This window comes from Muscardinus avellanarius, assembly GCF_963383645.1.
Source record: "Muscardinus avellanarius genome assembly, chromosome: 7".
NCBI classification, from domain to species: Eukaryota; Metazoa; Chordata; class Mammalia; order Rodentia; family Gliridae; genus Muscardinus; species Muscardinus avellanarius.
Window position 1 is genome coordinate 281,920 of NC_137793.1, and position 121,714 is coordinate 403,633.

The 121,714-nt window shown below is 47.5% G+C and overlaps 1 protein-coding gene across 1 annotated transcript; it reads left to right on the plus strand.

Annotated features, from left to right (window-relative positions):
* Window positions 1-5,574: 5,574 nt before the first annotated feature.
* RNF130 (ring finger protein 130) lies at window positions 5,575-116,916 on the plus strand (the record flags this gene model as incomplete). Its single annotated transcript, XM_080699345.1, has 10 exons — window positions 5,575-5,806; window positions 49,602-49,796; window positions 63,650-63,900; window positions 81,959-82,030; window positions 84,782-84,864; window positions 91,212-91,308; window positions 94,742-94,946; window positions 98,112-98,205; window positions 115,884-115,927; window positions 116,840-116,916. 10 exons carry the CDS (start codon window positions 5,575-5,577, stop codon window positions 116,914-116,916), a joined length of 1,350 nt encoding a protein of 449 aa, XP_080555471.1.
* Window positions 116,917-121,714: the final 4,798 nt, after the last annotated feature.

Here is a 121,714-nt window from a genome sequence, read left to right on the forward strand (position 1 = left end):
CTCCATGGAGGAAGAAGAGCTGAGGGAGAGGAGGAGAGGAGGAGGGAGGGAGACTTGGGGGAGCGGGACAACCAACATCAAAACTAAACTCAGGCCGGGCGTGGTGGCGCACGCTTGTCATCCCAGCATTCGGGAGGCTGAGACAGGAGGATAGCAGTTTGAGGCCAGCCTCAGCTACTTAGCGAGGCCCTCTGCAACTCAGTGAGACCCTGTTTCAAAGTAAAGAATAAAAAATAGGGCAGGGGGTGTAGCTCAGAGGTCGAGTGCCCCTGGGTTCCATCTCCAGACCTGCAAAAAAAAAAAAAAAAATCAAACTCAGGTTCCCACTCTGTCCATCCAGGAGCCCCCGCTCGGGCTCTGATCCCAGATCCCCAAGATGTGTGCGGTGTGCTTTTACGTCCATTATGGCTGTTTGTGACCTTGTAAAGAAAGATTGCTCCTAGGGGACACAAGGTCAGCTCCTGCAGGACTGGGGCCCTCAAAGGGGCTTGGGCCTGGGGGGCTGCAGCTGGTCCCCACCACAGCTCTGGGGAGGAGAGGGATTTTGGTTTTAGGATTTGTATGTGTGTGGTACTGGGGATTGAACTCAGGGGCATTCTACCTCTGAGCTACAGCTACAGCCCTATTTTATTATTATTTTGAAACAGGGTCTTGGTAGGTTGATGAGTCTCAGTACTTGCTGAGGCTGGCCTCAAACCTGCAATCCTCCTATCTCAGCCTCCCAAGTACTGGGATTAAAGATGTAGGCCACCATGCACAGCTTATTTTATTCTTTATTTTTGAAACAGGGACTCACAAAGTTGCAGAGGGTCTAAGTTGCTGGCCATGAACCTACGATCCTCTGTCTCAGCCTCTCAAGTACTGGGATTACAAGTGTGTCCAACCACCCTGGGTGGATAGCAATTATTAAAAAAAAAAAAAAGCAAGTGAGGATGTAGAGAAAATGAAACCCTTGTACACTCTTGGCAGGAATGTAAAGTGGTACGGCTGCTATGAACAACAGGATGGCAGTTCCTGAAAAAAAAAAAAAACATAAAATTGTCATTTGAGCCAGGTGCATGATCCCAGTACTTGGGAAGCTGAGACGGGAGGACCACAGGTTCAACCACATCCTCAGAAACTTAGTGAGACTCTCAACAACCACCTAGTAGGACCCTTTCAAAGCACTGAAAGTAGGGCTGGGGTTAGCTCGGAGGAGAACCCCTCTGGGTCCAACTCCCAGAATCCCCTGGGTTTGAAAGTAGGGCTGGGGTTAGCTCGGAGGAGAACCCCTCTGGGTCCAACTCCCAGAATCCCCTGGGTTTAATTCCCCCCCACCCAAAATTGTCACTTGATCTGACAATTCCACTTCTAAATATATAAACAAAAGAACAGAGCCGGGCGTGGTGGCGCACGCTTGTTATCCCAGCATTCGAGAGGCTGAGACTGGAGGATCGCCGTTCCGGGACAGCCTCAGCTACTTAGTGAGGCCCTCTGCAACTCAGTGAGACCTGGTTTCAAAATAAAGAATAAAAAATAGGGCAGGGGGGTGTAGCTCGGAGGTCGAATGCCTCTGGGTTCCATCCCTAGACCCGCAAAAAAAAGAGCCGGGCGTGGTGGCGCACACTTGTCATCCCCGCGCTGGGGAGGCGGAGACAGGAGGATCGCGCAGGTTCGGAGCCAGCCGCGCTGGCGTAAGAGACCCTGTTTCCAAATAAAATATAAAGAATAGGTCTGGGAGTGTAGCCCAGAGGTAGAAGGGTTTCCAGGAACCCCAGTGCCACACACACACACACACACACACACACACACACACACACACCAGAAAAACAAAACAAAACAAAAGAAGGCAAGATCTTAGTGAGATGTTTATATATCCATGTTCACAGCAGCGTTTTTGGCAGTAGCCAAAAGGTGGAAGCGGCCCAAGGCCACTGACGAAGGAAGAAATGTGGTGTATAAGCTGGGTGTGGTGGTGACGCCCACGATCCCGATGCTGGGAGGCGGAGACAGGGTGGTTTTGAGTTTAAGGCCAGCATCAGCAACTTAGCAAGACCCTGTTTCAAGATTAAAAAATAAATAGATTAAAAGGGCTGGGGGTGTAGCACAGAGTAGAACATCCTGAGTTCAATCCCCAATACTACGAAAGAAAAAGCAACTGGGCATGGTGCATACCTGTAATCTCAGTACTTGGGAGGCTAAAACAGGAGGATTGCAGGCTCAAGGACAGCCTCAGCAAGTAGCAAGGCTCTCAGCAACCGAACACACACATACTATATATATACATACATACATACAATGAGACATTATCCACGCCCTAAAAAAGAATATTCTGTGTTCCATCATGATGCTCCTGAGGAGGACATCATTCTAAGTGAAGTAAACCACTCACGAAGGACAAGTTCAGTGGCCCCGCACGGCTCACAGGGCTCCTCGGGGTTCTCCAGCTCACAGAGGCCGAGAGCGGAGTGGTGGCTGCCAGGGGTTGAGCGTCAGGAGGAGGAGGAACTGTTTAGCGGTGCAGAGTTCTGGTTTTGCAAGATGAAAGGAGCTCCACAGATGAATAACGGCGATGGCTCCTCAGCCACGAAGATGTGCTTAATGCCGCCACCTTTCCACCCGGCACCACACAAACACACCAAGAGGGCGCACACGCTAACTTTCATGTTAAGTGTGTGGGGGACTGGGGAGGGAGCCCAGGGCACTCTACCTCTGAGCCACACCCCAGCCCTATTTTTTATTCTTTATTTTGAAACAGGGTCTCACTGAGTTGCAGAGGGCCTCACTAAGTAGCTGAGGCTGTCCGCGAACCCGGATCCTCCTGTCTCAGCCTCCCGAATGCTGGGATGACAAGCGTGCACCACCACACCTGGCTATGTTATGTGTATTTTACCACAGATGTTTTTGTTTTGTTTTGTTTTTTGGTGGTACTGGGGTTCCTGGAAGCCCTTCTACCTCCGAGCTACACTCCCAGACCTATTTTTACATTTTTATTTGAAAACAGGGTCTCCTAAGCCAGCGCGCGAGACTGGCTTCGAACCTGCGCGATCCTCCTGTCTCTGCCTCCCAAGCGCGGGGATCACAAGCGTGCGCCACCACGCCCGGCTTACCACAGATTTTAAATAAGGTAGGTATATATCACTTCTGAAAATGAAAAACCACTTGCCTTAGAGGAGACGTCTCCACAAAACTTAGAGACGATTACACCTCCCCAAACAGGTGTTGTTAATATCGCCTTAGATGCCGGCACCGGAACTCGGAGACCTGAGCTGGCTTAATTTAAGTAAAAGGGAGATTAGTGAGTACACCAGGAAGAGGCTATATATGCTCAGAGACAACTTGTCCTAGACAGATTCCGAAGGGCAGAAGGGGAGAGTTAAAGGAGCTGCCTTCTCCTGCTGGCTCAACAGGCTGGGGTCTGTGGCTCTGCCTGCAATTGTGTCTGATGCCAGGAGCCTGGGATGCCACACCTTGAAAGACGCTCATAGGACAAGGGAAGAGGGGATGCGCTGTTGGACAGGCAGAGGCCAAGGCAGGCCAAGGAGAGGGCCTCCTGCGGCCTGGAGCGGCCTGGGTTGCAGGCAGGGGTCCTGGGCCTCTGCGTCAGCATGGTCCCTAGGTCCTAAGGACCTTGCCTTGTGAGGAGGGGTCCATCTGGAAGAGGGATAGAGCAGGGCCCTCTTCAAGTGCCGAGCAGGGCGAGGCCTGGGCGCTTTGGTCGAGGGCTGTACGTCCCAGGGTAGGTAAACGGAAGGCCAGCTCCACAGGCGAGGGCCTGGTCTAGATGCAGGATGACGGAGCAGGCAGGGGACGGGGTGCTGAGGAGGAGGAGGCACTGTGGGCGTCTGATGTGTGGTCTGCACTGCGCTGCACCCTTTCCCGGACATGGCGCACCTCTGTTTTCTTTGGAAAGCTCTCTCTTTCCAGAACTCTTTTTTTTTTTTTTTTTTTTTTTTTTGGGTGGTACTGAGGATGGAACCCAGGGGCATTCTACCTCTGAGCTATACCCTCAGCCTTATTTATGTGTGTGTGTGTGTGTGTGTGTGTGTGTGTGTCTTTTTTATTTTTGAAACAGGGTCTCACTGAGTTGTGAAGGGCCTTGCTAAGTAGCTGAGGCTGTCGGCAAACCGCGATCCTCCAGTCTCAGCCTCTCAAATGCTGGGATTACAAGCGTGAACCACCATGCCCGGCACTTCCAGGACTTTTTAATTTTTTATTTTTGTGGTATTGAGAATTGAACCCAGGGGCATCTACCTCTGTATTATACCCTCAACCCTATTTTATTTTGAAACAGGATCTCATACTAAGTTGCTGAGATCCTCACTAAGTTGCTGAGGTTGGCCTCAAATCTGTGGTTCTCCTGTCTCAACTTTCCAAGTAGCGGGACTACAGGTATGCGCCTCTTTCCAGGATTCTTAGTAAATTTTGTCGGCCAAGGCTAACTCCAATTCTCCCAGTTAGGAGGCTGGAGACCTGCTCTGGACGGCCAGAAGATGCCATCGTCCCTCCCACAATGATCCTTACTTATGCTGTAGACTGATGCACCAGCTTAACCTACATCGTGTGTGTGTGTGTGTGTGTGTGTGTGTGTGTGTGTGTGTGTGTGTAGCCTGCTTCAGGACAGAAGCCTTTATATCTGTGGTTTGTTCGTCTGCAGCTTTAACCAATCACAGATTTGAAGTACTCAGAAGGGAAACATGCCCCTGTACTGAGCGTGTAGGGACTTTTGCCCTTATCATTCATTACCCCTAAACAACACAGTTTAACAATTATTCACATCGCATTTCTGCGGTATCAGGTATTACAGGTAACCTAGAGACGATTTAAACTACAAGAGAATGTACACCGGTTATAGCAAATGCCACCGCCTTTTATATGAGACTTGAGCATCCTTGGCTTAGGGTACCCTGGAGCGGCGGCAGGGTGTGCCGGGAAGCAGTTCACCACTCACTCCGGTGCCCGCGCAGTTCGTCCCTGACGCTTATTTATAGAGACAACCCTCCCCCAGTGATGTCAACAATATGACTTGCAGTTGACCACTGAAGATGTTCAATCTCATCCACATCTACCTCAAGACCTTAAACATTTTAGCTTGCTTTCTTTTGTAGTCTGGTCTCCAACATCTCCACAGGCCTGGGGAAGGCTTCCTGGCTCCAGGCCCGGTGGCTGTCACGCCGGGGTCAACAGAAGCAGGTGCCCCCGCAGGTGACCCGGTGCCCCGGCCGCGTGGGAGCCGGCGGCGGCGGGCGGCGCCGTGCGCATGCGCCGGCCGCCCAGGCCTGCGCGCTGCCGCTCCGCACGCGGGCGGGGCGGGGCCGGGGCGGGCGCGCGCGCGGGCCGCGGCCAGCGGGCCTGTGGTCCGCCACCCTCCTTCCCGGGCCGATTCGGCCGGAGCCGCCTTCCCGCCCGGCGTCCTGGCCGGGCGGCCGCGCCGGGAGATGGGGGCGGGCGGCCCCCTCGGCGCGCGGCGGGCCCCGGGCGGGCGCGCGCGCGCGGCCTGAGCGGCGTCCCGGCCGGCGCGCGCCCGCGGGCCGTGCTCGTACTCGTGCCCGTGCGCGGCGCGCGCCCGCCGCAGCCGTCAGAGCGGCGGGGACCATGAGCGGCGCGGCCCGGCTCGCCGCGCTCGCCCTGCTGGCCTGCGGGCTGCGGCCGGCGCGGGCCGACAACGCGAGCCAGGAGTACTACACGGCGCTCATCAACGTGACGGTGCAGGAGCCGGGCCGCGGCGCGCCGCTGTCCTTCCGCATCGACCGCGGGCGCTTCGGGCTCGACTCGCCCAAGGCCGAGGTGCGCGGCCAGGTGCTGGCGCCGCTGCCGGTGCACGGAGGTGAGCGCGGCGGGCGGGGGGCGGGGGGCGGCGGCGCGCCCGCCCTGGCCGCCGGCCCCTGCCCGGCCTCCGGCTGCAATTCGAGGCCGGAAATGTTCGCGTCGCGAAGAATCAGATCCACTGGGGCTGGAAGCCAAGTCTTGAGGTCACGGGTGCCCACCCAGAGGGACATAGGTAACATTGTCAGGAATCGTCTCTGGAGCACTCGTGGTTTTCTGTAAGCCTCGAGCCTGCTCAGTTAGTGGTTTGGTACCCAACTGGGATTAAATTACGGGTCGTGTTTAAAAAGGACATGTTTCTCACATCGTGGAGTGATGGAGGGAGGAGTTGGCGCTCTGAACTTTTGGAAAATGTCTGCTCTCCTTTCTGCCCCCACTCTCACTCTGAGATTGTGAGGAGATTTTTTCTTTTTTTAACTGCTATTCATGTTAAGATGACCTAAACTAGGCAACCTAAATAAGGTAATGGAGATTGCTTTTATAGTCTAAAATATTAAAACATCGTGCCCCTCTGAGCTATTTGTATGGCTAGGGAAAAAGAATCACAGTAAGGCTTTCCTGGACAGCTTGTCCGCAGCCTAGACTGGGCTCTAAAACTTCATTTTAAGGTTTGACTTCATTTCTCCTCTCCACTGTGTTAGAGGCAGCAGCGAGGCCCAGCTTGGCGCTAGAAATAACTTTGTCTTTGGTTCATTCAGTAAATATTTGTGTGCCTGCTCTGTGCCAGCCACTGTGGTTGGGACACACAAGGTTGCCAAACTGGCACTAACAATGCTAGCCTATTTTCTGGTGGGGAGAACCAAGGGTCATGTGGACGGGGAGGAAGAGAGGCAGGTTCTGGAGCAAGGGCTGGCCCTCTACAGTGTTTTGAAATCTGTGGTTTGTTCTGGGGCTTGGTCCCTTGGGCACCCCAGGCCCTCCCTGCAGATGCGCCCCAAGGTGCTCCCCGCGTTGCTTGTTTTTCACCCCAAACAGGGGCCCTATCTCTGAGAGAGCTTGTCTTAGGTGTTCAGTGGGAGGGTGTTGGGATCGTGTGGACTGATGTGTGGGTGAAGGCAGGCAGTCCTGTTACCCCCTCACGGGAAGTGGCTTTAAAGTTTAAAGGTTCTGAGTCGGACCTGTGCTGCTGTGTAGATACGGTGTGACACTGGCAAAGGATTTTGCCACTTAGCCTCAGTTTCTTTGTCTGTAAAAAGGAATGGTGAAGTATTTACCTCTTAACAAATGTTAGAAGTTCAGATGGTTTTGAACTAAATTAGTGGGGGTGTAGACACTGCAACAAAATGAACAAGTTTATGAAGCGGAGTGTGAAGATTGAGTGTGGGGTCACTTTCTGTGAGTTTCCATCTCCTTCCTTTCATTGATTCTCTGTGGGGTCATTTGACAGCTGTACCAGGTTTCCTCAGGGCGGTGGCCATGGTGTCCTGTGGTGATTTGAATCAAGCTTCCTGCTAATGAGTCTTCACCCATATATTTCTTCAGTCTAGCAAGTCCTGTTGAAATCCTGTTGTGCCAAGCACCATTCAAGGCACTGCGGAGAGAGAGGGTCAACGGCATGATGGTAACCGATGGGAACACCTCTTTCTGAAGCCTGCATTCTAGTAGGGATCTTTATCAGTTAGTGTACCTGCCGATTGTTTCTAAACCTGTGGGTGCATAAGAAATCTAAGACATTCTTCTGCTAGTGCAGTAAGAATTTAGGATTGTATTCTAAGAACAAAAACGTGGGGCTGGGAGGTGTCAGTGGTGGACACAGGCCTCAGCACTGCAAAAGAAAAGAGTACAGAAATCTTTAAGAACACAATTTCAAGTGGGAATAATATTTTGATCTAGTAGGTTTCGAAGATATATATGTGTGTGTGTGTGTGTGTGTGTGTGTGTGTGTGTATGTATATATATATATATATATATATATATATATATATTTTTTTTTTTTTTTTTTTTTTTTTTTTTTACCCCAGTACTGGGGAAGGAACCCAGGGACACGTTACACCCTCAGCCCTATTTTTTATTCTTTATTTTGAAACAGGGACTCACTAAGTTGTGGAGGGCCTCACTACATAGCTGAGCCTGTCCAACAACTGCAATCCTCCTGTCTCAGCCTTCAAATGCTGGGATTACAAACATGTACCACCACATCTGGCGTACTTTGGTATTTTAAAAGCACATTTTGGAAAGTGCTATACTTCTGCTTTATAAAATACTTCATAAACGAGTGTGTACTGATATCTTGGTGGGTAGAGGGTCATTTGTTCCTGGCTAGTAAATTTCACCTTGTAATAGATAAAGAATTCATTTTTTTAAATTTATTTTTATTGGTGCATTGTAATCATACATCACATTGGAATATAAGACTTGAGAGGATATACAAGCACACATCATCCAATCAGCCCTCATCCAGCCCCCATCCCATTCCCTCCCCCTCCCTCGATCCCATGCTTGTTTGGTGATTAACTTTGATACATTTGTTTATGTACCTCCTGCTTTTTAAAGAGGCTCCATCCTCCCCTATTCCATACCCTCTGATAGGTCACCTTAATTGCTTCACTCTAGGGCCCTTTCTATAGCTCGACCACTTCCTGTTGCCCCTTTCCTCCTAGTTATTGCTGATTAGAGGATGCATCTGGTTTTTATTTTCTGCGATATTTCTCTGTGCATGCCGCGTTGCAAATACCGATCCCACTCTTGACGGCCCCAGTTGTGGCCTGGCTACCCGATGGACTGATTCAGACCTCGCTGGCTCAAGCAGTGGCCTTGCCTCATGGGAGGCCCTGGTTCTGGTCTTGCTGGCCCCGACATTGGCCTAACTCCTCATCTGGCTCCGATCCCGGCCTCGGAGGCCCCAGCACCAGCCTTCCTCACGGCAGGCTCCAATGTTAGCTGATGGCCCCGGCATCGGCCTAACCCCTCGGCAGGCACCAATCCAGGCCTCGGAGGCCTCAGTAGCGGCCTTTGCTTCATAGAAGGCTCCGATGCCGGCCGCTGGTCCCGGCACTGGCCAAACCCCTCGGCAGGCTCCAATCCCGGCCTCTGAGACCCCGGCACCGGCCTTGCCAACCAGCAGGCTCCAATCCCGGCCTGCTGGCCCCAGCACCGGCCTAACCCCTCGGCAGGCTCCGATCCCGGCCTCGGAGGCCTCAGTAGCGGCCTTGCCTCACGGAAGGCTCCGATGCCGGCCTCACTGGCCCCAGCAGCAGCCTAACCCCTCAGCAGGCTCTGATCCCGGCCTCGGAGGCCCCAGCATCGGCCTTGCCTCACGGCAGGCTCCGATCCCAGCCTCGCTGGCCCCGGCACTGGCCTAACCCCTCAGCAGGCTCCAATCCCAGCCTCAGAGGCCTCAATAGCAGCCTTGCCTCACGGAAGGCTCCGATGCTGGCCAGTGGCCTCGGCACCGGCCTAACCCCTCAGCAGGCTCTGATCCTGGCCTCGGAGGCTCCAGCACCGGCCTTGCTTCGCGGCAGGCTCCGATCCTGGCCTCGCTGGCCTAAAGAATTCATTTTTAAGCCTGGCATGGTTGGCGCATGCTTATAGTCCCAGTACTTGGGAGGCTGAGATAAGAGGATTGCAGGTTCCCAATCAGCCTCAGCAACTTAGTGAGACTTTTTCAAAATAAAATAATGAAATCAGGTTGGGGTTGTGGCCTCAGAGGTAGAATACCCCTGTGTTCCATCCCCAGTAACACACACACACACACACACACACACACACACACACACCATTTTTAGAAATGGAGTTGTGAAGGAGATATCTTGTTTATGCACAGCTCACAGTTGCTTTCTTACTACTAACTAAAACAGTAAGCTTAGAACCAGGAGCAATATTGAATACCTTTTCAGTGGACCAGCTCGTGTGTGCTGGGGAGCGGACATTGTAAATGAGCTTTATGTGTGTGCACACTAACTTTTTGTTTGAGCCCAAAGTGGGTGTTGGGAGAGGAGAAAGCCCTGTGTTGATGATGTAATTATGTATGCAGATGTGTTGGTGGGAAGAATTTGGTATCAGCCACTTTTTGCCTTGCATAGAAATTTTCTGGATTGGGCGTTACTGCCTTAAGGAACAATTTTACCAAATAATAAATTTTTTTTAATTAAAAAAAATCTTATTGACTGTAGGAATTGCAGTGAGGCTTAAAAATTGAATATCAAGTTTTTATGTTTAAAGAGTGATCCTATTGAGCCAGGCGTGGTGGCGCACGCTTATAATCCCCGCGCTTGGGAGGCGGAGACAGGAGGATCGTGCAGGTTCAAAGCCAGCTGCGCTGGCTTAAGAGACCCTGTTTCCAAATAAAAAGTATAAAAATAGGTCTGGGAGTGTAGCCTGGAGGTAGAAGGGCTTCCAGGAACCCAAGTACCACCAAAAAAAAAAAAAAAAAAAAAAAAGCAAAACAAAACTAAAGAGTGATCCTATTGGGTGAACCCTTTACTTGTTCTTTTAATGAACCTAAAATTGGTTTTTTCATAAATAGTGAAAAAAATTGATGGAAAAACAGGAATCTGAGGAAAGAAGCCATGCAATACTAGAATTCATAATGGCAGAAGCAGGCACTATTAGACATAGAAATTTAAAAACATTTAGAGACAAAGTACATATGATCCTGGGAGCAGGGACTCTGAACATTCAGAGAATTAAATAACCAGTCAGGAAGGAAAAGGACACATATGTGTAAACTTACATACCTGTTTTGTATTTATTTTGAATGTTACAGCTTAGAAAACATGCTCACCTACTGTATTTTCCTTCATTTTTGGGTGATTTCCAGTAGCATGTAAATGTTAGAATATTTTTTAAAACATCACTCTACCTCCCCACCAAGTCTCTAATCTGCCACCATCCTTTGTGTGTGTGATACTGGAGATTGAACCCAGGGGCGTTCTACTTCTACTTCCAAGCTACACCCCCAACGCTATTTTTTTTTTTTTTTTTTTTTTTGGTGGTACTGGGGTTCCTGGAAACCCTTCTACCTCCGGGTTACACTCTCAGACCTATTTTATAATTTTTTTCTTTTTCTTTTTTGGAAACAGGGTCTCTTAAGCCAGTGCTGCTGGCTTCGAACCTGTGCGATCCTCCTGTCTCTGCCTCCCAAGCGCAGGGATTACAAGCGTGCGCCACCACGTCCGGCCCCCCAGCGCTATTTTATTTTTATTTTCAAACAGGTTGTCCCTGGGTTGATGAAAGTCTCACTAGTGCTGAGACTGTCCTTGAACTTGCGATCCTCCTGTCTCAGCTTCCCACGTGCTAGGATCACAGGTGTGTTTGGCCACACCTGGCCCAGCCCTATTTTTGTTTTTATTACAGCAAACATAAGTGTCATATATGGTTGCTGCCTCCAATTTTTCCTCTGTTCTTTATATTTGAAGACCTTTGATTGCTGTGCCAGTGATTTTAACAAAAACTTGGCATATCTAACTCATATATTGGGTAACAGAGTCAGGATTTCTAAGATAGTGTGAAGCAGGATGGCAGCTGGGCGTACTTGGGAGGCTGAGACTGGAGGGTCACAGGTTCATGGCCAGCCTCAGCAATGTAGTGAGGCCCTCAGCAACTTAGACCAGTTTCAAATGAAAAATGCAGGGCTGGGAGTATAGAATGCTACTGAGTTCAATCTCTAGTGTTACAAAAAATAAAAAAGAAAGAAAGGATGGACTGAAGTTAAGAAAAATAGTAGAAATGCGTATATGGTCCTTGGGTTCAAAGATGTTATCTTCGTTGGGAGTTGTTGAGGGCAGACAAGGTTCGGCTGCGTGTCAGGTGACAAGGTCTGTGTGCCCTGACTTTGCCCTGGCTAATCTTGAGCTGCATCTGGATCTAGGGCAGCACCTGTCCCCTTCATGTAGGCCAAGCACACCTTCGTTCTGAATGACAGCACACCCACGTGACTGTCAAGAAAGGCATCCTTCATTGGAGGGAGCTCCTGAGGTCCCCCACCTTGGGAGGAGGAAGGCAGAACCTGAAGCCAGCCTACCAGCATGTACTCATTAAGGGGAAGGCTTCTTTTCAAACCAGTCACAGTGGAGTGGGTATATGTTTATGTGTACACGTTACATGGTAATGAAAGCATTAACTTAAACATTGCTAACATTAGGTTTGTGAGGTAGTCTTTTTGTTTGAACAATCCAAAATTATCTGCAGTATATCAAGACTTCTGGATAGATTTGAATTTTGACAACAATTAAAAGTTATTTAGAGGCAGTGGTAAATAAAGTAATGAGTATTGTTTGAGAGAGCAATTATAAAGGAAGGGAACATTTCTTACGTGCTTGTGCACTCTTGTTCTACCTAATCCTTGAAGAGGAAGTCTAATATTTTGAGCCACGTCCACATCAGTGAAGCGAATGGAAGTTCTTAGGGCTTGTTTTTTTAAAATACAGCAGTGTTAACCAGGCACAGTAGTGCAGGCCTGTAATCCTAGTATTTGGGAGGTTGAAAGAGGAGGATTGCAGTTTCATGGCCAGCCTCAGCAACTTAGCAACTTAATGAGATCCTGTTTTAAAATGAAAAGTAGATAAAACAGGGAGACTTCCGGGAAGATGGCGACCGAGAAAAGCGGGGCTTAAGAGCCCCACTAACAACCAATTTCCATTACCACAAAACCAGCGCCTTTCATAGCCAGAAAACACCATCACCAGAAAAACAAAAAAACCACCAGGCTCCAGAGAGAAAGCGGACTGAGAACAGAGCTCAGGGCCACAGAGGAGACACACGCGCCCGAGGACGCGGCAGCGGCAAATTCAACGGACGGCTACAGCAAGCCGAGGTGAGCCACTGCGGAACAGCCAGGCGGGATCTTTCGGCGCAGACAGCATTTAAAGCTCCCAGTGGCTGAGCTAAGCACACGCTGCAGGGATTCAGAGTGGAAATCAAAGCCAGAGAAGGAAAAATAACGCCAGCTTCACGGCCGAGGGCGTGGCAGCGGCGCCATATTGCCACTGGCGGCAGCAGCAGCAGGGAATTCACCGAGTCCAGTACAGCTACATCTGTGTACTCAAGAACAGTGAGTCAAATTGCGGGCCACAGAGGAGAAATCCCAGTACTGTACCCCCTGGGACTTGACTCAGTGAGGGGGTGGCGGTGGCAGAGATATCACACCATAGGAGAACGTGCAACCTGGCGCCCCCCACAGTCTAAAGCAGCCTCTATCGACTCCCTGGGTCGGAGACTCTGTGATACAACCCAGTAAAGGAGTAGTGGGGTCTGAGATAATACAGACTCGAGATCCAGAGCACCTTAAGTGAAGCCATAGTGACCCAAGTGAAGAACCCAGAGAAGGCACAAACCTCCAAAATCATGGGAAAGAGGAATAACACTGGAGTAATGAATGCGCACAACCCCACAACATCAGAACCCGATAAAACAGAAAATCAGAGATTTTTAGAAGATCAAATCAGGAAAATAACTGTAGAAATAATAGAGGTGCTTCGAAAAGAACTCAGAGAGAGCCAAAAAGAGATAAAGGATGCAATTAATGAAGTAAAGGCCTCAATTCAAAGCACAAACAACCGATTAGACCACATGGAGAACAGAATCTCGCTCTTAGAAGATGAGCAATCCAAAAATGAACGCATAGTTTCTAATCTAGAAAAAAATATCCGACAGCAGGAATCTGACATTGAAGAAATATGGGCCCATCTTAAGAGAGCTAACCTAAGAATAATTGGAATAGAGGAGGGAAAAGAAAGTGATACCAAAGGGATCAACAATCTCTTCAAGGAAGTAATAGCAGAAAATTTTCCAAATATAGAGCAAGAGGTTGATACACAGATCCAGGAAACTTATAGAACTCCCTTTAGACAGGATCGGAGAAGAGGATCCCCACGCCACATAATTGTCAAAATGACCAATGTGGAAGCCAAGCAGAGAATCTTAAAGGCAACAAAAACAAAGGGCCAAGTGACATTCAGAGGCAAACCAATTAGAATCACTCCAGACTTCCCAAACCAAGTCATGAGAGCCAGAAGGGCTTGGAGTAACATATTCCAAACTCTGAAAGAAAACAACTTCCAGCCAAAAATTTCCTATCCAGCAAAACTTTCTATCAAATTAGATGGAGAAATAAGAAGCTTCCATGACAAACAGAAACTGAAGGAATTTATGTCTTCAAAACCAGCGCTAGAGAAAATACTCAAAGAGATTAACTACAAAGAAGAAATAGGTAACACTCACCAGAACCAGAGAAACAAGAGTTTCCATCCAACAGACAACTAAGATTGGTTATCTGTGGAGATTCATTATTTATGTTAGTCTTTTACCTATCTCTAAATTGTATTGTTTGCCTTTATTGTTGTTAATTTTTAGGATTTCTAGTTGGAATATTAATATACCTTCAGATATAGCATTTGGAAATATTTTATCCAATTCTATTAGTAACTTTTAACTCTGTTTACATTGTCTTTGGATATACAATATTTTCTTTTATTTTTTAGGGAGTTTGTATATTCTTCTGTTGCCTGTGCCATTGAAATCATATCCAAGAAATCACTGCCAATTTCAATGTTGTGAGGTTTTATGACCCAGATTTTCTTCTAAAAGTTTATAGTCTTAAGATTTGTATTTAGGTCTTTTATCTATTTTGAGTTAATACTTGTATGAGGGATTAGGTAAGGGTCCAATTTTATTCTTTTCCATGTAATTATTATTTTTCAACAATATTTAGTTAAAAGACTATTATTTCCACCACCAAATGTTCGTGGAAACCTTGTCAAAAATAACTTGACAATATAGGGAAGAATTTAGCTCTAGGCTTGTATTTAACTCCAATGGTCTATATATCTGCCTTTAGAACAGTACTACACTGTTTCAATTATTGTAGCTTTATATGGTTTGAAATCAGAAAATATATATCTGCTAGCTTTGTTCTTTTTCAAGATCGTTTTGGGTATCTAGAATTCATATTCCATATTAGGATAGATTTTTTTCTGAAAAATAAATATATAAATATATGATAGTTTCACCTAAAAAAACAGAAAAAAATATGCTCAGGTAAGAAAGAAAGCAAAAAGAAATATTGAAATGTTATCTTTAAATCATCAAAAGCTTGGTATCAGACAAATGAAACTGTTATGTGAGATTATCATTTTTAATTTTGGATAAATTGCTATAATACTAGATGTCAACCACTAAGCCAAGCATGGGAAGGAGGGATGGGGAGAGAATGGGGTGGGGATCGGGTGGGGGTTGACTGGGCGATGTGTGCATATATGTCTACAAAAGTTTGTATCCCACTATGATGTATGAATACAGTGCACCAATAAAATAAAATTAAAAAAAAATAAATAAAATGAAAAGTAAATAAAATAGGACTGAGAGTATAGCTGAGATAGAACGTCTCAGGTTCAGTCTCTAGTACCTGACAACAACAAAAAAGACAAAGCGTAGCAGTTTTGACCTATTTATAAAATGAAACTATTAACTTTATCTAGATCATCAACATTTGTTTTAACATCATGAAGTGTTTGTTACACTAGGCATTAATTGTTTTTTATAAATTGTAATAGTATGGTTTTTCTTTACTATTGGAGGTAGTTTTGAATAAATCAAAGTGAACTCTTCAAACACCAAATGAAGCCAGGCGTGGTGGCGCCCCCCGCGCTTGGGAGGCGGAGGCAGGAGGATCGCGCAGGTTCTAAGCCAGCCGTGCTGGCTTAAGAGACCCTGTTTCCAAATAAAAATATATAAAATAGGTCTGGGAGTGTAGCCTGGAGGTAGAAGGGCTCCCAGAAACCCCAGTACCACACACACACACACACAAAAACCCATCAAATGAAATTCATAAAAAGCACTTGATAAGCACCTACTCTATGCTTGTGCTGTGTAAGCCTTGCGGTGGGTGCAGAAGACATGGTGTGTAATTCCAGCCTGCGAGAACGCAGTCACATTGTTGGCAGCTCAGCCTCGTCTGGATGGCGTAGCTAGGACACGCCACTCTGAGACTGCGCAGACTCTTTTCAGCATACAGGTGCTGGCGGGGTCTGGAAAGGGTTTCACTAGAAGACCGCTATACTGCTTGTCTCTGTAGTTTGTAGCTGCTCTTGTGATATTCCGGAGTTGATGGTTGTGCTAGCCTGCAGGATGTGCGAGCCAGGGCTCATGTCTTCTGTTTTTGCCAAGCATCTAAGACTGTGCCTAACACTAGCAAGCCACTTGTTCAAGTGCTTGTATTTGATCCCGTGGTGCTTGGTGCAGTAGTGGAGCCTACGACAGCCTTGTAGAAAGGGGTGGATGACGCCAGGTGTGGTGGCGCACACTTGTAATCCCAGTGCTTGGGAGATGGAGACAGGTGGATCACATGTTTGAGGACGGCCTCAGCAAGTAGTGAGAGTTTGATCAACCCACTGGGACACTTGCAAAATAAAAATGAAGCTTGGTGTGCTGGTGCACGCTTGTAATTCCAGTACTTGGAAGGCTGAGAGGAGGATTGCGGTTCACAGACAGCCTCAGCTGCTTGGTGAGGCCCTTTGCAACTCAGTGAGACCCTGTTTCAAACTAAAGAATAAAGAGTACAAAACAGGGCTGGGGGTATGGCTCAAAGGTAGGATGCGCCAGGGTTCCATCCTCAGCACCCACACACACAGGCTGGGATGGGGGTGGAGCGGCTATGGCAGCGTTTCCTGCAGGGCTTGTATGGTGCTAGATTCCCCTGTGACACCTCCCGTGGTGGGGTTCTGGGAGTGTGGTTGCCTCTAGAGCAGCGGAAGACACTGAGGACAGCAAGGGGCAGTGGAAGTGCCCAAGACCATGCTGAGAAGGGATGGTAAGCCAGTGAGCTTGGGGATCTGTGCTAGAATGCAGATGGCACAGAGACCAGAAAATGAAAAGCCACTTGACTTGATTAGTCTAAAAGGTTTCATTGAAAAAGTAGACTTTGAGGTTAAACACAAGAATTTCTGTTTCCAGCCATAGCAGGATAATAGGCAATAGTTTACTGTCCCATCTCACCTGTCTGAACATTTGACACAGTTCTGAAGTAGCAGTTTTAGATATGGGTCAGTAAGCATCCCAGGACAGAGATCCCAAGAGAAGAGAGATAAATATGGAGCTTTTCAAGAGAAGAGAGATAAATATGGAGCATCCTGGGGTTTCCAGGCCGCAGCACTGGTGGGAGAGCTCGGAGCTCCAGGAGGCCAAACCAGCTCCGAGCCTGTGCAGGGAGGGGGACGGGGGCGGGGGGCGAGGGCCCACGTGGCATTGCTGCAGAGTCCCTCAAGTATTTGGTTTAGCACCAATTTACATGTGTTATGAAGAAATTATTAGAGTCTGGGGAGGAGAAAAACTTCCAGAAATTAGCACACAGGACAGTTCTTGGAGTTCACACAGGGCCGGGAATAGTTCATATTCTCACTAGTCAGAGTGGAAAGACCTCCCAGTGTTCAGGCCATGGAGTAAAGCTTTTGGACGCCTAATGAAGCTTAAAAACAAACCTTAAAAGAAGAGAACACTGCTTCCAAATAACTTAACTTGTCCAAGAACAAAGCCCAATTTAAAGAAATACAACAAAATCTAGCTACTAAAAATGTAAAATCTGAAATTGACATTCAATCCAAAATTACCAGGCCTGCAAAGAAGTAGGAAAATGTGGCCTGTGAGCAGACAAAATCCGTCGGTAGCAAAGGGCTCCAGAAGGACACAGGTGACAGACCTGAGGCCAGCTGTCAGACACAGTGTGTGCAGGAGGCAATGGGAGCCGGGCGCACGGAGGAGTGGAACGGGCAGGAAAAGACAGGCCAGCCTTTCCGTGGCTAAGGCCGGGGAGGGCGCGTGCGCTCTGGCCTTGGTGCTCTCCGTTCATGCTGGCGGGAGTGGACTTCGTGCCTTCGGGGACGTAATATGTACCAAGAGTGGGCCAGGTAGCCTCCACGGGTCACGTTTTGTACTTGGCCTGGTAACGGCTGTAGGTGTCCTCTACCCTTGCGTTGTGTGGGCAGCTCAGGGAGCTACGGGCTCTGACTGAAAGCATCTTTTCCTTATAACACTTAACATAGTTGGAGATTATATATCTATTTTCTTTATCTCTGAGGGCAGGGATCCTGTCTCTTGTGTCTACTCTTGTATATTCAGTGACTGGTGCAGCATTGGGAACATATTAGGGTGGAGCTGAGCAGTTGGCGCCCACCTACTAAAGAGAGCAAGGCCCCTGTGTGACCTTGGGGATTCCACAGAGCTGGACTTGACACAGGCCTGTCTGGTATCAGTACCAGTGCATTAACCACTTCTCTGTGTTGATTTCCAAGTGGGTTTAATAAATTATGGTATATCTACCAGTGTGAAATGGTATACAGCCATGAAAGGAGATGGTTGTAAGAGCTCCACACTGCTACAACAGTAAAAACAAGGTGATTGAACTCTGACTGCCACAAGTTTGTTTACGTACTCAAAGTCATGTTAAAAATAAAAGTGGTTGTTATGTCAAATCATCAGTGATATTTCCTATTTTTAAAAAAATTACCAAAAGGCTGGGGGTATAACCCAGTACTACAGTCTGTGCTTAGCGTGCATTAGGACCTGAGTTTGATCTCTAACACCACACTTACATAAGTATTTTTGTTAGTTTTTACTAATAAAAGGGGGATCTTCATGAAGGAAAAGTCAAATGATCTGAGGGGACTAAGCAGGAAGAAGTGTCTACAGGATGATACACACATGTGCTCCCCCCTCAGAGCCCCCACCTTCAGGAATTCCAGGCATTGGTCAGAATGAGTGTGAAACTGGAAGGTACTAGGGATATGCTGGAACAAGGTAAGAGGAACACGAGTCCCACGCTCACTGTCACATGCAAGGCAAGCTGGAATGTCCCCGCTTCTGAGCAGGAAGTGGGTCCTGCAGAGGGAAATGGGTCCCCTCAGCACTCGGCTCTCCTGAGTGCCTTTGCATGGCGATGATAGTAACTTGCTTGGCTTTGTTGTTTTCACTGTTTAGAATTAATCTATAGCTAAATCATGGGAGGCTTAATTATAGCTTTAGAGCAGAAAGTCAGTGTTTGAAACTTTAAGAACATACAAATATGAATGACAAGGTGAGGAAGTAAGGGAGAAAGAGAGGTTAGGCAGACTGAGGGAGGTGGTGTGCCCATCGCACAGGTAGTCTTTGTTGCAGAGCCTAGAAGAGTTCAGCCATACAGGGAAATGATACGGTCAAGAGAAAGAGGAGCAGAGGAGAGTAAATGAGCAGAATCTTGATTGTGACGTGAATCCGCCCGGGAAACAGTGGCTGGCCCGGAGCTGAGGCTGCTTGCCCCGGGACCGCGGGCAGCTGGGGTCGGAGCAGCTGTCCTGCTCTGTAGGCCACTGGGGACTTCGTCTTTTTTTTCTTTTTTTCTTTTTTTTTTTTTTGGTGGTACTGGGGTTCCTGGAAGCCCTTCTACCTACGGGCTACACTCCCACGGGCTACACTCCCAGACCTATTTTTTTTTTAACTTTTTTACGTGGAAACAGGGTCTCTTAAGCCAGCGAGGCTGGCTCTGAACCAGCGCGATCCTCCTGTCTCCGCCTCCCAAGCGCGGGGATTACAAGCGTGCGCTGCCATGCCTGGCGGACTTTGTCTTTTTCACAGATGCCTACAGTAAGATCCTCATGCCTTCCCCTTCGCTTACTGCGCACGAATCTGCTCCCCACTTTCTTTTCCTTCGCAGAAATTCCTACTTTACTGACACCTGAGTCGCTTTCCAATTCCGGTGGTAGGCTGTGGAGTTTAGAACCGTGTAGAACTCAAGCGATAGCTCAGGTGATCTACTTAAACTGTGGAGTCAGGGAATGCTCTTTTACTAGGTGATTTATTTCATAAACAAGGCAAGGTGTCTGGACCCAAATACCGTATTATGGAAGCCACCACGCTGCCTGGCTCATGGCGTTGTTATTTTCTTTGCTAACTCCCTCCCTCTTCAGCTGACTGTGGTCAGTCCTTGGCATAAATCAAAACAAGCACGGTGTGATTCTGCCCCTTGGTCCCCATAGAGTATAGCGAGTTATCTTCTAGCCCTTCCTGCCTTCTTACTTCTCTCTTTGTTTGATATAATAACATTTTTGTATGTGTGGCTCTGGGGATTGAGCCCAGGGGCATTCTACTTCTGAGCTACACCCCCAGCTCTATCTTATTTTATTGGGAAACAGTGTCTCACTAAATTGCTGAGCCGTTTTCAAACCTGCAATCCTCCTGTCTCAGCTTCCAAGTACAGATTACAGGTGTGCAGCCCTGCTAACTTGTCCTGGCAGTCAGCTCCGGGAAAGCGCCCGTCCTCGAGGACCCTTGTGCTCTCACCTCGTCCCCAGCTCCCTAGTGAGCGATGGCATGTGCCTGGGGAAAATCTGAGCACCCAGCTGACCGAAGTTTTTAAATTCTAAACAAAACCAAATGGACACTTAACAATGTCCAGTAATCAAAAAAAATTTTAAGTCAGGCATGGTGGTGCATGTTTATAATCCCAGTGTTTGGGAGATTGAGACAGGAGGATCACAGGTTCAAAGCTAGCCTCAGCAACTTAGTGAGCACCTGTTTCCAAATAAAAAAATAAGATGTCTGGGGTGTAGACTGGAGGTAGAAGGCCCCTGGGTTCCATCCCCAGTACCACAGAGGAAAACAAATTCTCGCAAGCAAATGCAATGACCGAAATAATTTTTTTCTGGGCATGTCTCACGTCCCCTCCTCTTGTTACCTGTATTTTTAGCCTGCACAGCTCCCTGCTCCCTGGGTTGAACTTCAGTTTTCTACTTGGTATCTTTACTTAAATGTGTCAAGAACATCTCCAAATTGATAAACTCCAAGTGTAGCTTTGACCCCCACTCCCATCTCAGTAAGTAGCATCACCGTCCACTCGTTACCAAGGCAGAGTGAGAGTGCCCAGGCTTCGCTCCTCACCACAGGTCACCTTCAGAAGGCATCCCGGCGGGCCGCCTGCCCGTTTCACAGCTGCAGTACTGGTGCAGGCAGATGTCATCTCGTCTTGTCTTTGTCTCGCTGCTTCTCCTGACTTCCATCAGTTTCGTCCTGCTGCAGTCATCAGATTGGTCTTGAAGGTGGCTCCCTGTCTAGCTTTCAGTGGCTTCATATCCCTAGAGTAGGAGGCTGGGCTCTTCATCGTGCTACGTAGGGGTCGCCCCGGAGCTCCAGCCGTCTCCTCCTCTGCCCGGCCTCATGCCATTCACGCATCTCTGTGGTGCGTCTGCCTCCAGTCCCGAGGGCTCCGGGGCGCCTTTGTAATGGGTGCCTCTGGCTGGGATCCCAGCCCTCTCTTCCCTCCCGACAGGGCTGGCTGTGTTATTGTAGGTCTGCAGGTTGGCAGCTAAGGGGGCAGTGGAGGCCTGGGAGGGGAAGGACAGACATTAGAACTTTAGCAGCCATCCATGACCAGCCGGCCTTGCCTCTCAGCGAAGGCTCACTGTCCCGCATGTGAGTGTACAGCTGCAGCCTGAACAGATCCAGGAACACGAATCTGCCACATATGTCTCTGGAAAACTTCCTGTTAGAAAGTCCTTGCCATCTGAAAAGAAAACGTGGTCCAAATGCTTGAAGGTAATCATGATGTTTCTAGTCTGACTCAAGTTTCCCACCTGCACGTTTCATAGCCTTGTCTTTTTTGGGGGAGGGAGGAGCACTGGAGATTAAACTCAGGGGCATTCTCTCTCCAAGTTACACCCTCAGCCCTGTTTTATTTTTATTTTTGAGACAGTCTTGCTAGGTTGATGAGACTCTCACTACTTGCCGAGGCTGTCCTCAAACCTGAGATCCTCCTGTCTCAGCCTCCCAAGTACTGGGATTATAAACATACGCCACTATGCCCGGCTTCTCTGTTTCTTTGGACCATTCTTAAGAGTGTGGTGTCTTAAACCTCAGAACATGTCTATTAATGTTTCATTCAAAGAGTGTTGTGTGTTGCTGTGGTCTGAATGTTGGCATCTCCCCAAAATTAATATGATGGAACTTAGGCCCCAATATGATAGTAGTAAGATATGCCACTGAGAGTGGGGTGTGCACTTGTAATCCCAGTTACTTGGGTGGCTGAGACAGGAGGGATTGCCAGTTTGAAGCCAGCCTGGGAAACTTGGGAGGACCATATGGCACAAATAAAAACTCTAAAGAAGGGTTGGAGTGTAGCTCAGTGGGAGAACGCATGCATAGTACATGCATTAGTACACACGAGGCCCTGGATTCGGTCCCCATTGCTGCAAAAACTAGTGGGGCCTTTAAGAAGTGATGAGGTGGTAGTGTGGAACCCCCTGGATGAGCTTAGCGCCTTATCAGGGCTAAAGGGGATGTTTGCCATTTCTACCACATGAGAACGCAGAGGTTCCTGGCTAGGCCTCACCATCCCAGACCTGTTGTGCCTTGGCCGTGGGCACCCAGCTTCCAGAGCTGGGAGCAGTAACTTCACACTTTTATAAATTCCCCTGTCTGTGGCACTTTAGCATAAAAGTTTGAGCAGATTAAGGCTTGGGTTGAATAGTATTCTACAAAAATGCATTCCCACCCAGAACTTCAGAATGTGACCTTCTTTGGAAGTAGGATTTGGGCACATGGTATCAGTTAAGGATCGAGAAGTCATCGTACTAATTGACTGAGTCCTAAATCTAGTGACAAGTGAGTTTGTTCATAAGAAGAAGAGAAGATTCAGAGAGGAGCACAGACAAGAAGGTCACAGGAAGGAGGAGGTGAGTGGAGTCGTTCTGCCACAGCCAGGGAGAAGGGGGTGTTCAGCAGCCACGAGAGGCCAGGAGAGAGGTTTCTTCCTCAGAACTCCGGAGGAGCCCACATCTTAATCTCAGACTGCTGGTTTCCAGAGCTGTGAGACAATACATTTTTGTTGTTTTAACCCAATATGTCCCATCTCGTATACACAGGTGGCCATGAGCAACTCAACAAGACTCTTTCAAAAAAATAAAATGGGGCTGGGGATGTAGCTTGGAGGGTAGAACACCCCAGGGTTCAGTCCCCGGTGCCATAAGATGGATGGATGGATGGACGGACGGATGGACGGACGGACGGGGCTGTGGCTATAGCTCAGAGGTAGAAGCCTCTGGGCTCAATCTCTAGTACCCCCCCCCAAATAATAAGTAAATAAATTAGTGGTTCTTAACCTCCTAGGGTTGTAGATCCACTCCAAGATTTCAGTGAGCTGTGGACTTTTCTCCAGAAAAACACATATTTACGTAGCTGTACATAAAACTCGTGGTAAGGGTCAGCACAGTCGTCTCTTGAGTGTGGCCTGTGGGCCCAGGCTCAGAATCCCTGCTGTATTGATGAGGTATTGATAAGAGCGCCGGTGAGTGAGCCAGCCTCCCTAATGCACTGCTGAAACCCAGGTGGCTGCGTTCCAGTAACAGCGCTCACTCCTGGTGGGAGGAACATTCAAGTTCCTATTCATCTTGCAATTAGCATGACATCATAAAACACATTATCAGGTACTTTGGTGGAAAAAATGTAAAGATGTTTTATGTTTAGTTTGTCTGTGGCAAAGGAGAAAGAGAAGGGAACTGTTCATGGCTGAACCCTAGTGTGTTACTTCCTGCTGCCACTGTTAACACATGACCAGAAATGAAGTGGCTTAAAATAGTACATATTTCTTAGTGAGGCCCTCTGCAACTTAGTGAGATCCTGTTTCAAAATAAAGAATACAATATAGGGCAGAGGGTGTAGCTTGGAGGTGGAATACTCCTGGGTTCTGTCCCTAGACCCACCAAAGGAAAAAAAAAAAGTACAAATTTAATTTATTTGCAGCTCTGGATGTCAGAGTTTGAAATTGGGTCTCACTGGGCTGAAATTAAGGAGTTGGCAAGATGGCATTGTGTCTAGAGGTCTTGAGGGAGAATTTTTGTTTTTGGTTTTTTGGTTTGTTTTTCTCGGTACTGGGGTTGGGACCCAGGGGCATTCTACCTCGAGCTACACCCCCAGCCCAATCTTTTATTCTTTATTTTGAAGCTGGGTCTCACTGAGTTGCAAGGGCCTCACTAAGTAGCTGAGGCTGGCCTTAAACCTGAATCCTGCCAGTTGTGGTGGCGCACGCTTGTCATCCCCCCCCCCGCCCCCGCTTGGGAGGCGGAGACAGGAGGATCGCGTAGGTTTGAAGCCAGCCACACTGGCTTAAGAGACCCTGTTTCCAAATTAGAAAAGTATAAAAATAGGTCTGGGAGTGTAGCCCGGAGGTAGAAGGGCTTCCAGGAACCCCAGTACCACCAAAAAAAACCCCACAAACAAACCAAAACAAAACACCTGGATCCTCCTGTCTCAGCCTCCAGAATGCTGGGATTGCCAGCATGCCTCCCCACTCCCATCTCGAGGGAGACCTTGTTCCCTTGCTTGTCCAGCTGTGGAGAGGCTGCCTTGTGTCCCGTGGCACATGCCCCTTTTCCATCCTCAAATTTCTCTAGGATCCTGACATTCCACCTTTCTCTACAGCATTTAAAAGATTGTTAGGATGGGCCGGGCGTGGTGGGTGGCGCACGCTTGTCATCCCCGCCTTGGGAGGCAGAGACAGGAGGACCGCGCAGGTTCGAAGCCAGCCGCGCGCGCTGGCTTAGGAGACCCTGTTTCCAAATAAAAATGTAAAAATAGGTCTGGGAGTGTAGCCCGGAGGTAGAAGGGCTTCCAGGAACCCCAGTACCACCACAAAAGAAAAAAAATTAAAAGATTGTTAGGATTATGTTGGGCCTGTCCAGATAGTTGAGGATAATCTCTTTATCACAGGCTGCTGGTTAGCAACCCTACTTTCATCTGCAACCTTAATTCTCCTTTGCCTTTTTCTTTCTTTTGTGGTACTGGAGAGTGAACTCAGAGGTGTTCTACCTCAGAGCTATAACCCTGCCTTTTTAGTTTTGTTTTGAAGCAGGGACTCGTGAGGCTGCCGAGAGTCTTGCTAAGTATCTAAGGCTGGTCTCAACCAACGGTCCTGTCTCAGCCTCCCAGACACTGGGATCATGGATGAGACCACCATGCCAGTTCTCCCTCGCCTTCCGGCCTACACATTCCCAGGTGTTGCGCCAGGACATGGACATCTCTGGGGAGGTGTGTCCCTGGGTACAGTGAGCCTGAGCCAGCACCCGTGACCCTCGCTTTCTCTCAGTGTCACACATATCCTTGATAACTGCGTCTGTACTTGCTAGCAGTTGCTCAGCTCGTTGTTTGCACGCTTGGCCTTGCTGTTGTATAACTGTTAGAGTGCTGTTTGCACAGGTTAGTGTCCTAATGACCGTTCGCCAGGATTCCTCAGTGATGAAGCCACTGATTCATCTGATCAGGAATCCTGAATTCAGTAGCTGCTCTAAGTTCCATTTATCAAGTAATTAGTAACTGGCACATACCTGTCTGCATGCTGTCTCTTCCTCTGTCCGGGAGGTGAGGGGAGTCAGCACCTGTGTGCTGCCCAGAGGAAGATGGGCATCAAACAGCATCGAGCTGAAGGGGCCCTGAGTAGGCGAGCTGACCAGCCAGCAGCCCACCTCTGTCCACAGTTTGTCCACAGACTCCCTGAAGCAGTAACTTGTGCCGAGACCGAATCATGGGCAGATCTTAATTACATTAAGGGCAGGACAGAAAGGAAGATGACCTCCTGGGAAAGCACATGGAGACCAAGAGGTACAGAAGTTCTTCCTGTGCTCTGTGCCCTGAGAGGCGTTCAGAGGGGAGGGAAAGGGGCACACAGTTGAGTGGAAAGGTCAGTCGGCACTTCCAGGCTGCGGTAGGGTTTGGGATGGTTTAGTAAGTGGTATGGAAAACTATTGGAGGTTTTATGTTCTTGTCTTTAAAATTTTTAACTATGGGACTCGAGATGTAGTTCAGTGGCGAGCACAGGTGTGAGGGCTGGGATCGATCCCCAGCACCTCAGAAAATTAATTGTGGTAAAATACGTATAACATCATTTTAACTGTTTTTTGTTTTTGTTTTTGTTTTTGTTTTGCAGTACTGGGGATTGAACCCAGGGACATTCTACCTCTGAGATACATTCCCATCCTTATTTTTTATTTTAAAACAGGGTCTCACAGCTGGGCGTTGTGGCACATGCTTGTAATCCCCGCGCTTGGGAGGCAGAAACAGGAGGATCGCGCAGGTTCGAAGCCAGCCGCGCTGGCTTGAGACCCTGTTTCCAAATTTAAAAAAATATATAAAATAGGTCTGGGAATGTAGCCTGGAGGTAGAAGGGTTCCATCCCTAGTACCACCAAAAAACAAAACAAAACAAAAAAACAAACAAAAAAAAACAGGGTCTCACTAAGTTGTGGGTAGCCTCACTGAGTAGCTGAGGCTGGCTGTAAACCCATGATCCTCCTGTCTCAGCCTCCCAAGTACTGAGATTATAGTCTTGTGCCACCACGCCTGGCTTTAACTGTTTTAAAATGTATAGCTAGGCTGGGCGTGGTGGCGCACGCTTGTAATCCCCGTGCCTGGGATGTGGAGACAGGAGGATTGCGCAGGTTTGAAGCCAGCCACGCTGGCTTAAGAGACCCTGTTTAAAAAAAAAAATAAAATATATATATATATATATATATATATTTATTTATTTATATGAATAGGTCTGGGAGTGTAGCCTGGAGGTAGAAGGGCTCCATTCCCCAGTACCACAAACACACACACACACACACACACACACACACACACACACACACACACACAAAGTGTAGCTAAGTACATTCACACTTTCCTGTTAGATTCTAGAACCTTTTCAGCTTCCACAACCCAAACACAACCTGTTAAAATCAGATCTACCCTTTCTCCCCCGCCCCAGCCCCTGGCAACCAGTCTTCTCTGCAGCCCCCAGCACTGAGGGTGGGCTGAGGGTTCTCCTGTCAGGCGAGCGCTGAGCATGTCACCGAGTTACATCCCTGGCCCTCTGCTTCCATTTGACCGTTCTAGGACCTCATATAGAGTCATACCTTTGGCCCTGTTGACTGGCGTATTTCAGACAGCATAATGTCCTCAACATCATTTGTGTTGTAGCATATGTCAGAATACTATTGAAGGTTTTGGGGTTTTTTTGTTTTGTTTTTGCAGTACTGGAGATGGAACCCAGGGGCCTTCTACCTCCAAACTACGCCTCCAGCCCTATTCTTTATTCTCTCTCTCTCTCTCTTTTTTTTTGGTGGTACTGGAGGTGGAACCCAAGAGGCTTTCTACCTCCGGGCTATACTCCCAGACCTATTTTATATTTTATTTGAAAACAGGGTCTCACTAAGTTGATGAGAGCCTCACTAAGTAGCTGAGGCTGGCTTCGAACCTGTGCAATCCTCCTGTCTCAGCCTCCCAAGCTCAGGGATTACAAGCGTGCGCCACCACGCCTGGCTTTTATTCTCTATTTTAAAACAGGGTCTCACTGAGCTGCAGAGGGCGTCGCTAAGTAGCTGAGACTGTCCGTGAACCGTGATCCTTCTGTCTCAGCCTCCTGAATGCTGGGATTACAAACGTGCACCACCATGCCCAGTTTATTGAAGGGAATAGGATGGGAGATATTTTCATATTAACACTTTTAGCCAGGCATTGTGATACAAGTTTGTAATCCCAGTACTTGAGATGGAAAGATTACAGGTTCAAAGCCAGCCTCAGCTAATTAGTGAGGCAGTCCACAATTTAGGGAGACTTTGTTTCAAAATAAGGAATAAACAATAGCTTGGAGGCAGAATGCCCCTGGGTTCAATCCCCAGCTGCAAAAAAAAAAAAAAAAATTAAACTTTTTACTTATTATAATATATACCAAGTATTTTTGATGAATTACCAGAGTGATGATACAAATCTAACCAGGGCCTGGACTAGAAATAGCATTACCCGCCCCTTAATTCTCCTTTGGTCCTTCCAGTCACTGTTGCCTTCCTCCCTCCCTCCCCCAAAGTAAATGCTCAGCTGACTGTGAACAGCAGAGATTATGCCTGTCCTTTAACTTTATATGTAATGGAAAACTGTCTTTATTCACATACATTTCTGACACAAATGTGTGGATTTTCCATACCAAGTAGTTCTCTAAGTCTCAAACACTAACTGGATGGCCTACATTTAATTCACTTTTGACACTAACTACCTGGTATAAGCACAGACCCCATAGAATAAGGTCTCATCCTACAAAATTCCCCACTTCCAATGCTACTTGGAAGTAGTGGGTGCCAGGGTACTAACATGTCTGTCTGACTTGACTACAATTTGAGAGGTTCCTACAGTAACCTCCTGCATTTCATAATTTTCCCCATGGCTCACAGAACTCAGGAGTACACTGTACTTATTATTACTGTTATTATAAAGGAAATTGGCCAGTGAGGAGGTGCATAGGGTGAGGTTTGGCAGGCCCTGAGCTTGGTGTGTTCACCAGCATGGGCTCTCTGAGCCCTCTTGTGGAATGGAGGCTCCAGTGCATACACATGCTTGACAGCACCGTCAGCTATTGGGGATGAGTCGATTGCCAGCCCCGGCCCCTCTGCAGGGGTTGGCAGCTTGGGGGATCTGCCGAAGCGTCTACTCCCCCCCCCCAATCATAGTTGGTTCTTCTGGCAAGCAGCCCCATCCCCCAAGAGTTACCTCTTTAGCATAAACTATGGCATGGTCAGGAGGGCTTAGTATGAACAACAAAAGAGCTTCTCTCACCTGTCACTCAGGAAATTACAAGGGTTGTAAGATCTCTGCTGTACGCCAGGGTGAGTATCCAGTGTGTGTCGCTTACTGTTGCAGTGTACGTGGGAATCGTGGTGCGTCCTGTGACCAGTTTCACGTTAACAAGGTATTTCATGTTTTGCATATTGCAGTAGCTTTCTTAGTGATCCACTCTATGAACTTATCGTAGTTTCTCCATTCTGTTGATGATGCACATGTCTGTTTTGGTGGTTACAAACAATGTAGTCAGAGGCAGGGGATAAGCTCAGTGGTAGGGCGTGTGTTTAGCATGCATAAGGCCCTAGGTTCAATTCCTAGTACCCAGAAGAAAAAAGAAGAGTACAGTGGCACACGTTATTAGAGCCCCCTTGTGGTCCACACCCCATGTTATTGGACATACCCTGTAGGGCAGAGAGGTGCAGTACCTTTCTTCACCCATCAGAAGGTCATGGCCAACACTCCTGTAACATACAGGCTAAGAAGAGGAAAGCATAACAAATTTAGTCTTGGGTTTTATGCGACATAGAGCCTTCCGAACGCAGATGCAGAGACCCAGGGAAACATTTTGTTTTATGCTCAGGTTCAATGAAGACTGGACAGCTATTTAGAAATGTGGTCAGACAGGGAGCATGGTCTAGTGACGGTAGGAACAGATGACGAGGAAGCCCAGCGAGCTGCCCAGTCGGGTCTCTTGGCCTCTCCAGGTAGCTTTCCTCTCTCCGGGCAGGGCCCTGAGAGCGACCTCTCTAGGTTCTACGGATTGCTTTGGGGACAGAGGGTTTAGTTTCTCTGACCACCTTGAGGAAGAGGGGCTCTGGAGGGTGAGAGTTCAGAGAGAGCGCCTTCAGCCCTCCCAGTGCCCTCCAGGCCAGAGCACGCACTTTACACATGCCCAGGAGTGGAGTGGCCTCCTCTCAGCCTTCTTTCAAGGTAGTGTGTTTGTAGCCGACCAGCAATCTGCCCCTCCTCCAGCGCTTGGTGTTTCGGTCAGCAGTACCCCTCTCTCCAGTGTGTTTTTTCAGACGCAGGCATCTCCCTCTTTGGACCTCCCTGTATAATCTCACAACCGATGCTGTTGATGTGAATTCCTGAATCGCCTTCCCACGGCTCCGTCTCTGCCTCTCACCTGGGCCGTGGCGCCTTGCTGACTCTCTCTGCACTGTTGCTCCCTCAAGCCCGCTGTCTGTAGCAACAGGACACAGCCTCTTCCTATTGTGCGTGTACACGCATTCCCAATACGTGCATCGTACTCACAAGTGTTAAACATACGTACAAAACCCTGGGGCAGTCTATCTCCAAGCTACACTCTCAGCCCTACATTTTATTCTTTATTTTGAAATGGGGTCTCACTAAGTTGCGGAGGGCCTCACTAAATACCTGAGGCTGTCTCAAACCTGCGATTCTCCTGTCTTAGCCTCCCAAGTGCTGGAATTACAAGTGTGCACCCAACTATACATACATGTTTGGTTTTTTTTTTTTTGCAGGTCTGGGGGATGGAACCCAGGGGCATTTAACCTTCGAGCTACACCCCCTGTCCTGTTTTTTATTCTTTATTTTGAAACAGGGTCTCACTGAGTTGCGGATGGCCTCACTACGTAGATGAGGCTGTCCGCGAACCACAATCCTCCGGTCTCAGCCTCCTGAATGCTGGGATCACAAGTGTGTGCCCACCACACCCGGCTTACATACATTTTTTTAAACATAAAACCATATCTTAAGGCTCCAGCTTAGATTAATACTTAACAACAGCTGGAGTGAATGTGTGTTTCTAATAGTGCACATGTTCATCTCCAGCTTTTTGGCTTTCTTTTATAAATCTGAGTTTTAAAAAAAACCATGTGTGTAGCTAAAGAGATTAAGCCGAGGTGATATTGGCTCTGATAGTTTTTCTTTGCTTTTATTTTGTTGTGATTTTGTGTGTGTGTGTGTGGTACTGGGGGTAGAACCCATGGGCATTTTACCTCTGAGCTATACCCCCAGCCCTAGTTTTTTCAGACTATTTATTTATTTATTTATTTATTTATTTATTTTGCGGGTCTGGGGATGGAACCCAGGGGCATTTGACCTCCGAGCTACACCCCCTGCCCTATTTTTTATTCTTTATTTTGAAACAGGGTCTCACTGAGTTGCAGAGGGCCTCACTAAGTAGCTGAGGCTGTCTATGAACCGCGATCCTCCAGTCTCAGCCTCCCGAATGCTGGGATTACAAGCGTGTGCCACCAGTCTTTTTATTTTTGAAACAGGGTCTCTCTGAGTTACAAGCCTGCACCACCACGCCTGGCCCTTGTTGTGATTTTTTTAAGGGCATTCGTTGATTTAATGAGTACCTTTTAGTTAATATATGTGTTCTAGTGAGTATAATCCACTCTGCAGTCTGCTGAAAACAAGCATGGGTAAGTGGTTGGTGCCATCAATGCCCTTTGGTGTGTGTGGATCCCACTCTCATTTGGAACTCCTCAGTGCCATCTGAGACATGGGCTGAGGAGAGCAGCCTGTGCCCACACATGATGAAGTGCCAGGGAAGCTGGATTTCACATTATCAATACCAGCTTGTGTTTTTTTGTTGTTGTTGTTTTCTGGTACTGGAGCTGAACTCTGGGGCATTCTCCCTCTGAGCTATACCCCCAGCCTGGTTTTATTTTTTATTTTGAAACAGGATCTCTTAAGTTGCTAAAGGCTTTGCTGAATTGCTGAGGCTGATGGTGAACCTGCAGTCTTTCCGTGTCTCTGTGTCCCAAGTGCTAGGTTTACAGGTATGTGCCACCATATCCAGCTACCCGCATTTAAGAAAATAAAATTAGGAGCACATAGAAGATCAGTACAGCAAAACCAAAAAGTGCTTATACTTCCATATGCTGAGAACAATTAGAAAATAAATTTCTAGAAATACCATTTAATAGTATTGGCATTGAAAAATATAAAACACTTCTGTAAGAAAATAAAGAAGCTCTAAATAAATGTAGAGCCAGGTATGGTGGCGCACACCTATACTCCCAGTGCGTGGGAGGCTGAGAAAGAAGGAGCACAGGTTCGAGAACAGCCTCAGAAACTTAGTGAGATCCTTTTTCAAAATAAAAAGTAGGGATGGGGGTATAACTCAGAGGTAGAATGCCCCTGGGTTCAATCCCCAGTACCACAAAATAAATAGATAGATTATAAAGATTTTTTTGTTTTGGTAGAACCAAAGACTTAACTATTGTTAAAATGCCAGTACTTTCCCAGTTGATCTCAGATTCAGACAACGCCATGAAAATACCAGCTGGCTTTTTGCAGAGATTAACTAGTTGGTCCTAAAATTTATCGGCAGCACAAGATACCCCAAAGAGTCAAAAACAATCCTGAAAAAAAAAGGAACAAAATTAGAGGGTATATATTTCCTTATTTTAAAACTTAATCACAAGATAGTAAATCAATAGAATTGAACTGAGACCAGATATAAACCCTTAGGTTTATAGTCAGGGAAGTGTGTGTGTGTGTGTGTGTGTGTGTGTGTGTGTGTGTGTGTGTGTGTGTGGTTGGAGTGGTGATGGGGGTATGATTTCCTACCACTGAGCTACATCCCCACCCTTTTTATTTTTATTTTGTAACAGGGTCTCAGTAAGCTACAGAGGCCTCAAACTTGTGATCCTCCTGTCTCAGCCTCCCAAGTATTGGGATTTCAGGTATGTGCTTCATAAGTTGATTTTTGTGTGTGTGTGTGTGTGTGTGTGTGTGGTACTGGGGTTCCTGGAAGCCCTTCTACCTCTGGACTACACTCCCAGACCTATTTTATATTTTATTTGGAAACAGGGTCTCTTAAGCCAGCAAGGCTGGCTTCGGACCTGTGCGATCCTCCTATCTCCGCCTCCCAAGCACGGGGATTGCAAGGTGTGCCACCACGCCTGGATGGTCAGTTGATTTTTAACAAGGGTGCCAAGGCAGTTAATTAGAGAAAAGAACAGTCTGTTTAACCAAGGGAGCTAAGACAACTGTATATCCAAGAAGACTTGGGGGTAGGGAAGAGCGCAAAAGAAAAGTATTGTCTCCAAAGTTAAGTGATCATCTCTCTGACACTGTTGAGGAGGCTGGTGTGCTAGAGGTTGCAGAGAATTCTAGCAAAGTGACTAGGAGCTTAAAAGAAATCAGCTATTTCATTTTAAAGCTTGCAGATCTCTAGGCAGAGAAAGCTGTGCAATTACCAGTCATCCTAATGGAAAGGGAAATGAGGAATTCTTTGAAGCAGCCAGTGTGAATGTGAGATGTGCAGCACGGCTTTACTGTGAGGGCCAACCTGCCCTCCGGTGTGCCTGATTCCCCGTCTGTGACATCCCCACTGTCCATCTGTGCGATGTCATTCCAATCCCCAGATGGTTCTTTTTGGTAGAGGAAAAAAGTTCTGCGACATGTTTCTGTTCATTGTTTAGCTGCACTCAGCAGTAGGTCTGATTCTTTGTTGTTTTTGCCCTGAATATACAAAAAGCTAGGCATGTGGCACACACTTGTAATCCCAGTACTGAGAAGGCTGAGACAGGAGGAGTTGAAGGTTCATGGCCGGCCCCGCACCTTAGTGAGGGCCTCCTTAAATAAAAAATAACACCAGGCTGGGGGTGTGGCTCAGAGGCAGATCCCCCTGGGTTCAGTCTGCAGTGCCACAAAACAAACATATAAATAAATAGATAAACAAATAGAAAAAGAAAGAAAAGAAAAAAACCACCACCAACAACAACAACAAAAAAAAACCCTTTCTAGAAGTTGGTGACTTTTTTGCTTGCTCACTGTGGTACTTTCTGAACTTTTTATTCAAAAAAATGTATGAATCTGTGCTATTGAGATAGGATGGAAGGAACAAGGACAGACTGTAATCTAAAAGCCATAATTAGACTTACTCCCCAGACCTTTTTTCCCATCAGGCCTTTCACTCTTAAATTTATGAGCCATCTATAGATCTGATACGTAAATTCATCTGCGAAAATTGCCTCATTTGATTCAAGGTAAGTTCACTGTTAGCATATACAAGTTATTGTCAGATTAGATAAGGCAAAGGAAGACACACTTTAACAAGTGTGTCTATTAACACATTCCAGGCATGTTCTAGATAGAAGAGACAGTATCAGCCAAGATCCAGGCTCCCATAAGTGTCTTGGGGCCCACCATCAGGGACTGCGTTCCTCAGGCTGCCATGATTCCTCCATGTCTCCCTCGCCCATCCCTCACAAGGTTTGCTCTAAAAGGAAAGCGAGGCTCCCTAAGCATCCTCACTCAAGACGGCCCACATTCTGGAGCCGGGTGTGGTGGTGCATGCCTGAGTCCCAGTACATGGGAGGTTGGGATAGGAGGATCATAGGTTTGAGGCCAGCCTTAGCAACTTAGGGAGTCCCTCAGCTATTTAGTCAGACCCTATTTCAAAATAAGAAAAAGGACTGGCAGTGTAGCTCAGAATAGAATGCACCTGGATTCAATCCCCAGTACCAAAACAAAAACAAAAACTCCCACATTCTGCCTGAGAATATGTACCTTCACTTCCTAATAAAGCTTTTCTTTGCCAGGTGTGTGGCACACGCTTGTAATCTTAGCATTTGGGAGGCTGAGACAGAAGGATCTCGGTCCTCGGACAGCTTCAGCTGCTACTTAGTGAGGCCCTTTGCAAGTCAGGCAGACCCTCTTCCAAACTAAAGAATAAAAAATAGGGCTGGGGGGTTTAGCTCGGAGGTAGAATGCCCTTGGGTTCCATCCCCAGTACCAGAAAAAACAAAACAACTTTTTTTTTTTTTTTTTTTTTTTTTTGCTAAAACCTAATGTGTCCTTAAATTCTTTTCTGCAACCTGTCAAGAGCCTTAATTTCTGAGTAGAGGTCTCCTCTGCCCCTGGCGAGATCTCTAGAAACCCCCTTAAGGTGACAGCATCACCTTGCATTTGTGTGTGAATACATGTGTGGAGGGGGTTGGGAACTCAGGGGCATTCTATCGCCAAGCCACACCCTTATCCCTATTTTATTTTTTATTTGGAAACAAGGTCTCACCAAGTTGATGTGATCCTCACTAAGTTGTTGAGGCTGGCTTTGAGACTGAAATCCTTCTGTCTCAGCCTCCCAAGTACTAGGTTTATAGGCATGACCACCTTGCCTGGTAGCCTTTTTTATTTTACTCTGAATGCTTTTGAACTTTCTGCCCAGGCTCCGTAAAGTTTAGTCTACGTCCTACCTTTCTTCAGGTTTCTTCATGCAGTGTCTCACTCTCTTTCTCATCAAAATGATTTGTACTTGCCTAGATTCTGCAAACTCTGAAACGAACCGTTGCTCTCTGCCCAAGTTACGAGACCCTTCTCGTCCCGGGCCTGCACTGTGCGCTGGTTGGCAGTACTCCTCGTTATCCCTGGCCGTGTCCTGTGGGAGAGGAGACGGACGGTGGGACAGACGCGGAACTGGCCAGACGTCCTGCGTTCCTGGGGAGGAGATGTCTGCGGAGGCTTGAAATGCCTTGGTGGCTCTCGCGTCTGCACGTGTTGTGAGCTCTTAGAGCTTGTGGAATACGGCTCCGCCAGAGTCTTCTTTCCTTCGTCCATCTCGTGGGCGTGCTCTGAGCGCTTCCGCTCCCTTGGCTTTCTATGGAGGAGGGCAGTTGTCTTGACATAAAATACTCTGTCTCCTTTTCCCTATGAATAGTCTCAGAGGTAGATAGAGAGAGAGCGTTTCAGGGGTGAGGCAGGCTTTGCTGTCATCGTAGGCCAGTGTTGAGGCCTGCCTCTGTGAGGCCCATGGACTGTCTTGTATATTTAAGGTAAGTTTTGTGCCTTTTCTTACTCCATGTATTGATTGGTTTACGGGCATCTCCAGTTATGAAAACCTTCAGTCTGTACTCGCTTTTCTCATGTTAGCAATCTCTTCCCTGCATACACACGCATGTCCTCTAAGGACTGAGTTCATGATCTCTCCCCAAGTCCCCTTGTCTACTTCCCTTCTCAGCACATCAGCCTAAAGTCCTTCGGATCCTTCGTCATTCAGCTTCTGGACAAGTGTCTTGTTCCTCGTTGGTGTGAGCTGCGTGGTTCCTAATCTGTCATTCTGGTGGTTTTTTGTTTTGGTTTGGTTTGGTTTTTGGGGTTTTTTTTAGTGGTACTGGGGGTGGAACCCAGAGGCTTTCTACCTCTGGGCTATACTCCCAGACCTATTTTATATTTTATTTAGAAACAGGGTCTCACTAAGTTGCTGAGAGCCTCACCAAGTAGCTGAGGCTGGCCTCGAACCTTGTGCGATCCTCCTGTCTCCACCTCCCAAGCACCGGAATTACAAGCATGCGCCACCACGCCCAGCTTCATTCTGGTGTTTTAAATTAGGGTCCTAGCCGGGCGTGGTGGCACACGCTTGTAATCCCCGCACTTGGGAGGCGGAGACAGGAGGATCGCACGGGTTCGAAGCCAGCCTCAGCTACTTAGTGAGGCTCTCAGCAACTTAGTGAGACCCTGTTTCCAAATAAAATATAAAAATAGGTCTGGGAGTGTAGCCCGGAGGTAGAAAGGTTTCTAGGAACCCCAGTAACACCCAAATAATAATAATAATAATAATAATAATAATAATAATAAATTAGGGTCCAGATAGCTCAATCTTTGTCAGTACTGTTATCATGTCAGGGTTGTTAGTACTAGAAATGTTCATACTATAGGAAGTAATTAAATTAGTAATGCGTTCAGAGAGCTCGGGTCTTCTGTTATTGTTGGAGAGGTGGCGTCTCACTTTGGTCACCAGGCTGGCTGGAGACTTCTGGGCTCTGGAGATCTTGCTCCCAGCCCCTGAGCAGCTGGGACTCCAGGCCATGCTGCTCCTTCTGGATTCTTGGTGGGATCCTCGCATCCCTGTGGGCATCAAACAGTGCTGAGTTACTTTGCTTTTTTTGACTGTCTTGGCCATCAAAAATTCAGAATAACTACTGACTGAGCCGGGTCTCTGTATAGACATTCCTTTGTTTTACAATAGGGATTTTACTTTTGTGTGTTTAGATAGATGGTGATGTTGTTAGTCAGGAATTCAACACAGAACGAAGGCCACATTTGCAGGAAAGAGTACATTTGAGGTACTTGAAACATCTAGCAGGCAGTTGAATATTAAATACTAAAGCTTGAGAGAGACTTAGATTTGGATGTCTTCGTATAGGCGCTAATCGAAGCCATTAGAGTGGATGATAATGCCCAATGAAAAAGAGGCCCTTGGAAAGACCTTGGTGCAGGCTGCAAGTGGGACAGGGAGGGGAACACGACCAAGGCCCAGCAGGAAGCTCAGGGCTGACTCAGGACTGGGGTCCTGTGTGCCGTGGGGAGAGGGCGGAGACTTAACGCTTCTGTTGTACGAAGAGACCAAGTTTCTGAGAGCATCGATCTGTGCTGTCCAGGCATTTAAATTACGCCATCTCACTCACGTGAAGTATTTGTTGCATCGATTGCAATAGAAATTATTTTTGAATGTGATTTTGCATGTAAAGTGATTTGTATTAGCTATCATTTAAAATTACTCGTAAGATGCTTTTTATTATGTCATGGAGTACGTCCAACCGATATATTTGAGTTCTAAGGATATGAAAAATAATCAAAATCCATTTGAGATGCGCAGTAACTAAGGGTAGAAGACAAATGATAATGGACATCTATTGACAGACTTGCTGACGGCTCAGCTGTGTATAACCCAGGCTGTGGTACAGAAGATACTTTGTTACCTTCTTCTTAACAGTTCCATGCAAAAGGGAAATAATCTGTTGTAAAGTTTTTCTTTAAAATGACACCAAAGAGCCGGGCGTGGTGGGGCACGCTTGTCATCCCAGCATTTGGGAGGCTGAGACTGGAGGATGGCGGTTCGCGGACAGCCTCAGCTACTTAGTGAAGACCTCCACAACTCAGTGAGACCCTGTTTCAAAAATAAAGAATAAAAAATTGGGCAGGGGTGTAGCTCAGAGGTCAAATGCCTCTGGGTTCCATCCCCAGACCCGCAAAAAATAAATAAAAATTAAATTAAATTAAAATGAGACCAATAAGTAAAAGTTGCCAATCAGGAGAAAAAGAAAAGAAACAGTTTTACTTTTTTTAAAAATACTAGACTTGCCGGGCGTGGTGGCGCACGCTTGTAATCCCCGCGCTTGGGAGGCGGAAACAGGAGGATCGCGCAGGTTCGAAGCCAGCCGCGCTGGCGTAAGAGACCCTGTTTCAAAAATATAAAATAGTCCTGGGAGTGGAGCCCGGAGGTAGAAGGGCTTCCAGGAACCCCAGTACCACAAAATAAATAAATAAATAAATATAAAAAAAATAAAAATACTAGACTTAAAAGTCAAAAGTCAAAAGAGTAACATTTGAGAGGCAGTTAAGGTTTGTTCTAGCTGGGTTTGGTGGTGCAGGCCATTAATCCCAGTATTTGTGAAGTTGAGACAGGAGGATTTCAGGTTGGAGAACAGCCTCAGACCTTGACAAAAAAAAAAAAAATAGGACTGGGGATAGGATGCACCTGGGTTCAATCCCCAGTATATGAAAAGTTTTTGTTTGTGAGCACGCGTGCATGCGAGCACTTTCTCTTTTTTAAGAAACCAAAGGGGCTGGGCATGGTGACACATGCCTATAATCACAGTATTTGAGTCTGAGACAGGACAATCATAGGTTTGCGGCCATCCTCAGCAATGTAGCAAGACTCTCACCAACCTAGGAAGACCCCGCCTCAAAACAAAATCAAAATAGGGCTGGGGATGTAGCTTGGAGGTAGAGTACTCCTGGATTCAGTCCCCAGTTTCAAGCCAGGTGTGGTGGCTCACACTTAAAATCCCAGTATTTGGGAGGCTGAGACAGGAGGATTGCAGGTGCAAGGCCAGCCTCAGCAAGTAGTGAGGTCTCAACCTAGTGAGACTCTGTTTCAAACAAACAAACAAAGATAGGGCTGGTGGTGTAGCTCGGAGGTAGAATGTCTGTGGGTCCAGTCACCAATGCCACACACAATTCCCAGTTCCAGAAAGAGAGAGAGAGAGAGAACGAACGAGGAAGAGGAGGAGGAGGAGGAGAATTGCTAGCCAGGCGTGGTGGCACACGCTTGTAATCCCATTCGAGAGGCTGAGACAGGAGGATCGTGGTTCAAGGCCAGCCTCAGCTACTTAGGCCCTCTGCAACTCAATGAGACTCTATTTCAAAATAAAGAATAAAAAATAGGGCTGAGGGTGTAGCTTGGAGGTAGAATTCCCTGGCTTCCATCCCCAGTACTGCAAAAAAAAAAAAAAAAGAGAGAGAGAGAGAGAGAGAAAAGAAAAGAAATCTGCTGCTGCAACCAGAGGCTAGTGAGGTAATAGCTTTGAAGTACTGAGAGAGACCTAGCAATCTATAAATTTTTACTTACAAGAGAGGAGAGATGTTCCAGATGTGAACTAGCAGTTTGCCCTAGCCATCCTTACTGAAGGCTCTCCAAAGAGCAAGGCAGGCAGAGAGAGGAGCAGGAGCACCGGGGCAGCGCCGAGGTGGGAGTCTGGTGCCTGCCTGGCGTTTGGTCAGACATTGCCGTGAGCATTCCGTTGGTAGGCCCCAGAAAAGCTGATTGCGCTCCCTAACGTGAGTGCGCCCCAGCAGGAGAGAAGCCTGTCCACCTGCAGTCTGAAGGTCAGCCCCCCTGCCTGCCTGTTGCCCACCCACTCTGCAGATCTCGGGACCGGTCCACCTTCAGAAGGGCACAGGCCTGCTCCTTATAACCATCTCTTTATATTTACGTGTAAGGAAGCGTGCCCTGCCAGCACTTTGTTTTTTTTTTATTTATTTTTATTGGTGCATTGTAATCATACATCACATTGGAATATAAGACTTGAGAGGATATACAAGCACACATCATCCGATTAGCCCTCATTGAGCCCCCATCCCATTCCCTCCCCCTCCCTCGATCCCATGCTTGTTTGGTGATTAACTTTGATACATATGTTTATGTACCTCCTGCTTTTTAAAGAGGCTCCATCCTCCCCTATTCCATACCCTCTGATTGGTCACCTTAATTGCTTCGCTATAGGGCCCTTTCTATTGCTCGACCACTTCTTGTTGCCCCTTTCCTCCTAGTTACTGCTGATTAGGGGACGCATCTGGTTTTTATTTTCTGTGATATTTCTCTGTGCATGCCGTGTTGCAAATACCGATCCCACTCTTGACGGCCCCAGTTGTGGCCTGGCTACCCGATGGACTGATCCAGACCTCGCTGGTTCAAGCAGCGGCCTTGCCTCATGGGAGGCCCCGGTTCTGGCCTCGCTGGCCCCGACACTGGCCTAACCCCTCAGCTGGCTCTGATCCCAGCCTCGGAGGCCCCAGCACCGGCCTTCCTCATTGCAGGCTCCGATGTTAGCCGATGGCCCCGGCATCGGCCTAACCCCTCGGCAGGCACCGATCCAGGCCTCGGAGGCCTCAGTAGCGGCCTTGCTTCATGGAAGGCTCCGATGCCAGCCGCTGGTCCCGGCACTGGCCTAACCACTCGGCATGCTCCGATCCCGGCCTCCGAGACCCTAGCACCAGCCTTGCCTCGCACCTGCCAGCACTTTGACTTTAGACTTCTGGCCTTCAGAACTGTGAAGAATAAGGTTCTACTGTTTAAACCACCAAGTTTGTAGTACTTTGTTAAGGCAGCCTAGCAGACTAATCGATTTAAAATCTTGGGTTATTCAGGAGAATAGAGAAGTGCTTCCATGTAGACCTTTTATTAGATACCCATTTGAATATTTTAACAGTACAGTGGTTAGGATTTGGAGTATCCCCCAAAGTGTGTCTGCAGCACAGCGAGGTCCCAGGTGTGGGTCCCAGGTGTGGCCTTGGGGACAGTAAGTGTGGACTGTCGCGCTGGTTCCAGCCGCGTGGTGAACGTGCGCTTTCTCAGTGTGTCGCTGGGCCTGATCATTGTAAACACCAGTATCCTGCCTTATCTTTAACAACTGTAGCCGATTGCTCTTGATTACAGTTCTAGATGATCTCTTGTCTACATTCATAAATAAAATATTGCTGGATTTCAATTAGACTTTAGCAGAACTAGAAATGGTTTTCCCTCATTCAGATTTTCACTTGCTGAGAGCTTATGTTATATATGTTCCTGGCCAAGCCAAGAGGGAAGGAGGCACAGCTTGGCACACAGGCACTGGCTGCCGACCTCCCCGTGGCTGACTTCTCCACGGAAACTTCTAGATTTGGGCCTTTTTTGGTAGCCTTGAGTTGCCAAAGATGGGTCCTGATGAATTAAAAAGGCTCAGGAGGGTGAAGTTCCTAGTGTAGGCAGTTGTTTTCTTCTTCTTGTACTGGGGACTGAACCCAAGGGCATTCTACTTCTGAGCTGTACCCCTGCCCTGTTTTATTTATTTTTTTTTTTATTTTGAAACAGGGGCTCACTAAATTGTTGAGGTTGGTCTCAAGCCTGCGATCCTCCTGGTTGAACCGCCCAAGTACTAGGATTATAGGTCCCTTGCCCACTGGCAGTTTCTCCTTGACTCCAGTAGAAATGAGTGCTACAAATAACAAGGTCCCTGACAGATTGCTTTCCTGTAGTGAGGAAATTTGCCCTGCCTTAGAACTGGAAGTTCAGAGAGAGGGCTGTAGTTCAGGGTCAAGGATTCAGCACCTCGGCCATGTTATCAAGGATCATGTGTAGCCAAGGCATGGTGGTACACAGCTGTGACCCCAGTACATGGGAGGCTGAAACAGGAGGATCACAAGTTTGAGGCCAGCATCAGCAACTTGGGCCCTCAGCAATGCACACACCACAAAGGCACACACCCCACACCCATACCACACACACCACAAAGGCACACACCACACCCATACCACACACGCCACAGAGGCACACACCACACACCCATACCACACACGCCACAAAGGCACACACCACACACCCATACCACACACGCCACAGAGGCACACACTACACCCATACCACACACGCCACAGAGGCACACACCACACACACATATGACCCTGTTCCTCCATTTTTTCATTCGGAGTCCTGTTTTCCTTCGTGGACAGCCTCAGCTACATAGTGAGACCCTCGTCAACCTAGCGAGACCCTGTTTCAAAATAAAGAATAAAAAATAGGGCTGGGGATGTAGTAGAGGTAGAATACCCTGGGTTCAATCCCCAGTACCAAAAAGAAAGAAAGAAGGAAAGAAGGAAAGAAAGAAAAAAGTGATCAATGTGCATTCTTTTTATTCATCTTGATTTCTTCCAGCGCCCCGTTGGGGGACAGTACCATCACTGGGAATCTGCACTGGACCAGTGGTAGATTTCATAGCCAGTGGGAAACAGAACAAGGCTCCTTTGTTGCGGGGAAGAGGTGACTGCGGAGGCAGCGCATCCCAGTGGGGAGGGGACTCGGGGCCAGCGGGGTCCTTGGCATTATGGTAGGGAAGGGTTTGGCACGTATCAGTAGAGCACAGAGGAGTATCGAGGAAGGCAAAGAATGTACACGCAAGGAAGAAAGCGGGCTGTCTCCAGAGAGAGCTGCTTCTGGGGGCTCCTGGCCCTTCTAAAGCCCAGTGGTGAAGGTGGCGGGAAGGCGTGTGAGGATGCCCCCCACCAGTGAGCTGCTTACCTTCTAGATCCGTGATGTGCTCTCTGCCGCCTGGTCCCGTCTCAGGTGTCTCAAGATAACTTCTCTTTCCTGTTCATGTGGGGGTGGTAATGACCTGTGCACGCAGTCATTAGCATGGGGGAGTAAGTTTTTAGTTAACTTTTAAGATTTACAGGTTTCCCCGGAAACTGGTAGGAGAGACCGGCTCAGGGGTGACAAGCTGGAAGTGTGTGGAGCTCTTGGCTCCAGCGTTTTCTTTTCCTTTCTTCCTAACATCTCCTTTCTCACCTTCGGGTGTGTAATTGGAGTCCTTTATCTCCGCGTGGCTCATCTCGGGCCGGCTGTCCACCTTCGCTTTGGAGTTTCGGCCCAGGTAGATGTCACGTAAGCCATAGGATGGCCGTGCAGAAGGCTGTGCGTTTCTGGTTTGTTTTCCACTTCAAGCAGATGCTGGTGGGCAGCTCAGCACCAGCCTGTGGCCTGCCCGGCAGGGGCACAAGAGCAGAGGGACAGATAACTTAGGAACGGAGGGGTCTGCCGTGATCCTGCCTGCGGGCTCTCCCGTACGTCCTTCCCTCGAAGTCAGTGGAGCATTGGGAACCTTGTTAACCGTCCAAGGTCGAGACTGAAGCTGTGCCTGGGGTGGAAGGGAAGGGGTCCCCTGCCCGTGTAGAAGTTTCCATTTGTCTCTCCTGACTCTTAGCATGCTCTTGACCTGTTTTAGCTATATATATTGGATACTGTAGATTCTTATAATTAAAAGCATGAGAAAAGGTTTCTCAAAAGAGGGCTATTTGGCACGAGGTGTTAGTAAGCATCATTGTTCTCTTAAGAAAAAAAAATCTACGGTTGGTATAGTGCATAGATTCCCAAAGTGGCAATACTGCCCCCCTTTGGGGGTGCTGGAAAAAAATTAAGATGAATAAAAAGAATGCAAATGTATTGTTTTTCTTTTTCTTTCTTTCTTTCCTTCTTTCTTTTTTTTTTTCTTTTTTTGTACTGGGGGTTGAATCCAGGGTATTCTACACCTCCAAGCTACATTCCCAGCCCTATTTTTTATTCTTTATTTTGAAACAGGGTCTCACTAGATTGACAAGGGCCTCACTAAGTAGCTGAGGCTGGCCATGAGCCTGTGGCCCTTCTGTCTCAGCTTCCCAGGTACTGGAATTATAAGCATGTGCCTTTACACCCATTTTACCACTGAATTTTTCTTTCTTTCTTTCTTTTTTCTTTTTGGTGGTACTGGGGTTCCTGGAAGCCCTTCTACCTCCGGGATATGCTCCCAAACCTATTTTATTTTTGGAAACAGGGTCTCTTAAGCCAGTGTGGCTGGCTTCAAACCTGCGCGATCCTCCTGTCTCTGCCTCCCAAGCACAGAGATTACAAGCGTGCCCATGCCTGGCTGCATTTTTCTATTAATTCCTTAAAGTAGGTAGATTTGCAGGGGCACTGGATAATTTTTTTCTGAGAAGGTGGGGCAAGTCAAACAAGTTGGGGCCCTGTATTAGTGATAATTAACTGCCCTGGAGCATGCTGGGCCAGCAGTCAAGGTTAAGTACGCAGAAGCATCCCATCTAAGGGTCCTGGGAGGAGGAGAGGCAGTGAGGAAGGGCCGAGGGGACCTGTGGAGGAGGAGACAGGCCTTTATCTGAGGAGAGCGAGCCAGAGGTCAGTTGGAGGACAGCGTCTGGGATTACCAACCTGAAAATTATTTGAGTCAGAATGGTGTCAGTGGAGTGGTCAGATGTAGAAAGGTTAAAGTTGAAATTTGAGGAGGAATGAGTGGAGACTGAGGACATGGGGATAGCAAGTATAGACAGGAGGAAGAGTTGTCTTTTACAAAAAGACAGATACCTGACAGATACCTTTCTTTACAAAAAGAAATAGCATACCTGTCTTTCCCTTCCTTGGAGAGCAGGATCAGTGGATTAAAACAGGGAAAAGAAAAAACAGAGATGACCTTTAGTATAAGCTTCCTGAGAAGGCAAGGAGGATAAACTCCAGGTCGTTCTTGCAATCCATTATAATAATAACAAAAAAATCCCACCAGAAAAGAAATGTGTAACAGGTGGAGTGGAGGAGGAGAGGGAAAGAAGGGCTGAAGAGCTCAGAGGGCTAAAGCACGGCCCCCAGCGCACGGGACACGGGCGGCGCCGTGGAGCACACTGCCCGGTGCTGGTGCCTTTGCAGCCTGTCCGGGTGCACTTTCGTGACCACACTGCAAGGTATCACCTGCCGGCCCAGTTCCCAAGGACGTCCCAGTCCTTACGTGGCACAGGACTGTAGCTACGAGCTTAAGAGAAATTGAGACTCCTGAATAGGTTAAGAAAAAAGGAGAGTGAAGCACTTTCCACAAGACCACCCAACGAAGCCAAGTTATGAAGAGGAGTACGATGTTAGGTTAAGCGGAAGTGTTGGAGTACTAAGAATAAATCGTATCTGTGGGAGTGAACAGGATTGAAAGCTAGACAGAAGTCCAGTAGCTGAACACAAAATTAAGAAATTAGGAACAAAAATTGTGTTTAGGGCCAGGCGTGGTGGCGCACGCTTGTCATCCCCGCGCTTGGGAGGCGGAGACAGGAGGATCGCGCAGGTTTGAAGCCAGCTGCACTGGCTTAAGAGACCCTGTTTCCAAATATTTTTAAAAAGTATAAAATAGGTCTGGGAGCGTAGCCTGGAGGTAGAAGGGCTTCCAGGAACCCCAGTACCACCAAAATAAAATCGTGTTTATTCCTTTGAACCATAAAATTCGAATTTAACAAAAGAAAAGTAAGGAAGACAAGGTAGAAGCAGGAAGTCTAAAGGTTTAAGAGAGCCAGGCGTGGTGGCGCAGCTTGTAATCCCCGCGCTTGGGAGGCGGAGACAGGAGGATCGCGCTGGTTCGGAGCCAGCCGCACTGGCTTAAGAGACCCTGTTTCCAAATAAAAATATATGTTAAAAAATAGGTCTGGGAGTGTAGCCTGGAGGTAGAAAGGCTTCCAGGAACCCCAATACTATCAAAAAATAAAAAATAAAAGGTTTCAGGATGATAATCTGCTTCAGGAATAGCCAGCAAATGACCAGAATGTTTCTGCTGATGGAGATATCTGAACCTTGGGCAACTGGCTGCTTTCATTTTTATTTTTATATTTACTTATTTTGTTGGAAACAACTGATGGAACATTGTACCCATTAGGACATTATCATGTGAAACAAAGAGGTCTCTGACATGTTTGTTTATCTGCACTTGGTCACTTTACCCTTTCTTCCTTCATCCAGCCTGTTAAGCATCTACTATGTGCCAGATGTATTGGAAGAGACACTGTATCTCACACTCTAGAGGGAAGACTCAGAAACAGGCAGCCAGTATCAGTACAGTACAATAAATGCCGAGGCAGATGCAATCTTGGGTGTCATGGCAACTTGAAAAAGGACCCAGCTCAGCCTGGAGAACCAGGGGTGGCGCCTGCGGATGACACGCCAGCCGGCCCGAGCTCAGGGGTGGGCCACAGAACTGCAGTGGGACTGGACTTCAAAGAACAAAGAGAGGCGTTCAGACTCAGAGCAAAAGGCAGGTCTGGGAGCTGCACCACGTGAGCGAGGAGGACAGCCGCTCTAGCCTGTCATTGCAGAGAAATGTCATTGCAGAGAAATGTTCCCTGCATTCTTGTTCTTGCCCAGACGCTGAGACTCACCGCCGCAGTGGATGGCAGTTTCAACCCAGTGTAGCAGGGTGACTGCTGCTTATTACCTGGGGTGTTCGCCTTTCTGAGATGAGGTCCTATTAAGTCAAATGAGTCAAAGTGGAGAGTTCAGTCTTGGGGAGTAGAGAAAAGAGATTTTATTCATTCATATGTACATACAACCTTTTAAGTATTTACATTAAATCATACCAGGATCTTCTTTCCTTTTTCTGTCAGAGAGATCTTTCTTCTCAGAACTTAAGCATCTAGCTGGGCGTGGTGGTGCATACCTGCAATCCCAGTATTTGAGAGGCTGAGACAGGAGGATCGCAAGTTCAGCCTTAACTTTTGTGGGGCCCTTCACAAGGTAGTGAAACCCTGTTTCAAAATAAATAACGTAGGATTGGCGGTATAGCTTGGGGTAGAATGCCCCTGGGTTCAATCCTCAGTACCAAAAAAAAAGAAACTTAATTATCTTAAATTTGTATTGCTGCTTCCATTGTACAAATCCTGTTGGTTTTTAGAAGAGTTCAAGAGAAAGGCTTAATCTTTGTTCTGTGTCCTTATGTTGGTAATTTAACTTCTATGATATATTTTGTGCCATATATATATATATATATATATATATATATATTTTTTTTTTTTTTTTTTTTTTTTTTTTGGTGGTACTGGGAGTGGAACCCAGGGACTTTCTACCTCCAGGCTATACTAGACCTATTTTCTATTTGGAAACAGGGTCTCACTAAGTTGCTGGAAGCCTCACTGAGTAGCTGAGGCTGGCTTCGAACCTGTGCGATCCTCTTGTATCAGCCTCCCAAGCGCGGGGATTACAAGTGTGTGCCACCACGCCTGGCTTGTGCCCTATAATTTTAAGTTTTCATTATAACTTACAAGCTTTTCTCACTTCTATAACTATTCACAAAGAAGTCAGAGGTAGCATGCGCTTAAAAAAAATTAAAGAAAATGAAAGTAGTTCTGAATTTGGACAGAGTTGCCATTGCCAAAGTTTAATGCTTCAGTGGTTACATAATCTTATAGGCTTTGCTATGTCTTTATTTATTTATTTATTTATTTATTTATTTATTGTACTGGGAATGGAACCCAGGGGCCTTCTACCTCCGGGCTACACTCCCAGACCTATTTTATATTTTATTTGGAAACAGGGTCTCTTAAGCCAGCTGAGACTGGCTTTGAACTTGCGTGATCCTCCTGTCTCAGCCTCCCAAGCGTGGGGATTACAAGCGTGCGCCACCATGCCCGGCTTGGAATTTGTTTTGATTGTAGTCTGTTCTTGGTGGGTGAGGATTCCTGTAGGAGAACTGCAGTGTTCTCGGCAGGTTTGGTGTATTTTGCTTGGTGACTGTCCCCTTTGCAAGTGTCTTCAGTCTAAGGACGTTGGGGACGTTACCAACCTGCTTTTCTTCCCAGTGGACTGTGACCCTGTCTGCAGGGACAGGTCAGGCTGAGACTCGGGAGCCTGGGAGAAAGGCTGCTGTGAGCTTCATGAACACTGGCCTGGGGGTGTGCAGGGCACCAGACTTGGACAGCAGTGGGGAAGGGAGGCCATCGCTGTCACTGCTTTAATCATCTTGTGGAACAGTACGGGCTTGGAGCAGGCAGGCCGCTCTCCCACTGTGTCTACCCCAGCCTACTCACCCTTTTTAAACTTTACTCTGAGACAAGGTCTTACTAAGTCGCACAGACCGGCCTCCAATGTATAATCCTCTTACCTCAGCCTCCTGAGTAGCTGGGATTACAGGTGTGCCATCATGCCCAGCAGGAATTTTTTTTAAGCAGTCTAGAATAAAGGAATGATTATAGGCTTTTTCCATACACATAACTCTGAGATTAGAACATTACATCTTTATATAAGTAAAAATTAAAGAGCAGAGGGTCTCAACAACCTGGCACATGCTCAGCTAGAGAGCAGTGATCCAGCAGGACCCCAGGCATGCTGACCCTGTGGGTGGGTTCTTTCATTGAGCGCATGCATGTGAAGTAGCAAGGAGGGAGAATATGTCCAGGAAATGAACGAGTGTGAGTGTTCACCGAAGACAAGCAGAAGATCCCTCCAGATATTTTGACTCTCCATGGCTGCCAGGGTTTGTGCAACAGTATGTTTTGAAAAATAACAAAAGAAACACTTAAAACCAGTTCTCTGATTGCTTCCTATTTGGATACAGTGTTGGCTGTTTGCCCAAGACAATGGGGTTATCATAACGCATGGCCTAAATGCTTGTATTTAAAACAGCAGCATCATCTGTTAAGCAGATACCATTGGGAGTAAACAATCTGTTTAAGAATTTTAAAGTTTCATGATGTGATGACTGTGTGTTTATGGTTAACTACTGAAATTGTACAGGCTTTTCTTCCGCTTTTTTTTTTTTTTTTTTTGCAGTGCTAAGGACCTTGCACATATTAGGCAAGTACTCTAGCATTGAGATACCCCCCGGCACCTCACCCTCTTTAATTTGATTAAGACAGGGTTGGTGTATTCCAGACTGTAGAGTTGTAGGCAATATCAGTCGTCACAGATTGTGGTGCCTCACCCCCACTTACCGTCTAGGTGTATTTTTGGAGACCTTGGGTAGCAAATAGGCATCAGCGCTCTCCCTCCCCATGATGATTTTATAAGGAAATTTGAGGATGTGTGTTTAAGGGAAGTGATAGCTGCGGCTTTCCTCTGAAGCGTGAGCATTTAGTTTCTTTGGCTAGCCATGTGCTCCAGTTGTGTGGAAAGCAGACATCACCTCCCTGCTGTCATCTCTGTGTACACCACAGTTATATTTATTAACTAATGCTTGATGTTTTATGATGCATTTGCCTCTGATTGATGTCACTGTCTGGGCCAGCCTGCCGTGTTCCCTCCCACAGGACTCCCAGGACTGGCAGTGACGGCTGGAGGAGGCGCAGGGCCCAGTGGCCTCTGCTGCTGTGTGCCACCAGCCTCCTGCCGCCATGCCTTTGGCGGCTTCTCTCTCCTCCTGGACTGCCCTTCTCCTTCATTTAACCTGTTCTGAATGTGAGGCTGGGGGAGGGCAAGAGCACCAAGGGCGTCCTTTGAAGATTTATCCAGTGTGCCAGAGCTAACCAGAACTGGAGGAGCTTGAGCTGGGCACGGCACTACCCCTGTCTTTGGGAGGGAGGCTGGGGCTGAGACAGGAGGGTCACAGGTTTGAGGCTAGCCTCAGCAACTTAGGAATACTATGCTCCAAATTAAAAAATAAAATAGAGCTGGGGGTATACCTCAGTGTAATGCCCAGTACCACAAAAAAAGAAAAATTGGGTTTTATCTGACAGATTCAGACACACTTAAGGGATATTTGAAACAAACTGTCCTCAAAATTTCGAACCAGGGCCATGTAGTTTATAGTCCAAATGGAGCTCGTGTTGTCTCTGTACCTATGTGGACTTGCAGAGCACATTTACCAGTAAATGTAAGTTATAATAGTAATTTACCTGGAGAGGGATGTAGAAATTTAATGATTAAATTTTTTTTGGTAGGTGTGGGGATAGAACCCAGGGGTATTTGACCTCCGAGCTACACCCCCTGCCCTATTTTTTATTCTTTATTTTGAAACAGGGTCTAACTAAGTTGTGGAGGACCTAAGTAGCTGAGGCTGTCTGTGAACCTCGATCCTCCGGTCTCAGCCTCCCAAATGCTGGGATTAAAAGTGTGCGCCACCACGCCCATCTTAATTATTAATTTAATTATTGCAGATGTCTTTAATTTATTAAATAATAATAAATTATCATGGAGAAAGATGGCACTGGTGATGTATTTGCTACCAAAAGTCTCTGAATGTTTGTAATAATAGTGTATTTATTCTACTTGCTTGTCATTTTAACTACTCAGACTTTTAAATAAAGGCCCAAACTAAACTTTCATAATTTCCTTTTACATGTGTTAAGTTTACTCAGATATGCTGAATTCAGCGAGACTGCTCAGGCTGAAGCAGATTGCTTGGGCCTTTTCGGCACGCGGGCTGGGCGGCATTCGGAGAGCAGGGTACTGTGATAAAGACTGGTCCGCCGTCTTTACCGTCAGCATGTGTGTTTTCTTTCACCTAGTTGCTGACCATCTGGGCTGTGACCCTCAAACCCGGTTCTTCGTCCCTCCTAATACCAAGCAGTGGATCGCCTTGCTACAGAGAGGAAACTGCACGTTTAAAGAAAAAATATCACGGGCTGCTTTCCACAATGCGGTCGCTGTAGTCATCTACAATAATAAATCCAAAGAGGAGCCGGTCACCATGACTCATCCAGGTAAAAAAGGGGGCTTCTAGATTTTCAAAAATTATTGCTCTGTGGGTAGCACTCTGCCTCTGGTGAAATCAGATCCTTTCCAACATAAAACTGTGATTGTTTTCTCTTGGTGTTACTTGTTTTGCAAATGTCTTTTTCCTTAAGTTGAAATTTTTCTTTTCTTAAATAATAACTGTAACAGTTAATCTGTAAAATTTGTACTTTTTAAATTAGTGGCCGAGATTGAATTCTTAGTTGTTTTGAATTTCTACATTGTGTTTGATAACTCTGAAAGGTCGTGTATTTCACTTGGACTCATTAGCCAAGTTAGTGTGTTGGGTTCTCAAGGAGTGTCTGTCTAGGAAGGATCCCTTTATCTCATCCAGATAAATGTTCAAGCTGACTTAGCGATTAGTATAATCACAGAGTAACAAGGGTTCCTCATTTCTTGTGGAAGCACTAAGGCTAATACTCATGTGAATGTTTTAACAACAATAATTGCAATTTATTGAGTACTTTCCTATATAATATGCCGGCACTTTATTTTGAGCTTTTAAAATATGTTTCATAGACAATCATCATAATAGCCATGTATGATATAGATTTTCTTCCCATTTTATAAGTAAAAGACTCAAGCAGGTACAGGCCAGCAGGAGAGGGTTAGACCCACATTTGCTGGTATTCATTCAGTTTCACTCCTCTGTGTAAGTTGGACTTTGGTAAAGTTTGGTTTTGAATGCATAAAGATTTTAGAGTTACGTGTGGTGGCACATATATACCTGCAGTCCCAGTATTTGGGAGACTGAGACAGGAGGGTCATATGTTCAAGACCAGCCTCGGCAACTGAGGCAACTTAGCAAGACTGTTCCTCAAAATAAGATATAGAAAGGGCTGGGGATATAGCTCCGTGATAAAGGAGCCCCGGGTTCAATCCCCACTACAGGGGGAAAGAAAGAAGGGAAGGAGAAATCTTATTAACCAGTAAGTACTAAGAACAACCTAATTTCACAACAGGTAGAGACTTTAATGAGGACCAGGGAAGTATACTGTGGTAGAGTGCTTACCTACCTAGCATGTGAAAGCTCTGGATTCAATCCCCAGAACCACTACCAAAAAATAAAAAGTTTTCATGATTAGACATTGCATTAGTATTAGAAAATGCAATCAAGACAACAACATACTATTTATACCCACTCGAATGATATAGTTAAAAGGCCGGGCAATGCCAAGTTGAGGATGTGGAGAAACCAGAGCCCTTGTTAATTTCTTCTGGTAATGTGAATTGCTGCAACCAGTTTGGCAGTTTCTTAAAAAGTTACCTGTAAACTCAACATATGATCCAGTAGTCTCCCCTTAGCTGTCCACTCCTGGCAGTCTACCCAAGAGACCTGGAGGGGGGAAATGTCTTCATAAACTCTTGTATACAAGTACTTCTAGCAGCCGTGTTTATAGCAAGTAAAAGGTAGAAACAAGCCAGATGTCTTTCACTAGTGATAGGTGCACAAAATGCGGTGCGTACACAGTGAGATGTATTCTAACAGTTCAGTGAAGATAGCTACTGAGACGGATAAACTCAGAAGCATTGTGATAAGTAATCAAACCAACACAAAAGGCTACTTTTACGTGATTCCATTTATGTGACATGTCTGTCTAGGAAAGTCTAATGTATAGAAACAGAAAGCAGGGTAATAGGTGTGTAGGGTGGGTGTTGGAAATGTTTTATAACTATATTGCGATAATTGTGCATCTCTGTAAACTTCCTGAAACCCCTGACTTGTAAAATCTTTGGCATGTAAATTATATCTTATTAAGTCTAATTTTATTTATTTATTTATTTATTTATTTATTTATTTATTTGTTTTTTTGGTTGTACTGGGGTTCCTGGAAGCCCTTCTACCTCCGGGCTACACTCCCAGACCTATTTTTATACTTTTTTATTTGGAAACAGGGTCTCCTAAGCCAGCGCGCGCGGCTGGCTTCGAACCTGCGCGATCCTCCTGTCTCTGCCTCCCAAGCGCGGGGATTACAAGCGTGCGCCACCACGCCCGGCATTAAGTCTAATTTTAAATGTGTAATACAGAATGAAGTCCCAACATAACAGAAAAAATAAGATCTTTTAACTGAAAGGGGTTTTTGTTTGTTTTGTGGTACTGGGGATGGAACTCGGGCATTCTACCTCTGAGCCACACCCCAGCCCTGTTTTTTTATTCTTTTTTTGTGTGTGTGTGTGGTACTGGGGTGGAACCCAAGGGCTTTTCTACCTCCGGGCTACACTCCCAGACCTATTTTATATTTTATTTGGAAACAGCGTCTCACTAAGTTGCTGAGAGCCTCACTAAGTAGCTGAGGCTGGCTTCAAACCTATGTGATCCTCCTGTCTCAGCCTCCCAAGCACGAGGATTACAAGTGTGTGCCACCACACCCAGCTATTCTTTATTAACTTTCTTTCTTTCTTTCTATCATTCTTTCTTTTTTTTTTTCTTTTTTTTTTTTTTGTGGTACTGGGGGTGGCCCCAGAGGCTTTCTACTTCCTACTATAATCCCAGACCTATTTTATATAGAAACAGGGTCTCGCCTGGCGCTATTCTTTATTTTGAAACAGGATCTCACTGAGTTGTAAGGGCCTCATTAAGTAGCTGGGGCTGGCCAGATCCTCTTGTCTCAGCCTCCCAAATGCTGGGATTATAAGCGTGTGCCGCTACGCTCGGCTTTGCCTTTTGTTTTTAATATGAGGGATTGAACCCCCCCCCCAGCCTTTCTTGTTTTATTTATTTATTTATTTATTTATTTATTTATTTATTTATTTACATGTTGTACTAGGGATTGAGCCCAGGGGCATTCAATCTCTGAGCTACACTCCCAGCTCTATTTTATTTTTATTTTGAAACAGGATCCTGATAGGTTGATGAGAGTCTCACTACTTGCTTAAGCTGTCCTTGAACCTGTGATTCTCCAGACTCAGTCTCCCAACCCTGGGATTATAGGTGTTCGACCCCCACACCCAGCACTGCAGTAATTTGATTATGTGCCCTTAATTATCCTTAGTTTGAGATAATTATCGTAATTACCCATAAGGTGACCTCTCATTACTTTTATTCATATTTTAAGTGTTCAGGGTAGAAATTAAAAGGAAAGAGTGGCTTTTAAAAGTAGACAGAGCCAGGTATGGTGGTACACACTTGTAACCCAGTACAGGAAGACCACAGGTTTGCGGCCAGCCTCAGCTACTTAGTGAGGCCCTCCCAACTTAGTGAGACCTTCTTTCAGAAAAAAAGAGTAAGCCGGGCGTTGTGGTACACTTTTGTAATCCCAGTACTTGGGAGGCTAAGAAAGGAGGATTGCAGGTTCAAAACCGGCCTCAGCAATGTAGTGAGGCTCCCAGCAACCTGTGAGACCCTGTTTCCAAATAGAGAAATAAAATTGGGCTGGGGATGTAGGTTGGAGGTAGAAGGCCTGAGTTCAATTCCCTAGTACCAAAAAAAGAAAAAAACTTTAAAAAGAGCTGGGGTGTAGTTCAGAGGTGGAATGCCCCTGGGTTCAAATCCCAGTACTGCAAAAAATAAATAAAAGTAGACAAGAAAAAGGTTAAAAATAGTTGCTTTGTACTTTAGAATAATAGAGATAGGCCAAGTATCTTTGAGTGTGAAATTGAAAGAATAACTCTAAAAACATGCCCTGCGCCTGTTTTATATTATATATAAACCAAGTTGCTCCACTGAGAGGTTTCTTCAATCCAAAGAGTTACAAAATTATTTAAATAAAAAACACAGATGTATGATTAACAAAAGCCATTGGAATAAATCTATTAATTGAAAAGATTTCTGCAAACTAGGCTTGGTGGCATATGCCTGTAATCCCAGTCCTTGGGAGGCTGAGACAGGAGGATCATAGGTTTGTGGCCAGCCTAAACAACTTAGTGAGACCCTATTTCAAAATGAAGAATAAAAAACAGGGTAGGAGCAAGGCGTAGTGGCGCACGCTTGTAATCCCAGCATTTGGGAGGCTGAGACAGGAGGATTGTGGTTCACAGCATCAGCTACTTAGTGAGGCCCCAAGTGAGTTACTTTGCAACTCAGTGAGACCCTGTTTCAAAGTAGAGAATAAAAAAGCCGGGCGTGGTGGTATACACTTGTAATCCCAGCATTTGGGAGGCTGAGGCAGGAGGATCACGGTTCAAGGACAGCCTCAGCTACTTTGTGAGGCCCTTTGCAACTCAGTGTGACCCTGTTTCAAAATAAAGAATAAAAAATACGGCTGGGGCTGTAGCTCAGAGGTTGAATGTCTCTGGGTTCCATCCCCAGTACTGAAAAAAAAATATCTTTAAACATTATAAAATAGAGAGCATCTATTTGTATTATCTGCCTAGCAAGGTGGTTGTGAAATTTATTGAGACAAGAAATTGCTTGACTTTTCCATTTGTTAATTTTTTATTCTTGTGCCTAGAATGACTAATATCTCTTATAAAATTGCAAAATCAATTTACTTATTCCACCAATTTTGAGACTGGCACTTTTTATTTCTAATTATACTTCTTACTTCATTCTTCCAGTACTTCTTTTTTCTATGTGAGTTTATGGAATTTAATACAGAAACGCCTATCAGTGGGTATTAAGTTGTATTTGCTCTAGATCAAGCCTCCTGTGGCACAGCCCAGAGTCCATGCAAGTGAGTGTCTTCAGGGATACCCGACGCCTCTGTGGAGACGCCTACCTGAAGTACCAGGGAACCACCTGGGACTTAGCATACTGAACAGAGTGACCGTCCTGTTCCCATAAGAAGGCCTGGCTCGCAGCTCTGGGAAGGACCTACCAGAAGCGCTCAGAGATGAGGTTTCATTGTGCCAGCCAGAAACAACCAGGATGATTGGCCACTCAGCTAGAGAGAAGCTTCTCTCACCAGGGAAACGACTGAATCCAAACTTACTCTGTGTAGGGACGCTGAGGGTGCGGGGTAGTTATGCCGGGTCAGCTGGCAGCAAATGGGTGGACTTAAGGTCTCCGGGCCATTCATCAGCAGGCAACTCCCGAGCTGCTGCTGTGCCTCCAGACCTAAAGAGGACACGTGAGACGCCTCTTGTCATGGACTCATAATGAAGCATAGAAAATAAATGTTGCGTGGGAAGTGATGCTCGTGAGAAGTCTCAGAAGAAGACCTACTCAGAAGTAGAATGCCCCTGGGTTCCATCCCCAGTACTGCAAAAAAAGAAAGAAAGAAAAAAGAAAGAGAAAAATAGGGCTGGGGGTGTAGCTTGGAGGTGAATGTCCCTGAGTCTAACCCCCAGTACAAAAATAAAAAACTTTCAAAGTAGAAGTATGCCTGAGGCAAGGACTATTTGGTAGCATAGTGAACGTTTTTAATTTTTTAAATTTTTTAAATTTTTATTTTATTTATTTATTATTATTTTATTTATTTATTTATTTATTTATTTATTTATTTATTTATTTATTTTGGTGGTACTGGGAATGGAACCCAGGGGCCTTCTACCTACACTCCCAGACCTATTTTTTATATATATATTTTTATTTGGAAACAGGTTCTCTTAAACCAGCTGAGGCTGGCTTGGAACCTGCGCGATCCTCCTGTCTCAGCCTCCCAAGCGCGGGGATTACAAGCGTGCCCACCGCGCCCGGCTTGAAGGTTTTTAAAGAAAGGCGGCTCCCTGAGCGTCCCGCGCTCCTCTCTACTCCTTGGGCACTTGAAATCTGCCAGTGAGTGCTGATGAGGCGGTGGCAAAGCAGGTTCCCTCGGGGAGTGGAAGCAGGAAGCCCTGCTATGTCCTGGCCTGTCCCATGTGAAGTGAGGTCCATTTCAGGCCCCAGAGACAGCGGCTGTGGGGAGGTTCCCAAGCTGCCCTGGAGGAAGCCAGCACAGGGCCCAGAGAGGATGTGATGCCCACCCTTCAGCCAGGCCTACCTGAGGGTCCGTCTCCAGAATTAGGGCTCTCTTCTAAGTGCTCGGCTCTCATCTCAGCTGGGTCAGTCTGCCTGTGCTCTGGGAACCACTCGTACCAAGGACTTGTACCGCGCTCTCACCTGTGACTTGGCTCATTCTCCTCCCAACACCTGCTAGGGCAGTACTGTCCAGTAGTGAGGGGGGCCCTTGCATAAGGGTCGCTTAGGTGCTGCTGTCTGAAGATGCTGATGCCAGGAGCCTCCCCTCCCCCAACCCAAAGGTCACATGTGTGAGGAACATGGCAGGAGCGCCTCCTGTGCTGAGCGCCTCCCTGCTGTGCGCCTCCCTGCTGAGCGCCTCCTGTGCTGTGTACCTCCGGTGCTGAGCGCCTCCCTGCTATGCACCTCTGGAGCTGTGCGCCTCCGGTGCTCAGTGCCTCCCTGCCTCCCATGTTGAGCATCTCCCTGGCTGTGCACCTTCAGTACTGAGCGCCCCCGGTGCTGAGCTGTCTCCCTGGCTATGTGTCTCCTGTGCTGAGTGCCTCCCTGCTCTGTGAGCCTTCCGTGCTGTGCACCTCCTGTGCCGTGCCTTTACTATGAGCACAGATGAACCAGCAGGAGCAAAAAGGAAAGAAACCTGTGTCGCTGCCCTGGCGAGCCTGCCGCCCAGGAGCCTTCGGCCCTCGGACCCCTGGGGGCCCACTCGCTGAGCCGTCCCCGTCCTCTCGATTGGTAGGAGGCTGGTTAAGGCCTGTCTGAGCTGAGGCTTGTCTTACCTTTCTCCCCTCTCCTCTGCAGTGGTCAGCAGAATGCCTTGAGCAAAGTAGTGAACATGTCCTGTTTTGGTCCCTTTAAGCACCGGCTCGCTCTCTCACTCGCTTTTGTCTTTTTGTGAACCCAGAGGCATTCTGCCTCCAAACCACACCCCAGCCCTTTGTACTTTTGTTTTGAACTGGCTCTTACCTAGTTGCGGAGGGCAGCCTTGAACCTGGATGTCATTTCCCAGCCTGGCTACTTTCTTTTGACCTGAGGATCTATTTTATAACTAACCTTAGAATTCCACATTGCCAAATGCACACGTCTTGTCTGGCCTTGCGCGGCCGTGTTGTAGGAGCATCCCTCGTCTGGCGACTGAAGGGCACCTTCGCCGGCGTCTGATGTCCCTGCCAGGAAGACGCGTGCTTTGACTCGCTAGCAGAAGGGTTCTTTGTCGTGCAGCTGGCGGATATGTGCTGTATAAAGGGAAGTATGGGCTCCTGGGCAGTTTAAATTAATGCACATTTGTCTGAAAACAAAGGATCTGTTCTCCTGGTTTTTAAAAATTAATATAGACTTACTGTTACTGTTTAATAGTATTAAATTGTTTCAGATCATGCCTAATTGGCAATCTACATAGGTTTATCTCTCTGTCTTTAAGAATATGTGCAGTTCCTAACCAAATAACGTTTCTTTTACGTCTTTGCCAGTCAGCAGTCTTAGATGCTTCTGGCTGTTTCTTTGGCAGGTTGAACAAAATGAGCTGGATGGCTCTGCACCTTTTCTCACCACTTTTTCTTAAAAAAAAAAAAAACTTATTTAGCTCTATAATCGTCTGGCAATGAATAGAAAAATATCATGCCTTATAAAATGTAGAAAGTCCACCTTGAATGTTAAAAATATTCTGAAGATGAGTAGAAAGCCCCACGCATATTGCAGAATACCTTTACCTATCAATAATACGTGAAGGGTCTGCATAGGTTTAGAATACTGTGTGTGTGTGTGTGTGTGTGTGTGTGTGTGTGTGTGTGTGTGTGTGGTACTAGGGGATGGAACCCAGGGCATTCTACCTCTAAGCTACATCCTTGGCTTTTTTTTTTTTTTTTTTTTAATTTAGAAACAGGTTTTCACTAAGTTGCAGAGGGCCTCACTAAGTAGCTGAGGCTGGCCATGAACCTGTGATCCTCCTGTCTCAGCCTCCCAAGTGCTGGGATTACAGGCGTGCACCACCATGCCCCCTCTGAATACTGAGTTAGAAATCAATTTCACAGGTACAGGATGGAAGACATTTTAAAATGGATAGCAGGTCATGTGATAAATGAACTTGGACCTGGAGGTGGTCCCGGGGATTGAGCACATCATGTCTGCACATGCCAGCAATTGCTCTGAGCCGATCCACACACACTTTTAGTTTACTCTGAGACGGTCCTGCTTAGCTCTCTAATCTCATAACTAGCCCTCCTCCTGCCTCAGCCTCCCACGTGGCTGGGATTACAGGCGTACACCACTGGTGAACCTGGACTTTTGCATAATGCTGCTGCTGTTATTATTGTTACTAATTTGGTGGTACTGAGGATTGAGCCCAGGGGTAGTCTCCCTTTGAGCTAAGCTATGCCCCAGCACACACCCCAGCTCTTTGCACTTTGGTTTTGAAACAGGTCTTACCAAGTTGCTGAGGACGGCCTTGAACCTGGGATCCTCTCGTCCCAGCCTTTCAAATACTAGGATTACAGGCATGTCCTACTGCCCAGGGAATGCCCCATGGAGCTCAGGGGCATTCTACCTCTGACCTCCACCCCCGAGCCCTATTTTTATTTTTTATCTTGAAATACAGTCTAAGTAGCTGAGGCTGGCCTCAAACCTGTGACCCTCCTGTCTCAGCCTCCCAAATACTGGAATTATAGAGGTATGCCACCAAGCCCAGCTTAATAATGCTCTTTGTGGGGGGGGGGACTTAGAATGGAACCTAGGGGCATTCTACCTCTAAGCTATACCCCAGCCCTATTCTTTTTTTTTTTTTTAATTTATTTATTGCGGGTCTGGGGATGGAACCCAGGGGCATTCAACCTCCAAGCTACACCCCCTGCCCTATTTTTTTATTCTTTATTTTGAAACAGGGTCTCACTAAGTTGCGGAGGGCCTCACTGAGTAGCTAAGGCTGTCCACGAACCGTGATCCTCCGGTCTCAGCTTCCTGAATGCTGGGATTACTAGCGTGCGCCACCATGCCTGGCTCCTATTCTTTATTCTTAAGCAGGGTCTCACTGGTTTGCGAAGTGCCTTACTAAGTAGCCGAGGCTGGCCACAAACCTGCCATCCTGCTATCTTGGCCTCCCCAAGTACTGGGATTACAAACATGGTGTGTCACGCTACCCGGCTAAGAGTTTGGTTTTAAAGACCTTCTTTGTACTACAAAGTGATAGAACTAATTACCTAAAAAGAGTCAGTGGGGTTTTTTTTTGGGGGGGAGCAATCTATAAGATTGAAGGTTAATGACCCCTCTGGATTCTTAACTAATTGCCCTTCTCTACCCCACTCCTCCTCAAGAGATAGCGAGAGGGAGGGAGGAAGGGAGGGAGAGAGAGAGAAAGGGTACTGAAACAAACCAAATTGAGATGACTTGTTGATTACAAATAGTCAAGAGATGGTAGAAGAAGAAAACAGACGGGTGTGGTGGCGCACGCTTGTAATCTCAGCATCTGGGAGGCTGAGATAGGAGGATTGCGGTTGAGGACAGCCTCAGCTACTTAGTGAGGCCCTGTGCAACTCAGTAAGACCCTGTTCAAAATAAAGAATAAAAATAGGGCCCGGCGTGGTGGCGCATGCTTGTAATCCCAGCATTCGGGAGGCTGAGACCAGAGGATCGCGGTTCGAGGACAGCCTCAGCTACTTAGTGAGGCCCTCTGCAACTCAGTGAGACCCAGTTTCAAAATAAAGAATAAAAAATAGGGCAGGAGATGTAGCTCAGAGGTTGAATACCTCTGGGTTCCATCCCAATACCACAAAAAGAAAAAGAAAGAAAAAGAAAAGAAACTGCCGTTTTCATGCCAGGCATCCACACTCTGCTCTGTTTATGCAAGATTAAAGAGTTAACTGTCCAAGGAATAGAGGAATGTGGGTTTGGTACCCCCTTCTTGGCGTCATGGTCGTTGCTGGAGGACAGACTAGGCTGGTGTCCCCAGGAACTGTCAGTGGCGGTGGCATCGGTCTGTGGCTTACACATTCATCTCCTGTGTGTTAACATCATGGCAAGACTCAGGTTTAAGCTTCAGAAAAGTTACATCTTGCTGTCACAAGCCTCTCGGACACCAAGTAGACAACATGGTGCTGGAGTTCTCTACAGTGGCTTGCAAGCCAGTGTGTGGTACAGCACAGTGTCACCTCCCATGGTGACACTGTGTCCTTCCCGGTTAGGACTTCCCTGCCAGAGCCCTTCAGCCCACTTGCTTATCCATGCCCAGTCATGTCCTGCTGAGCAGCCCGGGCTCAGCAGCTCTTGCAGCTTGACAGCAAGGTGGAGAACTTGCGCTACACCGCCAGTTCTCACAGAGACAGCCTTCCAGAACTTCGTTGCGATTTCATCTTTTACTGATGTGTATGGTGTTCTGTTTCACGTGGAAATAGGTCGTTGCGTTCCACAGGAAAACTTTAATGCCATTCCTAGTCACTACTGGGTTGTTTTTGTTTTGGGGTACTGGGGATGGAGTCCAGGAACATTATGCCTTTGAACTATACCCCTAGCCCTATTTAATTCTTTTATTTTCAAACTGGGTCTCACTAAGTTGCTGGCCACGAACCTGCGATCCTCCTGTCTCAGCCTCCCAAGTACTGGGATTATAAGCATGTGCCAGCACGGCTGGCTCTGCTAAGTTTAAAGTGTCATTGTCGACACTCGGTGCAGGGATGCAACGTTCCCCTGAGCTTTCTTTAATGGAAAGTTCCGATGTTTCTATTCCTCTGCAGCCCTCAGAACTTTGGCGGGTGGCTTGGACATAACACCAGTTCATCTGCTAAGGCACACCTCTGTTATGTAGGGTTTTGTATGGAAATGTTGCTGTCTGAGAGCCTACGTAAGCTTGTGGTACAGCTCCAGTGACACGGCTTCTCTGCGGTCCGCGGCCCTGCACTCAGGAGCACATCTGTCTCTTTGTCAGCTGCCCTGGCTTGTCCTGGGATTTATTCCCAACAGGGAGAACGAGGGGAGCCACTTTGGAGCTGAAGCCGGGGTCTTGTAGTTCCCCGAGGATTGCTGGCCAACAGGCACACAGGTCCTCGAGCGGAAGCGAGAAACTGAAGAGAAGGGGTCGAGTCCAGGTTCTGGGGGGCTTTCTGGTTTCCCTCACAAAAGGCCCCTTCACGGCCAGTGAGCGGTAAAGGTGGCACACTAAGCCGCAGCGTTCACAGGCGTCTGCCGTGCAGATTGTGGGTGCGCCTGCTCCTCAGAGAGAACATGCCAGAATCCAGAGAGGTTACGCCTCAGGCTGGACTTGAACCTCGGTCTCTTGATTCCAGAGCCAAAGGAGGTTAATTCTAAGGTTCCCTCTTGTCCCTGCTTTTATAGCCAGGATTATAATAGTATTCCCATAGTTGTCTACTGGTTTCCCCCATTGAAAACCAGAGTTGCTGAGAATGTGAGGCTCTGTTTTACAGAAAAATTACCCCCTCAGCAATTCTGGTTTGCTTTGGTTTGCAGTGCTGGGGATGGAGCCCAGGGGCATTCTACCTCCAAGCTATACCCCTAGCCCTATTTTCTATTCTTCTTTTCTTTTGTAGTACTAGGGGTAGAACCCAGGGGCTTTTCTACCTCCAGGCTATACTCCCAGAACTATTTTATATTTTTATTTGCAAACAAAGTCTCACTAAGTTGCCGAGAGCCTCACTAAGTAGCTGAGGCTGGCTTCGAACCTGTACAGTCCTCCTGTGTCAACCTCCCAAGCCCTGAGATTACAAGCGTGCACCACTAGGCCCAGTTCCTTTATTCTTTATTTTGAAATAGGGTCTCACTGAGTTGCAAAGGACCTCACTAAGTAGCTGAGGCTGGCTGTGAACCAGGCTCCCCCTGTCTCAGCCTCAGCAATTTAGTGAATCTCTTAGCAACCTATTGAGACCTTGTGTTCTGGAGATGTAGCTTGGAGGTAGAATGCCACTGGGCTCAATTCCTAGTACCATACACACCAAAAAAAAGTAAAGAATCTTGATCATAGTGTGTGCTCAATAAATATCATCAAGTGGATGGCTGAAATAATTAAACACTTCTCTTTCCAAACAGCATTCCTGTTGAATTAGTGGGTGCGTTCCTTTAGTGTTCTTTGAAAGACATCGGCCCCTCAGCCGCCTGTGCAGCTGCCGCCCCTCCTCCAGCTTGAGCCTTCACGAGGGAGCCTCAGACTGACTCTAAAACCTTGTGCCTGGTGTGATTATAAAGCAATGAGACTGATTGTCATCTGTCGCCTGTGGGATCCGTCTCAGTTACTTTATAGCCATACCTGGTATCTCACACGACAGATCACTGCTGTTGAACAACACTCTAAAAGCACAAACCTAAGGTTTCTAAATGAAACTGAAACTGGTTTAGCATCATTAGACGGTTTTCTCTAACTTACTGACGGGCGAAAGGTAATTAGATGTTAACTCTGTCGCTTGCTTTAATTTTTTTGGTTATAGGTTTTTTTATCAATGTCCTGGTAAACTACTGTTCTGATAAAGTGGTTGAAACTATTTTGAATAAGGTAATCTACAGATATATGTTTCATTAGGTTATGATTTGCATACAATTCTTTTTACCATTGAATTTCTTTTTTGTTGTTTGTCGTCTTTTGACTGCATCTAACACAAATTTGGTACTTTTAGCTAAATATGATAATTGAGACATACAAAACCAAATATTTTTAATACTCATTGAAGAAGCCTTTGAAGGTCAAATTTTGAAGGTCTTGCTTTTTTTTTTTTTTTTTTTTTTTTTTGTAGTACTGGGGGTGGAACCCAGAGGCTTTCTACCTCCAAGCTATACTCCCAGACCTATTTTATATTTTATTTGGAAATGGTCTCACTAAGTAGCCAAGAGCCTCACTAAGTAGCTGAGGCTGGCTTCGAACCTGTGCGATCCTCCTGTCTCAGCCTCCCAAGCTCAGGGATTACAAGCATGTGCTACCACGCCTAGCTCAAGGTCTTATTTTGTTGGGTATGTATAAACCTAATTCAGAGTCAGATAGGTAATTATAATTTTCTCTTTTCCAAAATAAAAAGTTTATTTCCCTCTGACCTGCAGTCTCTCTCTCGGGCTCTGAAGAGTCAGACTGTGAGAGCTGCAGCTTCAGCTTGGAGAGCACAGCCCCCGTCACATCGTGGGGAGGCTTCTCTGTTCCTTAGGTGGGAGTTCTCCCTTGCAGAGAGAGTGGCTTCATGCGCTCCATAGGCAGGTAGTCATTGGCCTTGAGCGTATTTCTGCCTCTGGGAGTCCTAAGGGGAGAGGAGTGAGTGGCTTAGAAGGCAACTCGGGCCACCGTGTCGTCGACTTGTGCAGCTGCAACTGCGGCAGACCCCTGGATAGCTGTTAGATGCCACACTGTTCCAGCTTGTTGAAGCTGGGATCTGTCTCAAGAAGCATCTGCGTTCCACCAGGGTTCTAGAGTGAACCGGAAAGGTCCAAACGCAGGGCAGTGTCAGATGTCACTACAAAGGGGCCGTGTGGCACTCTCTGTCACGGCTGTTACTGGCTGTGTGCCCTCGATTTGGACAGGTGTGAGTTCCATGCCCTATTCCTCGTTCTGTTCCTTGTACTAGTTTCACACTCAGTTGGTACCTCAGGGCTGTTTATTAGAATGATTAGTACCAGAAATGCCTGTTTGTGCCATATGTAACAGCACTCTGACTTTTCCTAAGAAGTTAGTACTTTCTGAAGACCATTTAAGATCAGAAGGTGTTATAAACATGCCATGATCATGTCACATTTCTGTGGCTGTATAATGTGATATTACTGCTGTCACACTTGGCAAGGGGGTTCTGAGTATTACAGTTGCTTTATGCCTTATGTCTGTTAAAGTCTTGGGGACCATACAGCCTGTCTCCTTGCTGGAGATAGCTGCAGCCTCATTTCAGTTGAAGGTTGGATCTGCAAACCCTTCCCATGAGCAAAAATTCACTTGTTACACTAAGCAGCATATTTGCATATTGGATGCTTTTCTGAGTTTTAAATGGCACTTGAGTGTTTGTTTATTTTGCATTTCAGGCACTGGAGATATTATTGCTGTCATGATAACAGAATTGAGGGGTAAGGATATTTTGAGTTATCTGGAGAAAAACATCTCTGTACAGATGACGATAGCTGTCGGGACTCGAATGCCGCCAAAGAACTTCAGCCGTGGCTCTCTGGTCTTCGTGTCAATATCCTTTATTGTCTTGATGATTATCTCTTCAGCATGGCTCATATTCTACTTTATTCAGAAGATCAGATACACAAATGCACGTGACAGGAACCAGGTGAGCTATGATACTCTGCCACGGGGCTCTTCCCAGCCAGCTATGGACATCTGTGTAATGCTGTGATCCTGTGTCTCTCGAGCATTTTTATCAAAGCCAGGTCGTGACCTTCCATCATCATGATATATTAAAAATATTCCATATGACTCTTTAACCAGGTATTCACTGCCATATATAAGCTCTTTGAGGCATGGGTAAGGTGGAGAGGGATAATAGCAGAGGCTGCTCTAGGTGGTCACTTTAAAAGTCACGTCAGAGCCTGCGTGGTGGCGCACCTTTGTAATCCCAGCATCTGGGAGGCTTAGAATGGAGGATCGTGGTTCACAGACAGCCTCAGCTACTTAGGCCCTCCACAACTTAGTGAGACCCTGTTTCAAAATAAAGAATAAATAATAGGGCAGGGGGTGTAGCTCGAAGGTCGAATGCATCTGGGTTCCATCCCCAATACCGCAAAAAAAAAAATAATAATAATAAATAAATAAATAAATAAATAAATAAATAAATAAAAAGTCCCATCAGTCAGCATATCCCAAGGATTCAGTGAGTTTGATTGAGTGAATGAAGACTCCAGGACAGGATAGGTCCCCAGGATGGCGGCCCTGAGGGGTTCTGTGTTTGGTACTTTGTTTGATGTCCTAGGAGCTGAGTTTGGTTGCTAGGTCCCTGATTCTCCCTAGAGGCAACTAGGAAGGGAATTGCTTGGAGAGCTGTTGGAAGCAGGTTTTATACAGCATCGTCTTTTCTGAACTCAGTGCATGCACATCCCTGTGGAGGTGCTGGAGTTTCCATCTTTTCTTATTTTAGTGAAAGAAGCAGGAGACTTTGGCACTTAAGAAGTCTGAGTTTAAAGCTCTACCTTACCGCCAATCACCATGCACCCTCCTGGACAGTTTATTTGTCTTCTTGATTCTTCATCTGAAAATAGTTGGGAAACATCCTATTTGTTTTTACATTGCTGGGCATTGGACCCAGGATCGCGCCTGTGCTAGGCAAGTGCTGTATCCGCTGAGCCGTTCCCCAGCCTTTGACATCCCTGAAAAGAACAATCTGTTGAACGTTTATGTGCCAGGATCTGCCAAGTGTCTTGCACATTTTTAAATTTTATTTTGATGCATTTTATTATTAATAATTGCAGACCTAGAAAAAATGTTAAGATAGTAAAAGTATTTCCTCATCCAAATTCTCTATTAACATTTCACTGTATATCCTTTTTTGTGTATGTATTCTCTCCTTTTTAACTATTTCAGAATAAGCAAGTCAGAAAGTTAGCATTGATAACAGTGCATGATGTGATCTACAGACCTTTTTCAAGTTGTGTAAAGCTGATTCAGTCATAGTACCTTGGTAGCAAAGCCCTAGATTGATTGGATGAGACTTACCTTGAATTTAGCATCGTGTCTTTCTTGCTCTCTTCTGTGACACTGACATTTGTAATGAGTACTGAGCAGTTATTTTGTATATGAGCTGTCTGCCTGATGTTCTTCCATGATTAGAGTCAGGTTAAGTGCATTTTGGGGATATATCATCTCTTTACATTGTTTAAAACTTGAAGATAATTGAAGATTCACTTCTATTTATTAGAAATAAATGGGAGAGACATGTATTCCTTGCACTCATTTCCCCCCAGTGGTAACTTTGCTTCTCTATAGTAAATGGTACAACCCAGAATTTGACATAGATACAATCCACTGGTCTTAACTGAATCCACTAAAATGTTCAAGTTTCTCTAGTTTAATTTGTTCTCGTTTGTGTGTGTGGTTGTGTATGTGTGTTTATTTTTGTGCAGTTTTATTACGTATAGATTTGTGTGACCGCCATAGTCAAGATACAGAACAGTCTCATCACAGAGATCCCTGTGCGGCTTTTATACACACAACCCCTCCTCCTTCCCTGCCCCTCACTAGCACACATCTTTCCCCATCTCTACTGTCTTGTCATCTCAAGGTGCTAGATAGGTGAAGTCTAGCACTCAGCATAACCCCTGAGTTCCCTTCAGGCCATATGTATCTGCTGTTTATTTTTGCCAGGTAGGATGGTGCACACCTACAATCCCAGCTCCTTAGTAGACTGCATCAGGAGGGTTGCAAACTCCAGGCCAGTATCAACAATTTTGGGAGACCTTGTCTCAAAAGAAAACAAGGGCTAGGGATGGAGCTCAGTGGCAGAATGGCCCTAGGTTCAATCTCCAGCTCCACGACCCCCCAAAAAAGCTTATTTTTTGTTATTGCTGAGTATTCCATGGTGTAGGTATTTCACAATTTGCCCATTCATTCATTAGAGGGTATCTGAGTTGTTTTTCATTTAGGGATTATAAATAAAGCATCTGTGACCATTCATATATAGATTTTTATTTGAACATGCGTTTTCATTTCCCTGGGATGGACCTGAAATTTCTGAATACAATGTATTTTTTTTTTTTTTTTGCAGTGCTGGGACCCAGGGTCATTCTGCCTCTGAGCTACACCCCCAGCCCTATTTTTTTATTCTTTATTTTGAAACAGGGTCTCACTGAGTTGCAAAAGGCCTCACTAAGTAGCTGAGGCTGTCCACGAGCCACAATCCTCTTGTCTCAGCCTCCAGAATGCTGGATTACAAGTGTGCACCACCACACCCAGCCCAATGTAAATTTCAAGAACACAATTTTGAGGTTATTGTGCTCATACTTAGTTACTGAGAAGTGGCAAGGGGCGCTTTTCAAAGTGGCTGTAGCCTTCTGCGTGCCCAGGAGGGTTCCTCCAGGTCCCCGCAGCTTTCGGTGTTGGGGCTGTCTTCAGTCTCAGCCGCCAGGCTGGATGTGAAGCGAAACAGTGCTTTGTACTCCTGCTCTGTGCTGCTCAGTGGCTGCCGACGGAACACGGACTTTCGTGGCTCGTTTGTGTCTGTTTCTCCTCGGCCTCGGTGTGTTGCTCTGTCCCTACAAGGTGTGAGTGTCCTTGTTAGAGGCGTGGCCAGCAAGTGTGTGCTCCCAGCCAGAGTTTGCCCTTTCTACTCGTACCTGGGTCTTTTGAAAACAAGTTGTTGTTTGATGAGGCTTAATTTATGAACTTTTCTTTTTATGAATGTGTTTTTGGTGTCAAGTCTAAAAATAAAAACTCTGCCTAGGCCTAGATATCTCAAACATTTTTCTCCTATTCTGCAAGTTTTATAGTCCTGCATTTTAGATTTAAATATACAATTTATTTGAAGCCTTTTTTCTTTTCTAGTGTAAGCATTTTGTGTTATAAATTACTTGTCAGCCTTTCATTAGCTCTGCCCCACACATGTCAACATGTTTTGTTTTCATTCATTTCTATATTTTTTTTCTTTTGAGACTTCTTCTTTGACCCATGTGTTATTAAGAAGTAGTTTGGTTTGTTTGTTTTATGGCACTGGGATTGACTGGGGACACTCATTCTACCTCAGAGCTACATGCCCACCCCTATTTATTTGCCTACTTGTAAATAAAAGTTACTGAAAGTCTCACTGAGTTGTTGAGACTGAGTTGTTGTGTCCTCAAACCTGCGATCCTCCTGTGTCAGCCTCCCAAATACTGGGATTATAGGATTGTGCCACCATACCCAGCCCTTTTAATGTTTTGAAACATGATCTCACTAGATTGCTGGGAGTCTTGCTACAATGGGATTATAGGTAAGTGTCACCATGCCCAGATAAGAAATGTTTTTAATTTGCATTTGATTAGCAAGTTTGCTATTATCTCAGTGTTACTGATTTCTAATTTGACTCCATTATGATCAGAAAAACACTTTAATCTCTATTTTTTCCTTTTTCTTAAGAATCATATGCTCTAGGATATGGTCTGTCTTGGTAAATGTTTTATAGATGGTTGAAAAAGAGATGTATGTTCTACTCTTGGCGGAATGTCCTGTGGTGTCAGCTGATCAGTGCGCCCGACTTGCTCTCTTGAGGAGTGGGTGGGAGGCCATCTTTCCTCTGCACTGTGAGACCAGGGGGAGAGGAGTGTGGCTGTCCCCTGGTGCTGGCTAAGTGGTGCAGGCACCTCAAGGGCTTCCAGCCTTGGCCGCCCTCTCTTTCTGGTGCTTTGGCTGGGGTAGCTCTCCTTGGCTCTGCCACAGCACTGCTGGTTTGGAGGTCTTGGCAGCACACTGTCTACAGTATACATTTGGGAGGCAGCAGGGAAGCCCAATAGCCCACGTTCTCCCGCTGAAGACCTCAAGTTCCAAGATAGACCCCTTAAAAATCAGACTCAGGATTTGATTTTTAATATGTTGCCATATAAAACACTGAAGGTAAATGATCAGGAGCTGCTCTAAACTGGTACTCTCAATAGAGAGCTTATACTGTTGGGCTGACTGCAACATACCCAGGTCCTTTAGGAAACCTCAGGTTTGTCCCAGGAGCCACTGTTGGAAGATGGTGCTTAAGTAGCACCCAGCATGGGGCCTGAGTGCGGAGCTGGAGGAGCCAGGAGGAGCCAGGAGGAGCCGGTCACTTCAGGGGCACAGTTGCAAGCTGCTCTCCCAGCAGTGTCCGGGGCCTCCTACAGAGCAGCCCTTGCCAAGCCAGCAGGGTGATGGTCTGACCTCTTTCCTTCCTTCCCTTTTCCCTACAGTTAAGAAATGCTTGATGAGATTTTTATGCGGCTTAAAAAGCTTAGCTTATTAAAGTTTAATAAGAAGGCGGCAGCAGGCTATTTTAAAAGAGAACTCAGAAGTATTGGCAAAGGAAAACAGTGCGTTTAGAGAAAGGCTCTGATTTCTTCCACAAAATATCATCATGAAGTGATTCTTTGTACAGAACATACAACCAAGGATAGCCATTCATTGAGTTAACTTTGTAAACACAGTGTAATATCCACACTTGAGACCGTTTCACGTGTACTGTGAAAACCTAACGCTTTGCCTTTGGGTTTACTGACTGTTGTCCATGGTTTGCTCTTTCAAAAAATCTGTTAGAATGCAGCTAGATGATGTGTTCAGGCACGAGTACCTCGGACCGTGGCTGAGCTATTAGTGTTCTAAGCAAGTCAGGAATAGTTTACACAAAAGAGTAGATGTTTGGTGCCCTTGGGGGGGGGGTACTGAGGGTGGAACCCATGGGGTTTTCTATCCTGGGCTATACTCCCAGACCTATTTTATATTTTATTTAGAAATAGGGTCTCACTAAGTTGCTGAGAGCCTCACTAAGTAGCTAAGGCTGGCTTTGAACCTGTGCAATTTTCCTGTCTTAGCCTCCCAAGCGTGGGGATTACAAGTGTGCGCCACCATGCCCGGCAACCCAGGGGCATTCTACCTCCAAGTTACACCTCCAGCCTTTTTTATGTTTCTGTTTTGAAATAGAGTCTTGCTGGGTTTCTGAGGCTGTCCTTGAGCCTGTGATCCTCCTGTCTCAGCCACCCCAGTCCTGGGATTTCAGATGTGTACCACCATGCCTAACTGTTTGATGCTTTTTATTGAAAGGGTGCCCATGGATTTTTCTGTGAAATGTGAATTTTTTAACAGTTTTGTATTTAATTAACATTGTACCTTTGATCTTAAAGTAGTCAAAATCTGGATCCTAAAACAGAACAATGAAGTTATATTTCACTGTTGAAGATCAAGACATATATAAAAAATTTCACAACCCAATAAACTCTTGAGTTTAGAATATCTTCTTGTAAAAATACATAACCGTTTCTAAGCTATTTACAGATTGTGAAAGCCTCTTTAACACATGTATGCAGTGTTGTTAGACTCGTTGGTGTCTCAAGGCCAGTGGGATGAATTTGCTTTCATTGCCCATTTTCACTGTAGAGCTGAGTGAGTGGCTGATGGGAGAATACACCGGATATCAGGACGCAGAACTTGAAGCCCACATGTCAAGGCAGCTGGTTCTTGCCTGTGGTTTGCTTTTATACATTTAACTTTTGAAAGAGAGTTCCTTCCAACTGAAGAGGCAGTGGGAGAATATTGTATATATTGTCCAGATTTTCCTCTGGAAAAGGATCATGGTCAAGCCAAGCATGATGGCACATGCTTGTCACCTTAGTACTTGAAAGGCTGAGACAAGAGCATTGCAGGTTGAAGGCCAGCCTCGCTGGCAACTTTGTGAGACCCTGCTTCAAAATAAGAAATTGAAAAAGGATTGAAGGTGGGGAGAGGGAAACGCCTTAAAGCACCTGATGTACTTATTCACATTGAAGTCAACCACTAAACCAAGCATGGGAGGGAGGGACGGGGAGGCAGTGAGGTGGGGCCTGGGTGGGGCTGGCTGGGTGATGTGTGCATTTATGCCCACACAAGTTTTTTACCCCATTATGATGTATAAATACAATGCACCAATTTAAAAAATTAATTAAAAAAAGAAAAGGATTGAGCGGGGCATGCTGGCATGTTCCTGTAATTCCAGTACTTGGGAGGCTGGACAGGAAGATTGCGGGTTCAGTGCCAGCCGTAGCAACTTAGTAAGATCCCGTTTCAAAAGAAGAAGGGTTGGGGATGTAGCTTGGAGGTAGAGTATACCTGAATTCGATCCACAATACCCAAAAAAAGGGGGCCAGGGATGTAGCTCAGTTGCAGAGCGCCTCTGGGTTCAATCCCCAGTATTACCACACACACACACTTACACACACAAGTGTGCACACACACACGGTCAGAAAAGGCTGACTTGAGCTGGCCAATGTGACACACACTTGTAATCCCAGTTCTTGTTAGGCTGAGACAGGAGGCTTGCAGCTTCAAAACCAGCCTGGGCAATTTAGCAAGTCTCTCAGCAACCTGGTGAGACCCTGTTTACAAATAAATAAAACCAGGCTGGGGATGTAGCTTCGAGCTAGAATACCTCTGGGTTCAATCCCCAGTACCAAAAAATAAAGGCAGACTTCTATCATTGCTGTATTGTAGAGTGAAATTATTATGTTTATTAGGGATTAACAACTCCAGAAGAACTAGAAAAGGAGAAGAGGTGTTTCAACAGGAAGTCGTTATTTTACCAGTTTTTTTGAGATTGTCTACTTTCTTGTTTGTGCCCTGCTATATTCAGTTTATATAACACTTGCCACATCTGGAGACTTTATGCCTTCTAAATGTTATACATTAAGAGCTTAAGATTTGATTTTTCTAGCAAAGAGTATCCTCTTAAAATCAGAGTATTTTAAAGACATTCACTCATAGATCAGAGGAGTTTGGCATAGGGCCAGCCAGGCACTTCACACTGGCTATGTACATGTGTGAATGAACTAAAGGAGGAACTTATATTCTGTGGGGAAGGCAGAGGGTAACCAAAGTACTGTGGTCTGAGAGTGTCTCTTCCTAGAGAGAATGATGCTACTCAGTCAGACATGCCGCACAGAGGAGGCAGTGATATTTGAGCTGAATTTCAAAGGATGAATAAGATTTCATCAGAGAATGGAGCACGGCCAGGCAAAGGGATGGTTCTCCACAGTCTGGGGGAGAGAAAAGGAGATCGAGAGTTAAGTGGCAGACATCAGAAGTAGTGGGAGGCAGGAACTGGGATGATCCTAGGGGAGTGAGCTGATGCAAGGGCTTGAATCACACGTAGGTTCTTGAAGGAGGAAGGGTAAAGCCAAGGCTTTCTAGTGGAGCGCAAAACTGGACTTCCCCAACGCGAGAGGCCTGCCAGCGGGGTGGGGTGACTGGGAGAGCAAGACAAATGCTAGGAAAGCAAGTTTATGTGGAGAGCTAAGGGGGGTGGCCAGACAAGCCTACCGGAAGGAGCTGGAGGCGCTGAGGACACAAAAGGGGGGTTGGCAGTGAGAGTGGATGAGAGATGCGAGACACGGGAAGAAGCGACCACAGCACCCCCAAGTGAGAGGACCTCACTGCAGGTGGCAGGCCCACCCGGCTGGCCCTGCTGCTCTGGAGAATTCTGAGGACAGGTGTCCTCAGGGCCCACTGAGCCACCGACTTTGAACAAAGGATGCCTGCTAGCTGAAGCAGCGTGCGTTGTTTTCAACCAGTGCAAAGCACTTTTGACTCTTTGTGTCCCTGTCTAGAGGAGTGCACACATGGCATACCGTCAGCTTTGGCCAGCTCAGGTAAGAGGGTCTGGCTCCTGACAGCCAAGTCCCTGGAAAGCTTTTCACAGAGGAAGTCTGAAGCATTTTAGAGAAGACAGGGCAGACAAACAGGAAGCCGAGGGTCCAGGCCCGTCCTTACTAAGTGGCATACAGATCACCTCGGCTCTTGACTTTTCTCCTTTGTGAAAGGATGCTTTCCTGAAGCTTTGTCAGTTTGTATATTCTCTGTGTGACTGCATGGCAAAGTGGAAACTTGAGTTTAATTACCTGAGGAATGGGGTCACAGTAAAAAAATACAGAGAATGTGGCTGGGGGTGTAGCTCAGTGGTGGATCACTTGCTTAGCATGCATGAGACCCTGGGGATCTCCAGCACCCTACCCCCAAAGGAAAGGGATACACAGAATGGGGGTGGGTGAGTGGAACATCAGAGGGCCGTGCTAGCCAGGCCAGATGGACGGCCTACATCAGCAAACTGAGCTCAGAGTACAGCTCAGAGGTGAGACAGGAGGGTCACAGGTTCAAGACCAGCCTCAGCACACAGCAAGACTGTCAGCAACCTAGCAAGAGACTTTCAAAACAAAAAAGGGGCCGGGCGCGGTGGGCGCTCGTCATCCCCGCCTTGGGGGGCGGAGACAGGAGGACCGCGCAGGTTCAGAGCCAGCCGCGCGCGCTGGCTTAGGAGACCCTGTTTCCAAGTAAAAATGTAAAAATAGGTCTGGGAATGTAGCCCGGAGGTAGAAGGGCTTCCGGGAACCCCAGTACCACGAAAAAAAAAAAAAAAAAGGAAAAGGAAAAGGAAAAGGGGTGAAGTGTAGCTTAGAGGTAGAAGAATGTCCCTTGAGTCAGCCCCAGCACCACACAAAAAAGAGACAGGGCTTGGGAAACTAGAGTTGGTAGTCTACTTAGTTTAGTGAATTTCTCTGAGAGGATATGGAAAAAGCGAACTGAGTTTCTCCTAAGGTATTCTTATGACTCAGTCACACAACACCTCCACACCACGGTCAGGGGAGGGTTCCAGGCACCACGCAGGCACTCCTCCAGCCTGTTCTTCATGGGCACCAGCAGTGTCCTCTCTGATGCCTACACTGTCCCATGAGATAGCATCCGGCCCCACTTCCAGCCCCGCGGGAGGCTCTGTGCAATGAGAGCACCCCCACTTACTGTCCCACTCCCAAACTCACTGGTTGTGAAGTGGGGTTCCCTCAGCCCCTCTTAGGCTCAGCTAACTCCTAGAGTGGCTCACACAACTCAAACATTTACTTCCATCTAGCAGTGTGCAGTAGAGGGACGGATGGAGAGATATGTGGGGCAAGGTCGTGTGGGGCCGGTGGGGCTTCCACGCCGCTCCTGCACTGCCCTGCGCCCTCCACAGGTTAGCTACCTTTAGAGCTTTGGAAGTTTTACTCCAAGGGGTGGCTACAAACCACTGGTCACCGTGATCACTTAACCTCCGGACACCCCACACCGCACCCCAGGTTGGAGGGTGCGGCTCAAAACCCCTGCCCCTTAAGCATGCCCAGCCCCCATCCTGAAGCTACTAGTCACTAGCCAGCTCATTAGCGTACAGAGACACTTGTCACTCTTGAGATTCCAAGGATTTTAGGAGTTGTATGCCGCCAGAAAACAGCCCAAATAGGCATTTCACAGCCTCAAAAGAATCTGTGTGGGAACTTTATTTTCTATTTTGGGGGAGGGGAGCACTTTTTATAATTGCACAGCCCCACAAGTGTGTTCACACACATGCCCATTGCCTGATTCAGCATGTCTGGTTAGGGACTTTAGCCAGCTTTTGATCGGGGCAGATTGCTTGATCTCTCAGAACCTCAGTCTCCTCTTCTATAAAGGAGGGATAATATAGTTGATTTCTCATAAAATGATAGTAAAGATTACATGAAACCAGATGTGGTGAGGCATACCTGTAATCCCAGTACTTGGGAGGCTGAGACAGGAGGACCACAGATTCAAGGAAAGCCTCAGCAAGTAGTGAGATGCTCATCAACCTAGCAACACCTGTTTCAAAATTTAAAAAATTAAAATAGAGCTGGGGTTGTAGCTTGGATGTAAAATGCCCTCGAGTTCAATCCCCAGTACCACAAAAATAGTTTACATGAATCAGTACATGTGAAGGACTTAGTACCTAGCACATAATAGGTATATACTGTCTAAATCATGTTTACTATAAATTATTATTTCATATTATTATTAAGCACCCAAGGGAGACTGAATGTATTTACCCCATAGACTGTATCTTAAAAAATGATGATTTCATGGCACGGTGTTTAGGTAAAGGTGAGAAGCCTAATTACAAGTGATCTTCAGGAAAGGAAATCGTACTTCATCTTAGGTATTTGAGAGTTAGCAGGACACAGTTTTAGACAGATTCAAGTAAGAGACATGACTTCATGAACATGTGTGAGGGAAGTGCCCACCACAGGCTGATACGGAGCGTCGGAAGAAGCCCTCAGAACTGGAGAGGGTCCAACAGAAAACAGTGATGCTGCGGCCGCCCAGAGGAGACAGCACGGTGAGGGTGACTGATGCTGGTGTAGACGGATAGTGTTAGTTTGTTCCACTGGGGATTTTGAAAGTTCAAAAGCAAAAGGAATGGTATGTCCAAATAAAGGGAGCCATCCAACTGGACCCCCTGCATGCTGAAAGCCAGGCTACTCCCACAGCACCAAGGACGGCAGCCCAGGGGGAGAGGGGCGCTGCGGCAGGCCTCCAAGACTTGAAAAACCTCAAGTCAGGAACACCCTCAAAAGCAAATAACTCTGAGGACAACTGGTGACAGAGATGGCACCACAGACCAGAAGCAAATAAAACCAAAAGAATGGGCTTCCAGAAGAACAGTGGGTGGGGGCAGCCTTGGCCCGCGGCAACCACTAGTGCATGCCTGTGCACACCGTCCCAAGACCGGCAGCTTCATGAATAAGTAGGTGGGCGTGTCTGTTAGGGTTAGGACCTCAGTTCTCCCCTGCAGTTTGATACACTGCAGGTGCTGGCGCATGCAGTTAGGCAAGAGAAGGCAGTAAGAGGTGAAAGACTTGGAAAAGCATCAGGTGATGTGATGATTTGTCCAGTAAACCTCCAAGAATCAGTGGAACAACTACAAACAGGAAATATGCTTAAGAGCAGGGTATAAAATAAACATACAGGGGAAATTGGGAGATACGGTTTACACTGGATGGGTAGATGGAGAATTAATCTAGCTTAGAACTGTTCAGAACCCGTGTGAATAAAGCTACAAAGGATGCTGGGAACACACAGAGCATGCATAAACACATGGGAAGGCACAACTTCCTATCAAATAGAGACATCACTATAACAAAGATGTCAGTCCCCATGTTAACTCACAAGCTGGACTTGTTCCCTTTAAAAGTGCCCTCGGAAGCCTGGTGTGGTGCACGCTTGTAATCCTAGTACTTGGGAGGCGCTGAGAGGAGGATCGCAGGTCCGCAGCCAGTCTCGGCAACTTGAGAGGCCCTCTGTAACCTAGTAAGATTCTGTTTCAAAATAAAGAATAAAAATTAGGGCTGTGAGTGGAGCTCAGAGGTAGAATGCCCCTGGGTTCTATCCCCAGTATCAAAAATAATTAATTAAAAATTACGTAAATGCCTTCAGATATTTTGGGGGGCTAGAAAAGGTCATTTAGGTTTATATGGAAGATTAAGTAGTTAATGCGCAGTTCTTGGGGAGCTGAGACAGGAGGATTGCAGGTTTGAGACCTGCCTCAGCAACTTGGACTCAGCAACCTATTTAGACTGTAAAACTAAAAATGGGGTTGAAGTATAGCTTGGAGGTAGAATGCAGTCCAGAATCCCCCCAAAAAATAGCTGGAAAATCCTGAAAGAGAAAAGCAATGGTGGATGGACAACCACCAAGTTTTATGGTGTACTTTAAAGCCTCTTATTTAAAAGTATGTTAAAAGACTGAAAAAGCAGAGCACTAGATCAGAGTGGAGACGGAGCAGACGCTCACTGCGGCACATGGACTTCAGCACCGTGGACGGTAGAAGGCGTCCCAGGTCAGCAGGCAAAGTGGCTTCTCAATGTGGAGGACACTGCTTCAGAAAGGGCAAGATAGACCTCTGCTCATGTTGTATACAGGGTAAATTTAGGCAAGTCAGACTTGTAACTAAAGGCAGTAAGCCTAAAAATATTTGGACAGTACATGGGCTAAATTTTCCTTTATGCTGGGGACTGTGAAACACATTCTAAATTATGGCTCAAAACTCAGAATAATGAAAAAATTGATAAATATAGTTACATTCTAATTTTTAAGGAAAATTAGAAGATTAATTAGCAAACTAGACAAAGGTACTTGTGACCTCAGAGGACTAGTAGCCTGATACATAAAGACAGAAGCGGGGATGGTGGCTCACACCTGTAATCCCAGTACTTGGGAGGCTGAGACAGGATGGCAGTTTCAAAACCAACCTTCACAACTTAGTAAGGCTCTGAGCAACTCAAAATAAAAAAAGAAAACAGGGTTGAGGGTGTAGCTCAGAAGTAAAATTCCCTTGGGTTTAGTTCCCGGCCCCCAAAGAAAAACAAAAAACACTGGAAATCTGATTTTTAAATGGGCAAAAACATGCTGGGCATGGTGGCACACACTTGTAATCTCCATGCTTGGGAGGCTGAGACAGGAAGATCGCACAGGTTCAAAGCCAGCCTCAGCTACTTAGTGAGGCTCTCAGCAACTTAGTGAGACCCTGTTTCCAAATAAAATAGAAAATAGATCTGGGAGTATAGCCCAGAGGTGGAAGGCCCCTGGGTTCCACCCCCAGTGCCACACAAACAAAAAAATAGTCAAAAACAAACGAGAAGTCCTTAACAGTAAACACAAATGGTGCTTCAGGTGTTAAAAAGGTGTTAAGCTTCAGCTTCACTCATGAGTTAAATGTGACTTAAAACCATACTGAAGCCAGGTATGGTGGCACACGTCTGTAAGCCCAGTACTTGGGAGGCTGAGACAAGATCACAGGTCAGAGGCCAGCCTCAGCTGCTTAGCAAGACCCTCCACAACTTGTAAGACCCTGTTTCAAAAAAAAAAAAAGGCTGGGGGTATAGCCCAGAGGTAGAATGGCCCTGGGCTCCATCCCCAGTACTCCCCCCCCCCAAAAAAAATGTGTGTGTGTGTGTGTGTGTGTGTGTGTACCATTTCTTAGTGGCCAGTTTAGGGGGAGGAGTTCTAATGTTGGACAGCATACACTTGACAAGGTTGTAGGGAAAATGAGTTTCTTCACTTGTTGATGATAGATAGAATCTTGTGGTGGGGAGGCAGGTGTTCATAACACTAGCACAGTTGCATGCATGATTATCTTTCCTCTTAGTAACCTTATTTGTAGGAATATAGCTTGGTGATAAACTTAGAAATTTACAAAAATTAAAAATGACACACAAGGACATTCATTGTGTTGTTTCTTATGTGTGTATGCATTTGTTTTTGTTAGAAAACTTTGTGTTTAATGTAAAAGAGAATGAAAAAGTAACCCCTGAAAGGAAATTTAGAACGCAGAAAGAATATGAAAATATCTAATTTTTAAACTTAGCTATCCCTCCCCCAAAAAAAATCTAGCTCGAGATATAATTGTGGCCGGGTATGGTGGTGCACACTTGTGATTCCAGCATTCAGGAGGCTGAGACAGGAGGATCCAGGTTTGCAACGAGCCTCGGCTACTTAGTGAGGTCCTTTCCAACTCAGTGAGACCCTGTTTCAAAATAAAGAATAAAAAAAAATATATAAGGCTGGGTGTGTAGCTTGGAGGTAGAATGCCCCTGGGTTCCATCCCCAGTACCGCAAAAAATATAGATAAAAACAAAGTGGGTTCTGAAGATCTCTGTGATGCATCTATGTAGTGATATCTGAGGTATATTATAAAGGATGAAAAGCAGGGTACCAGAGCAGGTTTCTTTAGTTTATTATATGAAAAGGAGGATACAGTGGTATAAATTAACATACTCACCTTCTCAGTTACCCATTCCCTCCTCCGTGGAAAAGCAGCAGTAATCTGTCTGTAGCAAAAATGTTTACTGCAATACACCATTATTTTCTATTAAAAAAAATAAAGGGGGACTATGGAGATACATATATGTGCATACACACTTAGCACATGTTTTTACATACATGCAAATACATTTTTTTTTTTTTTGTGGTACTGGGGTTCCTGGAAGCCCTTCTACCTCCGGGCTACACTCCCAGACCTGTTTTTTTTTACATTTTTATTTGGAAACAGGGTCTCCTAAGCCAGCGCGCGCGGCTGGCTTCGAACCTGCGTGATCCTCCTGTCTCTGCCTCCCGAGCGCGGGGATTACAAGCGTGCACCACCACGCCCGGCATTTTCAAAAGGAAATCATATAAGCCAGGCGTAGTAGTGCACACTTGTAATCCCAGCTTTTGGGAGGCTCAGACGTGAGGGTCGCGGTTCACAGAGAGCCTCAGCTGCTTAGTGAGGCCTTTTGCAATTCATTGAGACCCTGTTTCAAAATAAAGAATACAAAATAGGGCTGAGGGTATAGCTTGGAGGTAGAATGCCCCTGGGTTTCATTCCCACTGCGGGGGAGGGGGGACCACATAAAGATTTTATTTTTTATTTATTTATTTATTTATTTTTGGTGGTACTGGGGTTCCTGGAAGCCCTTCTACCTCCGGGCTACACTCCCAGACCTATTTTATGCTTTTTTATTTTTTGGAAACAGGGCCTCTTAAGCCAGCGCGGCTGACTTCAAACCTGTGTGCTCCTCCTGTCTCCGCCTCCCAAGCGTGTGCCACCATGCCCGGCCACATAAAGATTTTTAAAAAGATTCCTTGGGGGAAGGGAAAGAGGGTGGTGGAGGAGATGGAGCTGGAACTGAGGCTCCCTGTACCTAGTTTTAGAGTTTTGACTTTGAGACCTTGTCAGTGTTTATCTAATCTGTTTTTAATCATTAAAATAAGTGGAAACGAATCTAACTTTATTTTAAAATGGAGAGGAGACATACTGAGGAATGGCTTGAGGGAGCTGTTTCTTTTTGTACTGGGGTTTGAACCCAAGGGCATTTTACTCCTGAGCCACACTCCCAGCCTCTTAAAGGGGAGACAGGACTGGGAAAGTGCTGCCTGGGGCCCCAGGTTTGACCCAGCAACTCAGAAAGAGAAGAAAGAAAATCACTGCTTTACATCCTCAGTAAGGTACAGAATCTCTACCGTACCCTCAGGGTTGTCTTTAAGTGCCCACTTAGAGGGCCATGGGTCCTTGGGATAGTGGCTTATCCATGTTTAAGGCAGAAAACGTATAACATGGGCCTTGTGCTGTAAAACAAGGGAGCTGTCAAGGCTGCAGAGGAGGTGTTGAAAGGACCTTGGTGTCCTCCCACCGGTGTCCTCCCACTGTAGCTCCGCGTCCCGCTGTGACCACCAGAGCATACGAGGAATGAAAAGCTTCCAATTCCTGGAACAAGTGCTTGTTAGAGGACCAGCTTATTACCTAAAAATCACATTAAAAATGATTTATTCTGTTTTTTGTGGGTCTGGGGATGGAACCCAGGGTCATTTCCCCTCCGAGTTACACCCTGCCCTGTTATTTTTTTTTTTTAATTCTCTTTATTTTGGAACAGGGTCTAGGTTTCAGAGGGCCTCACTTGGGATTACAAGCGTGCACCACCACACCTGGCCTGATTTATTCTGTTTTTAAGTATATTGAGGGAAAGTTTTTTTTTTTTTTAATAGAAAGTTCTTAAGAAATAAATTAGTGGTAGAATGAGAAAATCGCCATTTTATAACCATTGTTGAAATGATGGATTTAGTTAGAGATCAGTGGTTGCTAAAATCACACACAAGACTGACAAGAGTTTCAGAAAGGTGGACCAGGCGGCCACCCAAGGCACTGTCACGCTGACCTCCCAGGCTGCCTGGTAGGGACAGTCTGACCATCACTGGTGAGCTAGGTCCAGCATATATATAAGAAGTGAACCAAGTAGCATGACAGTAAGAGGAAGAACCAGTCAGGTTTAAAACATGGCACATTCTGGAGGACAGATGACCCATTTTTGTGTTTTTAAAATGCTATTTAGCCAGGCGTGTGGCGCACACTTGTAATCCCAGCATTTGAAAGGCTGAGACAGGAGGATCACAGTTTGCAACAGCCTCAGCTACTTAGCAAGGCCCTTCGCAACTCAGTGAGACCCAGTTTTAAAAAATAAAAAAGACTAGAGCCGGGCCTGGTGTGAACGCTTGTAATCCCAGCTCTTAGGAGGCTGAGACAGGAGGATCACACAGGTTTCAAAGCCAGCCTCAGCTTCTTAGTGAGGCTCTCAGCAACTTAGTGAAACCCTGTTTCTAAATAAAATATAAAATAGGTTTGGGAATATAGCCTGGAGGTAGAAAAGCTGCAGAGCCAAGCACCTGTGATCCTAGCACTCTGGAGGCTGAAACAGGAGGGTTGCAGGCTGGAGAGCAGACTCCGCAAGTAACGAGACTAGTGAGAGCCTGTTTGAAAATGAAAACAAAGTAGGGCCGGGGCATATCTCAGAGGTAGAATGCTGGTGCAATCCCCAGTACCACAAAAACAAAACAGAAAGAAAGGATAGTGCTTTTGTGAAGAATGCACTCAATTATAGCCAGAGATTCCAGTACACCTTGATCAAAACTGGAAAAATAAGTAGACAAAAACCCAGCAAGTATGTAAAGAAGTGAACAATAAAGGTAGCTAACTTGACCTGATTGACATTTAGAGAACACCCGTCTGACACGCAGAATACACGCTCTTGAACACACGCTAGGCCATTTCTGAACAAGTCTCCAGAGTTGAAAGGGTTCAAGTCCACACAAAATGTGTCCTCTGGCTCTGGCCCCCTGAAATTAAATAAGTCAGTAGCAGAGAGGATCTCTGGAATACCCCCAGATATTTGGAGATTAAAGAAGAAATTCTAAAAGGGAAATTAGAATTAGAATTCTTTTTTGGGTTTTTTGGGTTTTTTTTTTTTTTTTTTTAAGAGGGCTGCAACACCACACATTCCCTGCTGGTCCATTAGAATTCTTTTTTTGTTTTTGTTGTTTTTTCTAAAAGGGAAATTAGAAAAACATTTGAACTGGTCAAAAATGAAACACAAAGTATAAGATATCAGGCATGTTTCCAGCCAGCCTCAGCAACTTAGTGAGGCCCTCGACACACACGGTCCACAGCCTCCTTAGATGTAGCATCTGCTCCCAGCTTAAGATGCAGGTGTGTTAGGGTGGTCATCTGTCCCAGCGTGCCTGCTCAGACTTGGTTTGTACCTGTCGTCCCAGGGTGAGCGCTCACAGAGCATTCTGATCTGGACAGTAAACTAGATGTGTGCTGTCGTTACGCTGAAGAGTGTTTTCCTAGACTATCACCTGGTCCCCAGTCCCTTCCCATTCCTTACGGTTTCCTCATGTAACTCCCTCCTGCTCGGTTTTCCAAGCCTTAGCTCCAGCAGCACTTCTCAGGGCCTTCCCTGACGAGCCTCCTCTGCCCGGCCTCCACCCCTTTCCTGCCACTCTGCCCCAGGCAGGCTCTCTGCTGCATTACAGTGTGTGCTGGTCTTTCCCCATCTGTGTGTGCGTCACAGTGTGCTGGTCTTTCCCCAGTTCCCACAGCTTCTCAAGGTTTAGGCTCGTTGTCTTTTGCCTTTGGGCCTTTAGGCTTTGGCATTGCTAGCAGTGTCTGGCAGAATGTTGTGTACATCCAGTTTTAGAGATGATCTGAGGTAACCCTCTCGAATGAATGTGAGCACTTCAGCCTGGGAAGGTAAGCACACCGTCCTAAGGCCACAGAACTGAGTAGTGGCCTGTGGCCGTGCCCTTCTCACCCTCACCATGGGGGTAGGAGTTAAAGGCACATCGCAGGTTTCTTTGCTAAGACGGCCTATGTCCCTAACAGGACTAGCCCTAGAGCCCAGTAGGGAAGCTGTCAGATCTGGAGTGGTCACTGTGGAGTCACAAGAAGTAGACTGTGGTGTGGACCATCCTCGGTACCCTGCACACACACACACACACACACACACACACACACACACACACACTGAAGCTCATCACTCAGAGATCTGATACTTAATGTCTGTTTTTGTTTTTTACTTTCACAGCGTCGACTTGGAGATGCAGCCAAAAAAGCCATCAGTAAATTGACAACGAGAACAGTAAAGAAGGGCGATAAGGTACACTGACCAGACAACTTTCCAGCCTGCCTCTGGAGCCTGCTCTTTCTGTGCTGGCACTGGAAGCCATCACCTAGCCTCCCAGCCTCTGAGCTTCAGGGTCGTTGCCACCATTGGGACCACCACGGGACTGCTCACAGTTGGTCCAGCTGTGTCACACCTTCTAGAGTCTTTGCTAAAGCCTAGCAGGAATTCTTCCCCCAGAAAATGTATTTGGGGGATTTTGTTTTTCTGGGGTTTCATTTGTTTGTCTTGTAGAACTGAAGATTGAACTCAGGGTACTCTACCACTGAGCTACATCGTAGCCCTTTTCATTTAGTATTTTGAGGCAGCGTCTTGCTAAGTTACCAAGGCTGCCCTTGGACCCACAAGCATGTGCCACCTCATGGCTTTTCCAAGAATTCTAATGGGACACTTTGTACATTACATAGCCAGGAAGTGTGTGTTCTCCTGTTTCTTGTGACTTTGCTTGCATCTCATCTAGTTTGTTTCTTCAAACAGTTGAGTGAGAATTGAACACCTACACTGCAAGGGTGTTTTGGCTAACTGCAGTGTTGAGGCAGCTGAAGGAAGAGAAACAGCTGGTCAGGGTTAGGCCTGGTGCCGTGAAATCAAATCAGGCAGTGGCAAAGACGGTGGCTGAGCGTTGCCCAGAGCCTCCCCAGAGCGCAGGCTGTGGGGAGGCCTTGCCTCCTCTGCATGTGCGAAGTAGCGCTTGAATACCAATTCCCAAGTCAATATATTGGAGGTTATTTAAAAGTGAAATAAAAGCATCTGATGGCATAAACCCAAATGGTCTCCACACCCAACACTAGCCTCCTGCAAGCCCTGGAGGGAAGGGTTTAGACTCCATTTTCCTAGCTTTCCACTTTCTTGAACTTGACCCATTTTTATTCCAATTGCCTTGACATAACCATATCTAGTTGCTTTGATACAATCTCAGAGGTAGAAATATTTCAGTAGATTTCATGTTCACTAAGGAAAGGAAAAAAAGTCACTTGCAGAAGATCTGAGCAGCTGCACTTATCCCAACATGGTGGCCCATACCTGTAATCCTAGTACTTGGGAATCTGAGACAAGAGGATCGCAGGTTTGAGACCAGCCTCAGCAACTTCGTGAGGCCCTTTACAACTTACTGTGACCCTGTTCCAAATAAGAACATAAAATAGGGCTAGCAGTGTAGATCAGAGGTAGAACACCCTGGGTTCGATCCCCAGTACCATAAGACAAAACAACCCCAGAAGACTAGTAACCAGTATGAATGCTTGCTCGCTTGGCCTAATGGGCTTCAGCTCCTACTAACTCCAAGTGTCCTGGAGCTGGTCTAGCCTACCCATCACCCATCTTTCTTTGTCCCCCAGGTTAATATGAGACCACCTTTCTAGTTGGGTCAATGATGCATGCGTATAATCCCGGCTACTGGGGACACCGAGGCAGGAGAATCACAAGTTGCCAGCCTGGGCAACTTGGCAAGACCCTTTCTTAAAATAAAAAAATAAAAAGGCTCTCGGGATATAACTTAGTGGTAGAGTGCTTGCCTAGCATGTAAGACCCTGGGTTTAGCCGGGCGTGGTGGGCACGCTTGTCATCCCCGCGCTTGGGAGGCGGAGACAGAAGGATCGCGCAGGTTCGAAGCCAGCTGCGCTGGCGTAAGAGACCCTGTTTCAAAAATATAAAATATGTCTGGGAGTGTAGCCCGGAGGTAGAAGGGCTTCCAGGAACCCCAGTACCACCAAAAATAAAAAAAATAAAGACCCTGGGTTTGATCCCCGGTAAGACCTAAAAATAATAACAATAAAGCTAAGGTTTCTTCTTAGCGTGTACCTACTAGACCTGCCGAGAGTTGTCCCACTCAGTTAATCTAAGAGGCAGTGACGTGCAACATACTCTGGCCTTCCAGGCTGCATTGCTGGCACCTTCGTCAACCCTGAGGAGGGGGGAAATCACCTTGGTGAAGGATCGCAGGTTCGAGACCAGCCTCAGCTACTTAGTGAGGCCTCTGCAACTCAGTGAGACACTGTTTCAAAATAAAGACTAAAAGTAGGGCTACAGAGGTTTTTACTGCACATCCTACAATGGGGTATAGCTCAGAGGTTGTATGCCCCTGGGTTCAATCCCCAGTATATATATATATATATCTCACACGTACACACACACACATACACACACACACATGCACAATACTGAGGACTTGACACTGGCCTCAATTTGTGGTCCTCCTGTCTTACCTTCCACCGTAGCTGGGATTAATGCATGTGCCAGCTTGCCTGGCTTCGAATCTTGAGAAAGACTTGTTACTGTGTTGAGCCAATAACCTTTCTTTACTCCCAGTCTGTCACTAGTGGAGAAACCCCGTGCCTAGGATGGGTCTCCAGATAGACATCTACCAGGGCTCACCATCTTTTGTGTCTGTGCTGAGGGAGGTAATTAAGACTCCTGATAAGGACCCAGACTTTGTAGGATGTGCAGTAAAACTTACTTTTTCAGACAAAATATAATCAGAACTCTGATTTATTCTAAGATCATAAAAAAGTATTATTGATTATTGCAACCTAACTTAAAGACAGATTGGCTTAAATATAATATAGGTCTGTATAGTTAAGCAAATAAAAGTGTGCTTTTATTAACTTTCCCTTTGTAACCACTTGCTTAGCATTGTTGCCCCAGGAACATATTTGACTATATTGCCTCTCTGCTGGAAAAAGTCACAAGGAACATATGACTCTTGTTCCTGTGCTTTTTTTTCCCCAGGAAACAGACCCAGACTTTGACCACTGTGCAGTCTGTATCGAGAGCTACAAGCAGAACGATGTTGTTCGGATCCTCCCCTGCAAGTATGTCAGGTGTTTTTGTTTGAAAGGATGATATCAATGTGTTCGGTGTGTCTGCCTTTCAGACAGGGTATCTCTCCACCTGCTTCTGAGAGCCACCTAACCCATGTGTCCTGGCAGCCAAGGCCTGTTGCACATTGCCCTGGCAGGTGGCTGTGGGCAGCACTCCTCGCAGGAACCAGGTGCTCACGTGCTGGGCTTACATGGGCACAACCTCCAGATGTTTGTAGCCTAAGAGTTTGCACTCCGATTCTATGGGTTTCACAAACAGCCCCCGTTCCTCTCCATCTTCATCAGAGCTCCCTAGGCCCTTCTGGAGTCCTCCACTGTGCTCCTGGCTCTGGGTGCTAACTCTCAGGACTTAGATTAAGTCTTTTTAGACCCAGGTTGTGCAGTGTGGAGGACTGGTTCTTGCTCTGTGCCTGCTCTGGGTGAAGAACTCTGCTGCTTACACTTACTGTCCTCCCAACTGTCCTCCCAACAACCTAAGGAGGGCGTTTTCTTCCCATTCGCATTAGCCAGCTTTTTATTCCTGTAACAAAATATCAGAAACAGGCTACTTATGAAGAAAGGGAGGTTTACTTACCTCACAGTTTTTGGGCTAAATAGAAAGTCCAAAATCAGAAATGCCAGATTAGGGAGGCTTGGCCTGGCTTCTTGGGAGGGTAGCAGATGGCAGCCCATCCTAGTGAGGGCCCACGGAGGTGGAACAGAGAACGAGGTCAGGCTTGTTCTTCCTAAGACAACGCTCTTGTGAGAACTGCCAAAGGGTTCTCAAAAAAATGCCCCATACCACCTGTGACCTAAAGACCTCCCACCAGGCCTGCCCCCTAGATCCCACCACACCCAGCAGCTCAGGCCCCCTGTGACCTAAGGGCCTCCCACCAGGCCTGCCAACACTGTCCTCTTGGGGACCAAGCTTCAGCCGCAGTGGACCCTCGGGGACACTCCACCCTAGCAGCACTGGACAGTGAAGGACAGTGGAGCCTGCAGTAGGTTCTAGGGCCATGCAGTTCAAAATAGCAGAGCTGATGTGAAGGTCTACCCTAAAAACCTGTGTACCTCGCACAGAACCACAGTCCTCCCTCCAGGGTGTCCACTGGAATGTTGGTGCCCAAAAGAGCAGTTTCTTTATAAGGATGTAAATGTCTACCAACATCTTATTCTAAGCTAGGAATAAAACATTAAAATGCACAATTCTGAGTGTCAGTTGGAAGAATACCAAGTCAACTACAGAGAAGCCTAAAACCAGCAGCTTTTTCTTTCTTCCCACTCTGCTTTAAAAGATACCTGTAAAGCAGGGTGTGGTGGTGCACGCTTGTAATCCCAGCATTTGGGAGGCTGAGACAGGAGGATCGTGGTTCGAGGACAGCCTCAGCTACTTAGGCCCTTTGCAGCTCAGTGAGACTCTGTTTCAAAATAGAGAATAAAAAATAGGGCTGGGGATGCAGCTCAGAGGTTGAATGCCCCTGGGTTCCATCCCTAGTACCGCAAAAAAAAAAAAAAAAAAAAAAAAAAAAAAATGTACTCTGCCCTATAGAACAGTAAGTTATATAATGAGCAGTTTTTCCTCTTTTATATTTGCAGGCTGAAAATGTGAAGCTAAAGGAAATACATAGATAAATATATGTTAGGGAAAGAATCAGTAGGTACGTTATGAAGTATATTCAGCCAATGTCTGCTCTGAGTGGGAAGAAGACTTTAAGATTCCATGGTGTGTCATCTCAGCCCAGGATTCCCTGGGGCCCTCTGGGGCCTAACGGGGAAGAAAAAAAGGTCTGTGCAGTGATCACTGAGATGAGAGTGGCTTCCACAGGCTTCCCAGGCTGGCGTTGATGACTGGGAGCTCGTGCCTGTCCTCTCCATCCCGGAAGCCTTTGCTTCCCAGAGTTTACTCTGAGTTCTCTTTCTTTTCCTCAGTGTACTCCAGAGCTTTGCACTCGACCCTGCGTGGGGGTCAGTGGCAGAGCTTTCAGAAACCCTAGTGGACCCCTGGCGCAGATGTTGGAATAAGTTCCTGACTGGTGCTGCCAGGTCACACCCGCCACTGAAATCCAAAGCCTTGGTTGATATTAACTGTTTCTGTGGCTGGAACCAGAAAACTGGTTCTCAGCTTTGGTGTTTCTGGTCTGCTTTGGAATATTAGAAATAATAGGATTTCTTTGCACTCCGGTGCTGCCATGGTCCTTGGCTGTGACAGGCATATGTACTGTCCTAGGTGTCATGTCTCAGCAGGCTGCAGCTTTCCCTAAACTGTATTGCTTAACCTGCTCAGCAGAACATTGCCCTCACTGAAACAGAGACAGTCCAGTTCTCAGTACAGTAAGCAGTAACTCCACATCGAGCCGTGTTCTTTGACAGCCTCCGGCTGTAGCAGGTCTTCTCAGCCCCCAGGCAGCGCGGCCCTGAGCGGCGCCCTCAGCTCCTGTCCCGGGCCTTCCAGGGCTCCTGTCTGCACCAGGCCTGGGCAGCAGGAGGCGGCTTCTGTGAGGACTCTGCTGCTGCTCTGTCCCCTCCTTGGAGCCTGGCTCTCTTGACTGTCTGTTCTCAGCAGCATTTAATCATGCCCAAATATTGCCTATTCTAGTTTTTAAACTCCTTGGAAACCAGGCGTGGTGGCGCACGCTTGTAATCCTAGCGCTTGCGAGGCTGAGACGGGAGGATTGCACAAGTTCAAAGCTAACCTCAGCTACTTAGGCTCTCAGCAACTTAGTGAGACCCTGTTTCCAAGTAAAATATAAAATAGGTCTGGGGGTATAGACCAGAGGTAGAAAGCCACTGGGTTCCATCCCCGGTACCAAAAAATAAATATAAACTCCGTAGAACCCGTCACCCCCCACACGTCACCGGCAGCCCTTCCTCCTGTCAGCACCAGTCAGACGCCTGGTGTGTGCCCTTGGCGTTTATCAAGCCTGTGCAGAGCAGCTGATCTGTCGGTGTGTGGACATCGGCCTTCGCCTGGCTTGCTGCTGCCTGCTGCTGGCTTTTCCTTTCCCTCCTTATGCTGGTAGCTGTGGACAGATGGCGGTGGCTTTGCTTTGGGGACCTCCAGCTTGTGTCCGTTGATGATACTTGGTCATCCTTGGACCTTAGCCAGCACGTCTTCGAAACGGAGACGTAGTCACCTTATTTAAAGGTTAGCCACAAATTTTTAGTAGGCATAAATACTCAGAAGTAAAGTGCGCCACTTTTGACAAATGTACATTTAAGATGCCAGTGCGGGAGCTGGCGTGGCAGTCGTCTGGCTGCGGAGCCGCCCCGACCGCCCACCTGGGAGAGAGGACGGCTCCAGCAGTGGCTGCTTCCAGGCCCCAGCTGGGGAAGGAGTTCTGGTCTCTGGCCATTAGTAACCTGGGCTCCTGTTGTGACTGCCAGGGCCTGAACGGGCACCTCCCCCGTGTCAACTGCTCGCCCAGCCCGCGGCCCTCCTGGCCTCCGGTTAGCGGCCTGCGGGAGATGTGCTGCTGGCTCTGCTCCTTCTCCATCTCCGTGTCTCACGTTCTGCCTCCCAGAGTCTTTCTCCTGGGAGCTCTGACACACTTGTCCTCTTCACACACCGTCTGCTCTCCATCACAGCGTACCACTTGGCATGTATGTGCATCTTTATATTAGTCTATCTTTTATTATGACAATGGAGACTGGCTTCTCTTCAAGGTCAGACTTGCCTGCAGTGCACCCTCTGGCTAGGGAGACATCGCCCTTGAGATGCTCTGGGTCCCGGGGTGCCCCGCATGAGAGTGCTGACCACTACTAAGATGCCATGTAAACCGCTGATGCTGGCTGTGCCTTCCATCCAGCCAGTGGTCCTTCTCTGAGTATTCATGGATTGGGAAGTTCCAGGTAGCCTGTGACCAATCTTCAGGTGACGCAGCTGGGAACTGGCTATTGGTCGGGGCTCTGACCATTGCAGTAGCAGAACTTTGCCTAGAAGAAAGAGAGAGAGCACTGTGGTCTAGTGGAGCAGTGGCTGGAGAACGGAGGCGGGGGGCAAAGGGAGTGGTTGGGCAGGAGGAAGGCATGCAGTGGCAGAAGGAGCGTCCAGGAGGCTGTGCAGAGGGGCCGCGGGCACGGACAGTGCTGAGCTGTCTCCAGGAACAGGTGTGCTGTGGGCTTAGGACTGGGTGACGGCTGAGGGCCAGGTGCACAGAAGCTGAGCTGGTGGGGAGGGGCAGATCGGCTCTGGCCAGAGGAAGTAGACTTGGGATGGTCAGTGGACTGGGGAGAAGGGGGACCGATAGCCAAAAGGAGTGCTTTAAAGAGAAAAAATATGCCGGGCGTGGGGGCACACTTGTGATCCAAAGGAAAGTCGCAGGCTCGTGACCAGCCTCAGCTACTTAGTGAGGCCCTCTGCAACTTAGATCCTGTTGCACAATAAAGAATAGAAAATAGGGCTGGGAGTGTCACTCGGAAGTAGAATGCCCCTGGGTTCCATCCCCAGTACCCCATAAAAAAGGAGACGAAATTTTTCTTTCTAGTTTTGAGTTAGATAAAGAAGGGAGGTTTCCTTAATTTGTCCTTAGAAAACCCATTAGTCGTCGTCGTCGTCGTCGTCGTCTTCTTCTTCTTCTTCTTCTTCTTCTTCTTCTTCTTCTTCTCTCTCTCTCTCTCTCTATATATATATATATATATATATATATATATATAATCTCACAGCCTAGAGAAGAGATTGTAATTGTCCAGTAAAATGGAACAGGGCACTTTTTCTTTTAGATCAACAAACCTATAAGAAAAAAATTACTCAAGAATCCCACCTTAGGCTGGGCGTGGTGGCGCACGCTTGTCATCCCAGCATTCGGGAGGCTGAGATCGGAAGATCGCGGTTCGCGGACAGCCTCAGCTACTTAGGCCCTCTGCAATTCAGTGAGACCCGGTTTCAAAATAAAGAATAAAAAAATAGCTGGGCGTGGTGGCGCACGCTTGTAATCCCCGCGCTTGGGAGGCAGAGACAGGAGGATCACGCAGGTTCGAAGCCAGCCACGCGCGCTGGCTTAGGAGACCCTGTTTCCAAATAAAAATGTTAAAAAAAAAAAAATAGGTCTGGGAGTGTAGCCCGGAGGTAGAAGGGCTTCCAGGAACCCCAGTACCACCAAAAAAAAAAAAAAAAAAAAGAATAAAAAATAGGGCAGGGGGTGTAACTCGGAGTTTGAATGCCCCTGGGTTCCACCCCCAGACCCGCAAAAAAAAAAAAAAAAAAAAAAAAAGAATCCCACCTTAAGGAAAATTCACTGTAACTCTCCTCAGGTCCTAGGGGCAGATTGGCAGAGGACACACAGTTCACACAGATGCACAAGTTAAATATGAGAATCTTACCATTTGTTCTTTGTTAAAAATCAGGGTTTTTTCTATTGTGGTACTTGGGATTGAACCCAGGAGCAGTCTACCTTGCAGCTACACCCCCAGAAGTTATGACTATCTCTCTTCTTAATGATTTCCTCAAGTCTCCTTTGGAATGTGGTAGAATAAAAAGTCCACACCAGGTACAGTGGCGCAGCTACTCAAGAGGCTAAGGCAGGAGGGGCCTGGAGCCCAGCAATCTGGGCGGCCTGGGCAACCCAGGAAGAGCCTGTGTCTTGTTTAGAGACATAAAGCAGAAGGGCAGGATGTGGCTCAGTGCTGAAGTGCTTGCTCCACGTGTACACAGCCCTGCTCATCTCCAGAACAGCAAAAACAGCTGGGCGTGGTGGGCACGCTTGTAATCCCCGCACTTGGGAGGCTGAGACAGGAGGATCATGAAGGTTCGAAGCCAGCCTCAGCTGCTTAGTGAGGCTCTCAGCAGCTTGGTGAGACCCTGTTTCCAAATAAGGTATAAAATAGGTCTAGGAGTATAGCCCGGAGGTAGAAAAGCCCCTGGGTTCCACCCCCAGGACCACAAAAAAAAAAAAGAACAGCAAATGTAAAGTTGTCCAAACAGGCGTATCTTTTGCATTAGTTCTCATTATACTGTACTCTTTCTTTTATTTTAATAGTACTGGGGATTGAACTCAGAAGCATTCTTCCTTCAGGCTACACCCTCATCCTGATTTTATTTCTTATTTGGAAACAGGGTCTCTCAAGGTTGATGAATCTCACTACTTGCTGAGGTTGTCCTCGAACCTGTGATCTTCCTGTCTCAGCCTCCCAAGTATTGGGATTACAGGCATGCAACACCACACCCGGCTTACACTGTAATCTTGATAAATGAGGTTGGGTTCAGGAGGTTTTCTGCAACTTACATTTTAATAAACCACCAATATTTGTCTCTTGGGACAAAAGGAGGAAAAGTGGGCTGACTAGAGATTTCATTTTTTTCCGCTTTGACCTAGTAATTTTTCTGTATGTAATTTGTGACGTAATTTTCCATTATTTTATAGGCACGTTTTCCACAAATCCTGTGTGGACCCTTGGCTTAGTGAACATTGTACCTGTCCTATGTGCAAACTTAATATTTTGAAGGCCCTGGGAATTGTGGTATGTTTTCTATTTTGTTACTTTTGAATATTGTACACCCAAGTGTGATACAGTATAACACAGCTGGTTAATAGGAGACTTGAGTGAGTCACAACATGCATGGGCTTCCTTGGCCTCATAACCTTGTAAGTCCAACAGGGCCTTTCTTTCATATTTCCAAAGGCCCTGGAAAACCTTAGCTTGGCCTTAGCTAGGTGTGCTGCGTGGCGTCAGTAACTTGGGTAGTGTCTGCAGACTGTGGAGACCTCCTCCCTTTCCTTGCCTAAGTGAATACGGCACAGCGGGGCACACTGGGGCCCAGTGCTTGAGAGGCTGGGATGGGGATCAGAGGTTGGAGGCTAGTGCTAGTTACTTAGTGAGAGCCTGTTACAAAATAAGAAGTACCACAGGGCTGGGGATGTGGCGCAGAAGTAGAACACATCTGGGTTCAGTCCCTAGTGCCACAAAAGAGAAATGATGTGTTCCAGGGTTATGTTTTTATGGGAAAATAAAATACTTTCTTGTCTCAAAAAAAAAAAGAACTAATAAGCTGGGTATGATGGCGCATGCTTGTAATCTCAGCATTCAGGAGGCTGAGACAAGAGGATTGTAGTTCACAGCCAGCCTCTGCTACTCAGTGAGACCCTGCTTCAAAATAAAGAATAAAAAACGGGGCTTTGGGGTGTAACTCGAGGTAGCATGCCCCCGGGTTTCTTCCCTAGTACTGAAAAAAGAATGAATGAATGAATGTTCTCTTTGTGGAACAAAGTTGACTTTGGTCCAACAGATGAGCTTCTCAGCTTTGGAACCCAAAGAAGATCTAAGTGGTCCTTTTTTTTTGTATTTTTTGGTGCTGAGGAGTGAACCCAGGGGCATTCTACCTCTGCGCTCACTAAGTTACAGCGAGCCTCACCAAGTAGCTGAGGCTGGCTGCGAAACCACGATTCTCCTGTCTCAGCCTTCCAAGTCCTAGGATCACCAGCGCGCGCACCACACCCAGTTAAGAGGTCCTACTTTAAATATACGATTAAATTGGGCACAGTGGTGCACCCTTGTAACCTCAGTACTTGGGAGGCTGAGACAGCAGGATGGCAGGTTCGTGGCCAGTTTTAGCAACCTGTGAGGCCCTCTGCAGCTTAGCAAGACCCTGTTCAAAATAAAAATAGTCAAAGGAAAAAAGGGCTGGACGCAGTTAGAGGTAGAAGCCTCTGGGTCGATCCCCAGTGCCACAAAAAGTAAAAAATAGAAAAGAAATGCACTATCAGACCAGGTTACATGCAGTTCAGTTGGGTCACGCCATCTGTCCTCCAGATGGCGTCAGTCTAACCCAGGATTTCTCAGTCTTGGCATTACTGACACTAGACCATCCCTCCTTAGGGAGTATTCTGTGCATCATAGACTGTAGTAGCACCCTAGCTTCTACTGCTAAATAACAGTAGCATGCCCAGTCGCAACAGTTAGAAACACCTCCTGAAAGCCAGGCGCCATGGTGTATTCGCGGGATCCATGCGACTCAGGAGGCCAAGGCAGAAGAGACTGAGCCCAGGAGTTTGAGACCACCACGGGCAGCAGAGCAGAGCCTGTCTGAAAAATCACAGTTGCCTTCCAGCATTGCCAGGTGTCCTCTGAGGGCCAGGACATCCCGAATGAGGGTGGTTTAATGTAGTGTTTACCGTGTTGCCTGGCATAGAGGAGGCATTAGAGAGTACGAATTACCCTCTGTCGACGTGTCCAAGACTGTCCTGTCTAGTGCTCATACTTCCCAGTTTTATTTAGTTTTTTGTTGTTGTTTGTTTGTTTGTTTGTTTGTTTGTTGTGGAACTAGAGATGGAACTAAGGGGCATTCTACCTCCAAGCTGCACCTCCAGCCCTATTTTTTTATTCTTTTTTATTTTTATTTTTATTTTTATTTTTGGTGGTGCTGAGAGTGGAACCCGGAGACATTCTACTTCAGTGTTACGCCCTCGGCTCGACTTTATTGTATATTTGGAAACAAGGTCTCACTAGGTTGATGAGAGTCTCACTACTTGCTGAAGCTGTCCTCAAACCTGTGACCCTCTTGTCACAGCCTCTCAAGTACTGGGATTACAGTCATGTGCCACCATGCTCAGCTTATTCTTTATTTTGGAACAGAGCCTCGCTGAGTTGCGGAAGGCCTTACTAAGTAGCTAAGGCTGGCCATAAACTTGTGATCCTCCTGTCTCAGCTTCCAAAATACTGGGATTACAAGCATGGCCCACCACGCCCAGCTACTTCCCCATTTTAATGAGAATCCTTCTAAAATGTATTACAAGGTATCACAATTCTTTAAGTATAATCATAATAAATCTCATCCAAGTGATATCACTATCGTTATCAGCTTCACTTGTGCTGAATGATAATTCTTTTCAAATGTGGTTTTGAACTGATCTCGAATGGAATTTTTTCGCTCAGAAAGCCATCAGTTTTGGGTTCTGCTATCCTCAGAATTAACATGAGCAACCAGGCGTGGTGGCGCACGCTTGTAATCCCAGCACTCGGGAGGCTGAGACTGGAGGATCGCGGTTCGCAGACAGCCTCAGCTATTTAATGAGGCCCTTTGCAACTCAGTGAGACCCTGTTTCAAAATAAAGAATAAAAAATAGGGCTGGGGGTGTAGTTTGGAGGTCGAATGCCCCTGGGTTCCATCCCCAGACCCGGAAAAAAAAAAAAAAAGAATTAACATGAGCACTGATCAAAGTAATACTATGTATTTATTCTTGTCGTTTGCTGGTGTGCTTTGGTTATGTACTGGAGAGTAAACCCAGTACAGGCTTCTACCTCTGCACTACACCCCAGCCCTTATTTTTTACCTGGGAACAGGGTCTCACTAGGTGCTGGAGCTCGAGGTGAATGCGAGCTCATAATGCCGACAATGACTCCTTCTCCTGTGAGCAGCTCCCACCAGGGTCACCATTTCTGTACAAAGATGCAGTGACCAATTTCCTCAGTTCTGTAGTAGATTTGGTTTCCTTTGTGCCATTTTTGGGGGATCACCTGGTCCTTTTGAAGAAAACCTTTTAGATGAGAGTAGAAAAAGTGAATAGGCCACGTGTCTGGGAGGTGTCTTAGGAGGCTGAGACGAGAGAATTCAGGCTCAAGGACAGCCCCAGCAAGGAGAGACTCGAATCAACCTAGCAGGACCCTGTTTCCAATAAAATAGAGCTGGGGTACAGCCTGAAGGTAGAATGCCTCTGGGTTCAATCCCTAGTACCACGAAAGAAAGAAGAAGGAAGGAAGGAAGGAGGAGGGAGGGAGGGAGGAAGGAAGGAGGGAGGGAGGAAGGAAGGAAGGAGGAAAAACTAGGTAGATGGGCCATGAAATGAGGAGGAACCACATGGAAAAACTCTTAAGTGCTGGCAACAGGGCATCAGACATTGGGGATTTATGAAGAACTTGGTCTTACAGTTATTCTTAATCTGGAAATATTTTGCAGCCAAATCTGCCATGTACTGATAATGTAGCATTTGATATGGAAAGGCTCACCAGAACGCAAGCAGTTAACCGAAGATCAGCCCTCGGTGACCTGGCCAGCGACGGCTCCCTTGGCCTTGAGCCCCTGCGGACTTCGGGAATATCGCCTCTTCCTCAGGATGGGGAGCTCACTCCCAGGACAGGAGAAATCAACATCGCAGTGACAAGTAAGTGCCCTCGGCCAGGCGCAGGGCAGCACAGCTGCGGGTGCTGAGCGTGCAGCCGCTGTCAGAGCTGAGGCTGCCTTGGTCAGTGGCTTTGTAGTTGAGAAAGTAACGTGTACTTTTGTTTAAAGAAGAACAGTTGTTTGGAATAACGAAACTTCATAATAAGAATGGTACTGGTGTATAATTAATCGGGATAGCTGCATTCGATGAGTGCTCGTGCACAGTCTGTCTTAGTAGCTGTTTTATCACCTAGTTGTGACATCGCGTGGCAAGCAGGCATTTAGGGAGACACTAGAATGCGGCGTGGGCTGGACTCGTCCGCACGAGCGTGCTGGGTAGCTGAGCACTGCTCGCCGGCTCCCCAGGAACGGTCAGGAGGCCTGCTGCCCACTCTTTGCTTTCTTATGGAAGTCTGGTCTCTTGGCACTTAGGACTTGGTATACTTGTACAAGCGACTGAAGAAAGCCCAAGGGTTGTCGCCTCAGAACAGAGTTCTGGGCAAGTTCTGAACATCTTGATTGCTGCACTGTTGACAACAGAAAAGAAACACTCCGAGTGTCTTGCGGGTGCTGTGTGCGGTGTGCATGGGCTGTTGGCGAGTGTGAGCCTGGCAGACACTCACCCTAACAAGCTGCTCTTCCCTTCAGCTCCATTCTGTGTGCGGGTCCATCTGACAGCCCTGCGCCTCTCGCTGCTCTCACCACCTCTGTCTTGTGCTGCTGCTCGCTAGAGCTCATGGCCCCGCCTGGGGGCCTGCTGACCACTGGCGTCAGCAGCTCCACAGGCCGCTTCCTCCTCCTCCTCACATTGGGACTCCTGTGGCCCGTGTAACTGAAACGTGTTAACCAACCAGCGATGATCACTAGGAAACAACCTCCAGGTTTTGTTGCGAGTTGTCTGAATCCCAAGAGCCTTGGCTCAGTTATGAAGCAAGTAGCCGATTCTTTGACAGTTCGGCTCCTTGTTGCCACTCTGGTGCTTCCTTCTAACAGTATGTGACAGAGTTCCTGCTTTGACATTTAGGTTTCATGGTCTACATTTTTAAAAATTGATCTAGTAGTAATAAAAGAGATGAAGGTTGTTTATAGATGAGTTTTCATTAAGTCCTTCATTGATCAGACATTTAGTGGGTACCTACCACTGCATTCCAGGATAGACCTTGTCATATTTTATGGAGAAATGTCCTCTCAGAATCTTATCTTTACAATAAAATATTACTTCATTTACCAAATTAGTCATCATGCCACTAAGTAAAACTTACTGTCATTAAGTTAGACGCAGATCGCCTCCACTGTTCTCCTCAAAGCCCTGTAGCACCATCGTGCCTTCCCCAGCACTGCTGTGTGCGAGGTGCTAAGCTGGGTGAGCTGGCTGAGGGATAGCTGCAGATGCTTCTGGGCATGCGTGTTCAGAACTTAGAAATGCAGGCATAATTGAAATTATAATGTTAGTCTGCTTATCATGTAGAAAATTCTCTTAGGAGGATTGGCTAGAGCCAGGTGTGCTGGCACACGCTTGTAATCTCGGTACTTGGGAGGCTGAGATAAGAGGATTACAGGTTCAAGGACAGCCTCAGCAAGTAGTGAGACTCTCAACAATCTAATGAAACCCTGTTTCAAAATAAAATAAAAATTAGCTCTGGGAATGTACCTCCAAAGTAGAATGCCCCTAGGGTCAGTGCCCAGTACCAACAACAAAAGAAGATGATGGGCTGGGGATGTCGCTCAGTGCCACGTAGAGCATGTGCTTAGCACGTGCGCGGCCCTGTATTTGATCCCCAGCACCACACACACAAGCAAAGAGAAGTCTCTAAGAAAAAAAGAATGCTGTGTTCAGCTCCTTCATGTTTGTAACCTTTCATCTCTTGATTTTTAAGTATCAGTGGTATAATTGTATAACCTAAAATAGAGACAAGTTGAAGTGGATTCTTGAATGTTTGCTTTGACTTAAATAAAAAGCTCCAGTCTAGAGATGAGGAGAATTAAAATCTAAAGGCAGTGGTTATACTTACTTAAAACGAGTTTCTAAGCATTTTAATAACATAAGTTAGCAGAGGTGTTTATGGAATGCATGCAGCTCCCTGGAATCCTAAGAGGAGTTCTTAACCTTCTGAAGACTACCGCCTTTAAAACCTGGCAGAAGCAGAAACCTCTTTCTGGAAAAGGGCCGGCACACACATAGTTTCGCGTGCAGTCTGAGGGTTCATGAAACACGGATTAAGAAACACCCATTTTATGCACAGCTTCCTTCTCTGCCTAATTACAGATACCAGAGAATTTCAGCCCTAGTTCATGCATTTACTAAGAAAGAGTCCATAGTTACAACTTCAGGAAGTCCAGTTGCTCCTCCAGTTGTTTTAATGTTCCCAACAAATGTTTTTGAATGTTACCTTGACAACTAAAGGCTCCGGAAGGCTCAGAGAAAGATAGGAAGCAACTGTCTGGATGGAGAGCACCTAGATCAAAGCCCTGAGCTCTGTGCACCAGAGCTTCCCAACTCTCTGCCAGGCCAAAGACCTTTTCGGCCACCTCCCTGTCCTCTTTTGGACAAAGCCGGAATAACCAGTGTTGCTTCCCAGCAGTGGGGTCATGAAGGATGGCACCTGTTTCTTCACACCCAGCGAGATGTCCTTCTAATGTGACTATCCCAAGTAAACCCATGCGCAAGAGGAGAATGTGGATGTGAAGACCGCGGAAGGCCGCAGACCGCGTGGAGTCCCCGCAAGGCCTTTGAGGGCACCACACCGCGTCCCTGAGCCTTCATCTCAGGAGCGGTACAGCCTGCAGAAGTGAAGAGTGAAGTGGGAGGACGCTGGCGAGTTTGGTCACCCTGTCACTTAAGTTAACAATGGAAATGCATATGTCCGTGGGCAGTCTGATATGCATATCTTCCCTACACACTTTCGGTAGCCACACTCATGTCCCTAGGACCTAAGCTGGAAGAAACCTTGGGCCGTGCTTTCCTTTCTCCCTTGCAGCATTTTCCAGCACTTCACTAACCTCCTCCCGTTAGTAGCTCTCAGCAAACCTCCTCCTGCTTCACTTCCTCGAGCCAGTCTTGGCTTACACCTCCGTTGAAGTCTGCTTCGTTGCATTGAGGGAAGGTTGGCATCGACTTGACTTACTCTTCCCCCAGAGTGACTTCCTCCCTCTCCTTTGTCAACAGAAGAGTGGTTTATTATTGCCAGCTTTGGCCTGCTCAGTGCCCTCACACTCTGCTACATGATCATCAGAGCCACAGCTAGCTTGAATGCCAACGAGTAAGTAACAAACTGTTCTTTGGATTGTGTGTGCCAAGTGATCCCAAGAAAAGATGTAATTTTCCCAAAGGTGGTGAGAATTGGCTCTCTACCGGCTTCCACTGATCCCCGTGGGATCGTGGCTACCAAAAAATTATTTTTAGTCAGTTAAACAGATTGGGAGTTCACCTTGTTCAACAAGAACACTTAGTTGAGAAAAGATAAAAAGGGTTTTCATTAGCCACAGGTTTAGGACAAATTGTCAGTAAATGCAGATACCAGCAGAACGACCAGCAAGAGCAGCCCACTTAACGTGAGCTCACCAGGCTTCCCCCGGGGTCTTAGAGATGCAGCTTTTCGGGACACTGGCCTCTCACTGGGTCAAGGACAGTGACATGGATGTTTGGCCTGCAGGAAAAAATGGTCAGGAAGAGAACCTGCTGTTTCCAGATGTTAGTGGGGGAAACTGTGAGGAAGAAGAAGATATCAGTATGAACTGTGCCTTCAAGGCCGATTGGAAGTGACAGGGAAGGGAACAGGCAGCAGATTTCTCCTCAGTAAAAGGAAGACCATCAGTCACATTTGGTGGAGGGGTTGCTGCGGAAGTGTCAAGGACCAGGAATGAGGCAGAGGCTAGAACTGCTCTCGGGGGCTGCTGTCGGTGAGATGGTTTTCAGACTAATGAAAATTGGGCGAGATGATTGCTAAGGCCCACCGTGGTGGACCTTACACCTACACAGGGATCTTTTTTCTTTTTGTGGTAGTAGGGAATTGAACCCAGGGACATTCTGCTTCTGAGCTACACCCCTAACCCTGGTGTTTTTTTCAAATAGGGTCTGAGTGGTGAAGAGCCTTGCTAAATTGCTGAAGCTGACTACAAACCTATAATCCTCCCATCTCAGCCTCTGATTATAGGCGTGCACCACCACCCTCAGTTTCCCAGCCCTGTTTTAATTTTTATTTTGGAATAGGCTCTCACTATGTTGTTGAGAGCCTCACTAAGTTGCTGAGGCTGGCCTTGAACCTGCAATCCTCCTGTCTCGGCCTCCCAAGTACTGGGATTACAGGCGTGAACCACCGTGCCTATCGATCCAGTTATTTTAAAATAGCTTTCTACAGAATAAGTTCTAGGAAACGTCTCCCGTTTTTGTTTTGTCAAAGTTTGAATACTTACTATTCCATCCTTTCTATCACCAATATTTATCAAAGCCAATTAAGGACAGTAGCAGACCTGGGCCCCGCCCAGATTTGAACCTAAATGGATACTAGTGGGTTTGTGTGCTCTCCATATTTGGTTATGTCCTGGCAGATTAAGCACTTAATAATTGAGCTGTGTCGTGCCATCTCCAGCAGCATGGTTTTACCGCCAGCAGCTGTCTCTCAGCAAGGTGTTCACAGGGAGTGCTCAGCACCTGTGGCCCGTCGCTCTGGGTACGGCGTCAAGCTTGGGAGCGCCCTCGGCCGCCTCCTCACCACCACCATCACCCCACCACCACCCCCACCCCACCCCCGGTGGTCAGCAGCTGCCTCTGAGGCCCATGCTGCTTTCCTCTGCAGTGCACCCAGGACGGCTCAGACTGGAGTCAGGCGCCTAGATTTTGCTCTCAGTTCTTCCATTTTTCAGATAAGACCTGGGCAGCCAAATTTACCTGAGGCTCATTTACTCATCCATAAAACAGAGATAAAGGCAGGACTGTATTGCAGGGTGATTGTGAGGCTCAGCGTATGAAGTGCTGAGCACAGTGCTGGATCCTGACAGTGCAGTAAAGGGAGCAAGACTGGTCCTGCAGAGGCCACACGCCCACCGCCTTCATCCCTGGCCAGCGGGTCTTGTCTCCCCTGTGAATGAGGCTGCAGAGCCCCAGGAGCTCTGAGCCTGTGCTCAAGGAGCGCCAAGGGGGTCTTTACTTCATTGTAGCCACCTCTGTTGCTCACTCCCATGCTGCCCTTCGAGCTGGATGGCAATATAAGCCCACTTCTTTAAACTTTACCAGCCATTGATAACCAGAACAAGCAGATAGTGATACTCTAGGCACTCGTAAAAGAATTACTATTAAGAGATTTAATGGTACCCTGACTGCCCCACAAGAATCTGCCGAATCAGTGCATAAACTCAGTTTTTGCGTCAAAAGTTTTAGAGCATGCTCAGTCGACATGGCACCTACTAGAAGTCCAAGGCGCTGGTCATATTCAGATCCATGCGTAAATGCCTGCATGACTCAGAACCTAAGTCATGGATCTCAGATCCATGTCTTAGTCCAGCCTGCTTCCGCAGCCTCTGCACAGGCTCTGCAGAGGTTCATTGGACTGTGATTTCTGTGTCTTTGGTTCAACACTTTGGAGGGTAGTATTCATGATCTCATTTAGAAGAGAAATGGAGAGAGCGTGCAGTGTGTGTGTGTGTGTGTGTGTGTGTGTGTGTGTGTACACAGGTGTGAGTGTGGGAAAAGACAGCCACCCGAGCACTAGTGCTCATGGAGTTAGGACTCATGAGTGTGTGTGTGCATGTGTGTGTACACAGGTGTAAGTGTGGGAAAAGACAGCCACCCGAGCACTAGTGCTCATGGAGTTAGGACTCATGAGTGTGTGTGTGCATGTGTTTGTACACAGGTGTGAGTGTGGGAAAAGACAGCCACCTGAGCACTAGTGCTCATGGAGTTAGGACTCATGAGTGTATGTGTGCATGTGTTTGTATACAGGTGTGGGTGCGGGAAAGGACGGCCGCCAGAGCACTAGTGCTCATGGAGTTAGGACTCATGAGTGTGTGTGTGCATGTGTGTGTACACAGGTGTGGGTGCGGGAAAGGACGGCCGCCAGAGCACTAGTGCTCATGGAGTTAGGACTCATGAGTGTGTGTGTGCATGTGTGTGTACACAGGTGTGGGTGCGGGAAAGGACGGCCGCCAGAGCACTAGTGCTCATGGAGTTAGGACTCATGAGTGTGTGTGTGCATGTGTGTGTACACAGGTGTGGGTGCGGGAAAGGACGGCCGCCAGAGCACTAGTGCTCATGGAGTTAGGACTCATGAGTGTGTGTGTGCATGTGTGTGTACACAGGTGTGGGTGCGGGAAAGGACAGCTGCCAGAGCACTAGTGCTCATGGAGTTAGGACTCATGAGTGTGTGTGTGCATGTGTGTGTACACAGGTGTGGGTGCGGGAAAGGACGGCCGCCAGAGCACTAGTGCTCATGGAGTTAGGACTCATGAGTGTGTGTGTGCATGTGTGTGTACACAGGTGTGGGTGCGGGAAAGGACGGCCACCAGAGCACTAGTGCTCATGGAGTTAGGACTCATGAGTGTGTGTGTGCATGTGTGTGTACGCAGGTGTAAGTGTGGGAAAAGACAGCCACCCGAGCACTAGTGCTCATGGAGTTAGGATTCGGGATGATGTTCTCCTCTCCAGTTTGTGCTTCTGCGTGTTTATTTGCTTTTTTATTTTGCAGTAAACATGAATTACTGTAATCTTTGGTGCTGGGCCTTGAACTCAGTCCTTCCCACAAGCACTAAGCTGTTCCACTGAGCTTTTTGCTTTATTTTGAAACAGGATCTCAGTAAGTTGCCGAGGCTGGCCTCCCAGCTTGGGACCCTGCCTCAGCCTCCCTTTGCCGATGGATTATGGGCCTGCAGCCTGATGCCAGCTGACTGATTTAATTTTTAAAAGACCATCTTTATTGTGGGAGACAACAGAAAACAATGTCTCAAAAATGTTAATTAAAAAGTTACTATGTGATTTTATTCTAGAGAAAAGGTATTTTAGGGAGTAAATTTATAATTAGTCTTCATTTGTGAATTCTTTGAAATCTATCTTATTTCTTTTTTGTCTTTAGCTACCAAGAAACTTGCAGCCAAAATGAGTCTGGTGGTTTAATTTTCTGGGTAACTTCTTCCATTTATAAGATAGACATATATAAATAACTTTAAAGCTCTTTTGACATTTTAGTGATTATCTGATTTTGGGGGGATGGTACTGGGGATTGAACCCACAAACATTTTACCTCTAAGCTATACCTCCATAAACACACACACACACACACACACACACACACACACACCACACACTTTTTTGGGGGGGTGGTACTGGGGGTGGAACCCAGGGGTTTTCTACCTCCGGGCTATACCCCCAGACCTATTTTATATATTTTATTTGGAAACAGGGTCTCACTTAGTTGCTGAGAGCCTCACTCAGTAGCTGAGGCTGGCTTCGAACCTGTGCGATCCTCCTGTCTCAGCCTCTCAAGTGCAGGGATTACAAGTGTGCGCCACCAACCCCGTCTTATATATACTTTTTTTTGAAACAGGTTCTAAGTTGTGAAGGACCTTACTAAGCTACTGAGGCTGGCTGTGAACCTGCAATCCTCCTGTCTAGGCCTCCCAAGTACTGGATTATATTAATCATTTGATTGTAGGCATGCACCACCACGCCCAGCTATTATCTGAAAATTGATAGTAAGCTTCACTACACATGTCTATTGTAATAGTTTGCTTTCCTGACAGTACCACCAGTCACTGGCCTCTATAGTACAGTTCAGTGAGCCCTCAACCCAGCACACGCACCTCAGAGAGCACCTAGGAAAGACGCAGCAGCGTGGCCAGGTGCAGGGCAGGCGAGCGGAGCACGGGCAGGCCTCTCGCTGGGTGGATTGGTGCTCCGCCAGCCCGCTGGGTGGGAGTGCCACGCCGCCCCAGGCTGGATGCCAGTCAGATGTGCGTGTTGGTGTCAAAGCTTCTCCCTCCTCCGTGGCGCAGCACCGCGCTCGCGGCCTCAGCTCCCGCGGAGGGTTTTGCTTGCTCTGTTACTCAGACAAGCCTAGGAAATGCTGGCTTCTCTTATGTCACTCTGGCTTTCCCTCGCCATAAGAAAAATAAGTTCCTCATTGTTGTTTTCGTGTGAGGAACAGACCTGTGAGGACTCAGGCTCGCGTTGAGGAGGAGGTTGGACTCCAGATCTGTGAGGACTCAGGCTCGCGTTGAGGAGGAGGTTGGACTCCAGTCCTAGAGCCCTTCTTCGGTTCCTGGAATTCTGATTGTAGAAATCATGTCCTCACCATTCAAATCAGTCTCAGCAGGAGGAAATAAACCTGCTGTGGTTACTGTGGCAGAAGACCAGAGCACAGGGCTGCAGCATAGCCCAGGGTCACAAGGCCTGGGGAGCTCTGTGGGGGCACTTGCCTCTCCCTGCAGAGAACTCACCTCCAGCTCACTGGTATTAGTAGGAAACAATTGGCCAGATAAAAGAAATTGCTGTTACCATTTAATCTGTGCTAGCTATTTCTGAATTGTTCTGCTCAGAATTCTTTTTTTTTCAGTCCTGGAGACTGAACCCAGGGGCATTGTACCTCTGAGCTATACCCCCAGCCCCATTTTTTTAGTCTTTTTTATTTTTGAAACAGTCTCACTGAGTTGTGAAGGGCCTCACTAAGTAGCTGAGGCTGTCCACAAACTGCGATCCTCTGATCTCAGCCTCCCGAATGCTGGGATTACAAGCATGCACCACCATGCCTGGCTTGAAATTCTTTTTAAGAGTACATCTCAATATAAAAGGGTCTGCAGTTGCCGGGCGTGGTGGCGCACGCTTGTAATCCCCGCGCTTGGGAGGCGGAAACAGGAGGATCGCGCAGGTTCGAAGCCAGCCGCGTGCGCTGGCTTAGGAGACCCTGTTTCCAAAATGAAAATATAAAAAAATAGGTCTGGGAGTGTAGCCCGGAGGTAGAAGGGCTTCCAGGAACCCCAGTACCACCAAAAAAAAAAAAAAAAAAAAGGGTCTGCAACACCTTCCTTAATGGCTTAGGAATGATTGGCTTAGGAAAGAGGGAACGCAGGTGATACAGGAGATTTTTCCAGGTGTTTGAAGGACTTCTGAAGATAGGAATAGCTAGTGTCTGCTGAGTGCCTGCCACGGCATTCTGCCTGCAGGGATGTTCACACAAGTTGTGTTAGTACACGCAGCAGCCTGATGTTAACTAGCCAGTGCATACAGAGACCTTGCTCCCCACAGTCCTTGACCTTGGGGACATCCCAGGGAAGCAGAGCTCCACTCCATTGAGGAAGGGACTTTCTAGGACATGAGGTACTTTGAAAACTGGTAAGCTCACCAAGACCTGGTTATTCACACAGAAGCTCCAGGCTGGATGGCCCGAGGACGGGCCTCTTTGGGAACCTGGGTTTCGAAGGCAGGATTCCGCCTTTTCTAAGGTCCCCCACACTGAGAGATGCACGGTGCGCTGGGACACAGCACTCCCACATCCAGAACCACAGCAGGGCTCGCTCGCATCCCCGCGCTGTGTCCTCCCCGAGGCCACCTGTCCTGTACTTTGGTGCTTATCAGTACTAACCATGAGCTTCTGAGTTGATTTCACAAGCCATTGATAAATAGGATATGTAAAAATTGTGTCCTACAGTTTGAGAAACACTGGCCTAAAGAATTTTAAGTTTTTCTCAACCAAATATTCATTGCTGATACTAGCGCCCATCTTGGTTTCCATTCCTCTGCGAGGGCCACACGGTGATCCAGCAGGTCTAGGTCGTCCTCTGCGTGAGAGTGCGCTGAGTAACGAATCCTGCCGCTTCTCTCAGCACTGGCCGCTCTGCTGGTGAGACGTTGAGACACAGTGGAGCGAGCTTCAGCTCAGGCTGTAGCAGAGCACTGGAGCTCACACCCAGTGCGTGGCCAGCTCCACGAGAGCCCTTCGAGGACTCCAGACAGCGGTCAAAGAAAACCAAGTTGGTGTCGAGAAACATCACTGCGAGAAGGGTACTGGCGGTGCCGCCTCCCGTCAGGCTTCTCTCTTATCCTTGGCAATGGCCTCCTCTGTTTTTCTTCCAAAGTAGCTTTGGCTAATTAAGTTTAATGTTATGGCTAATATCAGTTAATAGTTTCTTAGCGGGGGAGCCAGGCATGGTGGTGCGCACCTGTAACCCAGCACATGTGAGGTTGAGATGGGAAGATCACAGGTTTGAACTTCTGTGAGACCAACCTGAGCAACCTCATGCGACTTGTTTCAAAATAAAAAGTGGCTGGGACATAGCTCAGAAACAGAATGCCTGAGTCCAAGTGCCAGCACCAAGAGTAAATAAGTAAGTAAATATCTTAAAAGGGTAGAAAGTAAATTTAGATATTTTAATTCAGAGTCCTATTTAATACCCAGTTTTTCTGGGAAAATATAAAGACAGTGGGGTATCTTAAATATCAGCTACAAGCCAGATGTGGTGGTACACACCTCTAATCCCAGTACTTGGGAGGCTGAGACAAAAAGATTGCAGGTTCAGAGCCAGCCTTAGCACCTTAGTGAGGCTCTCAATAACTTAGCCAGACCTGTTTCCAAATAAAAAATAGAAAGGGCTAGGGTGTAGCTTAGAGTTAGACTGCCCCTAGGTTCAGTCCTCAGCACCACAAAAATAAATAAATGAATATGAATAAATTGTAATGAATACTAAAGCATAGGGCTTTGTATACAGTTGTGAATATCCTTCATACCAGAACTTTTTCCAAAAAAAGTTGAAAATCTCTCTTTCTCTTGTCATGGGAATACTGGGGATTGAACCCAAAGGCATTCTACCTCCAAGCTATAACCCAGCCAGTTCTTTTATTTACCACTTAAAACAGGGTCTCACTCAGTTGCTGAAAGTCTCACTGTCTGCTGAAGCTATTCTCAACCAGTGACCCTCTGGTACTTAGCACTGGCTCATCTGAATGGCGCCATCAGGGGCCTGGCCCTCCCTTGCAGGCGTGTAAAGGGATGAAGGCGCAGGAACAGAAGGGAAGGACAGAGAGCACCGTGCACACAGCCCGGGGACAGTGGGTCTTGTACCGAGGACCGTGAGAGGGCCCACGCCACACAGATGAGGCGCCAGGCAAAGAGAAGAGAGCGGGTCCAGGGAGTTGAGTGCCAGGAGCTGGTGGTCAAGGCCGCGACCGGCCACACAACTCGGACTTTATTCTTATAAACAGGAGTGGTGTCTAAGATTTTTCAGTAGAAAGACAACTGGCAGAGTGAGAAGTTCTTATCAACACCTTCAGCCAGAGCCGGGTGTGGTGGGCATGTTTGTAATCCCCGCGCTTGGGAGGCTGAGACAGGAGGATCTCACAGGTTCAAAGCCAGCCTCAGCTACTTAGTGAGGCTCTCAGCAACTTAGTAAGACCCTGTTTCCAAATAAAAGTATAAGATAGGTCTGGGAGTGTAACCCGGAGGTAGAAAAGGCCCTGGGTTTTTTTGGTGGTACTGGGGTTCCTGGAAGCCCTTCTACCTCCGGGCTTCACTCCCAGACCTATTTTTACATTTTTATTTGGAAACAGGGTCTCCTAAGCCAGCGTGCGCGGCTGGCTTCGAACCTGCGCGATCCTCCTGTCTCTGCCTCCCAAGCGTGGGGATTAAAAGTGTGCGCCAGGCCGGGCGTGGTGGCGCACGCTTGTAATCCCCGCGCTTGGGAGGCGGAGACAGGAGGATCGCGCAGGTTCGAAGTCAGCCATGCTGGCTTAAGAGACCCTGTTTCCAAAAAAAAAAAAAAAAAATAGGTCTGGGAGTGTATCCCAGAGGTAGAAGGGCTTCCAGGAACCCCAGTACCACCAAAAAAAAAAAAAAAAAAAAAAAGTGTGCGCCACCACGCCCGGCTCCACCCCCCAGTTCTACCAAAAAAAAAAAAAAAAAAAGACCATGAGCCAGGCGTGGTGGCGCACGCCTGTAGTCCTAGTAAAAGGGACCCTGAGACAGGAGCATTGCAGATTCAAGGACAGCCTCAGCAAGTAGTGAAACTCCCATCAACCTAGCAGGACCCTGTTTCAAAGTAAACATTTAAAAATAAAGCTGGCGGCTGAGTGTGGTAGCACACACTTGTTCTCCCAGTGCTTTAGAAGCTGAGACAGAATAGTGCAGGTTTGCAGCCAGCCTCAGTTACTTAGTGAGGCCCTTCACAATTTAATGAGACCTTGTTTCAAAATAAATAATAAATGCTGGCTCTGTGGTGGTGCACTGTGGTGGTGCACATGTGTAATCTCAGCATTTGGGAAGCTGAGACAGAAGGATCGTGGTTTGCGGCCAGCCTCAGCTACTTAGTGAGGCCCTCTGCAACTTAGTGAGGCCCTGTTTCAAAATAAAGAATAAAAAATATACCTGGGGGCGTCACTTGGAGGTAGAATTCCCCTACTCCTGGGTTTGATCCCCAGTCTCACAACACACACACACACACACACACACACACACACACACACGCACATACTTGTGCATGAGACCTGATGTGGGAACCATGGGACGGAAGAGAACGGGCAAGGAAAGGCAGCGTGCATCTGGGGTAGTGCGAAAGCCTTCGCAGAAGACTTCAGGCTCCTCTGCACCTGGTAGAGGGGCAGAAATACACGTACCAGCTGTGCCCACAGTCTGTGGAGCTCCTAGAAGAGTCGTGCCCTTCCCTACAAGTCTCTGCTCTCTAACTCTTCATTCAGTACAGTGATGACATTCTTGTCTGGGGTAACGAAGAGCATACATAATAAAGATTCTAACACACTCAGCATGCAGCACATGTGTTTAACCCAGGAGAAGTTGTAAATTATATGGTAATTGTCTCTACATATTAAAAATGATGCTTCTGCATTTGAGAGGCTGAGACTGGAGGATCGAGGTTCACAGCCAGCCTCAGCTACTTAGTGAGGTCCTTTGCAACTCAGTCAGACCCTGTTTCAAAATAAAGAATAAAAAATAGGGCAGGGGGTGTAGCTTGGAGGTAGAATGCCCCTGGGTTCCATTCCCCAGACCCGAGAAAAAAAAAAAATGATGATGCTTTTAAGATAGACACATTGGCACACACTAGTAATCCCAGTACTGGGGAGACTGAGACAGGAGAATCTCCAGTTTGAGGCTAGCTTCAGCAACTTAGTAAGACCGTTTCAAATCAAAGAATAAAAGGGCCTGGAATCCAGCTCAGTGGTAGACTGCCTGGGTTCGACCCCCAGTACCAAAGACAAGGGTGCTGCCAGCCCGTTCTCTCCTGCGCTCCTCCAGGGTGTCGGGACACTACAGCCCAAGAGCCGCCTGGCTATGCACGTGGAGCTGCTGGTCCCAGGCAGACGCGGTGGCCTGCTGCCCTACCAAAGGGAGCGGAAGCCGGCGCGGTGGCCCAGGCCACCTGCTCAGGGCGGCTTCTCTGTTGTCATGAAGCACGGACAGCTACCCTTGCACTAATTCATGGCCTCTTTTTCCTTTTATTCTGTAGGGTAGAATGGTTTTGAAGAAGAAAAAAACTGCTTTCTGACTGATTGCCTCGAAGGGAAAAAGAACCTATTTTTGTGCATCATTTACCAATCATGCCACACAGCGTTTATTTTTAGTACATTTTATTTTTTCATAAAATTGCTAATGCCAAAGCTTTGTATTAAAAGGAATAAATAATGAAATAAAAAAGACTGTGCTTCTGAGCATTATTTCGATGTGTGTTTCGAAGGCTGGTCTGTTCGTTTGTGTGAGTTAGAGAAGCAGGACTTCCCATCGCTCCCCGCGGGGCACAGGGACGCTGCTGTGTTGGCGTCCCGTGGTGGCTCCGCGGTGCCACGGCACCCTGCCTGGCGACGCTCCCGCGGGCTCCGTGGCCACCTCTGCCTCGTCAGCACTCCAGCTCTGCTCCAGAGCGGCAGGCTTGTAAGTGTGCCGTTCCCCGCAGCTTGCAGAGTGCTCTGCACATAGTACGTGCTCGGTGGATGTACGCACACTCGTTAGCAATAAGTTATATATGCCTGGCATGTTCTTTTTTTTTTTTTTAGTTTATATAGTATTTTGAATAGGATTAGAGCAATTTTTACATGTGTAAATGAAATGATTTATTGGTGTGGAAAATGTTGAAATTTAATGTTGTGTGCTTGTTGGGTGATCAGTATTTATAAACTTTAAGACTAAATTCTCAACCTGAGATGAAGGACATATTCTTGTTTATATTGAAAACGTACTTCTATGCATAACCTGTTCCTTTTGGATAATCACAGCAGTCATACGCAAGTTGGTAGACCACTGAGGGCTTTGTTCTGTGTTTTGGGGAGGTGGTGGTAGTGGTGGTGCTAGGGATGGGACCCGGGAGTGTTCTGCCTCCAAGCTACACCCCTAGCTCTGCTTTATTTTTTCTTTGAGACAGGGTCTCACTGAGGTGCTCAGAGTCTTCTAAGTAGCTGAGATTTGGCCACAACCCTGTGCTCCTCCTGTCTCAGCCTCTCAAGTACCGGGATTACAAGTATGCACCACCACACCTGGCTTTTTTCTTTTCTTTATTGAACTATAATTCACTTGCCATAAAATTTGCCTTTTTAAGTATGTGATTCAGCTGGGCGTGGTGGCACAGGCTTGTAATCCCAGTACTTGGGAATCTGAGACAGTAGGATTGCAGGTTCAAGGCCAGCCTCGCTACTTAGGCCCTCTGCAACTTAGTGAGACCCTGTTTCAAAAATAATATAAAATAGAGCTGGGGGGTATAGCTCAGAGGCAGAATGCCCCTGGGTTCAATCCCCAGTACTACAAAACAAAAATACAAATGAATAAAGTATGTAATTAAAAGCTACTATGTATTTACCAATTCTGGACATTTTATATAAGTAGAATCCTATAATATGTGTAGCCTTTTATATCTGACTTAATGTATTCAAAATTCATTCACGTAGTAACGTGTCAAAATACTTCATTTCTTTTCTTTTCTTTTCTTTTTTTTTTTTTTGGTGGTACTGGGGGTGGAACCCAGAGGCTTTCTACCTCCGGGCTGCACGCCCAGACCTATTTTTTTATATTTTATTTGGAAACAGGGTCTCACTCAGTAGCTGAGGCTGGCTTCGAACCCGCGCGATCCTCCTGTCTCAGCCTCCCAAGCACGGGGATGACAAGCGTGCCCATCGCGCCCGGCTCAATACTTCGTTTCTCTAGAGAGATAATTTTGCGCAGTATTGTTTATCTTGCAGCCTTGCTGAACTTACTCCCTCTGACCTGTCTTGGTGGGTCCCTGTCGATTTGTCTACGTACAGGATCACACCCTCACGCAGTGGGGCAGTGTTCGATCGTCTTTTCCTATCTGGGTGCCATTCCTTTCGCGCGCTTGTGTGACGGTCCCTGGCCGGAAGTTCTGGCAGTGCAAACACGCATCGGCCTCTAGTTATCGTGGGAGAGCTTTCAGTGTGCCACCACTGGTGATGTTAGCGATGGGCTTTGATAGACTGGCGGCTTCGCCACACCGAGAAAGCCACCTTCTCCTGTTAACTTTGTGTTTCTGTCGTAAGAATTTCGGCACTGGATATGTCGCTCCAGGCCAGAGCCTTCCCTAGCACGCACAAGGTCCTGGCTCCAATCCCAGGACCTCCTCCCTGCCCCCATTCTTTTTACTTTGCCAAACGCTTTTTCCATGACTTTTGAGATGATATTTGATTTTATTTGTCCCTTATCTTTTTTCCTTTTAATTATGGTACCAGGAACTGCACCCAGGGCTGTTCTACGTCTGAGCTGCAGCCCCAGCCCTTTTTTATTTTGAAGTGGGATCTCACTAAGTTGCTGACGGTCTCATTTAGTTGCTGAGGCCGGCCTCCAACCTACAGTCCTCCTGACTCAGTCTCCTAGGTACTGGGAACATGTCAAGTATGAGAATCCCCAAATAGAGTGACTGGAATTCCCACTGGGTAGAGTAAAATCTGTGCAGCCCTGGAACACTGCCGAAACTTGAAGATATCCATGTCCAGAGACCCAGCCTCCACCCTAGTGTCACCCAAGAAAACTACTACGCACTTGTGTACAAGATACAGATGAGAATATGGTTAGCAGCAGCATCATGGTAGATCCCTGAATGGACACCATGCAAAGGCTGCCCATCAGTAAAAGATTAGAAGCCAGGCGTGGTGGGCACACTTGTGATCCTAGCACTTGGGAGGGTGAGACAGGAGGATCGTGGTTCACAGATAGCCCTTGGCAACTCAGTGAGACCCTGTTTCTAAATAAAGAATAAAAAAAGTGCTGAGGGTGTACCTCTGAGGTAGAATGCCCCTGGGTTCCGTCCCCAGTACTGCAAATATATATATACACACACACACACACACACACACACACACACACACACAATAAAGATTAGACCAACTGTGTGTGGTCATGCAGGGAAACACCACACACCAGTGCAGATGGAGGGCTGTCACTGTCCTTCATGACGCGTGAATGTCACAGCATGTGTTGTTGGGAACACCTAGGCAAGAGCAGGCGCTTTGCAGTGATACAGTGACAGGAGACACAGCCTCACCTGGTGGGAGGGCGCTTCTGGTCTCCCTGGAGGGAGGGTGTGGGGTGGCTGCCGGGCTTTGTTTCTTGATCCAGGGTGATTACATGAGGGTGCTCTTTTTGTGGGAATTCGTTGAACTGTGTACCTTTTTTTTCTTTTTTTGTGGTACTGGGAATGGAACCCAGGGGCATTCTGCCTCTGAACTACAGCCCCAGCCCGATTTTTTATTCTGTATTTTGAAACAGGGTCTAATAAATAAATAGGCAAAAGTTTCAAACAAAACCCTCTACAAACAAAGGCATGCCATTGGCTGAAACTCAAGGCGCTCAGCACCATTCGTACCCTGAGAGTGCGAGTCGGAATCACGGAGAGACGCGCTACCTCTGCTGTGGTGGTGAGATGCGCCGTAGCGGGTGTAGGTGAGGTGCCAGCACCGCGGCCGGTCGGGGTGCAGGGGAAAGTGCCCGGCAGTTTCCTAACAAGCTAAGTGTGCACCTCCCGGCCACTCCACTTCCAGGATTCACCCAAGAGACACGAGCGCATACACTCACGCGCACGTGTGCACAGACTTTCATGACAACTTCATCTGTCAGGTCCAGAGTCTACTATGCAATTCCATTTATATAAAATCCTAGAGAGATGCAAACTCACCTGTTTACATGATGCCAGGAGTGGAGCAGAAAGGAGGTGGGGATTGCTGAGGGGCACCTGGAGACCTGGCAGGAGGGTGATGGAGGTGTTCACCTGGTGACAGACTCGCGTGTGCAGAAAAGCATGACAACACCACAGCGCGAAAAAGGGAATGAGCGTGGCTCAACTCTAAGATGGTAAAAAAATGTAAGCTCGCGTGTGTGCACATGTGTGTGGTGCTGGGGACGGAACCCAGGGCTGTTCTACCTCTGACCTACAAGTCCAGCCCTATTTTATTTTTTACTTTGAAATGGTCTCACTAAGTTACAGAGGCTGGCCACAAGGATCCTGTGATCCTCCTGACTCATCCTCCCAAGTACTGGGAGGATTACAAGTGTGGGCCACCATGCCTGGCTTTGATTTTTTTATATATAATTATCAAAATAGAGTGATGCTGGGGCAGTGAAAAGTCTAGGATGGAGCAGGAGTCAGAAAATAATCATCTTCCATAGCGGGAATGCAATAAAGGCTGAAAACAAAGTTAGGATAAACTTGGGTATGTTATTCAAAGGCATGAAAGGAAATACTACATAAATCAGCCAATGCAGCCCTCTTTCTCCAAGAAAGGAGGACTGAGAATCACTGGTATTAAAAATACATGGAAGCCGTTTTGAACTTAGTGAGTCCCTGTTTCAAAATAAAGAATAAAAAATAGGGCTGGGGGTATAGCTCAGAGACAGAACGCCTCTGGATTCAACCTCTAGTACCAAAGCAAAAGAAAAAAATCACAACTATGAATCCTTCAGTCTGCCCAGCTGACGAGGGCTCTGTTCACCTTTACCCCTGGGGGTCAGCCCCGTTCAGGTGTTCAGAGAGGAAGGACACGTAGGGTGGGGAGGAGGGAGTTATCCATTTGATTGTGTCCCTACAAAGTTTCCATATTTGTCAATGGCATCTTTTCTTTCTTTATTCTTTCTTTCTTTCTTTCTTTCTTTCTTTCTTTCTTTCTTTCATTCATTCATTTATTGGTGGTACTTGGGGTGGAACCAAGGGCTTTCTACCTCCGGGCTATAGTCCAGAACCTATTTTATACTTTATTTGGAAACAGGGTCTCACTAAGTTGCTGAGAGCCTCACTCAGTAGCTGAGGCTGGCTTCAAACCTTCATGATCCTCCTGTCTCAGCTTCCCAAGCGCTGGGATTACAAGCATGCGCCACCACACCCGGCCCTCGAGGCCTCTTTTTTTTTTTTTTTTTTGGTGGTGGTGGTACTGGGGATAGAACCCTTCTCCGGGCTACACTTCTATTTTATATTTTTATTTGGAAATAGGGTCTCTTAAGCCAGTGCGGCTGGCTTCGAACCTGCACGATCCTCCTGTCTCTGCCTCCCAAGCGCGGGGATTTCAAGCGTGTGCCGCCACGCCCAGCTCGAGGCATCTTTTAAAGACCACCAAGTGCCTTTGTTTTGAAGAGGGATGTGTTAAACTTTTTGGGGATCTGGCCATGGGAACATTTGTGATTAAAGTGTGCTTTCAGCCGGGCATGGTGGCACACGCTTGTAATCCCCGTGCTTGGGAGGCAGAGACAGGAGGATCGCACAGGTTCGAAGCCAGCCAAGTGCGCTGGCTTAGGAGACCCTGTTTGCAAATAAAAAAATGTAAAAATAGGTCTGGGAGTGTAGCCCGGAGGTAGAAGGGCTTCCAGGAACCCCAGTACCACTAAAGTGTGCTTTCAGGGCTGGTGGTATATATAGCTCAGTGGTAGGACACACCTAGCACGAACAAGGCCCTGGGTTCAATCCCAGCACCTCAAAAACTGAAATGAAACGACGTGTTTGTGTTGAACAACCGCACTCTTGGACTTTGTGCAGTGAGAGGCTGAATGGAGTGGACACTTGAGGAAGCCGATGTGTCAAAGCGAGTGCGCTCCCCTGAGCTGCGGGCGCTGGGGCGGTGGACACTGACGCTCTCAGTCGGGCACCGGGCTGGAGCGGTGGGCACTGACTCCATCTGGCGCCAGGCCGGGGCGCTGGGCACTGACGCTCTCAGTCGGGCACCAGCCCGGGGCACTGGGCACTGACTCCATCGGGCGCTGGGCACTGACTCCGTCGGGCGCTGGGCACTGACTCCGTCGGGCGCTGAGCCGGGGCGCTGGGCATTGACGCTCTCCGTCGGGCGCCAGGCCGGGGCGCTGGGCACTGATGCTCTCAGTCGGGCACCAGCCCGGGGCACTGGGCACTGACTCCGTCGGGCGCTGGGCACTGACTCCGTCAGGCGCTGAGCCGGGGCGCTGGGCATTGACGCTCTCCGTCGGGCGCTGGGCCGGGGCGCTGGGCCCTGACGCGCTCAGTTGGGCACCAGCCCGGGGCGCTGGGCACTGACTCCGTCAGGCGCTGTGTCGTAAGCCAGCTAGTCCAATGGGGCGCGAGTTTGCTCGCGGTCGAGGGTCTCAGCAAAGATGGGGAAGGATAGAGTGACGTACTACAGATTCTTATCTGTAGTGGTTCTTTCCTAGGAAAATAATCCTATGATCGGCGCTTTTGAAAAAGAACCTGACATGGATCAATGCTTCTTGTGCGATCGAACACTTTATTCTGGACACAAGATTTTTTATATATTCCCCTCTCCCAGTGAATTTCTAGTAAAAAAGAAAAAGTGCAAAACACCCAAGGTACAATAGAGAGATACACATGCAGATTACCAACCCAGGACAAGACAAAAGTAAGGCCTGGGATATCGCAGGTCTTTATGATTGAGATCAGTCCCATTATCTCAGGTGGGTCTTGTGCTTCAATTCAGCCCCCTTTGGCCTTGTAGCTGCAGAGGCTTTTATTTGGCTAAAAGTCACACCCAAAATCACTTGAAGAGTCCGATTTTCTTTAACCCTTGGTTTTCTTTAACCCTTTCGGAGCTTTCATTCCTAGGGCTTAGTCCAATGTATCAACCTCCTTTGACCTGAATGGGGGACAAAGTCCGGAGATTCCAGCTTTCATATAATGATTTAGAGAATTTCGATGAATGTCTGCTGGATTTTGTCTGCAATACTATCCGCTGTCTGAAAACTTAAACAAACTCATGACACAGTTTAGCAGGTAAACACCAAGAAATAACACAAAGTCTTTAGATTTAGTTGTCAGATATATTTCTCTAGCAGCTGAGCATTTTTCCTCAAGCAATAGGCTTATTAGAAGCCTTTTCCTCTTTTAATAATCCATATTCCTATCACTAACCCTCTGCAACTTTCTTTTCTTTTCTGATTACCCTAATTCTCTCTTTCCCATTCGGGACAATCTTAGGATAAGCTCTTCTTCATACAAAAATACTTTCTTATTCTCACCATATTTTCTTTCTTTCACCTTTACACATATATTTTATCTGTCCTTTGTTTTGACATAGCTATTTTTAACCAGGTGGTGTCGCTATAACTCCAGGCATCGCTATTACTAGGTGCAAAAGCCAAAATTTATTGAAGGTCAAAGATAAGGGTGGACTGGAATGCTGCCACTGCATCTACCGGAAAGTTTATTCTTCACAGACTGTTTCTCTCACAGTCCTGATCTTTCACCACCGGAGCAATTTCATGTGGAGAGTTAAAAGAATCATTACTAAAAGAATAATAGTTATGAAAGAATATCTAAGAGTGGAGAATACTTTTGGCCAGAGACCACACCTTCTCTCGGGGCTTATTTCTCACGTTGAGAATGGCCTATGGACTGCATGAATAAGAATGCAGATGCCGAGAGGGCGTGGCTGCAGCTGGTATCCGCAGCGTTGGGCCGGGACGCTGGGCACGACGCTCTCCGTCGGGCGCTGGGCCGGGGCGCTGGGCACTGACGCTCTCTGTCTTCCTTTCAGGTGGGCACTTCTTTCACCGAAACTCCTTGTCCCCGCGGAGCCTGGTATATGAAAGTGAATTCTCCACCATCGAACCACCCTTGGACATGTATGGTGAAAACAAAACCTGACTTTTTTAAGGAAAGGGGCTGTTGGGGTCACTCCTTTTGTGATTTGGTTTACGATCACCTTTCTTATTTTGTATTCTTCTGTCACTGTCCGTTTTGGAAGAAGGATCACGCTTCGGGGCACAGGTTGGGGATCGGGTTGAATTGCAGGGTCCCCCAGGTGAGGCTTTGGTGACAGCGCTGTTGCCCAGTGACCCTGGTGGCACTGAATGCCTGCCCGAAGCTGGCCCCTGAACATGGGCACCCAGCTAGCCTGGCCATTTCCAGAGAGGAGGCGCGGGGCCAGGTGTTGCTGTTGTATTGCAAACGTGTCGCGTGCTATTCTGTGTTGGGGTGACACCGGGTTTTTTACAAGTCCTTTCTGTGACCCTCACTTACAATGCATACCCAGCCTGCGAGTGAAGCTTCTCCCAGTGCGGTGTGAGTGGCGCTCTCGACGTGCCCTCCTTTGCCCTCTGTCTCTTACTCCTTCCTGCTCAAGGGCCTCTTTCTCCAGGGAATGGAGAGAAAGCCTTGCCTGTGATACCTGTTCTGAGACTCTGACCTTCCTGTTTCTGGCCAGGCTGCTACAGGCGATGGAGCAGGGTCTTGTGTGGGGACAGGCAGTCATCTGCTTGGTCCTTTCCAGCGTCTGTGTTACGCATAATGTGAGGTGACAAGTGTTTATATAGGCACTAAATATGGACGGTCCCCAGTCCTGTAGCCTATGAGGCCTCTCCACGAAGTGTGTGGGTGTGGGGAGCGGGCACCAGAGAGCAGGGCGGTCTCTTGGGCACACTGACCTCAGCGCACAGCCAGTGGTTGTCAACGTGCTTTACTGAGAAGACGCATCCACCTTCCTGCTGCTAGATCCCGATGAGGACCCATCCTCCGTCTTCACCCGGCCCATCGTGGTTCCTCTCGCCAGCCTTAGCACCAGCACATGAAGATGACGCGGGACATGGCAGCCAAGTTTAAGAAGAGGGTGCGGCGGCCAGCGTGTAGGGCGCTCAGGGTGACGTCGAGTGAACATGATGAGAAACCCACCAACAGCCCCAGCACAGACCACGATGAGCAGATTTATAAGGCATTCGCCCGTCCTTGCAGCAGGCCGTATCAGTCCGCATCTCCTCGTTCGCACAGGCTAGGTGGCGGCTTGCCTAACAAGCGCCTGGGACAGGACAGCATACCGAGCAGAGAGGCGAGGCCCGGCCACCATTCACATTGCTCTGTGGGGCCTGATTTTGAAATGAAGGCTCACCCTCTTCCCACATGTGGCTTCTCCTCGTTAGCAGTGTCTTTTCTTGCAATATGTCACCAAGATGCTACAGGTGTTCCCGAAATAAAAAAACCCCAAGCACTGGGCAGCGGCAGTTTTCAGGAACACATGGGCAGGTGGACAGTGGCAATCTGCCTTAATAATCTGAGGTTGGTCTTTAAGCAGGGCAGGTCTTTAAGGTCTTCACTGCTTTTTACTGTTTACCAAGGGCTTTTGTTTGCTTGCATTCCTTCTAATAGCCTTTGTACTTTAAAAAAGACTTTTGAAAGCCGGGCATAGTGGCGCATGCTAGTAATCCCAGTACTCGGGAGCCTGAGACAGGAGGATCACAGTTTTGCAGCCAGCCTCAGTAACTTAGTGAGGCCATCTGCAACTTAGTGAGACCCTGTTTCAAATTTTTAAAAATTAAAAAGGGCTGAGGGTGTAGCTTAAAGGTAAATTTCCCCCAGGTTCAATCCCCAGTACCACAAAAATGTATATATATATTTTTGATAAGCAGTTTCAAGAGTGCCGTCCAGGGAGACCGGAGTGCCACGGAGCTCTCAGGAGCCGTCTCAGGGAGGGTGGGCGCAGTGGGCGTGCCGGCCCGCCTGCTCCCGGGCTGGGCTTGGCTCCGCAGACAGGTGAGGGCGTGCCACCCTGACTGTGGCTGTCTGTAGAGACTTTATTTCCTCTGAACCAAAACTCAGAGCACACCGTGGCATTTTTTCTGGCCTGTGCTGTCTTGCAAAGGTACGTACGTTGAATTTCACTCAAGAACATTTCTTTAGTGCAAAGGGATGAATTACTGCTTGAGAAGAATTTTTGAGTCCTCTAAAATCTATGTATTTATATAATATTCGGATCTGTGGGAAATACGGGGTTCACTATAGGATAACCAAGGAGGCATTTCTTATGGGAGTTTACACAGAATAGTGTTCCAGGTCCCAGCGTGATGCTCTTTTCCTGAAAAACGGGGCCACCTTCCAGCTCAGCTGTAGACTGCCCTGTCCTTGTCAGGAGGGACACTGACTTCGTCACCGGGAACATGTGCTTCAGGAGTAGGGAGAATGGTACTCTTTATCCCAGACAGCAGCTGCACTGAGGGGACCCTGCCAAGCTACTCCAGGGCCCCGGCAAGGACCAGGACTGCAGAGGCGCCTGCTGAGCCCGCAGGAAGGGACACGTGTCAGCGGCACCCTTGTCTCTGAGCCACCCCAGAGGACAGAACCAACTGGCAGCCACATCAGGGACCTGAAGAGACAGGTGTGAGCCTCCGTTGTGAATCTCACCACCGGTGAAGGTTGCTGTCAGGAAGTGTAGTATAACTCTGAATCATTATCTCTGGTGTCAGCAGATACGATCCGAAGAAGGAAGAAGGCCAAAGAGTGAGCCGTTCACACAGCAAACCCTCTCCCGGTGGAGTGCTCGGGCCAGGCCCACTCCACCTCCTCCCCACCTCCACCCAGTCCCCAGGCAGAGCAGGTGCAGAGCCAATGGCACGAGTCACGGGGTGCACGAGGAGTCCCAGCGCCAGCGCCAGCCAGGAATCGTGGTAGTTGGAAAGCAAAGGCTTCCTTCCACTCTGGGACCTTCCCTGCTTCCTGGAGGAGCCACCCAGTGCCCTCGTCTCCTCTGAGTTCAGGGAGAGGGGTGAGTGGGCTGGCCTGGAAGCTTGAGGTCTGTGCGGTGGGGAGTGTGTCCACTAGGGCCCCTGCCTCTGCTCCCCACCTGGGAAGATAAGGTCTCCACCATGAGGAAGTCCCTGCGCTTTGCCCCCAGCCCAGCTCCAGAGGCCCGTGCCCTAGTCCCCTGGGCTCCATCGGCAGACCCTCTAGCCCGGCCGGCCACGAGGTGCCTCCTGAGTGCCAGTCCAGCCCTGCTGCCAAAACAAGCCAGGAAGGTGTTGAGACTCAGTAAGCTTACTGAGTGACCAGCTTGAGCTGTCCTGTGGGCTTTGTACCCCTGCACTTGTTTTACTACCCTCATGCAAAGGACTTCTACTGCTCCCCATGCTGAGTGGCCCTGGCTCTACCTTTACCTGAAGGGACGTCGACGCACTCCAGTTGGGGGCCTTCACTGCCGGGCAGTGGCTTGGGGTTGACCTGGCAGGTGTCATGAAGCCAGGCCGTTGATGTTTTAGCATTTAGAAGTTGAAGTAGGGCTACACAGGCCTTCACTGCGTCCTCCCTGTGTGTCCAGAGCGTGGACTTGGAGTTAAGTGAACCCTGTAGTCGTGAAGACTGGGGAGGGGCTGAGTGAAGCTCAGTGCCAGGGCGTCCTGCACTTAGCACTTGAGTCCCGGGGTTCAAGACCCAGCAGCAAAAAAAAAAAAAAAAAAAAAAAAAGGAAAAGAAAAAGTTTTGTCTGTTCCAGAAGCCAGCCCCTCTAGCCGGGGTGTAAGGTCAGTGCTGTGAGAGTGTGTCTTGAGGGGTCGAGGGCTCCCCGGCACCCCAAAGGTTGGAGAAGGGCCGGGCGGAGTGTGGGAGCCAAGGGATGGAGGGCCGGAGTGGGGGCAGTGCCCGAAAGCAGGTGTTGTGCTTCCTAGGCCTGGAAGGATTGCTGGAGTGGGGAGGACTCCAGGCCGTTTGGAATGAGGAGAGCTGGTGGGGAAAGGTGGGCAGCCAGGCCTGGTGCTCTGGGGCCTGCTCCACAGGCCAAGGCAGAAAGAGGCCTGTCAGAGACCAGAGACCCCGCTGCCCAGCCGCCTGAAAGTAGGAAAGGGAGGCTGAGTGGAAGCCAGGACCCAAGGAGAGCCCTGTGGGGCCACTGTAGGTCTGGGGCTGGCAAGCCTAGAGGGGACCATGGAGACAGCACTGGTCTGGGGCAGAGGTTTGCTGAGGGAAGGTAGCCAGGCGTGGCCCTCCTGCATCAGAATTCTGGGAAGCCACATTCTAAGTGCGTGCCGCCTAGCTGTACTGAGGCAGTCTCCTTGTGACCACAGCCCGCAGGTGCCCCATTTCCTACCCCTCTGGCCCCACGCAGAGGTGTGTACACAGGCAGTGCATGTGCCACCCACTGGAGCTGTGTGCTCCGTTCAGAGGAGCTGGAATCACCCGGTGACGTGAGACCCAGCGTGGGCAGAAGTCCCAGGGCGCTGGCCTTGATGTGTGGACAGGAGCTACTGAAACTTAGAAAGCGCCTTGTCCATCATTTCCCTCTTCAAGAAGGGCAGGCAGACTGGCCCTCACTCCCGGAGTCAGCGTCCCCGAAGCCAAAGCTGCATGCAGCTCAGCTCAAGCTCCACCTCACCCCAGCGGCCTGTGGGGAGCCCGGGTGAGGGCTGTGCCATGGGCTGACTCGTCTGACGCCACAGCACAGTGCCTTTCCCTGGCAGCTCCTGGCAAAGGTTACCGACAAAGTGTGTGACTTTATCTTGGCATCGTCCGGAGCTTTGACATCCCTCACGTACCCCATCTGAGAGGGGACGAGCAGGGAGGACTCTGGGATAGGATGAAGAGCCCTGGGAAGGGCTAGGACAGCAGGAGGCGTCTGCAGGCATGGACGCCGGCGCTCGCTGTCTGCGTGGGGCTGAGCTTCCCTGAGTGTCCTTTGCAACACAGGGAAGGGAAGCAGGTAGGCGCCCCGGAGTCTGTGTCCGGGAGGGTGCCGTGGCCGCCAGGGTGGGGTGAGGGCTGAGGGTGGGGGCTCGGGCCCGTGGCAGCTAGGAGGCCTCCCTCTGTCTTACATGTGCCTGGATGGTCCCAGCAAACAGCCTTCGCCTCTGGCGGGTGTGGACAAGCAGTGAGCGGACCCCGCCAGCCTGCAGTGCTGAAGCACTGGAGGGAGCCATCAGCCTTGGCTGCTCCCCGACACGCTCCTGCAGGCCCAGGAAGACAGGGCACCGCCTACTCGTCGCCTGGTCACCCTCCTGCAGGTCACCCCAGGCCTCCGCCGCTTTCTTCACTTAGACTCGGGGAGGGAGTAAGAGACTTTAGGGCAGGTGCAAAGGGCCTTGAACCTCATACAGCTCCAGGGCTGAGCCCCCCGCGCTGAGGAAGCCGCTCGGGCCTCCCCTGCCCGCTCCTTATGCACACACTGCATAGGGTGGGGCTTGAGGTGGTAGGGACCCGCTTGACCCCCCGAGGCAATCCCTGTACCACAAATAGCGAACCCCAGGATTGCCTAGGGCGGCGACCCGGCTGAGCCCTGGGCACCTCCCTCAAACGCACAGACCCCCCTTCTGTGAAGGAGCGGCGAGCTGGAAGCCATGGTCAGCTCACCTCTCGGCTGCAGTGAGCCCTGGGACAGAGTCCAGTCGCCGGGCCATTTAGCTGGCTCCCACAGCTCATCTCGCCAGTCCACCGGCTCCACGTGGCACGGGAAGGGGTGCGCCACTCACCAGGCGAGCCCGACGTGCCTCATCGGCCCCTCGGCCCTGTCTCCTCCTCTGCCCACTCCTTTTTGGCAGCGGTCAAGAGCCCGTCAAGACTTTGTTCTAAGCTGTCATGCACAAAGTTGATGCACCGTGGTAATTCTGGACTTAC